At 46.1% G+C, this 144,179-nt stretch overlaps 1 protein-coding gene across 2 annotated transcripts; it reads left to right on the top strand.

Annotated features, from left to right (window-relative positions):
• The first annotated feature begins 31,015 nt into the window (after positions 1–31,015).
• LOC142313355 (intelectin-1-like) lies at positions 31,016–119,932 on the top strand. Of its 2 annotated transcripts, none has more exons than XM_075352371.1 (8): positions 31,016–31,065; positions 99,645–99,716; positions 102,546–102,701; positions 114,942–115,189; positions 116,077–116,235; positions 116,837–116,957; positions 117,040–117,143; positions 119,389–119,932. In XM_075352371.1, the coding sequence occupies exons 2-8, from the start codon at positions 99,653–99,655 to the stop codon at positions 119,539–119,541; spliced, it is 1,005 nt and encodes a 334-aa protein (XP_075208486.1). In that variant the 5' UTR covers positions 31,016–31,065; positions 99,645–99,652; the 3' UTR covers positions 119,542–119,932. The 2 variants fall into 2 exon arrangements, with proteins under 2 accessions (XP_075208486.1, XP_075208485.1); XM_075352370.1 differs by lacking the exon at positions 31,016–31,065 and adding an exon at positions 83,617–83,639.
• The last annotated feature ends 24,247 nt before the right edge of the window (positions 119,933–144,179 follow it).

Genomic DNA, 144,179 nt, shown 5'->3' with positions numbered 1-144,179 from the left:
TTGAGAAGAAAAGTAAAGAAAAGTACAGACAAGTTTACCAGTTAAAGCAACGTTGAAAAGTTCAAGAATGCACCCACAAAAACTGTTGTGAGATCCTTTGAAAAATATGGACCATAAGGCTATGAACTGGCTATAGCCACAAACTCTCGCAGTGTATAAAGGTTTACTTCATGTGGTACCAACCCAGAGCACGCCTGTTTATGGGGCCTGGCTCTGCACCACCAGGAAGCATGCCTGTGATGGTGCCTGCTGTCCAAAAGCCAAGAGCACGCCTGTTTATGGGGCCTGGCTTGCCTACGACAAGGGAGCACACCTGTTTATGGGGCCTGGCTCTCCAACCACAAAAGACACGGGTACGCCTATTTATGGGGCCTACCTTAAACCACCATCCCTAGAATAGGAAGATTGGAGGAAAGGGTGGGATAGAGATGGCCCAGACCTGGTTGGCAAAAGAACCGGTGGCCTGCCTTCTGAGAGGTTTTGGGTGGGTTAACGGATTTGTGGGTGGTGAGAAATGGTACCTGGTATAGCGTTTTACAATGATCTAGATGTTTTTATGTGCATGCATTCCCTGTGTGGGAACTGTTGTATTAAAAAAGCAAAACGTTTCTTGTCTTTGCAGCCCGAGGACGTGCTGATGATAACTAAGGGGGAATGTGGCGCCCCTGACCTGGTCAGGCACCACTGAGTACTGCACCCATGCTGGGTCAGTACAAACAGGTAATCCTGATGGCTGAGTAAGCTGTGAACACACAGGCACCCTTTGACCATGACACACACACATTAGAGGGGACCCCTGGGCAGACCCAGGAGGGGGTGAAGCCTCCACATCTCAGATAGTGTGGTGCTGTAGTCAAGCTGGGGGAAGAGTTGTGCAGTGGCAGTCAGAGGAGAAGGAGGTGAGTAGCCGTGTCTGAAGTGTAGGGCTGAAGAGTGAAACACTGTCAGACCCTGCACGTGCAGTGGCTGGTCGCGGGGGAGAAAATTGCCACACGGTTGCTTTGAAAGACACCTGAATAGAGAGAGAAGTACGGAGTCGAGTACGGGAACTCCTGGCAATCAAAGCACATACGGGGTACAGGTCCCTAGAGCCAGACATCCATTTAATGGTCTGCTAAATCCTGCCGGTGGGGTAGACAACAAGTCCCACACCAACCAACACAGAGCCCGCAGCATCAACAGCAACGAGGGGGCCCATAAGGAGGATCGAGCATGGAGCCATCTTATCCTTGGTCCACGCTGTCAGCAAACTGGTCAGAAAGGGGAGATCGGCAGCAGCGACTTCCCTGGACGCATCCTGCAGTACTTTAAGTCAGGGGTGGTCCGAAACAAAGGTGCTAGGAAGGCGAGTCAGCAGTCATCCATATATCAGCCTGAAGGATACCTGGTTCCACCTGGTTCATCATAGCATCGCCCGGGTTGCCTCACTCTACCAGCAAAAAGTGAGTAAAAAGCTTGAAAGACACTTTGGACTGAGACTGCTTATTCCTGCGACCTGTGATTCTACACACACCTACACCCAAGCCCCTGGGGCCAGCCTTACTCTCGGAAGGCCATAACACCAAACTGCAGACACCACCAGCCCCAGACGCTCGTTAAACAGCAGTGGCGGTCCCCTATCCCCTGACCGCAAAACCGAAAGTGGCGTCACGATTTCTATTGAAGTTAACCTGACATACCTGTGGCTAGAAGGTATTCCCAAGAGCCGTCCCCGCAGTGTCACACTGCAGCGCTGTGGTGGGCGACTCACTGTTCACACATGCAGATGCACAGTCACAAGCCCGCAGCCTACTTGGTGATACCCATACTATTAGATCAGGGGGGCTGCAAAGTAGGGGCTTAGCTGTATCCTGCTAGAGTACTAGTTTTTGGCCTAGGCGATTTACAACTGCAGCCCAATCTTTGCTGTAAGTAATGCCTAATTTTTGGAGGATATTTATTCGTCTTTTTGTTGCTATTTCAATAATGTAGTTGAGTAGATAAATATGTTCCTACACTTCCGTCATGTGAAACTTTGTCAGGTCAACAATACTGACAACAGGGGGATTGTAGAAGGAAATGTCACCCAATAATATCAATGTGTATGTTTATAAAAATTGATATTTTTCGGTGACACTTCTCTCTACATTAGGCAATGTGTTTACACTGTGTGCAGAATTATTAGGCAAATGAGTATTTTGATCACATGATAATTTTTATACAAGTTGTCCTACTCCGAGCTGTATAGGCTTGAGAGCCAACTACCAATTAAGTAAATCAGGTGATGTGCATCTCTGTAATGAGGAGGGGTGTGGTGTAATGACATCAACACCCTATATAAGGTGTGCTTAATTATTAGACAACTTCCTTTCCTTTGGCAAAATGGGTCAGAAGAGAGATTTGACGGGCTCTGAAAAGTCCAAAATTATGAGATGTCTTGCAGAGGGATGCAGCAGTCTTGAAATTGCCAAGCTTTTGAAGCGTGTTTACCGAACAATCAAGTGTTTCATGGCAAATAGCCAACAGGGTTGCAAGAAGCGTTTTGGCCAAAAATAGGCGCAAAATAACTACCCATGAATTGAGGAAAACCTAGCGTGAAGCTGCCAAGATGTCATTTGCCACCAGTTTGGCCATATTTCAGAGCTGCAACGTTACTGGAGTATCTAAAAGCACATGGTGTGCTATACTCAGGGACATGGCCAAGGTAAGGAAGACTGAAAAATGACCATTTTTGAACAAGACTAACAAGACTAAACATTTAAAATGTCAAGACTGGGCCAAGAAATATCTTAAAACTGATTTTTCAAAGGTTTTATGGACTGATGAAATGAGAGTGACTCTTGATGGGCCAGATGGATTGGCCAGAGGTTGGATCAGTAAAGGGCAGAGAGCTCCAATCTGACTCAGATGCCAGCAAGGTGGAGGTGGGGTACAGGTATGGGCTGGTATCATCAAAAATGAACTTGTGGGACCTTTTCGGTTTGAGGATGGCGTGAAGCTCAGCAGCTTGTCCTATGGAATTTCGGAACCGAAAGCATGAAACCCCCAAAACCGCTCCCAGACCTACTGCCAGTTTCTGGAAGACAGCGTCTTCAAGTAGTGGTACAGGAAGAAGTCAGTATCGTTCAAGAAAAACATGATTTTCATGCAAAACAATGCTCCATCACATGCGTTTAACTACTCCACAGCGTGACTGGCCAGGTCTAAAGGATGAAAAAATAATGTCATCGCCCCCTTGTTCACCTGATCTGAACCCCATAGAGAAACTGTGGTCCCTCATAAAATGTGAGATCTACAGGGAGGGAAAACAGTACACCTCTCGGAACAGTGTCTGGAGGCTGTGGTGGCTGCTGCATGCAATATTGATCGTAAACAGATCAAGCAACTGACAGACAGAATATATGGATGGTCGGCTGTTGTGTGTCATCATAAAGAAAGGTGGCTATATTAGTCGCTAATTTTTTGGGGTTTTGTTTTTTCATGTCAGAAATGTTTATTTTTAAATTTTGTGCAGTTATATTGGTTTACCTGGTGAAAATAAACAAGTGAGATGGGAATATATTTGGTTTTTATTAAGTTGCCTAATAATTCTGCACAGTAATAGTTACCTGCACAAACAGATATCCTCCTAAGATAGCCAAATCTAAAAAAACACACTCCAACTTCCAAAAACATTGAGCTTTGATATGAGTCTTTTGGGTTGATTGAGAACATAGTTGTTCATCAATAATAACAAAAATCCTCTAAAATAAAACTTGCCTAATAATTCTGTACACGGAGTATTATCTTTGTCTAATATTTTAATTTCTTTGGTGATTTGAAACATTTAAGTGTGACAAACATGCAAAAGAATAAGAAATCAGAAAGGGGGCAAACACTTTTTTACAACACTGTATGTGAGCATAATCTTAAGATCCAGGTATTCCTATCTTCATGTGTATGAAAGTTAGAAAACTATGAAAGGCCGAAGGAGGAGGTTAAAGATAGAAGATTAGTGGCAGATGGAGAGAGTGAATTAATGAGGATTTGAAGTTCCCCATGATGATATTGGGAATGCAACAGGATAGAAAGTACATAAATCAGGTTGCAAAGTGATCCATGGAATGATCAGGTGGTCTGAAGGGTTGTACAATACGAGAGCTAGAAGTTAAAAAGAATTTAAAGAATTTAAAGGAAGAAGTTGTTGATGTAGTGAAGTTTGTTATACACTGACTTGGAATTTCAAATGGCACATTAAAAGGAGACAGGACAAAACATGAAAATAATGTTAATGAGATTAGCAGGGTTTCTGTGTGCATCTGAAAAGGAGTAAAATATATTAGTACAAGGAAGGACAGATTTAGGGGACATATTTCCTGCAAACAGGAGAAAGAGAATAGAGAGAACAGATGGTAGAATTATTTTGTAAGAACTTCTGTGTTGTACGTTGGTAAAGGATGTATTTGAGCATTTTACGATTGTGAGAAGAACATGTAAGCTGTACATGGGAGAGGAGAGGAGAGAAGGACTGATATGGAGTGAGAGCACAGAATGTATGAAAGAAAGAGAGCTAGAACTTACATACAGTAAACTGATATGGAAAATACATTTTGAAGCACAAATAAACTAGAAACAAACATTTAAATATCTTCTTTAGGTTACCTATTTACAGCCACGTTTAGCTGCAATGTTTAACTGCTATGCTATTTGACAAATGAGATACACAAAAAATTGACCGATACACATCTCATATATTAAGTTATGTCCTAAAATGAAGCCACTCCATTTGAAACATATAGAAGGAGAATAAATAGGAGCATTAGAGGCTAAATATAAAAATATTTCTTTACTTGCCTAAAAAGATAAAAATTCACATCATCAATACATATAGAAGAAATGTGGAAAAAGTGCTAGATGTCAAAAACAGGATGCACCCTGACGAAGGTCTCCGAAACGGCCGTCTGGCTGCTTATTTTTCGCTGCCGACATCTTGTGACGCTCAGCTGTTTATAGGTAACTACTTCTGCCTCTTATCACTTTGATTTCAGACTAGTGATACCTCAGTTAGTATTTATTTGACTGTGGCTTACGTGCTAGCAATGGGAACAATAGCTTCATTGTAATACAGCTTGGATTTACCGTGCAACTGCCTGGGCTAATCCCATTACAGCTGCACTTAAGGCCCAGTCACACACAACGACTTACCAGCGATCCCAAAAACGGTGCGACCTGATAGGGATCGCAGGTAAGTCGCTGGGAGGTCGCAGGCGAGATGTCACACAGTCAGATCTTACCAGCAATGCAGGAACAATACAGCTCACAGTAGCAACCTGTATAACGATCTCAGCAGTCACTGTGACCCTGTCACACAGTGTCAAACACAGAGATGTGTCCTGCCCAGCAGCACATAGCCTTTGAAGAAAATGGCCTGGACCATTCTGCAACGACTAGAGATCTCACAGCAGGGGCCTGATCACTGGTAGATGTCACACATAACGAGATCACTAACGGGATCGCTACTGCATCACCTGCGATCTCGCTAGCGATCTCGTTATGTGTGATGGTTAGAGATGAGCGAACCGGTCCCGGTTCGGCTCGAGGTCGGCTCGCCGAACGGGGGTCCCGTTCGTGTTCGGTTCGTCGAACGTTCGACGAACCGAACTCGAACGTATAGGCTAGAATGGGAGGCAATCACAAACACATAAAAATGCATGATAAATGTACACAAACAGTTAATAAACATTGCCATAACACTTACCGGTCCTCGCGATCCCTTCTGCACTCTGTCTCCTGCCGCTATTCCATCCGATGATCGCTGAATCCTCCCGTGACCGGCACTGCCAGCAGAGATGCAGGACCTGTCGTGACGTCAGAATAGCCATGTGACCAGTCACGTGGCTATTATCTCATTGGCTACAGACTGGTCACATGACTATGACACGTCATGTAGGACCTGCGAGTGCATCTCTCCGGTACACGGTGCACATATGTGTATCGCCGTGTACCGGCGACATGCTCTAGCACACGGTCAACTCCCCGTTCCGTTAGGGACCGGCTGTCACAGCCGGTCATTAACGGAGATCACCGTTGCCATAGCAACGCAGTTAGCGGTGATGTCACCGCTAACCGCGGCTCCGAGAGCACCGTTGCTATGGTAACGCATCTGTCAGCGGTACCGCTGTTACCGCTGACAGCCAGCACGGATCACTCACGGAGTGAAGGCTGCACGATTGTAGTGAGCATTGTAGTGAGGATGGAGGTTCCCCAGCCCCAAGTGATGAGCTGGTGAACCTTATCCTCACTACAATCGTCACTACTACTACACTAGAAAGAAAGAAGACAGAAGAGCAGGATCGTGGAGGGCTGACAGGGGGTAATAAAGATGGAGTCCCTAATGTGTCTGTGTATTTATTTCTATTAAAGTATTTTTTCTCTGTGTGGTGTTTTTTTTAACCCTTTATTGGAGATTCTTAATGGCCGGGTCAAACGTGCCTGACATTAAGAATCTCTGGCTTAATACTGGCTAGTAAAACAAAGCCAGTATTAACTCATGATTACCCAACAAGCCACCCGGCTCCAGGGCTGTTGGAAGAGTTGGATACAGCGCCAGATGATGGCGCTTCTATGAGAGCGCCATTTTCTGGGGCGGCTGCGGACTGAAATCCGCAGTAGAGGGGCCCAGAAACCTCGGCTAACCTGTGCTACGGATTCCAATCCCCAGCTGCCTAGTTGTACCCGGCTGGACACAAAAATGGGGCGAAGCTCACGTCATTTGTTTTTTAATTATTTCATGAAATAAGTGAAATAATTAAAAAAAAACGGGCTTCCCTATATTTTTGGTTCCCAGCCGGGTACAAATAGGCAACTGGGGGTTGGAGGCAGCCCGTGGCTGCCTGCTGTACCTGGCTAGCATACAAAAATATGGCGAAGCTCACGTCCTTTTTTTTGTAGTTTTTTGGCAAAAAAAATAAAAAATGCTTCCCTGGATTTTCCATTGCCAGTGAAGGTAACACCAAGCAGTGGGGGTTAGCCGCCAGTAGCTGCTTGGATTACCCTTAGCTAGCAATACAAAAAATGCAGCGGGAGCCCATATATATTTTTTTTAATTATTTATTTAAATAACTAAAAATAAAATGGGCTTCCCTGTATTTTGATTGCTAGACATCACAGTGCTGTAAAAATAAATCTTTAAAAAAATGACGTAGCGCTCCGCGGTATTTTTGATTCTCAGCGCAGATAAAGCAGACAGCTATGGGTTGCCACCCCCATCTGCCTGCCGTTACCTTGGTTGGCAATCAAAATACAGGGAAGCCCATTAATTTTTTCTATTTAAAAAATGGTTAAAAAAAAAAATGACGTTGGGTCCCCCCATTTTTGATAGCCAGCTAGGGTAAAGCAGACGGCTGTAGCCTGAAAACCACAGCTGGCAGCTTTACCGTGGTTGGGGATCCAATGTGGAGGTCCCCTCAGGCTCTTTTTTATAATTATTTTATAAATATTAATAATTACACAATAAAAGTAGGGTCCCCCCCAAATTGGATCACCAGCCAAGGTAAAGCGGACAGCTGTGGTCTGGTATTCTCAGGGTGGGAAGGTCCATAGTTATTGGGCCTTCACAGCCTAAAAATAGCAGGCCGCAGGCACCCCAGACGTGGCGCATCCACTAGATGCGCCAATCCTGGCGCTTCACCCCAGCTCATCCCGTGCCCTGGTGCAGTGGCAAACGGGGTAATAAATCGGGTTGATACTAGCTGTAAAGTCACCTGAGATCAAGCCCAGCAGTTTGTGATGTCATGGCATCTATTAGATACCCAACATCATAAACTGTCAGTACTAACAAAAAAAAAAAATCGACAAAAGAAATTTATTTGAAAAAACAGTCCCCAAAACATTTCCTCTTTCACCAATTTATTGTAAGAAAAAAAATAAAGTGGTCCCACGACGACTCTGGACCGTCTAGAATATGGGGGGGAGACACTCAGGGAACGTATCCCCCATTTTCTAGGAGTGCAGACCCTTCATGTGAGGAGTGTGGGTGCAATGAATCTGCACTCACTCTCCCCGGGTCCACAGCAGCAGAGTCCATGTTGTAATGGTTGCTACCAAAGCTGCAATGCCCTGCTCATGAGGTAAGGGCATGCCTAATCAGGAGAACTACTGTAGAGGAAGCTCTGCTCACTGGTATATAGGTGCTCAGAGGTAATAATAGATAAAATTAGTGAGTAGCCTCGGCACTCTAAATCTCCCAGACTAAGTCAGTAAGTCACAACGGATAGTAATGCAAAATCACTCTTTATTGGTCCGTATTAAGAAAAAAAATTTTTTCATAAGCATATATGTTTTTGTCCAAAACAAGTTACAAATGACGTTTCAGCCTGAGCCTTCGTCAGATTGGACTTATCTGCATGTAATCATGAAAAATGACAATAATCAGTATCACATAAGAGTGAGAGAACAATAACATAAACTCGAACAATGTAGAGGTACAATTGGGATGCAGCAAAAAAATTGCAACACAGCAAGAAATGAAACACATGATACAAATGTCATAATACAGTACAAGGACAATATAGTAATGACAAATATGGGGTCAGAGTAGGCTTAGACAGCTCTGGTACGAAAGAGATGTCAATCATAAAGTAACATGTGCAGTAAGTGTAGAGCTACAGTATGCATGGCAGAGCTAATGGGTAGACCGACCATAGAAAAAGAACGGAGAAAAAGTGGAGAAAAAGTGGAGAAAAAAATGGAGAAAAAGTGGAGAAAAAGTGGAGAAAAAGTGGAGAAAAAGTGGAGTAAAAATGGAGAAAAAGTGGAGAAAAAAATGGAGAAAAAGTGGAGAAAAAGTGGAGAAAAAGTGGAGAAAAAAATGGAGAAAAAGTGGAGAAAAAGTGGAGAAAAAGTGGAGAAAAAGTGGAGAAAAAGTGGAGAAAAAGTGGAGTAAAAATGGAGAAAAAGTGGAGAAAAAAATGTAGAAAAAGTGGAGAAAAAGTGGAGAAAAAAATGGGGAAAAAGTGGAGAAAAAGTGGAGAAAAAATGGAGAAAAAGTGGAGAAAAAGTGGAGAAAAAGTGGAGAAAAAGTGGAGAAAAAATGGAGAAAAAGTGGAGAAAAAGTAGAGAAAAAAATGGAGAAAAAGTGGAGAAAAAAATGGAGAAAAAGTGGAGAAAAAGTGGAGTAAAAATGGAGAAAAAGTGGAGAAAAAATGGAGAAAAAAATGTAGAAAAAAATGGAGATAAAGTGGAGAAAAAGTGGAGAAAAAATGGAGAAACAGTGGAGAAAAAGTAGAGAAAAAAATGGAGAAAAAGTGGAGAAAAAGTGGAGAAAAAGTGGAGTAAAAATGGAGAAAAAGTGGAGAAAAATATGAGAAAAAAATGGATAAAAAGTGGATAAAAAGTGGAGAAAAAGTGGAGAAAAAGTGGAGAAAAAAATGGAGAAGAAGTGGAGAAAAAAGTGGAGAAAAAAGTGGAGAAAAAGTGGAGAAAAAGTGGAGAAAAAGTAGAGAAAAAAATGGAGAAAAAGTGGAGAAAAAGTGGAGAAAAAGTGGAGTAAAAATGGAGAAAAAGTGGAGAAAAATATGAGAAAAAAATGGATAAAAAGTGGATAAAAAGTGGAGAAAAAGTGGAGAAAAAGTGGAGAAAAAAATGGAGAAGAAGTGGAGAAAAAAGTGGAGAAAAAAGTGGAGAAAAAGTGGAGAAAAAGTGGAGAAAAAGTAGAGAAAAAAATGTAGAAAAAGTGGAGAAAAAGTGGAGAAAAAAATGGATAAAAAGTGGAGAAAAAGTGGAGAAAAAGTGGAGAAAAAATGGATAAAAAGTGGAGAAAAAGTGAAGAAAAAAATGGAGAAAAAATGGAGAAAAAATGGAGAAAAAAAATGTAGAAAAAGTGGAGAAAAAGTGGAGAAAAAAATGGAGAAAAAGTGGAGAAAAAGTGGAGCACCCTTTGGTGCCTTTCATGTGGCACTAAGGGGTGCTTAGCTTTGTATTTAGCCAAAAAAATGAAAAAAAAAATGACATAGGGTTCCCCCTAGTTTTGTAGCCAGCTAGGGTAAAGCAGACGGCTACAGCCTGCAGACCACAGCTGGCAACCTCACCTTGGCTGGTAATCCAAAACTGAGGGCACCCCACGCTGTTATTTTAAATTAAATAAATAAAAAAAAAAACACGTAGGGGTCCCCCAAAATTGGATCACCAGCCAAGGTAAAGCAGACAGCTGGGGCCTGATATTCTCAGACTAGGGAGGTCCATGGTTATTGGACTCTCCCCAGCCTAAAAATAGCAGGCCGCAGCCGCCCCAGAAGTGGCGCATCCATTAGATGCGCCAATCCTGGTGCTTCGCCCCAGCTCATCCCGCGCCCTGGTGCGGTGGCAAACGGGGTAATATATGGGGTTAATACCAGGTGTGTAATGTCACCTGGCATCAAGCCCTGGGGTTGGTGAGGTCAGGCGTCTATCAGATACCCGACATCACCAACCCAGTCAGTAATAAAAAAAATAGACGACAAACACATTTTTATTTGAAAAAACACTCCCCAAAACATTCCCTCTTTAACCAATTTATTAGAATGAAAAACAAATCCAGGTCTGGTGTAATCCAAGGGGTTGCCATGACGATCCACACTGTCCCAGTCAATGAAGAGCAGGATGTTCCCCATTGGCTGGGAGAGCAATGCAGTGACCTGAGCTAACATCAATGGGTCAGCCCAGGTAACTGTAGGGCATGACAAGTGCTGCTGTCAGCGAGGTACATTACCTGTGCTGATCTCCAGCACTGCTGACAGCCCCTGTCACTAAGTTCAATGACCGCCGCCTTCACAGCCAAGAATCGCGAGAGGCCCGTGACGTCACCGCTAGTCAGTCTCGGGTCGGAAGCGAGAGAAGGTGATGTGACAAGCGGCGGCCATGGAGGACAGTGACAGCGCTGAGGTCGGGATGGCGGGACTTCATCACCGCAGGCAGGGCCGGCTCCAGGTTTTTGTGGGCCCCGGGCGGAAGAGTCTCAGTGGGTCCCATACACACGCAGACACACACACATACACAGATACATACACGTACATATACATATTTAAAGACAAACTCACAAAAATACATATAAACAGACAAATCTATACAGTCATATACACTGACATACATAGATACACATCATACATGCATACATACAGAGACACACACTGCTATGCTGCATACATACATACAGACACACACATACTGCTCTGCATGCATACATACATATAGACAGACACACACACACTGCTCTGCTACATACATACATATAGACAGACACACACATACTGCTCTGCTGCATACATACAGACACACACACACACTGCTCTGCTGCATACATACATACAGACAGACACGCATACTGCTCTGCTGCATACATACATACAGACACACACACACACTGCTCTGCTGCATACATACATACAGACACGCATACTGCTCTGCTGCATACATACATGCATACATACATACAGACAGACACGCATACTGCTCTTCTGCATACATACATACATACATACAGACAGACAGACACGCATACTGCTCTGCATGCATACATACAGACACGCATACTGCTCTGCTGCATACATACATGCATACATACAGACACGCATACTGCTCTGCTGCATACATAAATGCATACATACAGACACGCATACTGCTCTGCTGCATACATACATGCATACATACAGACACGCATACTGCTCTGCTGCATATATACATACATACATACAGACACGCATACTGCTCTGCTGCATATATACATACATACATACAGACATGCATACTGCTCTGCTGCATATATACATACATACAGACACATATACTGCTCTGCTGCATACATACATGCATACATACAGACACGCATACTGCTCTGCTGCATATATACATGCATACATACAGACACGCATACTGCTCTGCTGCATACATACATGCATACATACAGACAGACACGCATATTGCTCTGCTGCATACATACATACATACATACAGACACGCACACTGCTCTGCTGCATATATACATACATACACGCATACTGCTCTGCTGCATATATACATACATACATACAGACACGCATACTGCTCTGCTGCATATATACATACATACAGACACGCATACTGCTCTGCTGCATATATACATACATACATACACGTATACTGCTCTGCTGCATACATACATGCATACATACAGACAGACACGCATATTGCTCTGCTGCATATATATATACAGACAGACACGCATACTACTCTGCTACATATATACATACATACAGACACGTATACTGCTCTGCTGCATACATACATGCATACATACATACAGACACGCATATTGCTCTGCTGCATATATATATACATACATACAGACATGCATACTACTTTGCTACATATATACATACATACATACAGACACGCATACTGCTCTGCTGCATATATACATACATATAGACACGCATACTGCTCTGCTGCATATATACATACATACATATAGACACGCATACTGCTCTGCTGCATATATACATACATACAGACACGCATACTGCTCTGCTGCATATATACATACATACAGACACGCATACTGCTCTGCTGCATATATACATACATACATACAGACACGCATACTGCTCTGCTGCATATATACATACATACATACAGACACGCATACTGCTCTGCTGCATACATACATATAGACACGCATACTGCTCTGCTGCATATATACATACATACATACAGACACGCATACTGCTCTGCTGCATATATACATACATACATACAGACACGTATACTGCTCTGCTGCATACATACATGCATACATACAGACAGACACGCATATTGCTCTGCTGCATATATATATACAGACAGACACGCATACTACTCTGCTACATATATACATACATACAGACACGTATACTGCTCTGCTGCATACATACATGCATACATACAGACACGCATACTGCTCTGCTACATATATACATACATACATAGACACGCATACTGCTCTGCTGCATATATACATACATACAGACACGCATACTGCTCTGCTGCATATATACATACATACAGACACGCATACTGCTCTGCTGCATATATACATACATACAGACACGCATACTGCTCTGCTGCATATATACATACATACAGACACGCATACTGCTCTGCTGCATATATACATACATACATACAGACACGCATACTGCTCTGCTGCATATATACATACATACATACAGACACGCATACTACTCTGCTACATATATACATACATACAGACACGTATACTGCTCTGCTGCATACATACATGCATACATACAGACACGCATACTACTTTGCTACATATATACATACATACATAGACACGCATACTGCTCTGCTGCATATATACATACATACAGACACGCATACTGCTCTGCTGCATATATACATACATACAGACACGCATACTGCTCTGCTGCATATATACATACATACAGACACGCATACTGCTCTGCTGCATATATACATACATACAGACACGCATACTGCTCTGCTGCATATATACATACATACATACAGAGACGCATACTGCTCTGCTGCATACATACATACATATAGACACGCATACTGCTCTGCTGCATATATACATACATACATACAGACACGCATACTGCTCTGCTGCATATATACATACATACAGACACGCATACTGCTCTGCTGCATATATACATACATACATACAGACACGCACACTGCTCTGCTGCATATATACATACATACACGCATACTGCTCTGCTGCATATATACATACATACATACAGACACGTATACTGCTCTGCTGCATATATACATACATACATACAGACACGCATACTGCTCTGCTGCATATATACATACATACAGACACGCATACTGCTCTGCTGCATACATACATACATATAGACACGCATACTGCTCTGCTGCATATATACATACATACATACAGACACGCATACTGCTCTGCTGCATACATACATACATATAGACACGCATACTGCTCTGCTGCATATATACATACATACATACAGACACGCATACTGCTCTGCTGCATATTTTACATACATATAGACACGCATACTGCTCTGCTGCATATATACATACATACAGACACGCATACTGCTCTGCTGCATATATACATACATACAGACACGCATACTGCTCTGCTGCATATATACATACATACATACAGACACGTATACTGCTCTGCTGCATACATACATGCATACATACAGACAGACACGCATATTGCTCTGCTGCATATATATATACAGACAGACACGCATACTACTCTGCTACATATATACATACATACAGACACGTATACTGCTCTGCTGCATACATACATGCATACATACAGACACGCATACTGCTCTGCTACATATATACATACATACATAGACACGCATACTGCTCTGCTGCATATATACATACATACAGACACGCATACTGCTCTGCTGCATATATACATACATACAGACACGCATACTGCTCTGCTGCATATATACATACATACAGACACGCATACTGCTCTGCTGCATATATACATACATACAGACACGCATACTGCTCTGCTGCATATATACATACATACATACAGACACGCATACTGCTCTGCTGCATATATACATACATACATACAGACACGCATACTACTCTGCTACATATATACATACATACAGACACGTATACTGCTCTGCTGCATACATACATGCATACATACAGACACGCATACTACTTTGCTACATATATACATACATACATAGACACGCATACTGCTCTGCTGCATATATACATACATACAGACACGCATACTGCTCTGCTGCATATATACATACATACAGACACGCATACTGCTCTGCTGCATATATACATACATACAGACACGCATACTGCTCTGCTGCATATATACATACATACAGACACGCATACTGCTCTGCTGCATATATACATACATACATACAGAGACGCATACTGCTCTGCTGCATACATACATACATATAGACACGCATACTGCTCTGCTGCATATATACATACATACATACAGACACGCATACTGCTCTGCTGCATATATACATACATACAGACACGCATACTGCTCTGCTGCATATATACATACATACATACAGACACGCACACTGCTCTGCTGCATATATACATACATACACGCATACTGCTCTGCTGCATATATACATACATACATACAGACACGTATACTGCTCTGCTGCATATATACATACATACATACAGACACGCATACTGCTCTGCTGCATATATACATACATACAGACACGCATACTGCTCTGCTGCATACATACATACATATAGACACGCATACTGCTCTGCTGCATATATACATACATACATACAGACACGCATACTGCTCTGCTGCATACATACATACATATAGACACGCATACTGCTCTGCTGCATATATACATACATACATACAGACACGCATACTGCTCTGCTGCATATTTTACATACATATAGACACGCATACTGCTCTGCTGCATACATACATACATATAGACACGCATACTGCTCTGCTGCATATATACATACATACATACAGACACGTATACTGCTCTGCTGCATATATACATACATATAGACACGCATACTGCTCTGCTGCATGCATACATACAAACACACACCTTGCTCTGCGGGGCCCACACACGCGGCTCCGGGGGTCACACACACGGCTCTGCGGGGCCCACACACGCACGGGGGGACAGGGAGGGGCGGGGAGGGAGTGATGTCCCGCATACTGATCAGGTCACGGTGCAGATGGGGCCCACACAGCGCCGGAGGGAAGCGATGTGCTGGGGGTCGCTGGCTGGCACTGTGACTCCTTCATCTGTGCGACCGAGCAGGACGCCGGGCGGTAGCTCCGCCCACAGATGATGCTCAATGCAGGAGAACACAGTGGCCCTAAAGGGCCGGCAGGCACAGTTTCCAGTGCCAAGGACTGCTGCCCCCGGGCCGACCGCAGGTAAGCCGAGCGGGACCGTCTGTGTGTGTGTGTGTGTGTGTGTGTGTGTGTGTGTGTGTGTGTGTATGTATGTGTACATGCTGCGGGCAGGAGGGGGCGGAGCGAGCTGAGCGGGGAAGTGTGGGCTTCCTGCACGTAACTAAGATAAACATCGGGTTACTAACCAAAGCGTTTTGCTTGGATACCCGATGTTTATCTTGGTTACCAGCTTCTGGCAGGCTGCCAGCGATGGCTCCTGCACACTCTAGCTGTAAAAAGCCCTGCTTTTTGCTGCTAGAACCGTTCTCGAACGTATCTAGAACTATCGAGCTTTTGCAAAAAGCTCGAGTTCTAGTTCGATCTCGAACAGCCCCCAAAATCACTCGAGCCCCGAACTGGAGAACCTCGAACCACGAACCGCGCTCAACTCTAGTGATGGTACCTTTAGATTGCTATGTTGAAATTCCTTCACCAGTGGAGGTGGGAGGCTGTTCCTCTTTATCTTTTTTGACTATTGTCTGTGAAGGCATGGAGTTCAATTCTGTTCAGTAGTTTTATACCAGTCTAGAATATATACATACTACTGCAGGAATTTGGTGTATTTATGCTGATTAATTGTGTTTTTGCTCAGTGTAAATTATTTTTACGGAGTGTAGATTATAAATTGGGATTTAGCTATTTATAGGTTTGTTTCATTGGTAGGTTTTGGTATGTATTTTTCACCAATGATTATCTGTGTACCACATATTTTGTTTCTTTTTCCAACCAAATAATAAATTTATAAAAAATATTAAATAAATAAATAAAATTTGATATTGTGGACTATTGTTTGCCTTTTTGTTCTTATTTTTGTCTTCTTCAGGGAAGGTATAGTAAATGCTGCCATTCAAGGACCCTAAATAGGTGGTCATGTGACCGCATTGGATCTTCCAGAACCTGTCACCTGGTGTCCCAGCTAATCAGATCGCTATAACGGCGCATGCGCATTGCATTGCACACACCCACATTCGCCCACCCCGGCCATCCAGTGAGAGGAAGTGCACAGCGTTCTTGGTCACCAAGGACGCCAGGCACTCCCCGCCCACAATATCAGGATGACAAGGAGAATGGAGCAGCACGCTCCCCAAGCAGGGCACATGCGCACCACAATCCAAGGACTGGGCACACCGATATAAATACACTGTACATATAAAAACAAATATACATATCACCCCCTCAAAAAGTACCAAATATCTCCAATGTATTACAATGATACAATAGCATTCTCTATATCAAAATTAAATAGTTTTATAAAAAAGTACACCACGGCTGCGGAAGTAGTGTAAAGCCGTGTGGACACTAGTAATTATGAAGCATTAGCTTTATTCTTATTTTCTTTGATTTTTTTTATTACTCGGGTGGCCGGACCCAAATTGTTACCCAGAATAATAGTGATGGGCAAACTCACAGATAACTGGTTCTGGCCCGGAATTGATCCGAGATATCTGACTGGACGCCGGTCCCCATATAATTCTTTGGGGACCAGAATCCAGCAATTACAAATTGTAGTAGAAGGTATAGGGGCTTTGGATCAAACGGGCTATACTTACTGAGGATTTGGCATAGCTGTAATTGCTTCCTGGCCACTCATTCACTTCCAGGGCTGCTCATACCTTCATTGTATATGCACTGCTTTTCCCGCCCACCGGTGTCTGTGATGAGTTGCAGTCAGATGCGTCCCCACCCTTAGTGGCACCTTGTCAGCTGACTGCTTCCAATCACAGAAGCAATACGCATCTATCATGATCTAAAAATAAATAAATAAAAAATGTGGCATATGGTCCTCCTATATTATGATACCCAGCACAGATAAAGCCTACGGCTACAGGCTGCAGCCTCCAGCCGTGCACTTAACTTGTCTGTGTAGAACCACATGCATTTTTTTTTTAATTTAAATAATTTAAAAAAAAAACGCATTCAGTCTCCTCCAATTTTGATACCCAGCAATGATAAAGCCCAACAACTGGGGGTTGGTATTCTCACGCTGGGGAGACCTATGGTTATTGGGCCCCCCAGCCTAAAACTAGCAGTCTGCAGCTGCCAAAGATTGTCACATCCATTGGATGTGACAAGATTGCCCTGGTGCAGTGCCAATCGAGACAATAAGGGGTTAATCTCAGCTCACAGCTGTTACAACCCCCTACATTAGTAATGGGAGGTGCCTTTGAGACCCCCCGATTACTAATCTGTAAGTGAAAAGAACTAAACACAAACACTGTAAAAATTTCTTTATTTGAAATAAAATACAAAAAAACACCCTCTTTCACCACTTTATTAACCACCAAAACACCCCTGCAGGTCAGACACAATCCACACGAGGTCTGCTACTTCTGAAGTCAGAGCATGCCATCATTGAACATGACTGCCAGCTGCAGACTTCAGGCAGAGATTTAGCCTCAATGATCAGCAGTGATGTCACTCAGGTAAAGCTCCAATCACTCTGAGTTGTACAGAAGACTCATTCTTTAAGTGTTGTGTGTGCTATCTGATGAATATACTTCTCATCAAGTAGTTGTATAGTAAAAAGTTTATTTTTAAACTTTGGTCTCCCTTCTTCAACTCTACCATATCTGGTCCAGGTCTACCACAGTCATCGGCAGCATGCAGTCTTCAGAGGTGTATCGCCAAGATAATAGCAGCAGATACACCTAGCTAGAACCCCCATTTTCCCTTAGTGTAGCAGGATGCAGATGATGCTCACCTCACCCAAGACTACGGCCCTTGCCCAGGTTACATATGTCAAAGTATTGAAATACAGAGAATGTGTTTCAAGTAGAACGAATTTTTCTGGCTTCTCCAGCCATCTCTGTTTAGTATTTTTCAGTAACTGATTTCTCATATGTACCATCTTATTTAAGAATGCCGATAGATCTCTGCAGTTCCTCTTTGTTCTCGGGACTGGTCATCCTTATAATTGGTAGAATTTTAGCTGTGTCTGGATTATATCACTAAAATGTAAAATTTCTATTTATTTAAAAAAAACACTTGTTTCTATTACGTTTTAGGCATTTTTCCTTTGTTATCCATAGACTTCCTTTTAACCTCTCCTCTTGCTATCCCCTGTATTACCCCAGGTCATCTACTGTATGTAGACTAATATGTCATTCAACTGTCATCTCCAAGAAAGGATTATGCTGGCATTGCTCTGTCTCTGGCTTGTTTGACCACATTCTTGTATTGCTTATGTGATAAATTACTTCACATTACCATGGATTATCTGCCTTTGGCAACCTTTAACTCATTCATACCCTATGTGATGCAGTAAAGGGTATGGTGGTGGATGGGAGAGATATATTCCACCTAGCAAATGTCTTTTGACAGTTGAGCAGTAGGGAAGGAGGTCAAAACCTGGCCTGGACCTTCTCTGATACTCCAGGTTTTTGGGGCAACACCCAAGGTGCACAGCTGCAGGATTAGCACAACATAAATAGGCAGCCAGAACTTCTCAATATGGTGGATGGTTGGGCTGGAAAGCTGAAACAGGTGCTGTGGGAATTATATAACCGAATAGACTGGCACCTCCAGAACCTTTGCTCTGCTGTTTAACAAGGTGGACTTTTGATTTGCATTCCTTTTTGAGGTAAGACTGTGCATTTATGTTTGTAGCCAGTGCGAATAAAACAGTGACTTTTTGGACTGAAAACCTTTGTGTTTCTCTTTACTGCGTCCCTGCCATTGCCTACCAGGGCTAAATCCCTACACCTTCTTAAACTTGCTGTATTCATCTATGCAAAACATCAGGAGCAAAACATGATGTATATGGAAGGCATTTAAATAATTACAGTGGCATGCAAAAGTTTGGGCACACCTAGTCAAAACTACTGTTATTTTGAACAGTTAAGCAAGTTGAAAATAAAATGATCTCTAAAAGGCATAAAGTTAAAAATGGTACATTTCCTTTGTATTTCAGACAAAATTTTTATTTTTATTTTCATCTTTTACATTTTTAAATTAACAAAAAAGGAAAATAGGCTGATGGAAAAGTTTGTACGTGCTGCATGGTAAGTACGTTGTAGCACCTTCTTTGACAAGTATCACAGTTTATAAATGCTTCTTGTAGCCAGCCACGAGACTATCAATTCTTGTTTGAGGGAATTTCAGTTCTGTGGGATTCCTGGGTTGTCTTGCATGTTCTGCTCTTTTGAGGTCTAGCCACAGATTGTCAATGATGTTCAGATCAGGGGACTGTGAGGGCCATTGTAAAACCTTCACCTTTTGAGGTCGTCTATTGTTGGTTGATTTTTATGTGTTTTTAGGATCCTTATCCATTTGTAGACACAATCCTTTTTTCAACTTCAGTTTTTTTACAACAAAATTTCTGTGAGACTTTCACACAGCATTTGGATCAAAACTCGTAGACGGACATGTCTTGGTAGGTTTGCACTTGGTTTGTATTCTGTCTCTTCCTGGTAGCAATGAATCCAACCGCTCTAATTATCAGTCCCTTAGATAACTGTATGATTTACTCACTCTACCGGCTTCCACAGATAGTGATAACTCAGCCCAACGATGACTTGTAGGAAGACAAGGAGAAACGCTGTAGTTTTCTTCTAGAATCTTGTATTAAGTACAAAGTAAAGGCAGGTGAAAAGGAATAATCTGTACAGGGTTGCAGACATGTCTCTTCAGTAATGGTTCCTCTAGACTAAACTGAAGGAGAAGGGAGGAGCATTCTATACAGAAGCCAACTAAGGGAGGTACATAGGGACAAACTTCATACAGTCTAATCTACCTAGTAACAATAAAGGAATTTCCTGATAGGAGGAAAAATATGCAATGCAAGAATTATATACAACAGGTTGTTCCCATTCATGGGACACAACAGTTTGTGCCACAATACTTCCATTTTTAGATGATGAATTGAACACTGCTTCATGAGATATTCAGAGCTTGGACTATATATTTTTTTTTTTAACCTAACCCTGATTTACTCTTCTCCACAACTTTATTACTTACCTTTCTGGTGTATTTCTTAGTTTTCATGATGCTCTTTAATTCCTAATATTCTCATATTAACTTGTAAGGCCTTCACTAAACAGCTGTAGATATACGTAGAATAAATTACACACAGGTGGACGAAATTTACAGATTAGTTGACTTCTGGAAGCAATTGGTCACTTAGAATTTTATTTAGGGGGTATCAAACTACAAGGAGCTGAATACATATGCACGTCACAATTTTCAAATTTATATTCTTAAAATATTTAGAAAATCATGTATCATTTCCTTTACACTTCACAAATGCTTGCTACTATGTCTTGGAACATGATATAAAATTGCCCCCAAAATACATTTCCATTAACATTTCAATGATGTTGGCCTTTTTATTTCGTGCTACCTAAGGCCCGTTTCACACGTCAGTGAAAAACACAGACGTTTTTCACTGGCGTGTAAAACACGCACATGTCCCTGCATGTGCCGTGATTCAGGGCACACGTGGGTTGTCTAAGTGCAATCCGGGCTCCGTTCTCCATGGCCGGTGATTGCACTTAGAGATTCACTCACCTGCGCCCGCTCCCGCTGTCCATGGTGCTGATCGCTCCCGCGACTCAGCATCCGGCCGGCGGTGACACCTGCAGCAGCTGCTTCCGGGTTGGCTGTGTCGCGCATAATGAATATGCGCGACAGTAATCAGCCGGCTTAGAAGCAGCAGGGAGAACGGGCTGCAGAGGACATCGCTGGACGCCGGGTGAGTAAAAATGTTTTTTATTTTAAAAGCACGTTTTTTTCTGGCACGTGTTTCACGGACCACACCACTGCGTGGTCCGTGGAACATCAGTGATGCCAGAAAAAAATGGACATGTCTCCGTGCAGCAATCACGCACACGCGGGTACGCTGCACGAAGACACGTGCAGTGAAAAATCACTGACGTGTGAGCAGACCCATTCATTAGAATGGGTCTGCGTATGTCAGTGATTCTGGTACGTTTAAAAAAAAGCACAAACGTACCAGAATCACTGACGTGTGAAAGGGGCCTAAGAGACTTTAGTAAGGAATATGGCTCACAGGATTCCCTAGAGAGGTGTCTTTAGACAGTTCAGCATTTTTATCCAATGATCAATGCCCTAAAAATAAAAAAACATAACATTTTGCACTAACTAAAAAGACCCATATCTTTGGGACCATATGACCGATTAAAACAAACAAAAAACAAACAAAAACAGCAATATAATTCTTAAGGGAGCAGTGTAAATAAAAGTAAAAACTGACCACTTTTGACTTGTTTCAAGGTTTCTCTTAAACTACTCTTTAAATACTTGTAGACTGTCAATAGACTGTAAACTACTAGGCAGTCTACATTTTACCCTGCAGTGATGTTCTAAATTCTAAATGTAAATGTATAATATAGCAGTTGGATCTGATTTTAGAGCTGAGGGCATAGGAAATGAGCTGTCAAACACAGCCAGACCCCATAGATAAGGCAGAGATGGAATAATATCATCTCTGCCTTCCTGATCGCTGTATACCCAGCCATAAACAAGTACTGTATGTACTGTATAGGAAACAGTGACAGTGCTTTTTCTTCCCATCTCAGAAATCATGTGATTGCTGGTGCTAGGAGAAAGCAGGAACTGCTGGACCTTAACAGATCCGCTGTAAAGACATAAGCTGAATTTGCTCTCTAAGTTTAACTAATATACCAGTCCCAGTTACAGGGGAAATCAGATAAAAGTTTTAAATTTTAAAGTGTCTCCAAAACATTTTTATGACCTCATCAAAAGGACAATGTATGCAATAAATCAATGTATAAATAATAATTAAAATAGAACACAGCAAATATAAAGGTGTTGTCAGTCAGAATCTGTCATGGAGAAACAAGGTAACAGAAAATGGACGTTTAAGCTGACCCTCAAACTAGGGACCCAAAGCTGTCCCTCATTCCAAAGGTAATTTTGATGATAGCTAGGTCTGGGCCCCAAGCATGTCCCTAACTACTGTTTAAGCCCTGATCTTACATTCCCTCTCCCCCCACCCCAGGAGAAAGCCAGGACTGGTGAAGCAAACTCCACAAATAACACAGATAGGAGAAAGAACCAAAACTCTTGCGCACAGCAATAAGACACAAGAGAGAGACACTACATGCCCAGGAGGAAATAAACACAAGTAGGAAAAAAACTAACAGGGATATTTCCACAGCACACAACAGATTACCAAGCTCTGGATCATTACAATAAGGACCAATGCCCAGGAGTAATGCTGAAGCTATATTCGGTGACCAGCAACCGGATCCAGAACCTGAAGTGAAGGTGGCTGTGAATGGTCATTAGCAGTCTGAGCTCCTAGCAACTATTCACAAGCCAGCAAATATCCAAAAACTGACCCGCACATCCAACAAATGTGAACAGGTGCTAGCCGAAAAAACAAAGTAACTATAAATAAATGCATACAGCTGCACACTGAAAAGCCAAAAATGTATAAGGAAAAATATGGTACTGCATTACTGCAAAGAGAGATATTTAGTTTATGTATTGGCCAATGCATGTAAGCCCGGACACCAATGGCAAGGTATATCTCTGTAATCTGGGAATGTAACTTAAATGCCACTATCTAGGTTAAAAACATCCGTGTCTGGGCAAAATGCCACTATTTGGACTACAAACCTTGATGTATAATTAACTCCTGCTGGACTGGAGAGCAGTGAAGCAAAACACAGCTGATGCCCATGACACACTGTACAACTAAGAGATCTCAGACTGCTTGTTAGACTCTGGGGTGTGAACAGAGTCCAAAGCCGCCATGACACCCAGCAAGTGCAAAGCCAAATATCGCATGACAGAATAGTCATTACTAATTCCTATCCTATTGATAAAACCCATATACTGTATGTCTGATATACTGTATAAAAATAATTGTCACATAAAAGGGAGCAAGATTTAAATTGTATTTTAGTGGTCATTTGTGGTCATAAAAATAAAATGTGAAAACAGACACATATATCTTTTTATCCCCCTGTCCCTGGTATCACCAAATATTAGCCTAACAATTAAAAAAGAGAATATAAAAGTAACATAAATTGGACTTCATACAGTGCCTTGCGAAAGTATTCGGTCCCCTTGATTTTTTCAACCTTTTCCCAGATTTCAGGCTTCAAACATAAAGATAAAAATTTAAACTTTATGGTGAAAAATCAACAACAAGTGGGACACATTTGTGAAGTTGAACGATATTTATTGCTTATTTTAAACTTTTTTTAAAAATAACAAACTGAAAATTGGGTAGTGCAATATTATTCGTCCCCTTTAAGTGAATACTTTGTAGCGCCACCTTTTGCTGTGATTACAGCTGCAAGTTGCTTGGGGTATGTCTCTATCAGTTTTGCACATCGAGAGACTGAAATTCTTGCCCATTCTTCCTTTGCAAATAGCTCGAGCTGAGTGAGGTTGGATGGAGAGCGTTTGTGAACAGCAGTTTTCAGCTCTTTCCACAGATTCTCGATTGGATTCAGGTCTGGACTTTGACTTGGCCATTCTAACACCTGGATACGTTTTATTTGTGAACCATTCCATTGTAGATTTTGCTTTATGTTTGGGATCATTGTCTTGTTGGAAGACAAATCTCTGTCCCAGTCTCAGGTCTTTTGCAGACTCCAACAGGTTTTCTTCAAGAATAGTCCTGTATTTGGCTCCATCTATCTTCCCATCAATTTTAATCATCTTCTCTGTCCCTGCTGAAGAAAAGCAGGCCCAAGACATGATGCTGCCACCACCATGTTTGACAGTGGGGATGGTGTGTTCAGGGTGATGAGCTGTGTTGATTTTACGCTAAACATATCATTTGGCATTGTGCCCAAGAAGTTCAATTTTGTTTCTTCTGACCAGAGCACCTTCTTCCACATGTTTGGTGTGTCTCCCAGGTGGCTTGTGGCAAACTTTAAACAACACTTTTTATGGATATCTTTGAGAAATAGCTTTCTTCTTGCCACTCTTCCATAAAGGCCAGATTTGTGCAGTGTATGGCTGATGGTTGTCCTATGAACAGACTCTCCCACCTCAGCAGTAGATTTCTGCAGTTCCTCCAGAGTGATCATGGGCCTCTTGGCTGCATCTCTGATCAGTCTTCTCCTTGTATGAGATGAAAGTTTTGAGGGACAGCCGGGTCTTGGTATATTTGCAGTGGTATGATACCCCTTTCATTTCAATACGATCACTTGCACAGTGCTTCTTGGGATGTTTAAAGTTTTGGAAATCTTTTTGTAATAAAATCCAGCTTTAAACTTCTCCACAACAGTATCAAGGACCTGCCTGTTTTGTTCCTTGGTCTTCATGATGCTATCTGCGCTTTAAACAGGACACTGAGACTATCACAGAGCAGGGCATTTATACGGAGACTTGATTACACACAGGTGGCTTATATTTATCATCAGGACAACATTGGATCATTCAGAGATCTTCAATGTACTTCTGGAGTGAGTTTGCTGCACTGAAAGTAAAGGGGACTAATAGTATTGCACGCCCCAATTTTCTGTTTTTTTATTTTTTAAAAAAGTTTAAAATAAGCAATAAATTACCATTGGGGAGAGTATAGACACCCTATACACATTAGATTAAGGAGTTTTGGTCACCTTATATCAGGAGATAATATTTATGCAGCGTACACACTTTATAGGGTGGTAATAATATTGATTACAACTGTAAATCAACAGTTTACCCATTTAGTTATAGAGATTTTTTTGTATTCTCATCATTTACATTTCATATGTAAACACAGTTCTTTACCTGATATTTTGAGCCTCATCTTACTGTATATTGTATTATTGACAGAGCCGTACATTAGCATTGATAACCCAATTTTGAAATTAAATCATTTGATATATAAAAAGAGAATGAGTATTTTTTCAGCATTAAAGGTAAAATACAAAAATCAGTTATTATAACAAACAACTGACAGGAGAAATAAATAACATTGATTATGGAGTTACAATGTCTCCTGTCAATAGATGAGATATGTGAGCAGAAGGGGAACATTTAGTTCTTGAAGCTGATGTGTTGGAAGCAATCATAATGGTATTCATGGGAAAATTGTAAGGGAAAACACTGCTATGGCTAAATTGACACTCACATTAGAACCTCCATTACGAGGGTCCATTGTAAGTCTCATCATTTCATCTTTGTGAATAACAGACAACATAACAGAAAGAAACCAAACAGATGTGTTTTTTTTGTGACTGTGATGTCTAATCTATAACATATGCCAATAAACACTTTCACTGCAAACTGATGAGACAAAATGCAAGAGTTCATTTACAGTTCACTTAAAGGGAACCTGTCAGGTGCAATATGCACCCAGAACCACGAGCAGTTCTGGGTGCATATTACTAATCCCTGCCTAACTGTCCCTGTATGTAGTACCATACATAAAGAGATATTTAGAAAATGTAGTTCTAAAGATTCTTTATGAGATGCTAAGGAGCACAGGGACTAGTTGCAAGGGCATTATTTCACTTGGCTAGTCAGCCCCCTTAGCATGTAAGCACACCCCTGTGGGCGTACTAACATGCTAATGAATGCGCAGAGTAAGGATTCCAACAAAGAGATTTCCTAATGGCTGTTAGGCCGGAGTTGGTGCTGCTGAAGTCTCTCTTTGTGCATTCATATGTTCTGAGAGATCACACACAGTCTCCAATACCTCTTGTTAACATGCAGCAAGCTGAGATACTAGTCCAGCAAACTGGCATCAATCGGCAGAGATGAAGATTTTGCTGCCTTTTTGGAATTCATGGCATGAGCTGTCTTATGTCTCAGCCAGTGAGGTAGAGTCTCGAACGCCTTTATCCAGGAAAAGCAGATCTTGAGTAGCACGGACAGGTGGCACTGGAGCAACAGACAGAGAAGTGGTCTGTAGAGAATATACCTAGGTAAATTAGCACAGCTAGAACAGTGATGACCAGTAAAGCAGAACTGGATCACCAATAAATGGTGAAACAGAGCTGGATCATCTATTCCTAGTGAAGTGCTGCTGGATAAGTGATGACTAGTTAAGCCGAGCAGGATCAGCAGTGACAGGGGTAGCAGAGTTGAAACCAAGAAGTAGCAGAGTAGTACCACAATATAGAAGAGTAGGTAAAATTAAAATGATGTAGGAGAGTAATAACCCCGGAGTTGCAGAGTTTAGGCAATAATGAAGTAAAGTTGTACTGCAATATAACATTGAAACAATAGTGTTGCAAACTTGGAATTGCAAAGTCTAAATAGCACAGCTGATACCACAATGTAGCAGTTTTATGTTATGTGCACACGCTGCATCGTTGTGGTGACCACAAAGATGCATGTTTTTGGCCACCAAAAAAACGCACCCATGGCAAAAACGTATCCAAAAAAAGCAAGCGTTTTTTCCCTGCATTTTTACCGCGTTTATGCCCAAAGTGTTTTTTAAGTCAATTCTATTGATAGAAAGAATAGATTAGATAGAAAGAACATATAGAATAGATAATAAGAAAGAACAGATAGAATAGATAGAAAAAAATAATAGTATAGCTCGATAGATAGATCAATAGCTACCTGTTTTTTTTCATTATTGTTTGGTTAAAAAAATTACATGGGATCCCCTCATTTTTCTTATGTAGCACAGGAACAGCGGCAGCTGCAGGCTGCAACCCTCAGCTGTCTGCTGTATCTTGGCTGGATATATATATATATATATATATATATATATATATATATATATATATACGTGGGGCCCCTCATTTTACTAAAACCAGCCAAGGTACAGTAGACAACTGGGGGCTGATATTATTAGGGTGGGAAGGGCCATGGTTATTTGGCCCTTTCCAGCCTAATAATAGCGGCCTGCAGCAGCCCCAGAAGTGGCGTATCCATTAGATGCACCAATTCTGGTGCTGGACTCGGCTCTTCCAGCTGCCCTGGTGCAGTGTTAATCGGGGTAGTAAGGAGTTAATGGCAGCCCACAGCTGCCACTAAGTCCTAGATTTGTGATGGCAGGTGTCTAAGAGACCCCCCTCATCACTAATCTGTAAGTGAAAGTAAATAAACACAAACACCCAAAAAATCCTTTATTTGAAATAAAGACAAAAATGCACCCTCTTTCACCCCTTTATTAAACCCCAAAAGACCCCTGCAGTTCCGACGTAATCCACACGAGTTCCCACAGCGATACAGCTCTGCTTATTGTTGATTCTGGTAATTTTCTTTTGTCACTTATAATAATAAAAGATTGCAGTCCATTGACTTATTCAGCCGTAAGAACCTTTTCTTTACTGATTTTTAAATAGTCTTTTCTTCTCATGTATAAGACTACATGTTCCCTGGTAAAGATGACTAAAGGGGTCTTTACACGGTACGACCGATTGTGCAATTTCACAATCGATCGTACCCGCCCCCGTCCATTTTGCGTCATGGGCAAATCGCTGCCTGTGGCGCACAAAGTCGGTAACCCCCATCACACATACCTCTCGTGCAACCACGCTGTGGGCGGCGCTGTGGGAGGGTCGTTCGGCGTCCCAGCAACATCACACGGCTGCCGGCCAATAGAAGCGGAGGGTCGGAGATGAGCAGGATGTAAACATCCCGCCCACCTCCTTCCTTCCACATAGAGCCGGCGGCGGCCGTGGGAGGCAGGTGAGCTGCTCATCGTTCCCGTGGTGTCACACGGAGCGGCGTATGCTACCCCGGAAACGATGATGAACTAAATTAAATGATATTATGGAACCTAGCGAGCAGTACACGACTCACGATTTGTAAGCGATACTGCGTCGCTAGGCGGTGTCACACAGGCCGGCATCGCCAGCGATGCCGGATGTGCGTCACAAAAACCGTGACCCCGACGATCTATCGCACGATAGATTGTCTGGTGTAAAGCAGCCTTTACTCTTTTGAAATTAAAATTCACCAGGTTCAAGACATTTTTCAAAAGATTTGACTTGTGGAGAATAGTTTTTCCATGAGTTCAATACTTCAAAGCCTCCAATTGCCCTGAAAAGACGTGACAAACACTGTGAGACTTCCTAGGACTATATAAAACCCCTTTCAAGCTCTTCAATGCAAACACAGCTCCATTAAAGGAGTTCTTCTAGAAATGGGATAAAATGAATAAAATACTTTTTAAATTTTAAACATTTTTATCAACACCTTTATGTAGAAAAAGGTATACATTATCTAGTGCACTCTAAGGGTTTTGAAGATGGCAACTTCCATCTAGTAATGTGTACCTATCCAAGGATGGGGCTGAGTGAAGAACAGGCATTTTCCCTGCAGTGCACTAAAACTGTCAGGCTGACAGACATGGATGTTCATTCTCAGACAGCTAAGGAATGGTATTTATCTTCTTTTTTGGCTCACTCCGTTCAGCGTCCTGTCATGTTGACTGAACAGTGGAATGCGAGTTCACAATGCCTGACAGTACGCTGCTCTGACCTGACATATGTCTCTAATAGATGATCTTTATGCAGACCAGCCTAGTGCGTGTCCTCTAAAATCTAAGATGGATGTTCATTGATTTAGGGTACTTTCCATCTTTAAAGTTCTGACAGAGTGCACTAGATAAGTATACCTTTTTTCTAAATAAAGTTATTAAAAAAAAAATTAAATGTGCATTATTTATTTCATAACAATTCTTGGAAAACTCCTTTAATAGCATGTGACCTCACAATAAAAACAATGGCTACCTGGTAGTAACGAGGCACCCATTTAATACCACAGTACACTCTCAGTCTTCTCATGTTTTTTTTTTACATTTAAAAATAGTGCGAAAATTATTCCTTAGTAATTTGTAATAAGGCAGATCATTCTGTACATAACATTTACTCGAGTGATGTAATGTGCCATATATTCCATAATGCTCTCCATGTGACTTTGGTAGTATTACTGCCTGGAAGGCTAAAGCCAGTGATGGTGATGGTACTTCTATGGCTAGCAACAGCTCCCAAATTCTTAGCCATGGAATGGATTTTATTTTCTACTTTTTTTTTTCAACAAAATTCAACCTTCATCTAAACAATTATGTCCTATAGAATGTTAGGTGGCTACAAGACTGAAAAACCAGCTCCTTCAAAAGTGTGCTGTATTGGTGAGGCATGTGCAAATGTAATTTTTCACTAGTAAAACAGCTATGCAACAAAATATGATTTGTTAGTTACTCGCACACTTTGTGAAGTATATTTAGTTTGTTGAGTTTTCTTTTGTATTTTTAAAAGACAATTATTCACTCCTTTCTGAAAAAGGATTGTATAAAAAAAGTCAGTTCAGTTCCTTGCAACTGCAAATACACCGTCTCTGACTGACACTGATTTCATATTTTTTTTTTCTGTGATTTGCTGCTGCTTTCTAGTGCATTAAGAATATAGAAAAAAAACCAAACGTATTTCAAATGTAGTTGAGAATTGCAAGACACCTGGTATTATTGATCAATCACACTGGCACTATCAATTGATTCTCTGTATTATTCACAGACTACTACACTCATCTTTTTCACTACTGTAGCGCTATAGCATATTAAATATCTGAAGCATTTATCCAGTATTGAATGGTTTGATTTTCTATCTCCATTGCTGAGCTTTAAGCTCTGACATCTTCTCACTATCATAAATTCTTAAAAAGGCAACTTGACTTAATTCCCTGCCTCGATGATTATACAGGCTATGCTATTCCTTCCTGAATGGCAAACGCTATAGTGGAAACCTGCATGGTCACACCTTAGGTCATGTGAGCCTTTTGTGCAATCTTTTTCTATGTGTAGAATGGCAGCAAGAATTTTTTTGGGCGATTCACGCAAATCAAATTACAAATTGATCGAATACACCAGAACCTGCAAATTTCATAATATTCTAAATGAATTTGATTTGCATTGAATTATTTTGATAATCTCTATTCTATAGTCTTTTGTAAAGTTATTGGAAAGAATTAATCATTTAATTGTACTTTGCATTGGCCACACAGATATGTAAATCTGATCTCTTCTGAGCTGTCCTTTTAACAAGCTGAACAAATCAGACTTTTCTTCCCTCCCATTATAAGAGCAACCTTCTATTGCATTTACTACTCTATTTGTCTGCCTTTGAACCTTCCGCAGCTCTCCTATATCCTTTTTACTTTGCGGAGCCCAAGAACCTAATCCACTATTAAAGATATGATTTTACAAGGTATTTATTGAGGGGTAATATTACTTTGGGATCACAGGTTTATATCTTTCTCTGTTTATACACCCTAAAATCATATTTGCTTTTGCCGCTCCAGCTTGTCACAGAATATAATGTTGGGAAGGACATTTTGTAAAATAAAAGGAAGTAATCTGTATTTGTTTAGTATTTTTTTGTCTTTATTTACCCGTGTGCTTTGCATAGTTTGTATGATATTCTCAAACCTTTACCTATTGTGTCTGGTCTTGTGGACAGTGTGAAAACTGAAATGTTTAAAACATTTTTCATATAAATGGTTACGTAAAATCAAATTTAAAACACCTTAAAAAAAATGGGTGAAACATATGTTTATAATAAAAGCCTGATTCAAATAATATCTTAATTTAAGCCTTTAAGGCGATACATTCCGCTTCCCGTAGATTATAGGCATTTATTGATTCTTTCTCCTGGTAAGTATATTATTTGTAAAATATAATGGTTAATTATTCATCCTAGTATTTGTATAGTAAGATAATTCAGTTAACTTTTTTTTCACAGTGGTCAATAAATAATAAGTTACGGTATAGGACCACATATACAGTATGTTATTTGAATGGATGTGGTATATGCTATCAAAATTGATATCGTGCAATATGGACCAGGTACTATTCGTTCTTTTTTATGGATAGCACTTGTATCTATGATAGTTATAGATAAAGCACCACATTGAGGATAAAGTTCAACCTTCAATATTTATGGTTGACTAAATCCTGTATATAAAAACAGTGGAAATACAATGTAAACCCTCACCATAAAGGAATAAAAACATGCAATACATTATAGGGACCTGTATAATTAAATTGGATAATAGCAGTGATCAAATGTATCCCACACAGTGACAAAATGCAGTGTGTGAAATTTACCACAACATTCTAAGTACCTATACAATCATTAGATACAGTTGACAGTGATCAACATGACCCTATACATTCATTGAATAATTATATGCAAAACCACAGTCTGCTACAATTCATGTGGAACAATGGCCAATATATTTACCTGAAACAAGAGATCATATAAATAGCCAACAGGACAGTGGTACAAATTTTTAGGGTTACCTCCCCATATGTTACACATATTAGTAAATGGGCAGACATGGAACAATCTCACCCATGATGAAGTGGATTCCAGGAATGAGTATTTGTCCGGTGAAATGCAGTGTGTCCAGCGGTGTTAGAGAAGGGTCCAGTTAGCATTGTCTTCAAGATCCCTGATGACAACTCCTGCCCAGACAAGGGCAGTCCACTGTGACGACATGGACTTTGTCAGTACCTAGCATGGGTTAATTTTCTTAAAATTCATCCAGACATGATGATATCTTGTTTATAAACACGGGATAAGCCCTTTATTGTTTCTACAAGACTCTTAGGCGGGCTTTGCACATTGCGACATCGCAAGCCGATGCTGCGATGTCGCACGCAATAGTCCCCGCCCCCGTCGCAACTGCGATATCCTTGTGATAGCTGCCGTAGCGAACATTATCGCTACGGCAGCTTCACATGCACTCACCTGTCCTGGGACATCGCTCTGGCTGGGGACCCGCCTCCTTATTAAGGGGGTGGGTCGTACGGCGTCACTGCAACGTCACACAGCAGGCGGCCAATAGGAGCGGAGGGGCGGAGATGAGTGGGATGTAAACATCCCGCCCACCTTCTCCCTTCCGCATATCCTACGGGAGCCGCGGTGACGCCGGTAGGAGATGTTCCTCGCTCCTGCGACTTCACACACAGCGATGTGTGCTGCTGCTGGAGCGACGAATAACATTGGACCATCGCGTCAGCGTAATTATGGATTACGCCGACGCTACACCAATGATACGATTATGACGCTTATGCGCTCGTTAATCGTATCATCTAGGCTTTACACACTACGATGTCGCCTGCGATGCCGGATGTGCGTCACTTTCAATTTGACCCCACCGACCCCTGCGATTTCGTAGTGTGCAAAGTACCCCTTAGGCTATGCGCACACACTGCGTTTTTTTGACGCTGCGTTTTTGTGCGTTTTTGGCCACTAAAAATGCACAAAAACGCACCAGGGGCAAAAAAACGCGGCAAAAAATGCATGCGTTTTTACTGCGATTTGGTGCGTTTTTGGCTGCGTTTTGCTGCGTGTTTGTTTTCTGCGTTTTTCTGCGTTTTTCCAATGCATTCCATGGGGGGAAAATACAGAAAAACGCAGGAAAGAATTGACATGTCCATTTTTTTTTTTTAAGCTCAAAAACGCAGCTTAAAAAAAAGTTGTGTGCGGACAGCAAAAATGAAAACTCATAGACTTTGCTGGGGAAGCAAAGTCATGCAGTTTTGAGGCCAAAAATGCTGCGAAAAACGCAGTGTGTGCACAAAGCCTTAGGAGTCTAGTGTTAAGGTCCAGTCACACTAAGCAACTTACCAGCGATCCCAACAACGATAGGGATCGCTGGTAAGTTGCTAGGAGGTTGCTGGTGAGATGTCACACTGCGACGCTCCAGCGATCCCACCAGCAACCTGACCTGGCAGGGATCGCTGGAGCGTCGCTACACGAGTTGCTGGTGAGCTCACCAGCAACCAGTGACCAGCCCCCAGCGCCGCGTGGAAGATGCTGCGCTTGGTAACTAAGGTAAATATCGGGTAACCAATCCGATATTTACCTTGGTTACCAGCGCACGCAGCTACACGTGCAGAGAGCAGGGAGCAGCGCACACTGAGCGCTGGCTCCCTGCTCTCCTAGTTACAGCACACATCGGGTTAATTACCCGATGTGTGCTGCAGCTACATGTGCACAGAGCAGGGAGTAGCGCACAATGCTTAGCGCTGGCTCCTTGCTCTCCTAGCTACAGCACACATCAGGTTAATTAACCCGATGTGTCCTGCAGCTACATGTGCACAGAGCAGGAGCCGGCACTGACAGTGAGAGCGGCGGAGGCTGGTAACAAAGGTAAATATCGGGTAACCAAGGACAGGGCTTCTTGGTTACCCGATGTTTACTGTGGTTACCAGCCTCCGCAGAAGCCGGCTCCTGCTGCCTGCACATTTAGTTGTTGTTGTCTCGCTGTCACACACAGCGATCTGTGCTTCACAGCGGGACAGCAACAACTAAAAAATGGCCCAGGACATTCAGCAACAACCAACAACCTCACAGCAGGGGCCAGGTTGTTGCTGGATGTCACACACAGCAACATCGCTAGCAACGTCACAAAAGTTGTTTGTTAGCAGCGATGTTGCTAGCGATGTTGCTTAGTGTGACGGGGCCTTTAAAGTTCTTGTTACCTTGGCCAGTGAAGGACAGAAACCCAGACTAATCAATTATGCGAATCTCCCATTGTGTTGCTAGATGCAATGTACCTTAGCTGTCTATCCCTCATCTCTGCCATGCTGCTATTACTGCTAGGGATATTTTGTATTCGGCTTGAAATCTAGACAATAAGAAACCAGTCTTATCCACAATTGTGAAGACCCCAATGGTCTGAATGGAGAGCTCAGGGGTATGAGAAGGAGGACTGTCCATTCCCCGGGAGACTCTTGCTACATGCTACCGATCTAGGATCTGCGGATATGATTGGCAACCATAACCGAACCTGGATTATAATACTAGATGGACTTCAGCATCGAATGCAAGGATTCGGCTGAGCTATCAAGGACTACCTAAGGAAGGCATCCAGCTTGGGACAATCCAGTCACCTAACTACAGGCTTTGCGGTCCTCAGACAGCTTCCTAAATCTGGCGTTAATCCATTCTTGGTGGATGCCCTCTGAAAGCGGGGTGCTGCTGGTTTGGAGTAAGTAGCCCTGGAAGTAGAGTTGAGTGCGGTTCGCGGTTCGTGGTTCTCCAGTTCTAGGCTCGAGTGATTTTGGGGGCTGTTCGAGATCGAACTAGAACTCGAGCTTTTTGCAAAAGCTCGATAGTTCTAGATACGTTCGAGAACGGTTCTAGCAGCAAAAAGCAGGGCTTTTTACAGCTACAGTGTGCAGGAGCCATCGCTGGCAGCCTGCCAGAAGCTGGTAACCAAGATAAACATCGGGTATCCAAGCAAAGCGCTTTGGTTAGTAACCCGATGTTTATCTTAGTTACGTGCAGGAAACACTTCCCCGCTCAGCTCACTCCGCCCCCTCCTGCCCGCGGCATGTACACATATACACACACACACACACACACACACACACACACACATGGTCCCGCTCGGCTTACCTGCGGTGATGAAGTCCCGCCATCCCGACCTCAGCGCTGTCACTGTCCTCCATGGCCGCCGCTTGTCACATCACCTTTCGCTTCCGACCCGAGACTAACTAGCGGTGACGTCACGGACCTCTCGCGATACTTGGTGTGAAGGCGCCGGTCATTGAACTCAGTGACAGGGGCTGTCAGTGTGCTGGAGATCAGCGCAGGTAATGTACCTCGCTGACAGCAGCACTTGTCATGCCCTGCAGTGACCTGGGCTGACCCATTGATGTTAGCTCAGGTCACTGCACTGCTCTCCCAGCCAATGGGGAACATCCTGCTCTTCATTGACTGGGACAGTGTGGATCGTCATGGCAACCCCTTGGATTACAGCAGACCTGGATTTGTTTTTCATTCTAATAAATTGGTTAAAGAGGGAATGTTTTGGGGAGTGTTTTTTCAAATAAAAATGTGTTTGTCGTCTATTTTTTTTTATTACTGACTGGGTTGGTGATGTCGGGTATCTGATAGACGCCTGACCTCACCAACCCCAGGGCTTGATGCCAGGTGACATTACACATCTGGTATTAACCCCATATATTACCCCGTTTGCCACCGCACCAGGGCGCGGGATGAGCTGGGGCGAAGCACCAGGATTGGCGCATCTAATGGATGCGCCACTTCTGTGGCGGCTGCGGCCTGCTATTTTTAGGCTGGGGAGAGTCCAATAACCATGGACCTCCCTAGTCTGAGAATATCAGGCCCCAGCTGTCTGCTTTACCTTGGCTGGTGATCCAATTTTGGGGGACCCCTACGTGTTTTTTTTTTTAAATGATTTATTTAATTTAAAATAACAGCGTGGGGTGCCCTCAGTTTTGGATTACCAGCCAAGGTGAGGTTGCCAGCTGTGGTCTGCAGGCTGCAGCCGTCTGCTTTACTCTAGCTGGCTACAAAACTAGGGGGAACCCTACGTCATTTTTTTTTTCATTTTTTTGGCTTAATACAAAGCTAAGCACCCCTTAGTGCCACATGAAAGGCACCAAAGGGTGCTCCACTTTTTCTCAACTTTTTCTCTATTTTTTCTCCACTTTTTCTCCACTTTTTCTCCACTTTTTCTCCACTTTCTCTCCACTTTTTCTCCACTTTTTCTCCACTTTTTCTCCACTTTTTCTCCACTTTTTTCTCCATTTTTTCCTCCACTTATTCTCCGCTTTTTCTCCGCTTTTTCTCCACTTTTTCTCCACTTTTTCTCCACTTTTTCTCCACTTTTTCTCCACTTTTTATCCATTTTTTCTCCACTTTTTATCCATTTTTTCTCCACTTTTTCTACATTTTTTCTCCACTTTTTTTCTCCACTTTTTCTCCACTTTTTATCCATTTTTTTCTCCACTTTTTCTCCATTTTTTCTCCACTTTTTCTACATTTTTTTCTCCACTTTTTCTCCACTTTTTTTTCACTTTTTCTCCACTTTTTCTCCACTTTTTCTCCACTTTTTCTCCACTTTTTATCCATTTTTTTCTCATATTTTTCTCCACTTTTTCTCCACTTTTTCTCCACTTTTTCTCCATTTTTTCTCCACTTTTTATCCATTTTTTTCTCCACTTTTTCTCCACTTTTTCTCCACTTTTTATCCATTTTTTTCTCCACTTTTTATCCATTTTTTCTCTACTTTTTCTACGTTTTTTCTCCACTTTTTTTCTCCACTTTTTCTCCACTTTTTATCCACTTTTTCTCCACTTTTTCTCCACTTTTTCTTCACTTTTTCTCCACTTTTTCTCCACTTTTTATCCATTTTTTTTCTCCACTTTTTCTCCACTTTTTCTCCACTTTTTCTCCATTTTTTTCTCCATTTTTTCCTCCATTTTTTCTCCACTTTTTCTCCACTTTTTCTCCATTTTTTTTCTCCACTTATTCTCCACTTTTTCTCCACTTTTTCTCCACTTTTTCTCCACTTTTTCTACATTTTTTTCTCCACTTTTTCTCCACTTTTTCTCCACTTTTTTCTCCACTTTTTCTCCACTTTTTCTCCACTTTTTATCCATTTTTTTCTCCACTTTTTCTCCACTTTTTCTCCACTTTTTTCTCCACTTTTTCTCCACTTTTTCTCCACTTTTTCTCCATTTTTTTCTCCATTTTTTCTCCACTTTTTTTCTCCACTTTTTCTCCACTTTTTCTCCACTTTTTCTCCACTTTTTCTTCACTTTTTAGCCATTTTTTTCTCCACTTTTTCTCCACTTTTTCTCTACTTTTTCTCCACTTTTTCTCCACTTTTTCTCCATTTTTTCTCCACTTTTTCTTCACTTTTTAGCCATTTTTTTCTCCACTTTTTCTCCACTTTTTCTCCACTTTTTCTCCACTTTTTTTCTCCACTTTTTCTCCACTTTTTCTCCACTTTTTCTCCATTTTTTCTCCACTTTTTCTTCACTTTTTAGCCATTTTTTTCTCCACTTTTTCTCCACTTTTTCTCCACTTTGTCTCCACTTTGTCTCCACTTTGTCTCCACTTTATCTACAATTTTTCTCCACTTTTTCTACATTTTGTTCTCCACTTTTTCTCCACTTTTTCTCCATTTTTTTCTCCACTTTTTCTCCACTTTTTCTCCACTTTTTCTCCACTTTTTATCCATTTTTTTCTCCATTTTTTCTCCATTTTTTCTCCACTTTTTCTACATTTTTTCTCCACTTTTTTTCTCCACTTTTTCTCCACTTTTTATCCATTTTTTTCTCCACTTTTTCTCCATTTTTTCTCCACTTTTTCTACATTTTTTTCTCCACTTTTTCTCCACTTTTTCTTCACTTTTTCTCCACTTTTTCTCCACTTTTTCTCCACTTTTTCTCCACTTTTTATCCATTTTTTTCTCCACTTTTTCTCCACTTTTTTCTCCACTTTTTCTCCACTTTTTCTCCACTTTTTCTCCATTTTTTCTCCACTTTTTATCCATTTTTTTCTCCACTTTTTCTCCATTTTTTCTCCACTTTTTCTACATTTTTTTCTCCACTTTTTCTCCACTTTTTCTTCACTTTTTCTCCACTTTTTCTCCACTTTTTCTCCACTTTTTCTCCTTTTTTTTCTCCACTTTTTCTCCACTTTTTCTCCACTTTTTCTCCACTTTTTCTCCATTTTTTCTCCACTTTTTATCCATTTTTTTCTCCACTTTTTCTCCACTTTTTCTCCACTTTTTATCCACTTTTTATCCATTTTTTCTCTACTTTTTCTACATTTTTTCTCCACTTTTTTTCTCCACTTTTTATCCATTTTTTTCTCCACTTTTTCTACATTTTTTCTCCACTTTTTCTACATTTTTTCTCCACTTTTTCTCCACTTTTTCTCCACTTTTTCTCCATTTTTTTCCCCACTTTTTCTCCACTTTTTTCTCCACTTTTTCTCCACTTTTTCTCCACTTTTTATCCATTTTTTCTCCACTTTTTCTCCACTTTTTCTCCACTTTTTCTCCATTTTTTTCTCCACTTTTTCTCCACTTTTTCTCCACTTTTTCTCAATTTTTTCTCCACTTTTTCTTCACTTTTTAGCCATTTTTGTCTCCACTTTTTCTCCACTTTTTCTCTACTTTTTTTCTCCACTTTTTCTCCACTTTTTATCCATTTTTTTCTCCACTTTTTATCCACTTTGTCTCCACTTTTTCTACATTTTTTCTCCACTTTTTCTACATTTTGTTCTCCACTTTTTCTCCACTTTTTCTCCATTTTTTTCTCCACTTTTTCTCCACTTTTTCTCCACTTTTTATCCATTTTTTTCTCCACTTTTTCTCCATTTTTTCTCCACTTTTTCTACATTTTTTCTCCACTTTTTTTCTCCACTTTTTCCCAACTTTTTATCCATTTTTTTCTCCACTTTTTCTCCATTTTTTCTCCACTTTTTCTCCATTTTTTTCTCCATTTTTTCTCCACTTTTTCTCCACTTTTTTCTCCACTTTTTCTCCACTTTTTATCCATTTTTTTCTCCACTTTTTCTCCACTTTTTCTCCACTTTTTCTCCATTTTTTTCTCCACTTTTTTCTCCACTTTTTTCTCCACTTTTTCTCCACTTTTTCTCCACTTTTTATCCATTTTTTTTTCTCCACTTTTTATCCACTTTTTCTCCACTTTTTCTCCGTTCTTTTTCTATGGTCGGTCTACCCATTAGCTCTGCCATGCATACTGTAGCTCTACACCTACTGCACATGTTACTTTATGATTGACATCTTTCGTACCAGAGCTATCTAAGCCTACTCTGACCCCATATTTGCCATTACTATATTGTCCTTGTACTGTATTATGACATTTGTATCATGTGTTTCATTTCTTGCTGTGTTGCAATTTTTTTGCTGCATCCCAATTGTACCTCTACATTGTTCGAGTTTATGTTATTGTTCTCTCACTCTTATGTGATACTGATTATTGTCATTTTTCATGATTACATGCAGATAAGTCCAATCTGACGAAGGCTCAGGCTGAAACGTCATTTGTAACTTGTTTTGGACAAAAACATATATGCTTATGAAAATTTTTTTTTCCTTATACGGACCAATAAAAAGTGATTTTGCATTACTATCCGTTGTGACTTACTGACTTAGTCTGGGAGATTTAGAGTGCCGAGGTTACTCACTAATTTTATCTATTATTACCTCTGAGCACCTATATACCAGTGAGCAGAGCTTCCTCTACAGTAGTTCTCCTGATTAGGCATGCCCTTACCTCATGAGCAGGGCATTGCAGCTTTGGTAGCAACCATTACGACATGGACTCTGCTGCTGTGGACCCGAGAAGAGTGAGTGCAGATTCATTGCACCCACACTCCTCACATGAAGGGTCCGCACTCCTAGAAAATGGGGGATACGTTCCCTGAGTGTCTCCCCCCCATATTCTAGACGGTCCAGAGTCGTCGTGGGACCCCTTTATTTTTTTTCTTACAATAAATTGGTGAAAGAGGAAATGTTTTGGGGACTGTTTTTTCAAATAAATTTCTTTTGTCGATTTTTTTTTTTGTTTTGTTAGTACTGACAGTTTATGATGTTGGGTATCTAATAGACGCCATGACATCACAAACTGCTGGGCTTGATCTCAAGTGACTTTACAGCTAGTATCAACCCGATTTATTACCCCGTTTGCCACTGCACCAGGGCACGGGATGAGCTGGGGTGAAGCGCCAGGATTGGCGCATCTAGTGTATGCGCCACGTCTGGGGTGCCTGCAGCCTGCTATTTTTAGGCTGTGAAGGCCCAATAACTATGGACCTTCCCACCCTGAGAATACCAGACCACAGCTGTCCGCTTTACCTTGGCTGGTGATCCAATTTGGGGGGGACCCTACTTTTATTGTGTAATTATTATTATTTATAAAATAATTATAAAAAAGAGCCTGAGGGGACCTCCACATTGGATCCCCAACCACGGTAAAGCTGCCAGCTGTGGTTTTCAGGCTACAGCCGTCTGCTTTACCCTAGCTGGCTATCAAAAATGGGGGGACCCAACGTCATTTTTTTTTTTAACTATTTTTTAAATAGAAAAAATTAATGGGCTTCCCTGTATTTTGATTGCCAACCAAGGTAACGGCAGGCAGATGGGGGTGGCAACCCATAGCTGTCTGCTTTATCTGCGCTGAGAATCAAAAATACCGCGGAGCGCTACGTCATTTTTTTAAAGATTTATTTTTGCAGCACTGTGATGTCCAGCAATCAAAATACAGGGAAGCCCATTTTATTTTTAGTTATTTAAATAAATAATTAAAAAAAATATTTATGGGCTCCCGCTGCATTTTTTGTATTGCTAGCTAAGGGTAATCCAAGCAGCTACTGGCTGCTAACCCCCACTGCTTGGTGTTACCTTCACTGGCAATGGAAAATCCAGGGAAGCATTTTTTATTTTTTTTTGCCAAAAAACTACAAAAAAAGGACGTGAGCTTCGCCATATTTTTGTATGCTAGCCAGGTATAGCAGGCAGGTGCTGGAAGAGTTGGATACAGCGCCAGAATATGGCGCTTCTATGAAAATGCCATTTTCTGAGGCGGCTGCAGACTGCAATTCGCAGCAGTGGGGCCCAGAAAGCTCAGGCCAACCTGTGCTGCGGATTCCAATCCCCAGCTGCCTAGTTGTACCTGGCTGGACACAAAAATGGGGCGAAGCCTACGTCATTTGTTTTCTAATTATTTCATGAAATTCATGAAATAATAATAAAAGGGCTTCCCTTTATTTTTGGTTCCCAGCCGGGTACAAATAGGCAACTGGGGGTTGGGGGCAGCCGTACCTGCCTGCTGTACCTGGCTAGCATACAAAAATATGGCGAAGCCCACATAATTTTTTCAGGGGGCAAAAAACTTCTGCATACAGTCCTGGATGGAGTATGCTGAGCCTTGTAGTTCTGCAGCTGCTGTCTATCTGTATGGAGAAGAGCAGACAGCAGCTGCAGAACTACAAGGCTCAGCATACTCCATCCAGGACTGTATGCAGAAGTTTTTTGCCCACCAAAAAAATGACGTGGGCGTCGCCATATTTTTGTATGCTAGCCAGGTACAGCAGGCAGCCACGGGCTGCCTCCAACCCCCAGTTGCCTATTTGTACCCGGCTGGGAACCAAAAATATAGGGAAGCCCGTTTTTTTTAATTATTTCACTTATTTCATGAAATAATTAAAAAACAAATGACGTGGGCTTCGCCCCATTTTTGTGTCCAGCCGGGTACAACTAGGCAGCTGGGGATTGGAATCCGCAGCACAGGTTAGCCCGAGGTTTCTGGGCGCCTCTGCTGTGGATTTCAGTCCGCAGCCGTCCCAGAAAATGGCGCTCTCATAGAAGCGCCATCATCTGGCGCTGTATCCAACTCTTCCAACAGCCCTGGAGCCGGGTGGCTTGTTGGGTAATCATGAGTTAATACTGGCTTTGTTTTACTAGCCAGTATTAAGCCAGAGATTCTTAATGTCAGGCACGTTTGACCCGGCCATTAAGAATCTCCAATAAAGGGTTAAAAAAAACACCACAAAGAGAAAAAATACTTTAATAGAAATAAATACACAGACACATTAGAGACTCCATCTTTATTACCCCCTGTCAGCCCTCCACGATCCTGCTCTTCTGTCTTATTTCTTTCTAGTGTAGTAGTAGTGACGATTGTAGTGAGGAAGGATGAGGTTCACCATCTCATCACTTGGGGCTGGGGAACCTCATCGTCACTACAATCCTCACTACAATCGGGAAGCAGCGTGCAGCCTTCACTCCGTGAGTGATCAGTGCTGGCTGCTAGCGGTAACAGCGGTAACGCTGACAGACGCGTTACCATAGCAATGGTGCTCTCAGAGCCGCGGTTAGCGGTGACGTCACCGCTAACTGCGTTGCTATGGCAACGGTGATCTCCGTTAATGACCGGCTGTGTCAGCCGGTCCCTAACGGAACGGGGAGTCGACCGTGTGCTAGAGCATGTCGCCGGTACACGGCGATACACATATGTGCACCGTGTACCGGAGAGATGCACTCGCAGGTCCTACATGACACGTCATAGTCATGTGACCAGTCTGTAGCCAATGAGATAATAGCCACGTGACTGGTCACATGGCTATTTTGACGTCACGATAGGTCCTGCATCTCTGCTGGCAGTGCAGGTCACCGGGAGGATTAAGCGATCATCGGATGGAATAGCGGCAGGAGACAGAGTGCAGAAGGGATCGCGGGGACCGGTAAGTGTTATGGCAATGTTTATTAACTGTTTGTGTACATTTATAATGCATTTTTATGTGTTTGTGATTGCCTCCCATTATAGCCTATTGGTTCGAGTTTGGTTCGTCGAACGTTCGATGAACCGAACTCGAACGGGACCCCCGTTCGGCAAACCGACCTCGAGCCGAACCGCGACCGGTTCGCTCATCTCTACCTGGAAGCTCTGAGGCACGGACATTCTAATCCCTGGTGAGCCAGCAGAAGGGTGAGAAACTGTTGTCGGTTACATTTTGTGCTTTTGCTGGTTAAGTGCTATGTGCCATTAATTGTTTGGGGATCCAATAAAGTCTTAATATTGCAATTCCCTCACTCTGTGTTGTCTGAGTATTGTTCCGCCCACGGTTAAGGAGGTCGTGTGTTCAGCTGGGATGAGCCCTTGGCCATGTGTCTTTCTAAAGGTGGCCGGGTCAGCGGACGAGAGCACCCACTGACCCCCGTGTCTCCACATCCACAACTTGCCTTTTTTGTGGCTAACCCTATGTCTGCCCCAAGTACCTCCCAACGCGTTTCACCTTCCAGGGAGAAACAATCTTGCACTCAAGTTCTATCTAGGGCTATTCAATCAGTGCTCAAACTGGTATACACTGACCTGTCATAGACAATGGATAGAACTTGTACCTATGATAGTCTATGGGGCTGTTCACATGTCATGGTGTCCACAATGTTAGGCCCCTTTCACACGTCAGTGATTCTGGGATGTTTTGCTTTTTTTTAAACGTACCAGAATCACTGACATACGCAGACCCATTATAATGAATGGGTCTGCTCACACGTCAGTGATTTTTCACTGCACGTGTCTCAGTGCATGTGCGTGATTGCTGCACGGAGACATGTCCATTTTTTTCTGGCAGAACTGATGTTCCACGGACCACGCAGTGGTGTGGTCCGTGAAACACGTGCCAGAAAAAAACGTGCTTTTAAAATAAAAAACATTTTAACTCACCCGGTGTCCAGCGATGTCCTCTGCAGCCCGTTCTCCCTGCTGCTTCTAAGCCGGCTGATTACTGTCGCGCATATTCATTATGCGCGACACAGCCGACCCGGAAGCAGCTGCTGCGGGGGTCACCGCCGGCCGGATGCTGCGTCGCGGGAGCGATCAGCACCATGGACAGCGGGAGCGGGCGCAGGTGAGTGAATCTCTAAGTGCAATCATGGGCCACGGAGAACGGAGCCCGGATTGCACTTAGACAACCCACGTGTGCCGAGATTCACGGCACACGCAGGGACATGTGCATGTTTTACACGCCAGTGAAAAACGTCTGTGTTTTTCACTGACGTGTGAAACGGGCCTTATGTTGGTATAGCAACTTACAAAGGATAGAGGTAACACACTAAAAAACTGTAGCTTAGGCTATGTGCGCACAGTGCTTTTTTTCCGCGGCGTTTTTGCGTGTTTTTCGGGTGCGTTTTTGGCCTCAAAACTGCATGACTTTGCTTCCCCAGCAAAGTCTATGAGTTTTCAATTTTGATGCCCGCACACAACTGTTTTGTTAAGCTGCGTTTGTGAGCTTAAAAAAAAATGGACATGTCAATTCTTTCCTGCGTTTTTCTGCGTTTTCCCCCCATGCAATGCATTGGAAAACCGCAGAAAAACGCAGAGATCAAAAACACAGCAAAACGCAGCCAAAAACACACCAAACTGCGGTAAAAACGTATGCGTTTTTTGCCGCGTTTTTTTTGCCGCGGGTGCGTTTTTGTGCGTTTTTAGCGGCCAAAAACGCACAAAAACGCAGCGTCAAAAAAACGCAGTGTGTGAACTTAGCCTAAACCTGCTGATTTCTGTACAGACAAGAGATCCCAACTCCACAGTTTCTAGTTGTTCCTGCGGGATTTGGAATTTCCCTGATCATAGACTAAACTATGACAACTCGGGCCTTCTCTGTCTGATCAGCTGACAAGCACTTCATGTTCCTTTCTAAGGAGCTGGAGGGCAGAGCAGAGTACAAATTACCTACAGAAGGGAAAGTGTGCTAAAGTAGAAAGTGATCCTAGAGTGAGTAAAACAAACAACAAAATACAAGAGAGGATGTATATTGCTAAAGAATATGCTACCAACTAACTCACAACAAACAATAGATAGGTGCAGAGTGAACAACATAAACAGCAGAGAGAGGTATCCGAGCTGGTCTTCTACTGACTGGCAGAAACTAACAGCAATATGGCTGCACTTCAATATGAAGATATCATCAGCAGGAAATACCAGCAGGAGGAAAGTTTTTAAAGCCGCACCTGAAAGGTGATTGGGCAGGCAAGCAAGCAAATGAATACACCTGTTACCCTAACAGAACTAAAGAAAGGATAACAGAAACGAAACACCTGAAGAAAAGCTGTATCTGCTGTTGTTCAATGGACAGAAAAGCCGACCACAGAGCACAGACTAAAAGGTTCAAATCCAGATGCATGAATACTGATTAAAATCTGATTAAACTGATGAAAATCACTAATAAAACTGTCAGTTTTTCTCATATATGAAAAAAACTGACATCTTAATGGGGCATAAAGTCAATGCTACTAATGTTTTTTGAAGAAATGGTACAATTTTTTATGTATTTATGCTTATAATACAACATAGTGGTCTTAGTAGTATGATGGTACGGGAATGTGTGACGCCCTGGGCAAGCCAGGGGTCACAGGTCATAACACCACTACACCCTACACCCCAGATAGGAACACCAAGACTAACCTAACGGTTGTGGTGATCTGTTAGCACCACCGCTGCTCGGTGTGGGGATCCCGGGAATGATGGTGTGAAGCAGCAAGTTGTTGTGTTGCCCCTCCGTGGGTAGGGGTTGGTGATCCCGGGGCCCAGTGTTGAGGTGGGTAGATGCAGGGCTTGGTGGGCGCAGGGACGCGGGGGCAGCGCTGTGCCTTGCGGCACTGTGGTACTCACTCAGCCTGAGACGTTGACACAGTTCTCGGTAAAACACACGGCTGGAAAGACGGTTCCCACAGACGGCTGCACTTGCTTTCCCCAGTAGGTGACGGTGATGTCCCTTTTCCTGCACCTAATGTTGTTGATGGTCTCGATGGGTTCCCACCGGTAACCCGCTCCCCGGCTTCAAGCTGGACCGGAGGAGCTCTACTCTTTGCTCGCAGGCGCTGGCCCTTAGAAACTGGTGCCCTGGCGGTGGCGGTGTCTCTACTGTAATGGTTGGGCTGTTGCCTTCAATCGGGACTTGGTTGTTGGGAGACAGACGTCCCCTTCACTGACGGATTTGGCAAATTATGGCGACTCCTAGCCTTGCCGTGGTCCGAGAGGCCCCTGCCCTGGTGCTGACTGTCCTTTGTACACTGCTCCAGACCGCCGGGCCACCACCCGTCCGCGGTCCTTCCAGGAACTTCCAAACTGTCACCCCTCCGGACAATCACCGCCGTTGCTGACCTTGCTGACTCTGTCCTGCACACAGCTGGACCTACTTCAGGCTTTCCTACTCTCGCTTTTACTCTTTTCTTCTTTGCTCCACTACTACTTCACTTTCACTTCACTGTTTACTCCTTCCTCACTCAAGCTCTCCCTGAGCTAGACTCCGTTCTTTCCACTTCTCCCTCCTAAACTCCTCTGCCTGGTTCTTCCCGCCTCCAGGGCTGTGAACTCCTCGGTGGGCGGAGCCAACCGCCTGGCCCACCCCCTGGTGTGAACATCAGCCCCTGGAGGAAGGCAACAAGGATTTTGGTTAGCTGTGATGTTCCTAACTGGGGTGTAGGGTGTGGTGGTGTGATGACCTGTGACCCCTGGCTTGCCCAGGGCGTCACACAAGCGTGTGTAAGGTCATGGTATCTTGACATTAAGGCATGCGCCTTGATCTTTTACATGCATGCGCAGAACCCATGAAAGTCAGACATCTCAGCATGGCATGACAGGGCCAGGGATTTCAGCATGAGCGGTGACTATCTGAAGATGCTGCGAGGACTGAAAGGTGATAGTGAGGAGTCGAGAAGTGAACAGTGAGGTGAGTATATTGAATAAACCCTGGAGCATAATATATGACATTATTATTATTGACAGGAAACAGTTTTTCCACAAATTAAGTTTCCTAGGAAAAAATGTGCGAGGAGATGAGTTGGAAGTTTACCTGATCTGCTCATCTCTAATTAATACTTTTATTTTTGTAAGCATTCTTACACTTCTGCATTTTTTCCTCGCTTGGTCACAATGGAACAGTTGGGCTATGTTCTCACAGTGTATCTGTGCCGCCCCCGCGTCAGCAGCCAGGCTGCTCGGATCCAGATGCGCGGTGGCTCGAGAGGGCTCCGGACACGGGGGGTGGTTGTCGTGCGGCTCCTTAAACAAAGGGGGTATATTTACAGGGGATGTTGTATAAAGTTTGTGACGCCACCCGTGGTGTGTGGTAAGGTGGAGTACCACCGCTGCGGCTGGGAGTACCCGTGGCAATGATGTGGACAGCCAGGTGTTTAACCCCTCCATGGGTAGGGAGGATGCCCGGGGACTCAGTGATGGTAACAGGGATATGCCATTGGGGAGTTAAGGGTCACTTGCGTACTCACTCAGTTCAATAACGCTGACACCGACAACTGTAGTAAACCAAAGTTCTGGACACCGCTGCCACTGAGGGGCACCTTGTCTTCTAGTTGGTCCCTTTAGCCTGAAACTAATCGGGTCCCGCTCCTCAATGTGGCTAACTGAGGGAGCTTGCTCTCAGGGTTTACGCTTGGGATTTTCTTGACCGTGTAGTGGAATGTCCTATCACCCTCATTGCGCTAGCACCCCGATTTTGGAGGGGGGGGGAGAACGGATCTTGAAAGCTCCGTCCTCGTCGGGTAAATTGTCACGGCGCTTGAAGCTACTCCCTGACCTAGGGTTCACGTACCCCGTCGTGCTCTGGCCCCTGCCCGGTGATGGTATAAGGCCACCGGCTGTCCTCCTCTCTAAGGTGTAAGATGGTATAAGGCCACCAACGTCTGCTACCTAGTAGTTCTAAGGAGCCCAGCTCCTGACCTCCTCTCTCTCTGAGAGCTACTTCTGTTCTCCTCGGTTCTGCTCCTGACACTCCTGATCCCCCCTTAACCAACCCCCCAGCTGGGTGACCCTATTCCACTCAGGCCGTCCACTGGTGTGTCTGGTGGGTGTGGGGCAGAGTGTTCCTAGGATTTTGATTAACTGGTCTTGGCAACACCAATTGTTAGGGACCCATAACCAAGGAGGAGGCGGCTATTGCACAGAAGGGAAGATTGCACAATACCCTGTGACGACCTGATAGGCCAGGGCATCAGATATCTTTTCTAACCACAAAGATGCAGCGTTTTTGGCACCAAAAACACACAAAAAACATTTTTAATGTGTTTTTACTACATTTTGCCCAATGTGTTTTTTAATTCAAATCAATTGACTGGAAGGGCTCAAAAACGCTGGAAACATGCAAAAAGAATTGACATGCTGCATCTTGGGTGCATCTTCAAAAATGCTGCCAAGATGCAGCCAAAGAAAGATGCACAGTGTGAAAAATAGAAATCTCATAGGCTTTGCTGGGGGAAGAAAATGCATGCATTTAGGTGCATCTTTGTGGCCTCAAAAATGCACCCAAAATGCAGAAAAAGATACAGTGTGTGAACAGAGCCTTAAGGCCCCTTTACACTAAACAACTTACCAGCGATCCCAACAACGATACAACCTGATAGGGATCGCTGGTAAGTTGCTAGGAGGTTGCTGGTGAGAGGTCACACAGTCAGACGCTCCAGCGATCCCACCAGCAACCTGACCTGGCAGGAATCGCTGGAGCATCGCTACACGGGTTGCTGGTGAGCTGTCACCAGCAACCAGTGACCAGCCCCCAGCCAGCAGTGACGCACTGAAGCGATGCTGCGCTTGGTAACTAAGGTAAATATCGGGTAACAAACCCGATATTTACCTTGGTTACCAGCGCACGCAGCTACACGTGCAGAGAGCAGGGAGCAGCGTACACTGCTTAGCGCTGGCTCCCTGCTCTCCTAGCTACAGTACACATCGGGTTAATTACCCGATGTGTGCTGCAGCTACATGTGCACAGAGCAGGAGCCGCGCACACTGCTTAGCGCTGGCTCCATGCTCTCCTAGCTACAGTACACATTGGGTTAATTATGTGTCGCCCTGGGCAAGCCAGGGGACACAGGTCATCACACCACCACACCCTACATCCCAGTTAGGAACACCAAAGCTAACCAAAATCCTTGTTGCCTTCCTCTGATGAGGCTGATGATTCACACCAGGGGGTGGGCCAGGCGGTTGGCTCCGCCCACCGAGGAGTTCACAGCTCTGGAGGCGGGAAGAACCAGGCAGTTTAGCCCAGGCAGGGCTTGAGTGAAGTTGAGTTCAGGAGGAGGAAGTGAAAGTAGAAGGAAGTAAAGTGGTAAAGGAGGAAAGCAAGAGTGGTGACAGGAAAGAAAGAGAGTGAAAAGCCTGAAGTAGTCCAGCTGTGTGCAGGACAGGGTCAGCAAGGTCAGCAACGACGGTGACTGTCCAGAGGGGTGACTGTTCGGGAGTTCCTGGAAGGACCGCGGACGGGTAGTGACCCGGTGGTCTGGAGCAGCGTGCAAAGGACAGTCAGCACCAGGGCAGGGGCCTCTCGGACCCTGGCAAGGCTAGGAGTCGCCATAATTTGCCGAATCCGTCAGTGAAGGGGACGTCGATCCCCCAACAACCAAGTCCCGATTGAAGGCAACAGTCCGACCATTAAGGAGGAACACCGCCACCGCCAAGGCACCAGTTCCTCAGGGCCAGCGTCTGCGGGCAAAGTAGAGCTCCTCCGGTCCAGCTTGAAGCCGGGGAGCGGGTTACCGGTGGGAACCCATCGCTACCAACTTAGAAACATCAGGTGCAGGTCAGAGGGACATCACCGTTACCTACTGGGAGAGCAAGTGCAGCCGTCCGTGGGAACCGTCTTTCCAGCCGTGTGGTTTACCGTAAAACTGTGTCAACGTCTCAGGCTGAGTGAGTACCACAGTGCCGCAAGGCACAGCGCTGCCCCCGCGTCCCTGCGCCCATCAGGCCCTGCACCTCCCTCACCATCACCGGGCCCCGGGATCACCAACCCCTACCCACGGAGGGGCAACGCAACATCTCGCTGCTACACACCATCGTCCCCGGGCCTATAGAGCAGCGGTGGTGAAATCACCACAACCGTGGGTGGCGTCACGGACAATAAACAATTCCCACACCCAACAACCCCCTTTCACTCACGGGCGAGGAGTGCCGCTCGAGAACCCCCGGGATCCGGCCCACAGCTCGAGCCACCACTGAGCAGCAGCCGCCGGACCCGAGCAGAAGAGGTGAGCGTAGTGTGCTGACACCCTCCTCCCCGCCCGCGACAACTTGGCGTCACGAACAGGATCTTACCGCTCTGCCGTCTGGTAGAGGTGCGCCTTGTTACCGCCGGAGGTATCCGGCAGAAAAATTTCAGAAGCCGCCATCTTTGGCGCGAAAAGTTCCCGCTCGAGCGTCTTCTCGAGTAGTAGAGGCGCGAAGGCCAAAACCCCGCCCCGAGAGAGGAGGGGCCGGAAAGAGCTAAGGGGGACGCGATGGCGGCTGGCTGCATGTAGCTGCAGCTATAAAAGCAGGGACGCCAGGACTCTGCAGACATACCGTTCCTGGAAGAAGAAGCCATCATGTGGATGCCGTCCCGCGACACCGTAGCCCCCGCGCCTGGAACCGCGGCGTGGGTGGAAATCCGGACCGCACAGCTCTACCAACGGCTGCAGGTCAGGATGCAGCTCCTCATGGAGAGTGGGAGACCGACATGGCGGACGTTATAGCCACCGTGCGGGGACGCGAGGAGGAGGCGGAGAAAGGGAGGGTGAGTGACCCACGTCCCGATGCCCTGGAAGGGCCGGTCATCGCGGCTGCGGGGCCCGGTCCAAGCCCTCTCCCCCCATTGCCTCCCTCGCCACCCGTCTCGGAGGCCGTGACCCCGCCACTAGGCCTGCTACCACCGCAACCGGTAGCAATACCCAGCGTCCCCGCCCAGGCGGACCGACCTGTAGCCGGAGCCCGCAGTAAACCGGAGGTGTTACCGTGGAAGATTCCGAAGGTTGAACCGGAGGCATCCCCTGAAAAATCCCCCGAGCCGGAGCCGATGACCCGCTCCGAGCCAAAGGCCCAGCAGCGGAAAGCCCCTATGCCCATCCCCCACACCGGCTGAGGTAGCGCCGGGTTGTTGCTGCAAGGCAGCGCCCAAGGCCAAGACACTGCGGGACACGCTGCCCAGATTCCTGACAGTGGGCAACGTCCAGAATGTCCCGCGGGGCCCGGCGCTGGCAGCAGCGCCGTATTGGGATAGGGAGCCGGTACCGCTGGGCCTGGAGATTGCTGAGAGGGAACGAAAGAAGGCCGAGCTGGTAGCCCGACCTATTAAAGAAAAAGAAAACCTCCGTGTCCGGGGACCGCTGTACGTGGGGCAGGTGAGGCGGTTTGATGTCCGCCGGGGCTACGGGTTTATCTATGAACCGGGCCTGGAGGCTGAGGTGTTTGTAGCCCGGCGGGATGTGAATGCCCACCTGCCTGAGGAGCATCCCGGCCGCAACCTAATGCCGGGAGACATCGTGCAGTACACCCGGCACTGTGGGGAGCGGGGGTGGTTCGCGCTGGACGCTAAGTTAAGGGGCAGCCAAGAGTCCCGAGTGAGCGCCGCGCCCCCTCCCTTGGAAGGAGCGCCTGAGCCTGAAAGTCTGGAGTAGGGCAGTGGATGCCCGTTGCACCGTCCCCGTTGGGACCACCATTTTGTTTGAAAGTTTTGAAAAATGATAAGTGAAATGATACCGAGTACTTCACCAGATTGTCTGATTGATTAGCAACCGGCTGGAGCCGGCACCGTTGTCCCTGTGGGGACCGTTTAAAAAGTTTTGCATGGAGGACTATCCATGGACAAGCCCGTGAACTTGCAGGGCAACCACAAACGTTAAGTGACTTGTAAATAAGTTGTTTGCCGTTACCGTTTTCCGCAATGCCGCCTCCGGAGAGGCAAGTTGGAGGGAGGGCCCTAAGCAGAGCAGGCTGGGGCCCAGCCACCAAAGGAACCGGTGGCTACCCTCTGGAGGAAAAGGACAGATCCCGCTCGGGTACCGTGTGCTGGACTGTGGGTCAAGGGGTGCTGCCTGGGCTTTAGGGGCAGCATCAGGGCCAGGTTGTTTGGGTGGGAGAGAGCGGAAACCGTAACCGTAAACCGTTATGCAACGTTAAAGAAATGTGCCTCCCGTTATGGGAAGATTCATTAAAAATGTATATATGTTACCGTTTACCATGTTATCTTTTACAGAAAAATAAAACCGGTGTTGGACGGCAGCCCGCGGACGGACTGCATTTTGCTAAGGGGGAATGTGTCGCCCTGGGCAAGCCAGGGGACACAGGTCATCACACCACCACACCCTACATCCCAGTTAGGAACACCAAAGCTAACCAAAAATCCTTGTTGCCTTCCTCCAGAGGCTGATGATTCACACCAGGGGGTGGGCCAGGCGGTTGGCTCCGCCCACCGAGGAGTTCACAGCTCTGGAGGCAGGAAGAACTAGGCAGTTTAGCCCAGGCAGGGCTTGAGTGAAGTTGAGTTCAGGAGGAGGAAGTGAAAGTAGAAGGAAGTAAAGTGGTAAAGGAGGAAAGCAAGAGTGGTGACAGGAAAGAAAGAGAGTGAAAAGCCTGAAGTAGTCCAGCTGTGTGCAGGACAGGGTCAGCAAGGTCAGCAACGACGGTGACTGTCCAGAGGGGTGACTGTTCGGGAGTTCCTGGAAGGACCGCGGACGGGTAGTGACCCGGCGGTCTGGAGCAGCGTGCAAAGGACAGTCAGCACCAGGGCAGGGGCCTCTCGGACCCTGGCAAGGCTAGGAGTCGCCATAATTTGCCGAATCCGTCAGTGAAGGGGACGTCGATCCCCCAACAACCAAGTCCCGATTAAAGGCAACAGTCCGACCATTAAGGAGGAACACCGCCACCGCCAAGGCACCAGTTCCTCAGGGCCAGCGTCTGCGGGCAAAGTAGAGCTCCTCCGGTCCAGCTTGAAGCTGGGGAGCGGGTTACCGGTGGGAACCCATCGCTACCAACTTAGAAACATCAGGTGCAGGTCAGAGGGACATCACCGTTACCTACTGGGAGAGCAAGTGCAGCCGTCCGTGGGAACCGTCTTTCTAGCCTTGTGGTTTACCGTAAAACTGTGTCAACGTCTCAGGCTGAGTGAGTACCACAGTGCCGCAAGGCACAGCGCTGCCCCCGCGTCCCTGCGGCCACCAGGCCCTGCACCTCCCTCACCATCACCGGGCCCCGGGATCACCAACCCCTACCCACGGAGGGGCAACGCAACATCTCGCTGCTACACACCATCGTCCCCGGGCCTATAGAGCAGCGGTGGTGAAATCACCACAACCGTGGGTGGCGTCACGGACAATAAACAATTCCCACACCCAACAACCCCCTTTCACTCTTGGGCGTGGAGTGCCGCTCGAGAACCCCCAGGATCCGGCCCACAGCTCGAGCCACCACTGAGCAGCAGCCGCTGGACCCGAGCAGAAGGGGTGAGCGTAGTGTGCTGACACCCTCCTCCCCGCCCGCGACAACTACCCGATGTGTGCTGTAGCTACACGTGCAGAGAGCAGGGAGCAGCGCACACTGCTTAGCGCTGGCTCCCTGCTCTCCTAGTTACAGCACACATCGGGTTAATTACCCGATGTGTGCTGTAGCTACACGTGCAGAGAGCAGGAAGCAGCGCACACTGCTTAGCGCTGGCTCCCTGCTCTCCTAGTTACAGCACACATGGGGTTAATTACCCGATGTGTACTCTGCTACATGTGCAAGGAGCAGGAGGCGGCACTGACAGTGAGAGCGGCGGAAGCTGGTAACAAAGGTAAATATCGGGTAACCAAGGACAGGGCTTCTTGGTTACCTGATGTTTACCGTGGTTACAAGTGTCCGCAGAAGCCGGCTCCTGCTGCCTGCACATTTAAGTCCCTGGTTTACACACTGCAACATCGCAAACGACATCGCTGTAACGTCACCGGTTTTGTGACGTTACAGCGACCTCCCCAGCGACATTGCAGTGTGTGAAACCTATCAGCGACCTGGTCCCTGCTGTGAAGTTGTGATCGCTACAAATCGTTCAGGACCATTCCTAGGTCCTTTGTTTCCCGCTGTGCAGCATGCATCGCTAGCAAGTTTCAGTGTGTAAAGGGGACTTTCCAGCGACTCCGCGGCTCTGTCTGTGTAGCGTCTTGATTAGCGGTCACCGGTGAAGGATTCACCGGTGACCGCTAATCCCCCGAGTGACTGAAGTGTCCCCCCCTCTCTCATACTCACCGATCCCCAATCACCGGCACTGCACGGCATTCACTCTGCTCCAGCGGCTTTTCCTTTTTTGAAAAAGCTGGCCGCTCATTAAACAATCTCGTGTTCCCTGCTTTTCCCCGCCCACCGGCAAATATGATTGGTTGCAGTGAGACACGCCCACACGCTGAGTGACAGCTGTGTCACTGCACCCAATCACAGCAGCCGGTGGGCGTGTCTATACTGTGCAGTAAAATAAATTAATAAATAATTAAAAAATCCGGCGTGAGGTCCCCCCCAATTTTAATGCCAGCCAGATAAAGCCATACGGCTAAAGGCTGGTATTCTCAGGATGGGGAGCTCCACGTTATGGGGAGCCCCCCAGCCTAACAATATCAGCCAGCAGCCGCCCAGAATTGCCGCATACATTAGATGCGACAGTTCTGGGACTGTACCCGGCTCTTCCCGATTTGCCCTGGTGCGTTGGCAAATCGGGGTAATAAGGAGTTATTGGCAGCCCATAGCTGCCAATAAGTCCTAGATTAATCATGTCAGGCGTCTCCCCGAGATACCTTCCATGATTAATCTGTAAATTACAGTTAAAAAAACACACACCCGAAAAATCCTTTATTAGAAATAAAAAACACTAACAAATTCCCTCATTACCAATTTATTACCCACAACAAAGCCCTCCTTGTCCGGCGTAATCCACGGTCCTCCAGCTGAGGATACCTGGATCCAGCGGTGGATGCAGCGGTGGCCGCGGGTAACCTCAGTGACAGCTCAGCTGATCGCGCTACTCACCGCCGCTCCAGTCAGCTCCACGCAGCAAATGAGGTGAGTAGCGCGATCAGCTGAGCTGTCACTGAGGTTAATCGCGGCCACCGCTGGATCCACCGCTGGATCCAGGTAACCTCAGTGACAGCTCAGCCGATCACACGGCTCTCTTCATTAGCTGCGTGCAGGTGACAGGAGCGGCTGTGTCTTCTGCTGCTCCTGTCACCTGCATGCAGCAGAGCTGGATGCGACGCTGGAGGACCGTGGATTACGCCGGACAAGGAGGGCTTTGTTGTGGGTAATAAATTGGTAATGAGGGAATGTGTTTGTGTTTTTAATTTCTAATAAATGATTTTTTCGGGTGTGTGTGTGTTTATTTACTGTCACTTACAGATTAATCATGGAAGGAATCTCGGGGAGACGCCTGACATGATTAATCTAGGACTTATTGGCAGCTATTGGCTGCCAATAACTCATTATTACCCCGATTTGCCAACGCACCAGGGCAAATCGGGAAGAGCCGGGTACAGTCCCAGAACTGTCGCATCTAATGTATGCGGCAATTCTGGGCGGCTGCTGACTGATATTGTTAGGCTGGGGGGCTCCCCATAATGTGGGGCTCCCCATCCTGAGAATACCAGCCTGCAGCCGTATGGCTTTATCTGGCTGGTATTAAAATAGGGGGAACCGCACGCCGGATTTTTTAATTATTTATTTATTTATTTTACTGCACAGTATAGACACGCCCACCGGCTGCTGTGATTGGGTGCAGTGACACAGCTGTCACTCAGCGTGTGGGCGTGTCTCACTGCAACCAATCACATTTGCCGGTGGGCGGGGAAAGCAGGGAATACGAGATTGTTTAATGAGCGGCCGGCTTTTTCAAAAAAGGAAAAGCCGCCGGAGCAGTGTGAACGCCGTGCAGCGCCGGTGATCGGGGATCGGTGAGTATGAGAGAGGGGGGGAAATCACCAGCAAATGAGGTGAGTAACGCGATCAGCTGAGCTGTCACTGAGGTTAATCGCGGCCACCGCTGGATCCACCGCTGGATCCAGGTAACCTCAGTGACAGCTCAGCCGATCACACGGCTCTCTTCATTAGCTGCGTGCAGGTGACAGGAGCGGCTGTGTCTTCTGCTGCTCCTGTCACCTGCATGCAGCAGAGCTGGATGCGACGCTGGAGGACCGTGGATTACGCCGGACAAGGAGGGATTTGTTGTGGGTAATAAATTGGTAATGAGAGAATTTGTTAGTGTTTTTTATTTCTAATAAAGGATTTTTCGTGTGTCTGTTTTTTAACTGTAATTTCCAGATTAATCATGGAAGGTATCTCGGGATGACGCCTGACATGATTAATCTTGGACTTATTGGCAGCTATGGGCTGCCAATAACTCCTTATTACCCCGATTTGCCAATGCACCAGGGCAAATCGGGAAGAGCCGGGTACAGTCCCAGATTTGTCGCATCTAATGTATGCGGCAATTCTGGGCGTCTGCTGGCTGATATTGTTAGGCTGGGGGGCTCCCCATAACGTGGGGCTCCCCATCCTGAGAATACCAGCCTGCAGCCATATGGCTTTATCTGGCTGGTATTAAAATAGGGGGGGACCGCACGCCGGATTTTTTAATTATTTATTTATTTACACGGCACACAGAGCCGCGCGGCATTAAATGAAGTCTGGTGAAGTTCACCTGCTTTTTTGACACGTCCCCAACGACCAGCTAGTCGCTCTGCAGGTCCGGATCGCTGTTAGGTCGTTGGCCAGGTCTGCCTGTTTGACAGCTCACCAGAGACTTTGTAGCGATCCCGGCTAGGTTGCGATTGTAGGTTGGATCGCTAGAAAGTCTCAGTGTGTAAACCCAGCTTTTGGTTCTTTGTTTCCCGCTGTGCAGCATGATCGCTAGAAAGTCTCAGTGTGTAAATGGTCCTGAACGATTTGTAGCGATCAGCAACTTCACAGCAGGGGCCAGGTCGCTGATGTGTTTCACACACTGCAATGTCGCTGGGGAGGTCGGTATTACGTCACAAAACCGGTGACGTTACAGCGATGTTGTTTGCGATGTTGCAGTTTGTAAAGCCACCTTTACATACAAAGTTCGAAGTGTGCAATACATTTCTTGATATAACACTATTAAACTGATAAGATAGAAGAGCTGAAGATTCCCAGGGATTGGATTACATCAAAGAAACTGTATTTCCTAATGGTTGTAAGACTGGAGTTGATGCCATTCGGCGGGCTTCTTGTGCATCCCTATGAGCTGAAAGATCATGCACAATCTAAGCCAACTCTTGTTGACATGCTGCAAGCTGTGATACTATTCCAGCAAACTGGTATTAATCAGCAGAGGTGAAGATTTTGCTGCCCTCTTAGGATTCATGGCATGAGTATTCTCTTATGCCTCAGCTAGTGAGGCATAATCTCAATTCTCTTTCTCCCTTGGTCATTCATGATTAAAGATTGCATGCCATTACCTACTTTAAGGCGGGCTTTGCACACTACGACATCGCAGGCCGATGCTGCGATGCCGAGTGCGATAGTGCCCGCCCCCGTCGCAGCAGCGATATGTGGTGATAGCTGGCGTAGCGAAAGTTATCGCTACGCCAGCTTCACACACACACTCACCTGCCGTGCGACGTCCCTGTGGCCGGCGACCCGCCTCCTTGTTAAGGGGGCGGGTCGTGCGGCGTCACTGCGACATCACACGGCAGGCGGCCAATCAGAGCGGAGGGGCGGAGATGAGCAGGATGTAAACATCCTGCCCACCTCCTTCCTTCCGCATATCCTACGGAAGCCGCAGTGAGGTCGGTAGGAGACGTTCCTCGCTCCTGCGACTTCACACACAGCGATGTGTGCGGCCGCAGGAGCGAGGAACAACATCGGACCATTGCGTCAGCGTAATTATGAATTACGCCGACGCTGTACCGATGATACGATTACGACGCTTTTGCGCTCGTTAATCGTATCATCCAGCCTTTACACACTGCGATGTCGCATGCGATGCCGGAAGTGCGTCATTTTCAATTTGACCCCACCGACATCGCACCTGCGATGTCGCAGTGTGCAAAGTGCCCCTAACTGTTTTAAGAATCCTTTACTTTACGGATTTCTAAATTCCTCATGTATAATGGACCTAAATGTCTCTTTGTCAAAAGATGACAAAATCTTTTGAAATTAAAATTCGCCAGGTTCAACAATTTTTCAAACAAATTTGATTTGAAGAGATTTGTTTTGTCAAGAATAGCAATACTGCAAAGCCTCCAAATGCCCTGAAAAGACATGATAAAAACTGAGGTTTCCCGGGACTGTATAAAACCCCTGTGAAGAGCTTCCATGCAAACACAGCCTTGTTAAAGGGGTTCTTCAAGAAATGTGATAAAATAAATAAATTACTTTCAAATATTAAACATTTTTCTAAAGATCTTTATTTAGCAAAAAGGATGACATGCTTTTCCCTCATCCATCAACTTGTAATGGCCTTTGTCATTCATGCTACCCCTCAAAAATGGACACTCATCTGTGTGGTTCACACGGACAAATGGTCTGTGTGAAAACACGGACATGTGGTTATCACCATAGATTATAACGAGTGATTGCGTGCCCTTCGGGCCATCGGTGACATTGCAAACCACGCAATGGGTTGTAACGACGCATCAGACTGACCTCGTAATGGGATGTAACCACGCACTAGACTGGGTATGTGCAGAATAACAGCAAACATAAATACCTGGTGTACGTGTCCTGCCACTCTTACCTTGTGTATGAAAAAGAGAGGGAATAGTGCTATTCGTGCTTCTTTTTTCGATAGCGCTATCCGTTCTCTAGGAGTAGCGCTATCGGATAGCTCTACACGTTCTCTTTCATTATTGGTAGCGCTATCCGTGCTCTTTCATTTGAAGTAGCGCTATCAGCACTAGCCCGACCTAGTGTTGCCTCAGAAATGTTGCCTCAAAGTGTTGGCTCTGTGTTGCCTCACAATATTGCCTCAGTGTTCCCTCAATGTTGCCTCAGTGTTGCCTCACAACATTGCCTCAGTTTTGTCTCACAATGTTGCCTCTAGGAGTAGCGCTATCGGATAGCTCTACACGTTCTCTTTCATTATTGGTAGCGCTATCCGTGCTCTTTCATTTGAAGTAGCGCTATCAGCACTAGCCCGACCTAGTGTTGCCTCAGAAATGTTGCCTCAAAGTGTTGGCTCTGTGTTGCCTCACAATATTGCCTCAGTGTTCCCTCAAGATAGCCTCACACAGTGTCTCTGTGTCAGCTCTGTCGTTAATACTGTTCTGGTAGAGCTATCTGATAGCACTATCCATGAAGAAAGTGAATTGGTAGACCTATCCAATAGCACTTTCCAAGAGAAAGTGAATGGGTAGAGCTATCCCATAGCTTTATTCCTAAAGGAAATGAATAGGTAGAGCTATCTGATAGCGCTACCTTTGTGACACATATTCTATCTTGTTCTCGTCTTTGTGAAATTTGGGTCTCAGTTTGTGCATTGCGTATTGCTCGTTGTCAGGCAGCATTAGATTTTCTACATGATTCAGTTACTTCATTGGTTTCTCTTGCTCTGGCTGCCCTCTGTCGGGCTACATCAGCAGTTCTTCGACAATTTAGTTTGTCTTCTGTTTCATTAAGATGCCGATTATGCATCCGTATGCGATTCACTTCTCTACATGCAGCAGCGCGATCAATTTGATCCATCTTTGCAATGTTGCCTCACACTGTTGCCCCAGTGTTGCCTCAATATTACCTCACACTGTTGCCTCAGTGTTGCCTCACAATGTTGCTTCACAGTGTTGCCTCAGTGTTGCCTTACAATGTTGCTTCACAGTGTTGCCTCAGTGTTGCCTCACAATGTTGCTTCACAGTGTTGCCTCAGTGTTGCCTTACAATGTTGCCTCACAGTCTTGCCTTGGCAACATATTGCCTCACACTGTTGCCTCAGTGTTTCCTCAGTGTTCCCTCAATATTGCCTCACAATGTTGCCTCACAGTGTTGCCTCAGCAACATAGGGCTGTGGATGGTTGCGTCGGCAACATAGGGCTCTGGATGACTTGTGCACACAGACACATGGACATATCCAAATTAGGTATATTGATGGGTATGTGTGGTATCCATGGAAAAAATGGATACTATACATACTGGAAACATGGACATATGACATATGAAGGAGGCCTTGATCTGATCTCCTCTAAGCCATCCTTTTTACAAACTTTTCTTGCCTCTCATCATAAGAGTGACCTCATTTTGCATACTCTGTCTACCTTTTGAACCTTCTGCAGGTTTCCTATATCGTTTTTACAATGTGGAGCCCAGTAGTAATTCCTTATCAAAGATATGGTTTTACAATGGATTTATTGAGGGGTAATATTACATTTGGATCCCAGGTTTATATCTTTCTCTGTTTGTACACCCTTAAATCATATTTGCTATTGCAGCTGCTGCTTGTCAAAGATATAATGTTAAAAAGGAAGTTTTGTAAAGTAAAGGACATAATCTGTATTTGTTTAATATTTTTTTGCCTTTATTTACCGTTGTGTTTTGCATACTTTGTATGATATTCTCAAACCTCTACCTATTGTGTTTGCTCTTATGGACAGTGTGAAAACTGAAATGTTTCCATCTTTTTTCCATATAAATTATGTAATGAAATCAAATTATAAACACTTCTAAAAATGTGTAAAATATAAGTTTGTAATAAAAGCTTGATTCAAAATTATATCTTAGTTTAAGTCGATACATTCTCCTTGTTTTGGTCACCTAGGGGCGACTAACGTCTGGGAGTGGACCCACTGGGTCGTAAACTGGACTCACCTGGAGGAGCTAACCTGAAGCGATTGTCAGACGCAGCCCCAGGGGGCCTAAATGAACGACAGCCAGGACCAGTGGGGTCAGCTCTGATGGACAGGAGAGTCTCTGATGTCTTGTACTAGTGTGCTCAGACGTGGCAGCACAAATATGTAGACTCAGACGTGGCGGCACAGAGGTCGTAACTCGGACGTGGCAGCATGGGAGTGATATCCCGGAAGTGGCAGCAAGGAGGTAGTGGCAACAAGCAAGCTCTAAGAAGAGACACAGGTTAGCGAAACAAGACACTGGTACTAGGACATGAAACACTGAACTAGACACAGTAGCAGGCATGGGACCTGAGAACTAGCAATGTACTAAGGATAGGCAACTTTGCTCAGGCACCTCTCCTAAGGGGAGGCAGGCTTAAGTACCTTCAGGGTAGTAGCTGACCTCAAGGATCAGTTCCAAGTAATCGGATGCCAGCCCTTTAAGAAAGGGGGCATGGCCGCACGCACACCCTATAGGCAGTCCTAGAAGGCCTGCGTGTGGCCTGGAAGCTGGAGGAGGCCACGGCAGACCCCAGGGCAGGAACAGGGTGCATAGGACCGGCGGGCAGTTGAGAACGGTGCCCCCGCCGTGGCCTGGGAGTGGTAGTGTGCAGGAGTGCCGTACCGGGGGCTACACCGCTTCACTTAGATTAAAAGTATGTATTAATTCATTCTCATGGTAAGAATATCATTTGTAAAATATAATGATTAAGTATTCATCCCAGTAACTTTATAATGGTATAATAAATGTTGTTCTTAAAGGGACCACCATGGAAACCATAGAGATAAATTTTGATTATTTTATTGGTATTAAAGTCATACAATGAGTTTCTGCCCTCAAAGGGCCTTCATCAGGTGATTATGAATGAATATATATTTTTTATTTATTTATTTTTACTTGATGAATGCATTGTATGACCTTTAATACCAATAAAATAATCAAAATTTATTTATACAGATTCCATGGTGGTACCTGGGAGTGCGATATTTATTATACTTCTATTACCCCTTACGGGGATTTTGCACGTTGCGACATCGCTACTGCGATCTCGTCAGGGTCAAATCGAAAGTGACGCACATCCGGCGCCGGTAACAACGTCACAACGTGCAAAGCCTAGGAGAGAAGATGAACGAGCGTGAAACAGTCAAAAATCGGTGATCTGTGTCACGTCGTTTATTTTCATAATGTTGGTGCGTCCGCAGGAACGATGTTGTTTGTCGTTCCTGCAGCTCCACACATCACTGTGTGGAAACCCGCAGGAGCGACAAACATCTCCTTACCTGCGTCCGCTGTCCACCGGCAATGCGGAAGGGAGAAGGTGGGCGGGATGTTTACGTCCCGCTTATCTCCGCCCCTCCGCTTCTATTGGCCGCCTGCCGTGTGATGTTGCTGTGATGCCGCACGACCCGCCCCCTTAGGAAGGAGGCGGGTCACTGGCCAGAACGACGTCGCAGGGCAGGTAAGTGCGTGTGAAGCTGCTATAGCGATAATGTTCGCTACGGCAGCTATCACGAGATATCGCATCTGCGACGGGGGCGAGGACTATCGCGCTCAGCATCGCTACCATCGGCTAGCGATGTTGCAGCGTGCAAAATGTGGCGCCCTGGACAAGCCAGGGGCCACAGAGAACAACACCTACACACCCCACACTCCCGGTCAGGCACACCGAAGTCAGACACAAACCCTTGTTGCCTTCCTCCAGGGGCTGATGTCCACACCAGGGGGTGGGCCAGGCGGTTGACCCCGCCCACCGAGGAGTTCACAGTCCTGGAGGCGGGAAAAGCAGGCAGTTGAGATTAGGTTTGGAAGTGAAAGTGAGAGGAGTAAAGTGGCAGTTAAGCAGACTGAAGTTGGTCCGGGTGTGTGGCCCGGACAGATCAGCAAGGTTGGCAGACGGTGGTGACCGTCTGCAGGAGTGGCCTATTAGAGCTAGCCGTAAGGACCGTGGACGGGTGGTGGCCCGGCGGTACCGGACCGGTACGCAAAGAGAAGCCAGCACCATCCGGCAGGGGCTTACGGACCCCGGCAAGGCTAGGAGTCGCCGTGAATTTGCCAAATCCATTAGCAAAGGGAACCTCCTGGGTTTCCCAGCAGCCAAGTCCCGTCAGAAGGCAACAGTCCAACCGAGAGAGGGAAACACAGTCACCGCCAAGGCTAAAGTTCCCAGGGCCAGAGCCTGCGGGCAAAAGGGGCTCCTCCAGCACCCATCCAAGCTGGAGAGCGGGTTACCGGTGGGAAGCCATTGGAACCGTTTACAGTACACAGGTGCAGGGAAAGGCAGTCACCATCAACCTGCCGGGAGAAACAACACCGCAGCCGTCTGTGGGAACCGTCCATCCAACCATGTGTTTTACCAAGAACTGTGTCCTCATCATTGGCTGAGTGAGTACCACCGTGCCGTGCAGCACAGCGCTGCCCCCGCGACCCTGCACCTCACCAGGCCCCGTAACCCGCCTGCCATCCATCCCTACCCCATCACCGGGCCCCGGGACAACCAACCCCCTACCCACGGAGGGGAGAACTAACATCAAAGCTGCTCCCTGTCACCGCTCCCGGGATCGCCGTCCAGAGCAGCGGTGGTGTCACCAACTTCACCACAACCGTGGGTGGCGTCACGGACAATACCCCTAAAACCAAACCATCCCCTTTTCACTCACGGGCGAGGAACGCCGCTCAAGTCCCCGGGATCCGACCCACCGCTCGAGCCACCACCGAGCAGCGGTCACAGCAGCAGCAGCGGCCGGACCCGAGCAGTGGGAGAGTGCAGCGTCCCCTCCTCCGCCCGCGACAACTTGGCGTCACGAACAGGATCCTACCGTTCTACCAACTGGTGGAAGTGCGCCTTGTGTAACCGCCGGAGGTGTCCGGCCGAAAAATTTGTGAAGCCGCCATCTTGGGCGCGAGGAATTCCCGCTCGAGCGTCTCCTTGAGTAGTGTAGGCGCGAAGGCCAAAACCCCGCCCCTGTAGAGGAGGAGCCGGAAAGAGACTAAGGGGGACTGATGGCGTCTGGCCGCATGCAGCCCGCGGCTATAAAAGCAGAGACGCCAGGACTCTGCGGCGATACTGGGTTCCTGGAAGACCTCATTGCCAAGATGCACAGTCCAACTACCAACGATGACGCTTCCGCGCCCGGCACGGCGATGTGGCTGAGAGACCGGACCGCCCCGCTGAGTAACCGTCTGCAAGCCCACATGCAACTCCTCCTGGAGGAGTGGGAGACCGACATGGCAGACGTGGTGGCTGCTATGCGGAGACGCGAGGTGGAAGAGGATTTGGAAGGGAGGGTGAGTGACCCACGCCCCTGTACCCCCAGTGGGTCGGTCATCGCGGCCGAGGGAACCGGTCCATCCCCGCTTGCCCTACCTCCTCCCCCACTACCTGTGTTAGTTGCTGCCGCCCCGCCACTAGGCCCGCTACCCGTTCAACCGGTAGCGATACCCTGCCAATCCGCCTCGGCGGACTGACTGGCTGCAGACACGCGGAGCCGGCCTGAAGCACCCCTGTGGGAACCGCCAGGATCGCAGCCCCTTAGTGAAGACGTATCAGAGGCCCCGCCCTGGATGGCACCAGGCGCTGTGCCCGAGCCCGGGACCGTGGAGTGGATGAAGGCCAGAATAATAGAGTTCAACCAACGCCAGCAGAACCAGATATGCCTTATGATGGAGCAGTGGACCAATGAGGTGGAGATGCTGATTGCGACTGCCCCGATGTACGGGATGGGAACAGATGTGACGGAGCCGACAGGTGACCCACGTCCCTATGTCCTACCAGGACCGGCCACTGCGGCTGAGGGGCCCGGCCCAGTCTCGACCCACGCATCGCCCTTACCATTACTTATGGGGCGCCTCAGCGTGAACCCACCTGACCTACTGCCCCACACTACCGCAGAAGAATCTGATGTGCTGGATACTGGGAGCCGGGAGGCTGGGGCAGCTGGCGGCAACCCGCCTGATGCAGAGACAAGTGATAGTGACTCCAGCTCCGGTGCTGAGCCAACCCCTGAAAGTGAGGAGGCAAGTGAGCATCTCCGCTACGCGGGAGAGCCGGTGGTTTATTACACCCCGCGCACTGGTGGGAACGGATACCGGGCACCCCTCTCACAGCAGGCCTGTCACTGCATGTTTGATATGTTGGTGGCAGAGGATGAGGCCACCTCCGCCGAAGAGTCAGAGTGATGGCAGCGGAGTCCCGTTGCAATTGTCCCCCGTTGGGACCACCAGTGATGACAGTACCGTTTAAAAGTTTAAAGAATGATAAGTAAATGATTACGGAAGATTCATCTGATTGACCAACAGTGATTGAAACCGGTCGTTGCCGACACCGTTGTCCCCGTGGGGGCTGTCTACAAGTTTTGCATAAGGAACTCCTTATGGACAAGCCTGAGAACTAGAAAGGCAACCACGAACTTGTGGCTTGTAAATAAAAATGTTGTTTTATGGCTTTCACCGTTGCCGCCTCCGGAGAGGCAGATTGGAGGAAGGGCCCGCAGTGGAGCAGGCTGGGGCCCAGCCACCACCGGAACCGGTGGCGATCCTCTGGGGGTTTCAGAGGGTTCCCCAAGGACGTGGGTCCCCTGAAAAGGACAGAACCCGCTCGGGCGACTTGTGCTGGACTGGGGTCAAGGGGTGCTGCCTGTTTGCTTAGGGGCAGCATCAGGGCCAGGTTGCTTGGGTGGGAGAGAGCGGAAGCCATTACCGTTTGCAACGTTAAAGTAAGAGTACCTCCCGATGTGGGAAGATGTTATTATAAATGTAACCTGTTTTACCGTTTATCTTTTCAGTTGTGAAAATAAAACCGGTGATGGACGGGCAGCCCGCGGACGGTCTGCATTTTACTAAGGGGGAATGTGGCGCCATGGACAAGCCAGGGGCCACAGAGAACAACACCTACACACCCCACAGTCCCGGTCAGGCACACCGAAGTCAGACACAAACCCTTGTTGCCTTCCTCCAGGGGCTGATGTCCACACCAGGGGGTGGGACAGGCGGTTGACCCCACCCACAGAGGAGTTCACAGTCCTGGAGGCGGGAAAAGCAGGCAGTTGATATTAGGTTTGGAAGTGAAAGTGAGAGGAGTAAAGTGGCAGTTAAGCAGACTGAAGTTGGTCCGGGTGTGTGGCCCTGACGGATCAGCAAGGTTGGCAGACAGTGGTGACCGTCTGCAGGAGTGGCCTATTAGAGCTAGCCGTAAGGACTGTGGATGGGCGGTGGCCCGGTGGTACCGGACCGGTACGCAAAGAGAAGCCAGCACCATCCGGCAGGGGCTTACGGACCCCGGCAAGGCTAGGAGTCGCCGTGAATTTGCCAAATCCGTTAGCAAAGGGAACCTCCTGGGTTTCCCAGCAGCCAAGTCCCGTCAGAAGGCAACAGTCCAACCGAGAGAGGGAAACACAGTCACCGCCAAGGCTAAAGTTCCCAGGGCCAGAGCCTGCGGGCAAAAGGGGTTCCTCCAGCACCCATCCAAGCTGGGGAGCGGGTTACCGGTGGGAACCCATTGGAACCGTTTACAGTACACAGGTGCAGGGAAAGGCAGTCACCATCAACCTGCCGGGAGAAACAACACCGCAGCCGTCTGTGGGACCCGTCCATCCAGCCGTGTGTTTTACCGAGAACTGTGTCCTCATCATTGGCTGAGTGAGTACCACCATGCCGTGTGGCACAGCGCTACCCCCGCGACCCTGCACCTCACCAGGCCCCGTAACCCGCCTGCCATCCATCCCTACCCCATCACCGGGCCCCGGGACAACCAACCCCCTACCCACGGAGGGGAGAACTAACATCAAAGCTGCTCCCTGTCACCGCTCCCGTGATCCCCGTCCAGAGCAGCGGTGGTGTTACCAACTTCACCACAACCGTGGGTGGCGTCACGGACAATACCCCTAAAACCAAACCATCCCCTTTTCACTCACGGGCGAGGAACGCCGCTCGAGTCCCCAGGATCCGGCCCACTGCTCGAGCCACCACCGAGCAGCGGCCGCAGCAGCAGCAGCGGCCGGACCCGAGCAGTGGGAGAGCGCAGCATCCCCTCCTCCGCCCGCGACAAAAGTACCCCTTAGTAGAAGTTCAAAGAGAGGAACTCATCCGCAGCTAACCGTGCCAGCAGCATACCGGACCAGAATCGTATTGTTCATCGAAAACGACTCTATGTGCCTATTTACACCTACTATTTGGTGAGTGCAATCTTACAATTGTTCTTTTTTTCATAAACTATTAACACGCTTAGACTAACGCTGCGGTGTCTCCTGTTCCTTATTCTCCTCTCTAGGGGAACATCCAGTATTTTCATAGTAAGATAATTCAGTTAACTTTTTTCACAGTGGTCAATAAATAATATGTTATGGTATAGGACCTCATATACAGTATGTTATTTGATTGGATGTGGTATATGCTATCAAAATTGATACTGTGCAATATGGACCTAGCACTTTTGGTGTTGGAAGAACACGTGTTTCGGTAAATTTCCCCTAAAGCTAACAGTTAGGTCTATTTGTCTGGGTTCATTTAGACATCAGGTTTTTTTTGAACGAGTACTGTTCATTCTTTTTTATGGATAGCTCTTGTACCTATGATAGTTATAGATAAAGCACCACAGAAATCAAACCACAAATGGCTCTCCTTTCACTTGAATTAGAAGACATAGATCATTTACATAAACCAAGTATAATACATATTTTCCTAACTACAAAAAAAATAATTCTTGCTAATTGGAGATCAGAAAACGTACCACAAATCTCTATTATTCACCTGATATCAACACACCATGATTACGAAAGACAACATGCCATTTATAACAACCTTTTCCATTCTTATTATAAAGGATGGAGCACTTGGAGATCTTTCGTCAACCATAATGCATGAGACTCATAATCCCACCCTATATTTCTCATTATAACTAAGCCTCCTCTGACAAGCCTTCCAATTATGGTACTAAAATGTTAGAGCAACTTCTGCATCATCCCTTCCCCCTCCTCTTCTTTCTTCTTTTTTCTCTTCTGTCCTTTAATATTAGTTTGTTGATTTCTGGTAATTATAGTTTTTGTTTTTGTTCTTAAATACCTCTAGATATAAACAGACTACAATTGAATTACTTAATAATTGTTAAATCAAGTTATTTAAAGTTCGATTGGACATGATTGTCTTCCCCTATCCCCGTCCTTCCTTCCCTCACCATTTTACCTCTTTTGTTCCTTTTTTACCCCGAATAAAATTATATTCTGACCCAATATTAATCCTCCCTGACTTTTCCTACGGAGCATGCAAATTAGCCATGTGGTGGAGTGGAGGCATCGCTGGGCCTTGCAGCAGTGTGGTGAGGTCATCACTCTGCGTCCTCATTACACTCCTGCAAGTAACAGCGGCAGAGGTGGTGAGGAAACGGCAGCCAGTGGGACAGGTAAGCGCTGTGAGCTGAAGACATTCGCCGGGGGGTTTGTGAGGTGGTGAGGTGGCCCGTCCGCTCATCTTAGCCCGGGGGGGCCTGCTTATCTGAGATCTCAGCCCGGGGGGCCTGCTTATCTGAGACTGGGGGAGTGGTGAGGCGGCCCGCCCGCTCATCTCAGCCTGGGGCTTGGTGAGGTGGCCCGCCCGCTCATCTCAGATGGGGGGATGAGGTTGTGAGGTGGCCCACCCACCCATTCAGCCCGGCGGGCCACCTCACCACCTCAGGGTCAGCTGATCTTAGAGTGGGGGGCCTGCCGACCCCAACCCCTGCCTTGCCTCAGCTAGATGCGCGGGAGAGCGCTGAATTGCATCACGGCCAGGTGAGTATAATGTGAATCATGTGTTATGTGCTGCCTGTATGGTTATGTGCTGCCTGTATGTGTTATGTGCTGTCTGATGTGTTATGTGCTGCCTGTATGTGTTATGTGCTGCCTGTATGTGTTATGTGCTGCCTGTATGTGTTATGTGATGTCTGATGTGTTATGTGCTGTCTGATGTGTTATGTGCTGTCTGATGTGTTATGTGCTGCCTGTACGTGTTATGTGCTGCCTGTATGTGTTATGTGCTGCCTGTATGTGTTACGTGCTGTCTGATGTGTTATGTGCTGCCTGTATGTGTTATGTGCTGCCTGTATGTGTTTATGTGCTGCCTGTATGTGTTATGTGCTGTCTGATGTGTTATGTGCTGTCTGATGTGTTATGTGCTGCCTGTATGTGTTATGTGCTGCCTGTATGTGTTTATGTGCTGCCTGTATGTGTTATGTGCTGTCTGATGTGTTATGTGCTGTCTGATGTGTTATGTGCTGCCTGTATGTGTTATGTGCTGCCTGTATGTGTTATGTGCTGGATGTATGTGTTATGTGCTATCTGATGTGTTATGTGCTGCCTGTATGTGTTTATGTGCTGCCTGTATGTGTTATGTGCTGTCTGATGTGTTATGTGCTGTCTGATGTGTTATGTGCTGTCTGTATGTGTTATGTGCTGCCTGTATGTGTTATGTGCTGGATGTATGTGTTATGTGCTATCTGATGTGTTATGTGCTGCCTGTATGTGTTATGTGCTGCCTGTATGTGTTATGTGCTGCCTGTATGTATTATGTGCTGCCTGTATGTGTTATGTGCTGTCTGATGTGTTATGTGCCATTTGATGTGTTATGTGCCGTCTGATGTGTTATGTGCTGTCTGTATGTGTTATGTATAAGATATGTGTCCTGTATAGTGTGCAATATGTAGCTGTCTGTCTATCTATACTATCTGTGTATACAGTCTGTCTGACAGTGTATACTGTGTATGTCTGTGTATACTGTGCATGTTTGTGTATACTGTGTATGTCTGTGTACACAGTCTGTCTGTCTACACAGTCTGTCTGTCTGTCTACACAGTCTGTACGTCTGTCTACACAGTCTGTACGTCTGTCTACACAGTCTGTACGTCTGTCTACACAGTCTGTACGCCTGTCTACACAGTCTGTATGCCTGTCTACACAGTCTGTATGCCTGTCTACACAGTCTGTCTGTCTGTCCACACAGTCTGTCTGTCTGTCCACACAGTCTGTCTGTGTAATTTTCTTAGGGAAACAATTTCAAGGGTGCTAACACTTTTGGCCATGACTGTATATATATATATATATATATATATATATATAAAATCTATTATACTGTATATACGTACATGTTTTTGCAAGAGTGGCAGTGAGACTGTAGGAAGTTTGAGTGGTGGAGGTGGAGCCGGGGGTGGAACCTGGGCGGAGTCCCAAGGGGGCCCGAAAATTTTGCCATATCATTAAATGATATCATATCAGATGGAATGTATCCCACACAGTGACAAAATGCAGTGTGTGAATTTTACCACAACCATAAATACCTATACAATCACAGGATACAGTTGACAGTGCTCAAATAGGACCCCATACATTCATTGAATAATAATGTGCAAAACCACAGTTTGCTACAACAATTCATAAACGTGGAACAATGGCCAAAATAATTAGCTGGAGGAGGAGATAATATAGATAGCCAACAGGACAGTGGTCCAAATTGTCAGGATTACCACCCCATACACGTTACACATATTACCGTAGTAAATGGAGAAACATGGAATAATCTCACCCATGATCAAGTGGATTAAAAGTATAAGCGTTTGTTTGATGAAACCCAGTGTGTCCGGTGGTGTTGGAGGTACAGTAATCTAGTTAACACTGTCTGCAAGAACACTGACCCTCATTTTTTGATAACTCTCACCCAGACAAGGGCAGTCCCCAAGTGGCCTTCATTGTGGCTAATCCTATGACTGCCCCAAATCCCTCCCAATGCGTTTCACCTTCCCGGGAGAAATAAACTTGCACTCAATGTCTATCTAGGGCTACTCAACTAGTGCTCAGTCTCATATACACTGACCTGTCATAGACCATGGATAGCACTTGTACCTATGATAGGCTGTGGGGTTGTTCACACGTCAGAATGGTCCGTGTAAAATTGCGGAAACATTTCTGATTTTAATCTGCAGTTCAGATCAAAAACAGCAATGCAATTCTTTGGATAATAATAATAATAATCTTTATTTCTATAGTGCCAACATATTCCGCAGCGCTTTACAATTCAGGAGGCTCAAATACATAAACATATCATATACATAAACATATACAAACAAGTAACAATTATAGAAGATGCAATATTTAAAAGGAATAAAGGCAACCCTGCTCGTGAGAGCTTACAATCTACAATGAGATGGGGGGAGGGGCAAGGTACAACTGCTTATTTACAGTGACAATCCAGCCATATCATGGGGGATAGATAATGGCTTCTTGGACCAGTTGGCTAGAGCCGTGAGATGCATTTGGGTGCCATGGAGCTTGACGTGGGGTTATGTTCTGAGAAGTTATAGAGTGATTAGGTGAAATTAGTTTGGCTAGGGAGTGTGATAGGCCGCCCTAAAAAGATGCTTTTGGATCAGTGGATAAACTGACAGGTTTCGCATTCCATCAGTGTATATTAACTGATAGATGGAAGAAGATGGAGAAACTCTTTTTTATCTTCTCATCAGTGGAAAAAACTGATGAAACACTAATCAAAACCTGCTGACAATCTGATGAAAATCTGATGAAACTGAAATGAATATCACCAATGAAACTCAGTCAGTTTTTCATGTTTGTGAAAAAACTGACATTTGAATGAGGCCTAAAGGGTGCTTTACACGCTGCGACATCGCTAGCGATTGCTAGCGATGTCGCGAGCGATAGCACCCACCCCCCGTCGTTCGTGCGACATGTGGTAATCGCTGCTGTAGCGAAGAATATCGCTACAGCAGCGTCACACGCACATACCTGTTCAGCGACGTCGCTGTGACCACCGAACAATCCCTCCTTCAAGGGGGAGGTGCGTTTGGCATCACAGCGACGTCACAGCGGCGTCACAAAACGGCCGCCCAATAGAAGAGGAGGCGAGGAGATGAAACATGCCGCCCACCTACTTCCTTCCTCCTTTCCGGTGTATGCAGGTAGGATGATGTTTGTCGTTCCTACGGTGTCACACACAGCGATGTGTGGTGCTGCAGGAATGAAAAACAACCTGCGGAATGAAACACCAAAGACATTATGATTAGGAGAGACGTGTGAATGATCAACGATTTTTGCCGTTTTTGCGATCGATGATCGTCGCTCCTAGTTGTCACACGCTGCGATGTCGCTAACGACGCCGGATGTGCATCACAAACACCGTGACCCCGACGATATATCGTTAGCGATGTTGCAGCGTGTAAAGCACCCTTAATTAAGGACAGAGTCGGACTGGCCATCCGGGCCAGCCAATAAGAAGCACTCGGGTCCGCAGTGCTTCTTATAGGCTGCTTAATTATGGGCTGGGCTAAGCCAGGGGTCCCTGGGTGGCTTTATCAGTGGCTGTGCCAGGGCCGCCTTTTCTATGTCAGCCAGAGCTGCACTGAGTCTGCAATTGTTCTGTATGTCTGTACATTAGTGGTTGTGCCTGTCTGCGTTCTTGTACATGTTTGTGTGCATGTGCCTACATGCATGTGCATATGCCTGTCTGCGTTCTTGTGCATGTGTGTACATGCGTGTGCCTGTATGTCTATGAATTTGTGCTTGTCTGTGTATGTGCCTCACTGCGTTCGTGTGTGTGCATGTATGTGTCTGTGTCTATGTACAGTACAGAACAAAAGTTTGGACACACCTCATTCAAAGAGTTTTCTTTATTTTCATGACTCTGAAAATTGTGGATTCACATTGAAGGCATCAAAACTATGAATTAACACATGTGGAATGAAATACTTAACAAAACAGTGTGAAACAACTGAAAATATGTCTTATATTCTAAGTTCTTCAAAGTAGCCACCTTTTGCTTTGATTACTGCTTTGCACACTCTTGGCATTCTCTTGATGAGCTTCAAGAGGTAGTCACCAGAAATGGTTTTCACTTCACAGGTGTGCCCTGTCAGGTTTAATAAGTGGTATTTCTTGCCTTATAAATGGGGTTGGGACCATCAGTTGTGTTGTGCAGAAGTCTGGTGGATACACAGCTGATAGTCCTACTGAATAGACTGTTAGAATTTGTATTATGGCAAGAAAAAAGCAGCTAATTAAAGAAAAACGAGTGGCCATCATTACTTTAAGAAATGGAGGTCAGTCAGTCCAAAAAATTTTGGAAAACTTTGAAAGTGTCCCCAAGTGCAGTGGCAAAAACCATCAAACACTACAAAGAAACTGGCTCAAATGAGGACCGTCCCAGGAAAGGAAGACCAAGAGTCACCTCTGCTGAGGAGGGTAAGTTTATCTGAGTCACCAGCCTCAGAAATTGCAGGTTAACAGCAGCTCAGATTAGAGACCAGGTCAATGCTACACTGAGTTCTACCAGCAGACACATCTCTAGAACAACTGTTAAGAGGAGACTTTGTGCAGCAGGCCTTCATTGTAAAATAGCTGTTAGGAAACCACTGCTAAGGACAGGCAACAAGCAGAAGAGACTTGTTTGGGATAAAGAACACAAAGAATGGACATTAGACCAGTGGAAATCTCTGCTTTGGTCTGGTGAGTCCAAATTTGAGACTTTGGATCCAACCACCGTGTCAGAAAAGGTGACCGGATGGATTCTACATGCCTGGTTCCCACCATGAAGCATGGGGGAGGAGGTGTGATGGTGTGGGGGTGCTTTGCTGCTGACACTGTTGGTGATTTATTAAATATTGAAGGCATACTGAACCAGCTTGGCTGCCACAGCATCTTGCAGCGGCATGCTATTCCATCCGGTTTCCGTTTAGTTGGACCATCATTTATTTTTCAACAGGACAATGACCCCAAACACACCTCCAGGCTGTATAAGGGCTATTTGACTAAGAAGGAGAGTGATGGGATGCTACGCCAGATAACCTGACCTCCACAGTCACCAGACCTGAACCCAATTGAGATGGTTTGGGGTGATCTGGACCACAGAGTGAAGGCAAAAGGGCCAACAAGTGCTAAGCATCTCTGGGAACTCCTTCAAGACTGTTGGAAGACCATTTCCGGTGACTACCTCTTTAAGCTAATCAAGACAAGAGAATGCCAAGAGTGTGCAAAGCAGTAATCAAAACAAAAGGTGGCTACTTTGAAGAACCTAGAATATAAGACATATTTTCAGTTCTTTCCATGCTTTTTGTTAAGTATTTCATTCCACATGTATTAATTCATAGTTTTGATGCCTTCAATGTGAATCTACAATTTCATGAAATAAAGAAAACTCTATGAATGAGAAGGTGTGTCCAAACATTTGTTTTGTACTGTATGTGTGCATGCATGTGTCTGTATGTCTACGTTTGTGTGCATGCATGTGCATTCACGTATGTGTGTGCAAGCATGTGCCTGTGCATCTACGTATGTGTGCCTGTTTGTGTGCATGTGCCTGTGTGTCTACATATGTGTGCAATCATTTGCCTGTGTATCTACATATGTGTGCATGAATATGCCTGTATGTCTACACATGTGTGCATGCATGTGCCTGTGTGTCTTCATATTTATGCACACATGTGTAGACACATAGGCACATGCATGCACACATACATAGACACACAGGCACATGCACACACATGCTGGGGAGTGCAGGAAGGTGAAAATAACCTTCTTGTTCTCCCTCTGTGAATGGACAGGGTAGTGGATATAGTAACCCAGGATGGGGCAGTTTAGTGACCCAGGGAGGAGGAATATAGGGGCCCAGGATGGGCGAACATAGGGGTCTAGGATGGAAGACATTATTAAATAAAGGGGGCCAGGATGGGGACATTAAAAAATGGGCCAGGATGGGAAACATTAAATAAAGGGAGCCAGGATGGGGGACATTATTAAATAAAGTGAGCCAGGATGGGGGTCATTATTAAATAAAGGGGGCCAGGATGTAATTACTATAATATAAACATTTTTTAATTTATTATTATTATTAATAATAATAATAATAATAATAATAATAATAATAACAATAATAATAATTTAATTTTGAGGATACTGTCTTCCATGGGGGAAACAAAAGTCTGAGGTAGTGTATAAATTGGGGGAAAAGTGTGGAATGTGCTTTGGAAGCGATCAGCTATAGGTGACTGTTATTTTCTACAGAATCAAGTCATGGCAGGAAGAAGTGAAAAGAGTAAAAGTGAAGATGAATAATTTCAAGAGAGGTCACTGGTAAGTCAGTGTATTACATGTACACACACACACACACTATATACAGAGCTTCTGTGTATAATGTCACTGATGATCACTGTATTACATGTACACACTATACACTATATACAGAGCTCCTGTCTATAAAGTAAGCTGTGATCACTGTATTGCCTGTACACTATATACAGAATTCCTATCTATAAAGTCACAAGTGATCACTGTATTACTAGTACACTAACACTATATACAGAGCACCTGTGCATAATGGCACTTATGGCAATATTAGTGTTATTAATATTGTGGTTTTTAGTCATGATCATTATTATAGTATTATTCGGTCACTATGGGGTCTGGTAATGGGATGTTAGTATTTGACCCTTCTATGTGGTTGCATTTGGTCACTGTGTGGTGGTAATTTGTGGTCTGGTCACTGTGTGGTGCTATTTCTCCCTTGCATGTGGCTATATTCGGTCACTATGTGGTGGTAACATGTTGTCTGGTCATGGTGTGGCAGACTGATGGTATTTCTCCCATGTATGTGGTATTATTGATCTTGGTATAGTGCATTGTGTTGTGTATGTGTAGTGCCCCTGACTATATCAGGGTGCTACAGGGAACTACATCCTGCCCCCCAGGGAGCAGGACCTACCCCCCATGGTTCCAGGTTCCCAACAACCGGTGTCACCTCCATCAGCACCACAAATCCCAACCACACCTCACATCAAACCTGTCAGACACACCAGTGGGTTGCTCAAGCTGGAATAGGGCCGCCCACCTTGGGGTCAGGCAGACTGGTGGGAGGGGACCAAGACAGTTCAGTGAGAGCCCACAGAAAGTGAGGAGCTGGGAGTAGTAGCCCCCGGGGAGCGAGACCTAGGTTGGGTCGCAGACGGTGGTCTGGGGCCACAGGAGTCTGGGACCAGTAGCAGTGACATTGGAAAGGGGTGCGACGTTCATAGTCTTAGAGGACTGTCAGCATTAGAAGCCCAATAAAGAAACCAGTACTGAGCACGACGGGGTACAGGACCCTAGGTCAGGAACCAATTCAACGTCCTGATAATTAACCTGGGAGGGAGAGTATCTTCACAAACTTTTCTAAGAGCTCAGAGATTGAAGGCATCAGCACAACGTGGGGATAGGGTTTTCCAGATAAAGTAACCCACTGAAATCCCAAGGGCCAGCCATCAAAAGCACAGCTACACTACACATGGGTAGCGAGGCCCCAACAGCTTCAAGCCAAGGGGCCACAACAGACAACTGAAAATTGTGCACGGAGACAGGGTCCAGATTACCAAGTGACACCGGTGGGAGCGGATACCTGGACCGGCTCCCCGCAGTGGCAGCGGTGCACAGAGACTTTGGTTTACCAAAGTATGTGCGTCTACTTTATAATCCTCATCCAGCACCATGACTACCGCAGTGAGTACCCTGATCCCTGCACCCTGTCCTCCCAAATAACCACCATATCCACCAAAAAAAACCCTGAGTCCGGGGCCTTCTTGTGGAGGGACTGACACCTTGCTGCCCCACGCCATATGCCCCGGTACTCCCTCCAGCAGCGGTGGTACTCCCATTACCGCAACCCGCAGGTGGCGTCACAAACTTCTCCCCTGTAAATACCCCCTTTCTAAAGGTAAAAGTGTCTGTCAAGCCGTGTCCAGAACCCCACTCGAGCCACGATCCCGGATCCCAGTGGCCCGGCCAATACCGGAGCGGGACATATGGAGGTCACGTTTTTTCTCTGATATCAATATGTGGAAGCTTCTTAATTTCCAAAAGAGATTAAATACTTGAATGTTTAACCTCTCTCTCACAGAAAATAAGTAATCGGCTATTCTAACGCCACATGCACACGTTGAATAGTTGGTCAGAATCTTACAGCAGTATTTGTAGCCAAAACCAGGAGTGGTAAAATCAAAGGAAAAGTATAAGAGAAACATGGCACTACTATTTTTCACCCACTCCTGATTTTGGCTTACAAAAACTGATGTAACATATTACTGACCAAATACTGAAAATGTGAACATGGCCTAAGAATCAGTGGTATCTTATTTATTAGTGGGGGTACGACTGCTGGGACCTGCATTGATTGGCAAAATGTGGAATTTTTATCTCCAATAGAGTAGAGCTCATGTATGACTCAACCCCTGATCCATTCATTCCCTCAGTGGCTATGAGTGCTGTTCTTGGCTTTTTCTGGAAGCCCCAAAGAGGATGAATGGCGCTGCGGTCACATATCTGACCTGCCACTGTATTTTATAATGGGGATAAAAGTGCTCTTTCAGACATCAAAGTGATTGGTGCGGTTTCCACCGGTCGAATTCCACCGATCAATAAGTTATCACCTACCTAACCTGTAGATCGGATCTGTGATAACTTGTTTTCACCAAAAAACCCATTTAATGTAAACATCTATTATGGTGCACAGTAGATGTGCAGGAGCTGTCTATGTTTTACAGTCAACACTCCACTATAATGGGGATCACAGCTAACAGGTATTTGTATATCGCTGTAGGCTGGCCCCCTAGAGTCAATTCCCCCTGTGGGCCTCAGACACCCCAGTCCGACCCTGGTCACATAGGAAAATTAATTAAATCCGATTTGTAGGATCCAGTTACCACACACCCCCAGTTGGTTTTAGTGTGGTCAGAGATAATCAGTAAAATGGTGTAGTAGGAGCAAAGGACATTGATGCCACTGAGGGCCGAAGGTCAGCGGAATATAAGCATGTCTCAGTTTCTGAGGTCATGAGGTGCGATAGTTATAAGACACAGGCAGTTAGAGGGCGTTGAAGTCTTTTTCTGGATAAAATAAATTCTATAGATATTGGTGTGAAATGAAAATATTCGTCTATGATCTTCAAGATGGAAAACAGAAGGATTTCGTTTTGTGCTGAAGACTGAGGGCTTTATAGTGAAGGTACATGACTAGAAATGAGCCAGCCTCTAGAGGCTTGAGTTCGGTTTGGTTCGTCGAACGGAGGCCGCTCGACGAACCTCTCGAACCTCATTGAAAACAATGAGAGGGAATCACAAACACATAATAACACATTATAAATGTACACATACAGTTAATAAACATTGCCATAACACTTACCTGTCCCCGGGACGTGTCCTGCACTCTGTCTCCCGCCGCTTTTCCGTCCGATAATCGCTGCGTCCTCCCGGTAACCAGCACAGATGATAGGACCTTCCGTGACGTCAAAAAAAGCATGTGACCAGTCATGTGTCTATTATCTCATTGGCTACAGATTGGTCACATGGACAACAATATCAGGTCCACAAAGCAGATATATCAGTATAATCATGCTCAATTTATTACATATTACAAAAACATACATATAAAAGTGTGACAGTACATAATATTAGATAAAGGCTACACGGATATGGAAATAGGGAAAAAGTCGCACTACTAAGGGTGACTACACGGGACCAGTGCAGTCCGCAGCCACATATATAAAGGCTGATTACCTGCGGGCTATGATTAACACTGAGCGTGCTGATGGTATCAAGTTACTCACAGTTTATTAGAAATTACCAACACTTGTACATCCGTACATAATAGAGATGCACAGCCACTCAGCAGTCTCTAACGTAATCTACTAGTATGCCCCTAATATGATACAGGACTTTTGTGGTAAGTTACCTGCAGCCATGTGTCTAGCGGTAAGCACCTGCTCGTGTAGCCACTCCCACCTCGACGCGCGTTTCACCGCTTCAGGTTTCGTCAGGAGGCATGTCAGGGATGTAGTGTGTGCCTTAGATATACTACGTGGAATTACTCCCAGCTGATGGTCAATTACCGGTATCGGGCGCTCCGAGCGTCATGATGAGCGTCCCATGGGTGAGTCGCACTGCGAGCACGTCAGCAGTCCACGTGACCGCGTATCACGCGGTACGCGTCCCTGTGACGTAGAGTGTCCATGGAGACTGGACCGAAGTCCCGCCCCCATGTCACTCGCTCTAGTGGCGCGTCATCCATGGAGTCTGCACAGCGCATGATCACAGAGCGGCCCCCGGATAACATGGTGAGTGGAGCCCTGGCCACACGGGTAATAGCTTGCAGTATGGGAATGCATATTAGATCATAGTAAGACGTGATACATACATACTGTGGTGGCGTACGTCATATATGAGCATAAAAAGGATGCAAAAGTTGAACTGCACTTATTCATATGCATATAAAGTGACAGATCTCCATCACATGCTCATAGCGAACGTATTACGCCAACCTTCTATAGAGCCATCGGCAAGTATACACAGATATCGACAGTTACATGTACACATACATCACGCGGTCTGCAACCCCGCGCGCACATGCTGTATATTATAAAATCTCCAAAATTCCACGTATGAATGTGTCCAGTGAGGCAGATAATGTCTCACAAATCATTAAATTTCTTTATATAGATGTCCAGTCATCTAGATGTCAATGTTTTGGACACATGCACACGCGGAATATCCGTACTATGGGATGCAAGCAAGCCAATGTCAAACAAGGCCTGACAGGCACCCCCAAAGATTGGTCACATGGTTAGATGTCATTGCTAGGTCCGGTCAGTGCATCTGTCCGGTACGCAGTGCTCGTTTGTGCATCCCCGTGTACCGGCGAGATGCTCTGGCACATGGTCGGCTCCCCGTTCTGCTTCCCCGTTCCGTTATTGACCGGCTGCCACAGCCGGTCATTAACGGAGATCACCGTTGCTATAGCAACGCGCCTGCCACCGGTGTCACCGCTTACAGCCAGCAGCCTCAGCTCACTCACGGAGTGAAAAGACTGCACGGGAAGCAGCAGCGTCTTCCCCCATAAAGCGCTGCTGATGTAGCAGAGCTTCATGGGATGAAGGAGAAAGAAGACAGAAGACCATGGATCGTGGAGGGCTGACAGGGAGTAATAAACATGGAGTCTCTTAGTGTGTATGTGTATTTATTTCTATTAAAGTATTTTTTCACTGTGTGGTGTCTTTTTTTTAACCCTTTATTGGAGATTCTTAATGGCCGGGTCAAACTTGCCTGACATTAAGAATCTCTGGCTTAATACTAGCTAGTAAAACAAAGCTAGTATTAACTCATAATTACCCAGCAAGCCACCCAGCATCAGGGCAGCTGGAAGAGTTGGATACAGCGCCAGATGATGGCGCTTCTATGAAAGTGCCATTTTCTGGGGCGGCTGCGTACTACAATTCACAGCAGAGGGGCCCAGAAAGCTCAGGCCAACCTGTGCTGCGGATTCCAATCCCCAGCTGCCTAGTTGTACCTGGCTGGACACAAAAATGGGGCGAAGTTCATATCGATTTTTTTTTAATTAGTTCATGAAATTTGTGAAATAATTAAAAAAAAGGGCTTCCCTATATTTTTGGTTCCCAGCCGGGTACAAATAGGTAGCTGGGGCTTGGGGGCAGCCCGTAGGTGCCTGCTGTACCTGGCTAGCATACATAAATATGGCGAAGCCCACGTAATTTTTTGGGTGGGCAAAAAACTCCTGCATACAGTCCTGGATGGAGTATGCTGAGCCTTGTCATTCTGCAGCTGCTGTCTGCTCTCCTCCATACAGACAGACAACAGCTGCAGGAATACAAGGCTCATCATACTCCATCCAGGACTGTATGCAGGAGTTTTTTGCTCCCCAAAAAAATTACATGGGCTTCGCCATGTTTTTGTATGCTAGGTAGGTACAGCAGGCAGCTACGGGCTGCCCCCAACCCCCAGCTGCCTATTTGTACCCAGCTGGAAACCAAAAATATAGGGCAGCCCTTTTTTTTTTTAAATATTTCATGAATTTCATGAAATAATTAAAAAAAAAATTACGTGGGCTTCGCCCAATTTTTGTGTCCAGCCAGGTACAACTAGGCAGCTGGGGATTGGAATCCATAGCTCAGGGTGCCCAAGCTTTCTGGGCACCCCTGCTGCAAAAAGCAGTCCGCAGCCACCCCAGAAAAGGGCGCTTTCATAGAAGCGCCATCTTCTGGCGCTGTATCCAACTCTTTTAGCTGCCCTGGTGACGGGTGGCTCGCTGGGTAATAATGGGGTTAGGGCTAGCTGTATATTATCAACTGACCCTAAGCCAAAAATTCATGGTGTCACGCCATTGTTAGACATGGCCACCATGAATTTCTAGTACAGATAAAAATGAAACACAACACACAGAAAAATATTTTTATTAGAAATAAAACACAACATAATTAGGGACTCCATCATGATTGAAGTAAAGAACCCCCCTCCGCAGTAATCCTGGGTCAAGGGTTCCACGCTGTCCAATCCGGATCCAATATCATCTGATCGGTTTGCTCGAAGGCAAAGCGATCAGATAATGTGTCAGGTTCAAGGGCCTGAATCACATGACACAACAGCTGATTGTATAAACGGCTTTTATACAATCAGCTGATGCATCAGTGCAAAAGAACCCCCAAAAAACAACACACTTCTCTGCAGACTCCTGTCTGGCGGACAAAAAAAAAGAAAGAGAGGGAGAAAGAAAGAAAGAAAGAAAGAAAGAAAGAAAGAGAGAAAGAAAGAAAGAAAGAAAGAAAGAAAGAAAGAGAGAAAGAAAGAGAGAAAGAAAGAGAGAAAGAAAGAAAGAGAGAGAGAGAAAGAAAGAAAAAAGAAAGAGAGAGAGAAAGAAAAAAAGAAAGAGAGAGAGAAAGAAAGAAAAAAGAAAGAGAGAGAGAAAGAGAGAGAGAAAGAAAGAAAAAAGAAAGAGAGAGAAAGAAAGAAAGAGAGAAGGAAAGAAAGAGAGAGAAAGAAAGACAGAGAGAGAAAGAAAGAAAGAAAGAAAGAAAGAAAGAGAGAAAGGAAGAAAGAAAGAAAGAAAGAAAGAGAAAGAAAGAAAGAGAAAGAAAGAATGAAAGAAAGAAACCAGAGAGACAGACAAACATAGATGGGGAAAGACACAGACCTTGATAGATGATGTCCGGCTACTCCCCTCTGTGCATAATTAAAATAATAATATAATTATCTTGAGCTCTGGAAAGCAGAGTGAAGTCTGAGGTGACAGCGCGATTCTCTTCATGTGCTACGTGGAGCGGAGACAGAGCACTTGTGTTCTGTAGCAGAGCTGACAGTGTCGTGTGGATTACGTCGGATCTGGATGTGTATTTGGGGATTAATAATGGGGTGAAACAGGGTGGTTTTTTGTTTTTTATTCCAAAAAAAGGATTTTTCGGTGTGTGAGTTTATTTACTTTCACTTTTAGGTTGATCATAGAAGGTGTCTCGGTGAGACGCCTGGCATGATTAACTCTTTATTACCTCGATTGCCACCGCACCAGGGAAATTCGGGATGAGCTGGGTAGAGTCCCCCGAGACTGTCGCATCTAATGGATGCGGCTATTCCGGGCGGCTGCTGGGTGATATTGTTAGGGTGGTGGGCTCCCGATAACGTGGCGCTCCCCATCCTGACAATACCAGCCTCCAGCAGTGTGGCTTTATCCTGGCTGGTATCAAGTATGGGGGAACCGCATTTTTTATTTTTTTTCATTTATTTATTTATTTTACTGCACGATATAATTAAAAAAAAAATTAAATTCTTCACCGGGATGGCCGAGATTAGAACTCGGGACCTAATGCTGCTACCCTCTCTACCCACTGAGCTATTGCCTCTATTGATAAAGATAGGCAGATTTTGTAATCTTGAAGCCTGCAGTGCTGACTGAAGTCTCTGACAGCGCGATTCACTTCATTGCTACGTGGACCTGATATAGCGCAATGGTGTTCTACGGTGCTGCTGCCTCTTCAGGGAGCAGAGCTGACAGTGTTGTGTGGATTACGTTGGACCTGGAGTGGTATTTGGGGTATTTGGGGGAACCGCATTTTTTTTTTTTAATTATTTATTTATTTATTTTACTGCAAGATATAGACCAGCCAGCCCGCCCGCTGTGATTGGTTGCAGTGAGACAGCTGTCACTCCGCTTGAGGACGTGTTTGACTGCAACCAATCATAGGCGCCGGTGGGTGGGGAAAGCATGGAATAACTAATTGACTAATGAAGCGGCAGCCATTTTATAAAGAGGAAAAGACGCCACAGATTTGTGACAGACGTGGAGCGAGGCGCCCGTGATCGTTGAGTAGGAAAGTGAGAGGGATTGTGCTGGGGACGCAGGACGCATGCAGATATCAATATGTGCATATACTTACTGTGAAAAGCTACGTTTATGGTGATCGAACCGTTCTCGAACGTAACTCGAACTATCGAGCTTTTAGCAAAAAGCTCGAGTTCGAGTTCGATCTCGAGCACCCACCACAATCTCTCGAACATGATATTGGCAAACCTCGAACATCGCTCAACTCTATCCATGACCCCCATAATAGTGTTTTTGTGGCGGTTTACAATTATGTGCCCAGCTACATCTAAATGGCATCTGTCCTCATGTTACGATATGTATCAAAAATGTGTTTATAAAAATAAAATAAATGATCTTTTCAAAATAACTCCTAAGACCACCCACATATGTAAGAGACATGTCTCCAATTGATTTAAGCAATCCTAAAGTGCATTTGTATGGCCTGAGCAAAGTGTTAAAAGAAAAGTTTATTATTTTAATGCAGTCTCCAAGTATTCACGTAATTGAATCCCTTCTCACAATACATAGTCTTGGCAGCAAGTCTGAAAGGCAAATATTAGCTTTTTGTATTCATTGTAAGCACATACCTTTATCAGAGATCTGATTGGAGAGATTAGATTGGAGGGAATTTCACTGGAAGTGAGAGGCAGTATAAATTTTTCCACATTGGATATAGGGACATAAGACCTTCTATACTGGAAGAACGTCTGAGTCGGTAAGATGGAGCTCCTAGGGTGAGGTCACACGTGGTAGATTTCTGCGACGCTCCCATTCATCTGAATAAAGATCAGAACTCCCAGTTCAGATGTGTGTGCTGGGATTCAACAAATCTGCCATGTGTGATCTCCCCCATACATGCTCATGTAGTTCTTTCAATTTTTGTGTTTACATGTGTAATTGTTGGTGCTCCGCCATGTACGGAGTTGTATAAGCATTTGGCTGTAGTACTGTTGTACCGCTCCGTGCTCGGCCGCAGCCGAGCCGCTTGGGTCCGGGCTCGTTTGGTGGGTGGCTCAAGCGCCTCCAGACCCGGGGGTCACGTCACTCTAAAAGGGGTTTGGCGCTATGTGTAGGGACTTCGGTGGGGAGGTTCAGGTGTTTTTAGGGATTAAAGTTTGTGACGCCACCCACGGGTTGTGGTGATTGTGGACACCACCGCTGCTGTTAACTAGGCTCCCAGGGACAATGTTATGTAGCTTGGTGTTGACCCCTCCGTGGGCAGGGGGTGATGGTCCCGGGGCCCGGTGGTTGTGAGGTGCGGGCAAGATGGTGTGGTGCGGTGCGTGGCCCAAGGGCACTGTTGTACTCACTATGACAGATACACCGGTGTCTCTGGTAAACCAAAAAGCATGGTGGTCGGTGCCCGCAGCCGGCTGCGCTGTGCCCCTTTCTCAGGTTGGTGGTCCCCGCCTTTCTCCTGCACCTCTTTAGTCGAATTTGACTGCCTATGCTTCAGCAACGGTAGTCCGCTCCCCGGCTTGATGTGTGTCGGGGAACCCGTTTGCCTGCAGGCGCTGGCCCGTTGGATGTCTCTGCCTGTGCAGTGGCTTTCTATCCCCCTCAGTAGGCTGTTGCCGTCTTTCGAGTCTTGGGACGGGAAAGGACCTAAGGTCCAGACCTCAATCAGTGAATTCAATATGGCCCAGTGGCTTCTGGACCTCGTTCTGGGTCTGAGTACCCCTCCTGGTGCTCCGGTTTCCAGTTGGCTCCCCGGTTCGGTTCCCTTACGGTTCCACCAGCCGTCTTCCCGGCTCCTGCAGGTGGCAACCACCGTCTGCCTCCTTGCCAGAGGTGACTGGGCTCCAACCCAGACACCTGGTGTTAGACTGTGGCAGACCTGGACACAGGTCTGCACTTGAACTCTACTCCACTTCACTGTCAAAACTAATCTACGCTGTTTTTCCTGCCTCAGGGCCTGTGAACTCCTCGGTGAGCGTGGCCAACCACCTGGCTCCGCCTCCTGGTGTGAACATCAAACCCGGAGGGAGGTGACAAGGGTTTTGTAGGTTGGCTGCTGTCACCTTATTAGGGGCTGGTGTTTGTGCAGGGGGTCTACCTGTGACTACCTGGCTAGTCCAGGGCGTCACTCTATTATTCTTCAACTTTAGGTAGCTGTTCTGTGACAGAAACTACAAAATAGATTTTGACTTTCAGCCCTGAATATATGAGAATATGTGACACCCAGACTGCAGAAAAGAATTGTGCATATTAATTATATGTTTTCTGCCCTGTTTTATAATATTTTTTCGTTTTACAACTCACTGAATTTTTTTGGACTTTGATAAAAATCTTGATAAAAACATGCCTGCATTTTATAGTCTAGGTGCAAGGGGGCAAGGCAGTACCAGACCCACATCACAGTATCATCAGGCACATCATTCATAAACCATTGTGCCCATTGTGTTTGTGCATCACTTGTTCATATTGATATCATGGAGAAAACTCTACAGCAATTTCAATCTTTTTACAACTTCTCTATCTGCAGTGCTGTCAGTGTAGCAGCATTACTCCATATAATGACACCCTGTTCGCACTAGAAAATGGAATTTTCCTAAGAAAATTCTGCGCACTCTGAAAGATTACCGCACCTGCGGTAAAAAAAATGCAGCAAACCGCACCCGAGAACCGCATGTGGTTTGCCGCGTTTTTTTTGCGGTATTGCTGCGAATTCTCCACAGGTTGTTCCCTGCGGTTTTTTACCATTAGCTATGGCAAAAAACGCAGGTACCTGCGGAAAAGAAGTGACATGTACATTCTTTTTTGCTGCAGAAATTTTGCTGCAAAACCTGTAGGGGAAAAAACGCTGTGTTTTTTTTACCATAGGTTTTGCTGGGGAAGGACTGCCGCAAGGTTATGAACATTTTCTGCAGCAATTCATGCAGCACAACCGCGGCAAAAACCGCAAGGCCACCAAACATGTCTGCCAGCTACCACTAAGTGGTTAAGCAAGCTATTATGTTGTGTGTCATTATGTTTTGTGTTATTAACTGTCTTATCTGTCATGACCCCTGACTGTAGTTATCATCAAGAATGAACTCCACTATATTGAAAAAAATTAGATTAAAGGGATATTCCCATCTCCAAGATCCTATTGTAATATGTAATAATAAGATTAGCAAATACCTCCTATGTTATTTACCTTATGTGCAGGGCATTACAGTATCTTAGGTATCCAAGATTACGGCCATGCACATAGGGACAGTTAGTTATTTGCTAGTGGTTGTAACCATGGATACCTGAGCTGCAATGCCCTGCACATGAGGTAAGTGACATAGCTTATCACAAAGACTATACTACATTTCTAATTGGAGGTATTTGCTAATATTCTTATTATATTTACTACATATTGGGACAAGATCTTGGAAATGGGAATACTCCTTTTAAAGGGTAAAACACAAAGCTGCACCTCATGATTGTCTGTAGGAACTGCATGTTCAAAATACCTGTAATCTGATCACAGTGGGAGCCATTCTGGATTTAGGGTACCGTCACACTTTAGCGACGCTCCAGCGATCCCACCAGCGATCTGACCTGGTCAGGATCGCTGGTGCGTCGTTACATGGTCGCTGGTGAGCTATCAATCAGGCAGATCTCACCAGCGACCAGTGACCAGCCACCAGCCAGCAGCGACGCGTGGAAGCGACGCTGCACTTGGTAAGTAAGGTAAATATCGGGAAACCAAGGGCTTGGTTACCCGATATTTACCTTTGTTACCAGCGCACACCGCTTAGCGCTGGCTCCCTGCACTCCTAGCCACAGTACACATTGGGTTAATAAGCAAACTGCTGTGCTTATTTACCCGATCTGTACTCCAGCTGGCACTGGTACTGGCAGCCTGAGAGCGGCGGTGCTAGTAACTAATGTAAATATCGGGTAACCAAGAAAGGGCTTCCCTTGGTTACCTGATATTTACCTTAGTTACAGCTAACCACAGGCTGCCAGACGCCGGCTCCCTGCTCCCTGCACATTCAGATCGTTGCTCTCTCGCTGTCACACACAGCGATGTGTGCTTCACAGCGGGAGAGCAACGTCTAAAAAATGAACCAGAGGTGTGTGTAACGAGCAGCGATTTCACAGCAGGGGCCAGATCGCTGCTCAGTGTCACACACAGCGAGATCGCTAATGAGGTCACTGCTGCGTCACAAAGACCGTGACTCAGCAGCAATCTCGATAGCGATCTCGCTATGTGTGAAGCACCCCTTACTTCTTGTAACTGCCTCACCTCTCCAAAAAAACCTTCAAAACTGAATTCACTTAAGTCCCCGTCACACACAACGAGATCGCTAACGAGACCGTTGCTGAGTCACAGTTTCTGTGACGCAGCAACGATCTTGCCAGCGATCTCGTTATGTGTGACACCTACCAGCAATCAGGCCCATGCTGAAAGATCGCTAGTCGTTGCTGAATGGTCCGGACTATTTTCTTCAAAGGAGATGTCCTGCTGGACAGGACGCATCGCTGTGTTTGACACCTACCAACGACCTCCTAACACGGTCCCAACGCCCGCCGAGATCGTTATACAGGTCGTTGATTGTTACTGCGTTGTTGGTAAGGCCTGTCTGTGTGACATCTCACCAGCGACCTCCCAGCAACTTACCAGTGACTTACTAGCGATCCTTATCAGGTCGTATCGTTTTCGGGATCGCTGGTAAGTCGTTGTGTCTGACTGGGCCTTTACACTGCGGTGTCCTTACTCAACAGATAACTTTTAGGCTTGATTCCCATGATGAGTATTAGATCCCACTCACATCTGCATATAAATACGCCGAGTGTAAGCTGATAAAAAAAAATCTGATTGCACTCACATCAATGAAAAACAATAAGTCAGTGCTGATGAGAGATTTTTTCCTCAGCTGTTTACGGCCTGAAGGAAAAAAATCACAGCATGCGATGTGTGGTCGTACGACTGAGACTCGCCAATGGAAGTCAATGAGTATGAAAGAAAACGGACACCACACGGATCATCCATATAGAGTCTGTCTTTTTATGGATACATTACGATTCTGTAGCACAGGACACTGTAAATGGTCCTGTAAATGATTGTAGAATAATAGCTGCTGAGAAAAAATACGCATTGTATACAGATGGCATATGGACGCTAGGCGAGAATATAATTACACACACACATGACATATTGAATACCAAACAGATTTCACTCGTCCAACTTTTCTAGATAAACGGACCAATTTATTATACCCAGATGTGAGCAAACCCTTAGGTTTACCACGTTCACTAAATGGAACTCAGAGAGAAAACACAGAATTGTAAGATTGACACCTGTTCTGTATTTTTGAGACACCCCTGCTTTTGGCATACAAATACTGATGAAATACTAATCAAAAATACTTATCTGTAAATCTGTGAATGAGGCAGTATTGATACATATTCCCCAATATTGTCTAAATAGGCTCTGTAGTTTTAGTAATATACCATATTATAATAATAATAATAATAATAATAATAATAATAAAAAAAAAAAATGTGTTTCGGGCTATGTTCACACAAAATCTTTTTTTCAGGCAGATTCCGCCTGTAACTTACCTGAAAAAGTACTGAATAAACATTAAAAACGATGAATATATGCACAGCAATGTAGCAATGTCAAAACAGACTTGTGAATATAATGGGGTTTTTTTTATTTTCTTTTACGTGCTTCAAAAGCTACAGAGAAGCTAAAAGAAGTGATCTGACTAGTGATGGGCAAATACTAAAATATTCGGGTTCAGATTATTCGTCTCGAATATTTCTTACTAATCTAATGCAAATCAATGGAAATCTCTAATAATTTTCTAGTGGACCATCCTAGGTTGTCTGGCGGGCCTATAAAAAAGCTGAAATGGATGGCAAAGTACTGAAATTGAATGGGAACAGCATATAGAAGATGCCTGGATGCATCTCTGAAACACAGGTAGCTTTTGGAACAATGTTGTCAGAGTATTATGACACTTTGATGTGCGGTCCCCCACCTATTTGTGATAACCAGTGCAAGTAAAATAGACAGCTGACTTGGCTGGCTCTTAAAAATAAAAGCTCCCCTGTGCTGTTTAATCTTTTTATTATTTTTTAAGTAATCATAATAATAATAATTATAAAAAAATGACATGGGCTTCTGCCCATTTTTGATAACTAGCGCAGATAGATCAGACATCTGGGGACTGGAATTCTCAGGCTGGGAAGGTCCTTGGTTACTTGGCCCTCCGCAGCCTAAAATTAGAAGCCCGCAGCAACCTCACAATTGGTGCATCCATTAGATACGCTAATTGTGTCTCGTTACCCTGCTCATCCCAATTACCCTGATGAGGTGACAACTTGGGTAATATATGGGGTTGATGTTAGCGGTGATTTGTCAAAAATCACAGCTGCCATCAAGCCCTGGGTTGGTAATAGAGAGGTATCTTTTAGACCCCCACACTACTAACCCTGTAAGTAAAAAGAAAAAAAAAAACACAAACACATGAAAATCCTTTATTTATTTATTTATTATTATTATCAAGAATGTATTAACCCCCAAAACACCCTCGCAGGTCTGAGATAATCCACATAACGTCCCATGACAATCCAGACTCTGCTACATCCGGAGGCCATGGTATGAAAGCATGACCATTCAACGCAGACTCTGGGACACACAAACAGCAGCATGGGAGCTGACAGAAGTGACCTCAGGTGAACTCAATGCTGGACTGTCTGACTGTGTGTCACTGCAGGAGCACAGTCTGAGAGTCCGGCACTGAGTTTACCTGAGGTCACTTCTTGTAGTTCTCATGATTTCCTCTGTGTCAGCCGCCAGCTGTGACCTCAGGTGAACTCAGTGCTGGACTGTCTGACTGAGTGTCATGGTGGCAGCACAGTCTGACAGTCCAGCACTAAGTTTACATAAGGTCACTTTTAGTAGTTCTTATAGTACCCTCTTTGGGAGCAGCTAGCTGTGACCTCAGGTGAACTCAGTGCTAGACTGTTGGATTGCGTGACACTGCAGCAGAGCAGTTTAACAGTCTGGTGACTGTGAGGCCTGAAAACCTTAAAGGAGCCTTTAAGGTAGACTTTAAGGTTACTGTAGCTCCCAGCATCGCAGAAGTTGTTAACCTGGCAACTTTAAGGGAACATTTAAGGGATTCCTTAGGGTTCCTGGACTTCACAGCTGCTGGGAAATCTGGAGCTTGTGAACTCTTACCAGAGTTCACAGCTTCCAACCATCCTAACATCTGGGAACTCCAGAAACCTTTAAGTCTTCCTTAAAGGCTCCTTAAAGGTTTATGGGCCTCACAGCTGTTGAGAGATACAGTGGTTACCTGAGTTTACAGCCACCAAATCTCACGGCAGCTGTCAACCCCATCACAGCCTCCAGGTGTCCAAGAACGTTAAAGGCTCCCTTAAAGTTACCAGATTGACAGCTACCATGAGACTCAGCGGCTGAGAACTCTGGTAAAATAAATTTTACCAGAATTCACAACCAACGGGGTCTACTGGAAGCTGTGTGGCCTGGAAACATCAAAGGAACATTAAGGGAGTCTCCAGGTGTCCCAACAGCTGGGAACACCAGGAATCTTAAAGGCTCCCTTAAATTACTGGGTTGACAACTGCCATGTGACCCGGTGGCTGGGAACTCCAGTAACCTTAAAGTCTACCTAAGGTCACAGCTGGTGGCTCACACAGAGCATACTGTGAGAACTACCACAAGTGACCTCAGGTGATCTCAGTGCTGGACTGTTGGACTGCACTTCCACCATGACACACAGTCAGACAGTCCAGTACCAAGTTCATCTGAGGTCGCTTCTGGCAGCTCCCATGCTGTTATCAATTTGTTTCGGAGGCCGTGGTTAACAGTCATGTATCTAATGTCACCGATCACCATGGCCTCTAGATGTAACAGAGCCAGGACCATCGTGGGACGTTGTGGGGACTACATTGGATCTGTGAGGATGTCTTGGAGGTTAATAAATTGATGAAAGAGGGTGTGTTTTCTAAAATTCAAAATTAAGGATTTTTGTGTGTTTGTGTTTTTTTTCTTTTCACTTACTAGATTGGTATTGGGGGGTCTCATATACACCTCTCCATTTCCAACCCAGCTCACAGCTGACATCAACCCCATATGTTACCCTGACTGCCACTGCACCATGGCAATTGGGATGAGCTGGTTAAAACGATACAATTGGTGCATGTAATGGATGCACCAATTGTGGGGCGGCCGTGGCCTGCTATTTTTAGGCTGGGAAGGGCCCAATAACCATGGATCTTCCCAGCCTGAAAATATCAGTCCCCTGCTGTCTACTTTAACTGTGCTGGTTTTCACAAATAGACGGTGGACTGTACATCATTTTTTTTTTTCACTGCGCCTGCCCCTCCCAGTAATGCCAATAGCAAATATGGCTATGGCATTACTGTGGTTGGTAGGCAAGCTCTGCAAGTTTAGTAGCTAAAAATTAGGCACCAAACAGGTGGGGTAGGGGATTTGAAACTCACCAGGCAAATACCAAAATGCTTGACGACTTATGAATACCTTGTGTCACAAACCACCGGGGGGGTCACTCAGAAATCCCCCGCGCTGGCTACCAGTACGTCACAATCGGGGGGTAACAAGTGGGGGTCACCCCTCCTTTATACCTCCCGACCGACAGACAGAGCACGTGACGCGCTCTCTAGCGCCCCTCTTATAGTCAGGCCAATTATGGAATTGCCCGACAATAAGCAAGGGGGCCGCTATACTACTTATGCCGATTATTGAAGGGTCCCCAGTGAGAGTAGGGTATATATTCCCCCGACCTCCGCGGGCGGAATATATAAAACCTCCCCGGATCTCACTGGCCTCCCCACAATAATCCTTGGCACAACTCGCTGCCACCAACCGCTTCACGGTAACTATTAGCCGAACACACAGACGTGGGATTCAAGATCGAGATAACAGAACAGCCCAAGATTAATTATATAATTTAATCAGCCTAAAGCACACTAGAAACTACAATATATACAATAGGGAATCTACAGAATATACATATGTCAGAGTACAGTTACAGATAAAGCATGGTTTACAAACAGGTATGCAATTCAATCAGTTACCTTGTGCGTCTGGCCACAGGGGGGCGCTGTAGACCAGGTTTCCAGGAACTCCCACAGATGTTTCCTACACGTGACCCCCAGCGAAAGAACCCTGGAAAATGGCCGAAGTAGGGTTATCAACCTGGGCAAATCCAGGTCCCCTCCTACCTTAGTGACCTCAGAGGGAGCACTGCTCCACCCCTGGCTGGAGTTATGGACAAAATCCACACATGGAATATGGGCCATAACTTTGCCTGGGAGCGTCGTAAGCGGACATCAATGCTCTCATTGTGACAGTTATGAATTTAGCTACAGAATGAGAGGACTCATGACTTGTCTACTAGTTCCCCATTGGCTGATATCACGCCTGGGGTATTTCCCAAGCTCCCGCTCCCATAAAAAGGGGTGTGCCAGCATCGTCCGCATGCGGAGACACCATTTTTATGGTTGCCATATTTATCGGAAATATGGCTTGCGAGATATGAACCATTTTTTACTGGAGTCGTTCTGTCTGGATACTTCCAAGCTTGCTAACTAGATAGCAGCTCCTACCACAGGGTCACGGCAGGGAGTCATCCTGTGTCCATTGTTCCCACATCACCTAATTTCCATATCATAGGAGATGGCCATGGGATGTGACACCTTCACAGATGCTGGACATTGAGAACAAGAAGGGAGGGGGGCACTGTCAGGGAGTGATGAGCGATTATGACTGGAAGTCATAATTCATCTTCATATCCCGGGATTTGCCTCACACCTCCCCCCTTTTGAGGGCGCTAGGGGGCAGCACACTCCGGTGTTCCCCCGTGCGCCCGTCCGCGACCTCTCCTTGTCGGGACAGCCCGTCTGCGTTACCGTGGTCACGGCCCCTTTTGTGGCGAATGGTGAAGTTGTATTGCTGGAGCGCAAGGCTCCATCGCAACAATCGCCCATTCGTCCCAGAGACGGTGTGCAACCAGCTGAGGGGATTGTGGTCCGTCTCCACGATGAAGTGGCGCCCGTATAGATAGGGTTGCAGACGCTGCAGGGCCCACACTATGGCCAGGCATTCCTTCTCCATCGTGGAATAGGCCACTTCCCTTGGTAACAGCTTCCTGCTCAGGTACAAGACTGGGTGCTCTTGGCTCGCAGAGTCCACCTGGCTGAGCACCGCACCGAGGCCGAAGTCACTGGCGTCGGTCTGTACTACAAACGGCCGCGTGAAGTCGGCTGCCTGTAGCACGGGCGGGCTGGACAGGGCATCCTTTAGGGCCTGGAAGGCTGTCTCGCAGTCCATTGTCCAATCGACTGCAGAGGGCAGCTTCTTCTTGGTGAGGTCCGTCAAGGGCTTTGCCAGGCTACTATAGCGTGGAACAAACCTCCTATAGTACCCGGCGGTCCCTAAGAAGGACATCACCTGCTTCTTGGTCCTGGGGGTGGGCCAGGATGCGATGGCCTCCACTTTCTCAGGCTCGGGCTTCAGTGTTCTCCCGCCTACCCGGTGACCGAGGTACTGGACCTCGCTCATGGCCAGCTGACACTTTCCCGGCTTGATGGTCAAACCTGCCCGGTGGATCCGCCTGAGCACCTGTGCTAGATGCTCTAGGTGGTCCTCCCAGGTGGGACTGAAGACGGCAATGTCATCCAGGTACGCGGCCGCGTACCCTTCAAGTCCCTTGAGCAGGGTGTTGACCATCCGCTGGAAAGTGGCAGGGGCATTCCTCATCCCGAATGGCATTACCGTGGACTCGTATAGTCCAAATGGGGTAATAAAGGCAGAGCGTTCCCTGGCCTTGCGAGTCAGGGGGATCTGCCAATATCCCCGGCTCAGGTCCATGATGGTCAGGTACTGAGCCCCGGCCAACTGATCGAGCAGGTCATCGATGCGTGGCATTGGGTACGCATCGGCGACCGTGACAGCATTGAGCCCCCTGTAGTCCACGCAGAACCGAGTGGTTCGGTCCTTCTTAGGGACGAGGACTACAGGCGAGGCCCAAGCGCTGTTGGATGCCTGGATCACCCCCAGCTTCAGCATCTCGTCAATCTCCTGGCGCATGTGTTGCTGCACCTCCAGGGAGACCCGATATGCTGAACGCCGGATCGGGGGATGATCCCCAGTGTCCACGTGATGGACAGCCAAGTCAGTCCTTCCGGGCTGGTTGGTAAACAACCCCCGGAAGGGGAGGAGGGTGGCCCACAGCTGGGACCGTTGGTCCTCCAAGAGCTGGTGGCCAACCTCCACATCCTCAATGGATCCGCCTGCCCTAACCTGGGCTAGCATATCCAAGAGGGTTTCCGCTTCTCCCTCCTCGGGCAGGTTGCACACGGGGAGCGCACATGCCTCCCGCTCATGATGTGCCTTCATCATGTTCACATGGAAGGGCTTCCGCCTTCCACGGGCAGGGTCCAGGGTGACCAGGTACGTCACAGGGTTGAGCTGCTGGTACACGAGGTATGGGCCTTCCCAGGCTGCCTGAAGCTTGTCCTGTGGTACGGGGACCAGTACCCACACCTTTTGACCCACTTGGTAGGTCCTCTCACAAGCGTTCTGGTCGTACCAACGCTTCTGATCGGCCTGGGCTTGAGCCATATTGTCGTGTACCAGTTGCGTCAAGGCCTGCATTTTGTCCCGGAAGCGCATGACATACTCGATAACCGACACTCCAGGGGTGGCCAAATCCCCTTCCCAAGCCTCTTTCACCAGAGCCAGGGGGCCCCGCACACGTCGCCCGTACAGGAGCTCAAACGGTGAGAATCCTGTTGAGGCCTGTGGAACCTCCCGGTAAGCAAATAACAGGTGTGGGAGATACTGCTCCCAGTCACGCCCATGGGAGTCGACCAACATCTTAAGCATCTGCTTTAAGGTGCCATTAAACCGCTCGCACAGGCCATTAGTCTGTGGATGGTACGGGCTGGCCACCAGATGTCGCACCTGGACTTGCTTACAGAGGGCCTCCATCAGCTGGGACATGAATTGGGTCCCCCGGTCAGTGAGCATTTCCTGGGGAAAACCCACTCGGGAGAAAATCTCCAGCAATGCGGTGGCCACCTTGTCAGCCCGAATGGACGACAAGGCCACTGCTTCTGGGTACCGGGTGGCATAGTCCACTACCGTCAGTATGAAGCGTTTCCCGGAGCTGCTGGGGATGGCCAGCGGGCCGACCAGATCCACAGCCACCCTCCTGAAAGGCTCATCGATGATTGGCAGAGATACTAGTGGGGCTTTGGGGTGTGGCCCCGCCTTCCCCACTCTCTGACAGGTTTCACACGAACGGCAGTAGGCAGCCACATCGGCCCCCATTTTTGGCCAGTAGAAATGCTGGTTTAACCTGGCCTTGGTCTTAGCGATCCCTAGGTGTCCGGCCATCGGAATCTCATGTGCGATCCACAACAACTCCGTCCGGAACGGATAGGGTACCACCAACTGTCGGTCCCTGGGCCACGCCTCCGGTGAACCCTGCTGGACCGTGGCCCGGTACAGCCGTCCTTGGTCCCAGACCACTCGCTCCGGGTCCGAGTCCGAGGGAGGCTGTGCCGCCTGCTCCTTAAGAGCTTTCAGGCTGTCGTCAGCTTCTAACGCTGCCTGAAACCCCTGACTAGATGTGGCCAGAATCGACGAGACTGTCACATCTTCGGTCAGTACCCCGGGACCTGTGTCCTGGCCTCCACCTGACTCGGCTGCCACTGGGTCAGAAGGGGAAGAGCTATCGGACCTCTGGGAGGCCCCTTGGCTTCCAGCACTCCCACTGCGGGTGACAGCGGCCACAGCCGCTGCGACCGTGGGTCGTGCCTGCTCCTCCTCCGTTCCTGACCAAGTCGCCGGTTCAGGCAGACCTACCTGGCTTCCTGACACCCCGGTTGTGGGGGAACCATGCACCGAGATCTTACCTGGGAGCACTTCCGCTCCTGGACCGGCCCCAATCTCACCTGCCTGTTCCCCTCCTGCAGCAACAGAACCCCGCTGTGAAATCTCTGGGGACCCCACATTTGCTGTGGTAGCCCCCACCCCACACACTGGTCCTCCCCCTGCAGCACCCTGCTCTCTGCTTATCCCTGCAGAGGGCAACAGATCCCAGCTCACAGGCTGATTACTTGTAGAGGCATTGTCACACCTTTCTCTGACCCCCTCCCCTGTCACAGCTGCAGCTGTGTGTGTGTCTATGGTGTCTATGCAAGCAGAAATATCAGAGTTCACTCCCTCCTCCCTTACATCATTCATAGATAACACATTAACATTGTCCGGAGGCATGTCAGTACTGGCTGAAGGTTCAGCCCTTGGTTGGGGCCCAAACTGGGAGGTTATCTGCCCCAAATCTGTCCCAAGTAGCACGTTTGCGGGGATCCGATCAGTTACCCCCACCTCCCTCACCCCTCGCCCTGCGCCCCAGTCCACATAAATGTCAGCAACAGGCAGCGCCGGGTCAATGCCTCCAATCCCGGAGACAGCGAGGGTTTTTCCCGGGATCAAGTCTTGGGGGGACACCATCTCAGGCCGCACCAGAGTCACCTCTGAGGCGCTGTCTCGCAGTCCCATGGTCACAGACCGGCCGACGGTGACAGGTTGGAAGCTGTCCAGGGACCTACCACCACCCCCACCCACACAATACACCTTGGGCGGCCCTTGGGACGGGGACGGAGCCGGGGCCTTGGGACGCTGAGGGCACATGGCCTTGAAGTGTCCAGGTAAGTTGCACTGGTGGCACAGTCTTGGTTCTGCCACGGGCCTGGAGAGGGGAGGTGAGGGGGACACCCCCTGCAGTCTAGGGGCAGGTGGGGCAGTCGCAGAGTTCATCTTACCCCCTCTCCAGGTGCTGCTGGTGGCTGCTCTCCTGGCCTCAGGAGCCCGATTGTTGGTGTAGTCATCGGCCAGGGCAGCTGTAGCCGTGGATCCCTTTGGCTTCTGGTCTCGGATGAACTGGCGGAGATCCTCAGGGCAGTTCCACAAGAGTTGCTCCGTGATGAACAAGTCCAGGATCTCCGGTCCGGTGGAAAGCTGCAGGCCTTGGGTCCAGTGGTCGGCAGCTCGGGCAAGTGCCCGCCGGTGGTCAGCCCAGGAGTCCTTTGGTCCCTTTTGCAGGGTCCGGAACTTCTTGCGGTAGGACTCCGGAGTGAGGTTGTACTGTTGGATCAGGGCCCGCTTGATGGTGTCGTAGCCCTGATCTGCCTCAGCAGGCAAGTCCCCAAGGATATCCAGGGCCTTACCCCTTAAACGGGGGGTCAGGTATTTGGCCCACTGGTCCTTGTCCAGATGGTGCTGCAGGCAAGTCCGTTCAAAAGCAGTCAAGAAAGAGTCCAAGTCTCCATCCTTCTCCAGCACTGGGAAGTCCTCAACACGGACCTTTGGAAGTTTGGTGTCTTGAAGGTCACGTGTGGCTGATGAGGGCCGGAGCTGAGCTAGCTGCAGCTGGTAGTCACGCTCTGCCTGGCGCTCTTCACGTGCTGCTTGCCGCTCCGCAGCCTCACGCACTGCTTGCCGCTCCGCAGCCTCAGCGTCACGCGCTGCCTGTCGCTCACGCTCGGCCATGAGTATCTCGTAGGTATCCCGGTCTCCAGCCTGGAGAAGGGCCATAGCCATTTGAAGAAGGCTATCCGAGCCTCCCAGGCTCGGTGGAATGGCACGTGGTGATCTGCGGCCCGCTGCGGAGCCTGGTGCTTCACTGTCCATTGCAGAGCGGAGGGCTGGCATCTGGCTCGTTGAGGACCCTTGGGTGAGCTGCTCCTCATCTTGTCCATAATTGCCAGGTTGGGCGCTGTCCTCTGCAGAACGGTTTTCTGGCGTCGAGCTCCTGGAGGGCTCGTGGACGACCTCCTCATCGTCTCTGGCCTGAGCATCGGCCATTCCTTTGGCTTTGCTCCTGGTGCTCTCAGCCATTGTTGCAGACTTTGGTCACTGACACAGAACTGACACCTGATGCCTCCACACACCTTACAGTATCTGCACTCTGACACTCTAGTGTTGAGCTAGTCTGAAGACCCCAGCAGCCACAGCTGCTGCAGGCAGTCTTTAGTGTCTGGGAGTATGGGTCTCACACTCACACACACTATTATCTCGATCCCACCGCTATGCCACCAATATGTCACAAACCACCGGGGGGGTCACTCAGAAATCCCCCGCGCTGGCTACCAGTACGTCACAATCGGGGGGTAACAAGTGGGGGTCACCCCTCCTTTATACCTCCCGACCGACAGACAGAGCACGTGACGCGCTCTCTAGCGCCCCTCTTATAGTCAGGCCAATTATGGAATTGCCCGACAATAAGCAAGGGGGCCGCTATACTACTTATGCCGATTATTGAAGGGTCCCCAGTGAGAGTAGGGTATATATTCCCCCGACCTCCGCGGGCGGAATATATAAAACCTCCCCGGATCTCACTGGCCTCCCCACAATAATCCTTGGCACAACTCGCTGCCACCAACCGCTTCACGGTAACTATTAGCCGAACACACAGACGTGGGATTCAAGATCGAGATAACAGAACAGCCCAAGATTAATTATATAATTTAATCAGCCTAAAGCACACTAGAAACTACAATATATACAATAGGGAATCTACAGAATATACATATGTCAGAGTACAGTTACAGATAAAGCATGGTTTACAAACAGGTATGCAATTCAATCAGTTACCTTGTGCGTCTGGCCACAGGGGGCGCTGTAGACCAGGTTTCCAGGAACTCCCACAGATGTTTCCTACACGTGACCCCCAGCGAAAGAACCCTGGAAAATGGCCGAAGTAGGGTTATCAACCTGGGCAAATCCAGGTCCCCTCCTACCTTAGTGACCTCAGAGGGAGCACTGCTCCACCCCTGGCTGGAGTTATGGACAAAATCCACACATGGAATATGGGCCATAACTTTGCCTGGGAGCGTCGTAGGCGGACATCAATGCTCTCATTGTGACAGTTATGAATTTAGCTACAGAATGAGAGGACTCATGACTTGTCTACTAGTTCCCCATTGGTTGATATCACGCCTGGGGTATTTCCCAAGCTCCCGCTCCCATAAAAAGGGGTGTGCCAGCATCGTCCGCATGCGGAGACACCATTTTTATGGTTGCCATATTTATCGGAAATATGGCTTGCGAGATATGAACCATTTTTTACTGGAGTCGTTCTGTCTGGATACTTCCAAGCTTGCTAACTAGATAGCAGCTCCTACCACAGGGTCACGGCAGGGAGTCATCCTGTGTCCATTGTTCCCACATCACCTAATTTCCATATCATAGGAGATGGCCATGGGATGTGACACCTTCACAGATGCTGGACATTGAGAACAAGAAGGGAGGGGGGCACTGTCAGGGAGTGATGAGCGATTATGACTGGAAGTCATAATTCATCTTCATATCCCGGGATTTGCCTCACACCTTGCTATTCGTGTAATTAACGAATAGTGCCGAGTATATTCACTTATCACTAATTGTCAAATGCTTTAAGTATGCAATAAGTGAATGATATAACAATCCTTCATTCTCTTGATGTAGTGGTTCTGGAATAGCAGTGCTCAGCAGCCAACACTAACAAAAGAGACCTCTGGGCAGCAACATAGCGCCTCCTTTTCTTTTGAGCTACGGTTGAAATATCCCCTTGTGTTCATTATACAAATACAGCTACTACATAGACTCAGTTTGTATTGTTTTTATAAGTACTGTATGTTTTATGATGTATGTTATATAATATTCCTTGTTTCTGTGCTTCTATCTTTCTCCAAGGTTGAAAAATGTTGGTGTACAGCATCTTAATCATCTCTTTGGCACTTGCTGGAGTAAACTGTGACATATGTAGTGAGTACTAGTCATAAAAATGTAATCATACATTTGTAAATGTTCCTTTATTGATAATTAAATATGATATGCCAGCTCTCTGGAACATCTTTTCTTTCAACACACAGTTGTGCTATTATTCTGTTATTCCATTTAAACTTAATAAAAGGAATTACAGATGGATGTTACTATACCCTTTGTCACTATGGTGCATCCAATCATAGTCACTATGGTGCATCCAATCATAGTCACTATGGTGCATCCCATCATAGTCATTAAGGTGCATCCCACCATTGTCACTAAGGTGTGTCCCGTCATAGTCATTAAGGTGCATCCCACCATAGTCACTAAGGTGTGTCCCATCATAGTCATTAAGGTGCATCCCATCATAGTCACTATGGTGCATCCAATCATAGTCACTATGGCGCATCCCATCATAGTCACTATGGTGCATCCCATCATAGTGATTAAGGTGCATCCCACCATTGTCACTAAGGTGTGTCCCGTCATAGTCATTAAGGTGCATCCCACCATAGTCACTAAGGTGTGTCCCATCATAGTCATTAAGGTGCATCCCATCATAGTCACTATGGTGCATCCAATCATAGTCACTATGGCGCATCCCATCATAGTCACTATGGTGCATCCCATCATAGTGATTAAGGTGCATCCCACCATTGTCACTAAGGTGTGTCCCGTCATAGTCATTAAGGTGCATCCCACCATAGTCACTAAGGTGTGTCCCATCATAGTCATTAAGGTGCATCCCATCAAAGTCACTATGGTGCATCCAATTATAGTCACTATGGCGCATCCCATCATAGTCACTATGGTGCATCCCATCATAGTCACCATTGTGGATCCCATGATAGTCCCTATGGTGCATCCCATCATAGTCCCTATGGTGCATCCTATCATAGTCACTATAGTGCATCCCATCACAGTACCTATGGTGCGTCCCACCATAGTCACTATGATGCGTCCCATCATAGTCATTAAGGTGCATCCCACCATAGTCACTAAGGTGTGTTCCATCATAGTCATTAAGGTGCATCCCATCATAGTCACTATGGTGTATCCAATCATAGTCACTATGGCGCATCCCATCATAGTCACTATGGTGCATCCCATCATAGTCACCATGGTGGATCCCATCATAGTCCCTATGGTGCATCCCATCATAGTCCCTATGGTGCATCCTATCATAGTCACTATGGTGCATCCCATCACAGTCACTATGATGTGTCCCATCATAGTCATTAAGGTGCATCCCACCATAGTCACTAAGGTGTGTCCCATCATAGTCATTAAGGTGCATCCCACCATAGTCACTAAGGTGTGTCCCATCATAGTCATTAAGGTGCATCCCATTATAGTCACTATGGTGCGTCCCATCATAGTCATTAAGGTGCATCCCATTATAGTCACTATGGTGCGTCCCATCATAGTCATTAAGGTGCATCCCATCATAGTCACTAAGATGTGTCCCATCATAGTCATTAAGGTGCATCCCATCATAGTCATTAAGGTGCATCCCACCATAGTCACTAAGGTGTGTCCCATCATAGTCATTAAGGTGCATCCCACCATAGTCACTAAGGTGTGTCCCATCATAGTCATTAAGGTGCATCCCATTATAGTCACTATGGTGCGTCCCATCATAGTCATTAAGGTGCATCCCATTATAGTCACTATGGTGCGTCCCATCATAGTCATTAAGGTGCATCCCATCATAGTCACTAAGATGTGTCCCATCATAGTCATTAAGGTGCATCCCATCATAGTCATTAAGGTGCGTCCCATCATAATCACCACTAATTGGACAGTGTCAGAATGTTTAGTGACACAAACTTTTGACGAGACGTTTTAAAATAAGCAAATCCTATCCCATAAACTAGGCCCTTATTCTTCAAAGTGTGTATATCAGAACTTTGGCGTAAATTGCTTTGAAAATTCACAAAACTTACCAACTTTTGGTGTTTTTACAACAGTTTCACCCATCTCCGCCAGAATGGGTGGCATTAGGATGTTACAGGGGTAAGAAAGGGGCATGATGCCATAGCTTGAATTAGACAAGCTGTGGTGTTCCCTACCCCAGAGATCATACTTTAGTCCCCGACTAAAGAAAGATTTATAGCAAGGCATAAAGAGGCGCGTGCCACCTGTTAGATACTCCTGATTCATTGAGAGTAATGCGCCTCCTAATGTGCTACATATGTGCCAAACTCTATATGCAACTCAAGCTTGTGATGCTTTACACTACGTCAAGAAATGTACTCTAATCATGCAAATTTGTACTGTAAATTACAATGAATTTACTTTTGGCCTTGCCCCCACTTCCTTAAGCTTTGTACACTTTTTAAACCGTCCTCGTAGCTTTCCTGGACTGGTATAGCAATACCATAAGTGTCAACTATGAACTATGGTGACATTTCAACCACAATTCTGGCAAAAATGGACAAATTGGACCAAAGTTTCCTTCGTTTAACAGGCATGATATACTAATGACCTATCCCCTGCATACATCATCAATGTCAGACTCCTCACTCATCAGTGGTTATTAATTCTGGAGGTGGCCAGATGAAAACATTAAACCAAGCTGATCAGCAGAGCTCCATCCAATATGTAGCAGCTGCTTAGAACTGCAGATCAGCTGCGATCTGAAGAGGAACTCATTGACACTACATGGTAATAACTGCTATAAATTACACAGGTGTGCTGTTCAGCTCCATTCAATGTTTACTTGCGGCTGCTATTTGGCTATTAAAAATAAAACACACAATATACTGTATATAATGGTAAACATTAAAAATGTATATGATGTAACATACCGTACTTATATTTTCTTAGAGAAGTCTTCTATGGCTGAGGTTAAACAAAACATTCAGACTATGTTGGCCTGCTGGGACAAGAACACTGATGGATACCAGTCAAATCCCACTGGTGGATCAATTCATGGACACAGGAGCTGCAATGAGATTAAGAGTTCATATAAATACGCTGAAGGTGATATTTGTATACATATGATATATGTTAATATTACTCAATATTCGATAAAGAAGATTTTATTCTCCAGCCATGTGATTTGACTAAATAATATACATTTTTGGATTTTCATTGATGTTTATGCTTAACATAGAAAGATTCCAACAATCCAGAGATCATCCATAATAATAATATTTATTCATTTATATGGCACCATTAATTCCACAGCACTTTACATACATTGGCAACACTGTCCCCATTAGGGCTCACAATCTAAATCCACTATCAGTATGTCTTTGAGGTGTGGGAGGAAATCGGAGAACCCGAAGGAAACCCACGCAAACACGGGGAGAACATACAAGCTCCTTGCAGATGTTGGTGGGATTTGATCCCGGGACCCCAGCGCTGCAAGGCTGAAGTGCTAACCACTGAGCCACCTTGCCGCCCCAATAAAATTTAGCGTTTATTCCATCATGGTTAACCCCTTACTGCCAAAGCCTGTTTTCACCTTCCTGACATGGCCAAATTTTTCAATTCTTACCAGTGTCAATTTCTGTAATAACAGTAAAAAAAATTTTGTTTAAAAGAACAGAAAGTCCTCAGTGGTTGATACCTTTTAATGGCTAAATGAAAAGATGGTAATAATTGCAAGCTTTCGAGACTACTCAGGTCTCTTCATCAGGCATGGTATAACACAAAATCTGAAGAGTCACATATTTATACACAACAGGACTTAGAATAGTGCAGTAAAAAAAAAACAAAAAAAAAAAACAACAAGTTATATGAAACAGAACTATCACTATGGCAGGGGGGCAAACTGTTGTGGGGCCATAAATACTGCTGCAGTTCAGTGTGAAAGTTTTATTGTCCTTTGATAAGGGTCTGGTCCGGGCTGTGACACACTCGGATGGTCAGAGGAGCACATCTAGATTTAGATGTGCTCCTCTGACCATCCGAGCGTGTCACAGCCCGGACCAGACCCTTATCAAAGGACAATAAAACTTTCACACTGAACTGCAGCAGTATTTATGGCCCCACAACAGTTTGCCCCCCTGCCATAGTGATAGTTCTGTTTCATATAACTTGTTTTTTTTTTTTTTTTTTTTTTTTTTTACTGCACTATTCTAAGTCCTGTTGTGTATAAATATGTGACTCTTCAGATTTTGTGTTATACCATGCCTGATGAAGAGACCTGCGTAGTCTCGAAAGCTTGCAATTATTACCATCTTTTCAGTTAGCCATTAAAAGGTATCAACCACTGAGGACTTTCTGTTCTTTTAAACAAAATTTTTTTCATCTCTACTGGCTAACACGGTACAAAGATATATTTTACTTGTAATAACAGTAATAACTCTGGAAAGCTTCAGCGGATTCCGGTGATTCTTACAATGTCTTTTTTTGTGACACATTGTATTTCATCTTAGTGGTAAATTTATGTTGACATTTGTTACTTTTCATTGTGAAAATATCAGAATTTTGTTAAAAATATTGAAAAATTCACAATTTTCATACTTTTAATTTTTATGCCCTAAACCAGAGTTATGTCACACAAAACAGTTAATAAATGACATTTCGCACATGTCTACCTTACATCAGGTCCATTTTTGAAGCATATTTTTTTTTTTTAGGAAGTTAGAAAGGTTAAAAAATTATCATTAATTTCTCAATTTTTCAATAAAATTTACAAAACCAATTTATTTTACCATATTCCATTTGAAGTGACTTTCAGAGTCTTGCGTGATAGAAAACACCAAAAAACGACACTATTTTAAAAACACCAGCCCTTAAAGGGCTCAAAACTACATACAAGAAGTTTATTAACCCTTTAGATGCTTTACAGGAGTTAAAACAATGTGGAAGGGAAATATTTAAATTTTACTTTTTCCCTCAAAAATATTGGTTTAGTCTCAAATGTAGCATTTTCATAAGGGTAACAAGAGAATATTGACCATACAATTTGTTGCGAAATTTCTCATGAGTACATCGATACCCCATATGTGACATAAAACTACTGTTTTTTGTGCACAAAAGGACTTAGCGTACAAGAGAGTGAGGTCATCATAAATAAATCAAAATCACAACCATGGTTACTGCATATAAAAATTAATTTTATTACAAAAAGTATAAAAACAGGTTGGATTTTCATAATATATAGATAAATTTTAGTATAGAAAGTTTAATGATCACAGTGAAAAATGAGGACAGCAAAAAGCAGCACAATACCTAAACATGTCAGGTGTAATAGACAGATGAAAAGCTGACCCATGAAACATAGTAATAGAAGGTATATATGTGGTCAAAAACCATGGGAATAGCCAGGTAAAGAGAGACTGATTGAATTAAATGAAGGTAACAGGTAAATTACACTTCACTTTAAATACATGAAAGCTCCATCGTATGTCAATATAGACTCAAAAGAGGTTAGCTCGGAGCATTTCAAAATAAAACAATCAATCAGGCTTACCCATATGTCAGACTGCACTGGTCAGAATAACAGCTCGTGTGCCCCCTTGGGCACATATGGGTAAGCCTGATTGATTGTTTTATTTTGAAATGCTCCGAGCTAACCTCTTTTGAGTCTATATTGACATACGATAGAGCTTTCATGTATTTAAAGTGAAGTGTAATTTACCTGTTACCTTCATTTAATTCAATCAGTCTCTCTTTACCTGGCTATTCCCATGGTTTTTGACCTCATATATACCTTCTATTACTATGTTTCATGGGTCAGCTTTTCATCTGTCTATTACACCTGACATGTTTAGGTATTGTGCTGCTTTTTGCTGTCCTCATTTTTCACTGTGATCATTAAACTTTCTATACTAAAATATATCTATATATTATGAAAATCCAACCTGTTTTTATACTTTTTGTAATAAAATTAATTTTTATATGCAGTAACCATGGTTGTGATTTTGATTTATTTATGATGACCTCACTCTCTTGCACGCTAAGTCCTTTTGTTCTCCTTGTATTAAACTGTATGTTAAGGTCGTGCCATAGCGGTCAATTGATAGCCGCATATGTGATTCCACGGTTGCGGACTTTTTTATTTATGTTTTTGTGCACAGTAGGCTCGGAAGGAAGGTAGCAACATTTGAATTTTGGAACGCAAAATTGGCTGAAATAGACAGCTGACGAGCCCTGATATGCCTAATAAGTAGAAACCCCCCACAAGTGACACCATTTTGGAAACTACACCCCTGATCTTATTTATTTAGAAGTGTGGTGAGCACGTTGAATCCAGAGGTGTTTCAAAGACTTTTATATCATTAAAATGTGAAAATTAACAAAAAAAAGTAATTTCACACAAACATATTGTTTTTACCCCAATTATTTTAATTTTTCAAGGGTAACAAGAGATGTGGACTATACAATTTTTTGAGCAATTTCTTCTGAGTACACTGATACCCTGAATGTGGTGGAAAACTACTGTTTGTGCACACAGCAGGGCTCGGAAAGGAAGGAGTGCCATTCAACTTTTTGGAGCACAAAATTAGCTAAAATAGATAGTGGACACCATGTCGCATTTGCCGATACACTGATATGCCCTAAACAGTAGAGGACCCCCAAAAGTTAAAGTACACCACTACCCCATATGTGTTGGAAAATTACTGTTTGTATGCACAGCAGGGCTCGGAAAAGAAGAAGCACCATTTGACTTTTGGAGCGCAAATGTGGCTAAAGACCAAATTATGATGGCTGGGCAACTGTATCTGAACATTTTCTGAATGGCAGTTTTTGAGGGGTGTTCTTGATTTTTAGAGGATTGTACTTGCCAAGAAAAGTTGGGGTTGCATTAAGAGCATTGATGATAGTTAGATCTAGTCCAACCTAAAGGTACCGTCACACTAAGCAACATCGCTAGCAACATCGCTGTTGAGGCACGACTTTTGTGACGTAGCAGCGATGTTACTAGTGATGTTGCTGTGTGTGCCATCCAGCAACAACCTGGCCCCTGCTGTGAGGTCGCTGGTTGTTGCTGAATATCCTGGACCATTTTTTAGTTGTTGCTCTCCCGCTGTGAAGCACACACCGCTGTGTGTGACAGCGAGAGAGCAACAACTGAATGTGCAGTGAGCAAGGAGCCGGCTTCTGCGGACGCTGGTAACCAATGTAAATATCGGGTAACCAAGGAGCCCTTTCCTTGGTTACCCGATATTTACCTTCGTTACCAGCATCCGCCGCTCTCACGCGGCGAGTGGCGGCTCCCAGCTCCCTGCACACATAGCCAGACTACACATCGGGTAATTAACCTGATGTGTACTCTGGCTAGGAGTGCAGGGAGCCAGCGCTAAGCGGTGTGCGCTGGTAACCAAGGTAAATATCGGGTTGGTTACCCGATATTTACCTTAGTTACCAAGCGCAGCATCGCTTCCACGCGTCGCTGCTGGCTGGGGGCTGGTCACTGGTTGCTGGTGAGATCTGCCTGTGTGACAGCTCACCAGTAACCCGAGTAGCAATGCTCCAGCGATCCCTGCCAGGTCAGGTTGCTGGTGGGATCGCTGGAGCGTTGCTTAGTTATTTACTGCAGTAGACATTAATTAAAAAGTTAATGCTGGCTTTAAGTGAATCTGCCAGCAGATTTTTTCTATGTAATCTTAAGACAGTAGGAGATAGAGGCTGACACACAGATACACCCTGCTGTGCTGTTGTTTACTTATAGTGAAGGTTTTATCACCTAGGATTACTATTGCTTGCACTACACTAATCCAGCCACATACTCTACTGTGATTAGCACCTTTTTGTTTATAGACCCTGTAAGAAGAGAGCCAGGAGTGGGCGGGTTAACTTTCTGAGCACAAGTGCATTGTGTCACAACTAGAAATGAGCCACCCCGCTAGTGTTCGAGTTCGGTTCGGTTCATCGAACGGCGGGTGTGTTCGTCGAACACCTTCGAACCTTATTGAAAACAATTGCAGGCAAACGCAAACACATACAAACACATTATACATATACACATACAGTTAATAAACATTGCCATTATACTTACAGGTCCTGCGACGCATCCTGCAGACTCTGTCTCCCGCCGCTTCTCCTTCCGATCATCGTTGTGCCCTCCCGGTAACTAGCACTGATGATACGACCTTCAGTGACGTCATAGCATGTGACCAGTCACGTGTGTATTATCTCATTGGCTACAGACTGGTCACATGGCTATGACGTTATGCTAGGTTCTGGCAGTGCATCTCTCCGGAACTCGGTGCTTGTTCGAGCATCTCCGTGTACCGGTGAGATGCTTGGGTACATGCTTGGCTCCCCGTTCCTACATGTCGGCGCTCTTTACAGAATCAGCCCACATGCAGGGACTGGATGCCACAGCCGGTGAATAGCGGCGCTGGGAATCAGGTGATTGGAGATCACCATTGCTATAGTAACCCGCCTGTCAGGTTACTATTGCAATGGTGGCAGTGGTGACATCACCGCTTACAACCTGCAGCCTCTGTTCGCTCACTGAGCGATTAGACTGCATGGAAGCAGCAGCGTCTTCCTCCCATGCAGTGCTGTTTGATGTAGCAGAGCTGCATAGGTTGAGGGAGAAAGAAGACAGAAGACCAGAATCATGGAGGGGTGAGAAGGAGTAATAAACATGGAGTTTTTAAGTGTGTTTGTGTATTTATTTCTATGAAAGTATTTTTTCTCTGTGTGGTATCTTTTTTTAACCCTTTATTGGAGATTCTTAATGGCCGGGTCAAACTTCCCTGACATTAAGAATCTCTGGCTTATTACTAGCTAGTAAAACAAAGCTAGTATTAACCCCTTATTACCCAGTGAGCCACCCTGCATCAGGGCCACTGAAGAGTTGGATACAGCGCCAGTTGATGGCGCTTCTATGAAAGCGCAATTTTCTGAGGCGGCTGTGGCTTGCAATTCGCAGTGGAGGGGCCCAGAAAGCTTGGGCCAACCAGTGCTGCAGATTCCAATCCCAGCTGCCTAGCTGTACCTGGCTGGACACAAAAATGGGGTGAAACCCATGTCGTTTTTTTAGTTTTTTTTTATTATTTTATGAAATTCATGAAATAATTAAAAAAAGGGCTTCCCTATATTTTTAGTTCCCAGCCGGGTACAAATAGGCAGCTGGGGGTTGGGGCAGCCATACCTGCCTGCTGTACCTGGCTGGCATACAAAAATATGGCGAAGCCCACATCATTTTTTTTATTTGAGTTTTTTGGCAAAATTAAAAATGCTTCCCTGGATTTTCCATTGCCAGTGAAGGTAACACCAAGCAGTGGGGGTTAGCAGCCAGTAGCTGCTTGGATTACCCTTAGCTACCAATACAAAAAATGCAGCGGGAACTCACGTATTATTTTTGATTTTTTTTTAATTATTTATTTAAATAACTAAAAAAAATGGGCTTCCCTGTATTTTGATTGCCTGACATCACAGTACTGTAAAAATAAATCATTAAAAATATGACGTAGCGCTCCGCGGTATTTTTGATTCTCAGCACAGATAAATCAGACAGCCCCCCCCACCACCCCCATCTGCCTGGCGTTACCTTGGCTGGCAATCAAAATACAGGGAAGCCCATTAATTTTGTTTATTTAAAAAAAATAGTTAAAAAAAAAATAGGCTCCCACCGTATTTTGATCGCCAGTCAGGTAAAGCCAGGCAGCTGGGGGCTGAGATTCTCGGCAGCCCATAGCCACCCCTGGAAATGACGCATAGTTTCTTAGCACCATTTCCTGGCACTTTAGCCGTCTCGTCCAGCTTCCGTGATGGCGGTGGCTCGCTGGGTAATAAAGGGCTTAATACCAACTTTGTATTCTCAGATGGTACTAAACCCGAAATTCATGGAGGCACGCCAAAATAGACATGACCATTATGAATTTCTAGTAAAGATAAAAAAAAACAACGCACAGAAAAAATATTTTTATTAGAAAAAAAACACAACACAATTAGTGACTGCATCTTTATTGAACTAAAGAACCACCCCACAATAAGCTGATGCATCAGTGCAAAAAAAAAAAAGAGAGAGAGAAAGAGAAAGAGAGAGACAGATAGATATATAGAGAGAGAAAGAGACAGAAAGAGAAAAAGAGAGAAAGAGATAGAGAGAAAAAGAGAGAGAGAGAAAGAGAGAGAAAGAGAGAGAGAAAAAGAGAGAGAAAGATAGAGCGAAAGAGAGAGAGAAAGAGAGAGAGAAAGAGAGAGAGAAAGCGAGAGAGAGAGAAAGAGAGAGAAAGAGATAGAGAAAGAGAGAGAGAAAGAGAGAGAGACACACAGGCACTACCGCCACCGTCATCATCCCCACACACAGCCCGACAATACCGCACTCTTTATCATCACCACACACACCCCGACACTACTGCATGCTCCCTGTCAGCTTCATGTAGCAGATCTGAAAGTGTCATGTGGATTACTTGAGACCTGGATGGGTGTTTGGGGATAAATAAAGTGGTAAAAGAGGGTTGTTTTTGTCTTTTATTCCAAATAAGGGATTTTTCATTGTGTGTGTTTATTTACTTTCATTTACAGGTTAATCATGGAAGGTATCTCGGGGAGACGCCTGTCATGATTAACCTAACCTTATTACCCCGATTGCCACCGCACCAGGGTAATTCGGGGTGAGCCGGGTAGAGTCCCGGGACTGTCGCATCTAATGGATGCGGCAATTCCGGGCGAATGCTTCCCCCGAATGCTGGCTGATATTGGTAGGCTGGTGGGCTCCCCATAACGTGGCTCTCCACATCCTGACAATACCAGCCTCCAGTCATGTGGCTTTATCTTGGCTGGTATGAAAATTAGGAGGGAACTGCAGGTTGTTGTTTTTTTAATTATTTATTTATTTATTTTACTGCACGATATAGACCCGCCAGCCGGCGGCTGTGATTGGTTGCAGTGAGACAGCTGTCACTCAGCGTGGGGGTGTGTGTGACTGCAACCAATCATAGGTGCCGGTGGGCGGGAAAGCAGGGAATACCAAATTGAATAATGAGCGGCAGCCATTTTCAAAAGAGGAAAAGCCGCCGGAGCTTTGTGACAGCCGTACAGCCTCGCGCCTGTCATCGGTGAGTAGGAAAGAGAGAGGGTTTGTGCTGGGGATGCAGGACACATGCAAATACACAATGAGCACACATAGCCTTACTGTGAAAAGCCACGGTTTTGGTGATCGAACTGTTATCGAACATTAACTCGAACTGTCGAACGTGAAGCAAATCATTCGAGTTCGTCGAACGACTCAAACATTGCCCAAAACAACTCGAATTTGAAATTGGCGAACGGTTCGCTTCCAACACCGCTCATCTCTAGTCACAACTGCTGCAGCCAATGCACTACCGTAAGTGATACATCGTTGTATTCAGAATCACTTTGCCTACATCATGTTGCTTTAACATAAGGTAGCAAAAACCTGCTGACAGACTCCCTTTAATAAAAAAAAAAAAAAACAATTTCGGAACACACATTACAATCTCAGCTTGCTGCCAATATAGTTGCTTCTGGAGTTATTTCACAATGCCATGTTCACCACTTTTTGCCAATGGCAGTTCCTACATTGGGCATTTGAGCATGAGAACAAGACCAGAGTAATGCCTGCTTTATACGAGTCAACCGATCGTGCGATTTCACGATCGATTGTACCCACCCCTGTCGTTTGTGCGTCACGGGCAAATCGCTGCCCGTCTCGCACAAAGTCGTGAAGCCCCCATCACACTTACTTACCTGCTGAGCGACCTCGCTGTGGGCGGCGAACATCCTCTTCCTAAAGGGGGAGGGACGTTCGGCGTCACGGCAACATCAAACAGCCGGTGGCCAATAGAAGCGGAGGGGCGGAGATGAGCAGGACGTAAACATCCCGCCCACCTCCTTCCTTCTGCATAGCCGGCGGGAGCCGCGGGATGCAGGTAAGCTGTGTTCATCATTCCCGGGGTGTCACACAGAGCGATGTGTACTACCCCGGGTATGATGAACAACCAGCGCCATTTTAATGAAACAATTTTTTAAAACTGAGCGACGAGTACACGACTCACGATTTGTGAGCGATACTGCGTTGCTCACAGGTGTCACACGAGATGACGTCATGATTGATGCCGGAAGTGCGTCATTAAAACCGTGACCCCGACGATGCATCGCATGATAGCTCGTCTCATGTAAAGCACCCTTAACAGTAAGGCCCTGTGCGCACAATGCGTTTTTACCCGCGTTTTTTGTGCGTTTTTGCTGCAGAATTTTTTTGAGAAAATTGTTGAAACCTTTCTGCAGACATGCGCACACTGCATTTTTTTTCTCAAGAAAATTCTTTCAGTAGATTTTTTGAGAAAAAGAATGAGCATGTCACTTCTTTTCTGCAGCTAACTGCGTTATTTACTCCATTGACTGTAATGTAATCATGAAATCATGCAGGGAATAACGCAGGTAGCAAATTCTGTGTGTTTCATTGCGTTTTCCTGCGTTATTCCCGTGATATTTCACGTTTTTCGAGATATAACATTCATCACTGCCCTGCGTTTTGCAGGGAAGTGATGTCATTATGACAGGAAGAGGAAGCTAAGGAAAGAGTAAACACACACAGCTCACACTCACACACAGACACAGACATATAGAATATACGTAGAAATAAAACGTACATATCAAAAATAAAAAAACGGAAAAAAAACGTGGGCTCTGCCGTATTTTTACCATGCAGCCAAGGTAAACACACAGCGGCGGCCCGGTATTCTCAGGCTGGGGAGGGCGAGGGCCAGGGTTAATGCCCCCCCCTCCCGCAGCCGAGAATATCAGCCCGCCGCTACCCCGAGAATGTCGCATCCATTATGCAACAGTCCCGGTGTGTTACCGACTCTTTTCGATTGCCGTGATGCCATGGCAATCAAAGTAATAACGAGTTAATGGCAGCGTATCGCTGCCACTAAGTCCTAGCTTAATCATGGCAACGTCTATGAGACAGCTTACATGATTAACCTATAGGTAAAGTGAATAAAAACACACACCGAAAAATCCTTTATTTTAAAAAAATAACAAAAAACCCCCTCTTTCACCACTTTATTAACCCACCCAAACACAGAGCTTCAGTGTAATCCACACAGGTCCCACGACGCTTGCAGACTGCTGCAGCAGCGTCTGACACACAGTACTTAATGTAGCCTTGTAACGAGACTGCAGGGGTAACTACAGGTCATTTCTCACGGTTGGTAATGTGAACACATTACTGCTCGCGAGAACTGCAGTGTGTCCTCACAGGGACTCTATATATAGATTGATCTGTCCTCTATCTATTGATTATCTATCCATCTATCTATCTATCCCTCTATCTATCTATTCATCTATCCATCTATCTATCTATCTATCTATTTATCTATCTATCCATTATCTATCTATCTGTCTATCCATCTATCTATCTATCTATTATCTATCCATTATCTATCTATATATTCATCTGTCTATCTATCTATCTATCTATCTATCCTTTATCTATCTATCTATCCATTATCTATCCATCTATCTATCTATCCATCCATCTATCTATCCATTATCTATCTATTCATCTATTCATCTATCCATTATCTATTTATTTATCTATCTTTCTATCCATCTATCTATCCATTATCTATCTATCTATTCATCTATCCATCTTTCTATCTATCTATTTATCCACTATCTATTTTTTTATTTATCTATCAATTATCCATTTATTATCTATATTATTTATTGCTGTTAAAGCATTAAAAAACGCAGGGAACAACCTGCAAAAAACGCACCAAAACGCGATAAAAACGCATGCGTTATTGGTGCGTTTTTTTTAACGCAGGTGCACTAGTCCTTCCCTCTCAAGAAATTTCTTACGAAATTTCTTGAGAAAAATCCTTTTTCTAGTGTGCACATAGCCTAATACAGTAATCCCTAATTGCAGTGGCAGTGAAGAACTTTTTTTTTATCAAGAAATTGCACCATGATCCCCACTGAAAAAAAAAATTCAGGAGTATTTTCAGGGACAATGTAAATGTGTTTTCTTGGCCTCCAAATGATCCCACATCTCAATTTGATTGAGCACCTGTGAGACTTTCATGCGAATTAGGTCTGACACATGGAGCTCCATTACAGGAGAGATCTGTTACTAATGTCTAAATCGGGCTTTACACGCAACGACATCGCTAACGAGATGTCGTTGGGGTCACGGAATTCGTGACGCACATCCGGCCTCGTTAGCGACGTCGTTGCGTGTGACACCGCAGGAACAACTGGTAACGATCAAAAGTACTCACCATATCGTTGATCGTTGTCCAGTCGTTCCTATCCCGATTATCGTTGCTGTTGCAGGTACGATGCTGTTCGTCGTTCCTGTGGCAGCACACATCGCTATGTGTGACACCGCAGGAGCGAGGAACAACATCGTACCTGTGGCCGCACGCAATGAGGAAGGAAGGAGGTGGGCGGGATGTTCGTCCCGCTCATCTCCGCCCCTCCGCTTCTTTTGGGCGGCCGCTTAGTGATGCCACTGTCATATAATAATGAATTCACTGCACTCAAATTTGTAAATTTGCAAAGAGTGAAAAATAATTTATTGGAGCAAAGTGGTCAAGCAACATCCAACGACGTTTCGACCCACCTGGGTCTTAGTCAAGTCGCTGTGTAATGGGTGACTGTAGGGTGAGGGATGATGTGCACTGTGGCACTGAAGTATATGGAAAAGGTGCCTTGAGGATATATGTGATTTGCAAGCGCAGCAGCGCTGTTGCTTTTGATTCTCAAATGGGTCGAAACGTCATTGGATGTTGCTTGACCACTTTGCTCCAATAAATTATTTTTCACTCTTTGCAAATTTACAAATTTGAGTGCAGTGAATTCATTATTATATGACTCTAGGGCATCGCCCTCTTTTCACGTGCACCATCATCTCCTTCAGTCCGAGTGCAGACCATTGTTATATTATTATAGTGACGCCACTGTGACGCCGAACGAACCTCCCCCTTAGAAAGGAGGCGGTTCGCCGGCCACAGCAACGTTGCTAGGCAGGTAAGTATGTGTGACGGGTGTAAGCGATGTTGTGCGCCACGGGTAGCAATTTGCCCATGACGCACAACCGACGGGGGCGGGTACGCTCGCTTGCGATATTGCTACTGATATCACAGTGTGTAAAGCCCGCTTTAGTATCAGATGTCTTGCATGCTTCAAAGGGTCAAAGTGATTCAAGCATCACAAAGGTGACCTACAAAATATTTTGTTGGTGTTTTTTAATATCAGAACAGATTGGTGTAAATATATCTGCTATTTCTATAAATCATTCAAGTGTATGACCTAGTTATACTTGGTATTATGTAGATGGAATATACACGCTGACAACTGAAGCTGGGTTGTCCTATCAGACCTACTGTGACATGACTACAGATGGTGGAGGTTGGACACTGGTGGCCAGTGTCCATGAAAATGACATCAAGGGTAAATGTACACAGGGAGATCGCTGGACCAGCCAATCAGGAAACAATCCCAATAACCCAAAGGGAGATGACAACTGGGCTAACTACGCCACATTTGGACAACCTGAAGGAGCTACCAGTGATGATTTTAAGGTTATTACTTTTACTTTTTAGACAACAATAATTTTATTAAATTTACATTCTATAAGACCATGTAAAGTTTGAGGTTGACGTTCTCCAATATATAGCCATTAATTCCTTCTTGACCAAGGAAATACATGTACATCATGTGGCCAGTAAGGAAGTATGGAGCTGGATCAGGAGTTGAGCCTTCTCCAACCATTCCAAGGTGACCTCTTTGACACTGTAGACAGAAATAAACATTGTATCTAAGTGATCAGACAGTGGTGGAGGTGGGGTGGACCATAGGAGATTACCACTTTACAATACACTGCAATGCAGGAGTATTTCTATGACTCTTAACTGTGATCAAGCGATTAAAGTTTTCAGTTTACTGGAGGACAAGAAATTTATTATGACAAAAGTAGTAAAGAACAAAATTAAAGCAAAAAAAAAAAAAGAGTTTAAGCTCTTCTCTTTGATTATTATTCAAATAAAAAAAAAGTTAAATATAAAAAAAACAAATATATTTAGTGTATCCATAAAATATCAGTGGGGCTGTCAGTCATTGCAGAGGTCATGGTTACATCCGCCGCGCTCCATACACAGAATGGTGACTGAACCCATTCCGGCGCTGTCCCCATGACTGAAACCTGAATGCAGTCGGGCAATTAAAGCTCATTTCCTTCCGGCAGCGAGGTTTAATCCACAGGTGACAGACAATTTCCAAATGCTTTTAACCTGCAGATTAACCTCATATCTGCAGGTTAATAACATTTTTGCTGGTGACAGGTTCCCTTTAACGCCATTATATGTTGAATACATTGTAAAATAATAATCACTTTGCATACAAATCCTGTTAAAATACAATCTCAGAAAGAATCAATTTGTATGTTTTTTATAAACCAATTTGTTTCTAGAATCCAGGATATTATGATATTATGTCAAAAGACTTGGGCTTATGGCATGTACCCAACAAAACACCCATATCTAAGTGGAGAAAAGCCTCTATCCTAAGATACCGCACAGACAATGGGTTCTTTGCCCAGGAAGGTGGAAACCTCTTCCATCTATATAATGTAAGTAATCAACCAGGTCACTATGACCTACATTGGGTTTATCATCTTGACTTTCTATGGCATATCCACTGGCAAATAAGTATAGACTTTAGTTTTTGTAATATGAGGAGACTGTATCACTATAAGTACAGAATATAGCATTTTAGAAAATAGAGACGACTAACACTAAAAAAGTAATAACTCTCATTTATCAGAAGACGGTTTATTAATAGGTCTATAACCATGGCTGAACTGCCCAATTCCATATGAGCTGATGCCCCTATAGTCGTCTCTCTTTTTTCTACATTGCAAGGTGCTCCAACTTCCCTTTTTGCAAGCAAGTTCTTGAAGATGCCTCCCATTCCCTGGCATGTATGTGTAGCTCCATTACCTCCCCTCTAACCTCATTTCAGGGTCAGCATAGAAGAGTTGTGTGGTGGAACCTCGGAAAGAACGCAATTAAAAGATGGCCTGAAAGCTGATCGGTTGGGGTGCAAGATATCGCATCCCAACCAATCTGGTATTGATGATTTATCCTAAGGATAAGCCATCAATATTAAAGTACTGGACAACCACTTTAAACTTGGTTTTTAGCCCACAAATGTTTATTTTATTCTGTTAGATATATCCAGTGGTGTACAATGGTGGAACCTGTCCTGCAAATAATGGACCTGCCATTCCCGTTGTATATGACTTTGGAAGTGCTGAGAAGACCAAAGCATTTTATTCACCAAATGGACAAAGTAAGGGCATTTTTATTGTGTTGTGGTAAGATGATTATAGTCTACATGAATACGATGCTAGTAATTCTTTTTCTGATTGCAGGAGAGCTTGTTCCTGGCTTTGTCCAGTTCCGGGCTTTTAATCATGAAAAAGCTGCCCTGGCTCTGTGTGCAGGAGTGAAGGTGACAGGGTGCAATTCAGAAGTTGTGAGTATAATAATTCAAATATAATACATCCAATAATAATCTTAATAATGTGTGTAAAATGTAAAGGCAAGCAACTATCAACATCTCACCCTACCACTTTGTCTGCAATTTCAAAGTGTGTATCTAGTCTAAAGCCACAAGTCTGCAGTGCCTCTATGTATCACTCTATGTGACTGCAGACTTGTGAATCCTCACATTGCGTGCACTGTGTACTGTGAGGATTTGCCGGTCAGAATGGCAGTAACAAGGCCGCGAATATGCATTTTACATACTGATGGCCAGAGTCCAATTAGCTGTCCTCGCTCAATGCAAGTGTACTAAGTAAGAGCGCATCCATTTAGTCTGAATGTGGCCGTGAGTATGTACAGTATCTCGCATACTCGTGGCCATGTGACCTGGCTTTGACAGTGACAAATTCCACACAGTGCACAGTGTGCATGATGTGAGGATTCATAAGTCAGCAGTCACATACAGTGACTGCAGACTTGTGGATTTAGATGGGACAACTCCTTTCATCCAGCTACGTCATTAAAGGGAACCTGTCATGTGCAATATGCACCCAGAACCATGAGCAGTTCTGGGTGCATATTAGTGATTCCTGTCTAACTGTCCCTGCATCTAGTAGTATAGATATAAAGAGATTTTTAGAAAAAGAATTTCTAAAGATCTTTTATCAGATGCTAATGAGACCAGCAAGTAGTCACAAGGGTGTTATTTCCCCCGACTAGTCTGCCCTCAAGGGCATATTAACAAGCTATTCAATGCAGTGTCCACTGTGAACAATGATCTGAATGCCCCGCACTTCGGTTCATGTTCAGTATGAAGCTGGGTGTACGCAAGTGCGCATGACTGGAAGTGCGGGGTATTCGGAGCAGCGTGCACAGTGTACACAGGTACGTGCATCACTGCTGGTAATGCTGCATTAGATAGCATGTTAGAACGCCCCTATGGGCGTACTACCATGCTAAGAGGGTGAACAAGTCAAGGGAAATAATGCCCTTGCAACTAGTCACTGGCCTTATTACCATCTGATAAAAGATCTTTAGAAATACTTTTTCTATAGATTCCTTTATCTATGTAACTATATACAGGGACTGTTAGGGGTGCTTCACACACAGCGAGCTCGCTGCCGAGATCGCTGCTGAGTCACGCTTTTTGTGACGCAGCAGTGACCTCATTAGCGATCTCGCTGTGTGTGACACTGAGCAGCGATCTGGCCCCTGCTGCGAGATCGCTGCTCGTTACACACAGCCCTGGTTCGTTTTCTTCAAAGGCGCTCTCCCGCTGTGACACACAGATCGCTGTGTGTGACAGCGAGAGAGCGACAAATGAAGCGAGCAGGGAGCAGGAGCCGGCGTCTGGCAGCTGCGGAGGCTGGTAACTAAGATAAACATCGGGTAACCAAGGTGGTTACCCGATATTTACCTTAGTTACCAGCCTCCGCAGCTCTCACGCTGCCTGTGCTGCCGGCTCCGGCTCTCTGCACATGTAGCTGCATTACACATCGGGTTAATTAACCCAATGTGTACTGTAGCTAGGAGAGCAAGGAGCCAGCGCTCAGTGTGCGTGGCTCCCTGCTCCCTGCACACACAGCTAAGCGGTGTGCGCTGGTAACTAATGTAAACATCGGGTAACCATACCCGATGTTTACCTTAGTTACCAGTGTCCGCAGCTTCCAGATGCCGGCTCCGTGCAAGCGCAGCGTCGCTTGCACGTCACTGCTGGCTGGGGGCTGTTCACTGGTCGCTGGTGAGATCTGCCTGTTTGACAGCTCACCAGCGACCATGTAGCGATGCAGCAGCGATCCTGACGAGGTCAGATCGCTGGTCGGATCGCTGCTGCATCGCTAAGTGTGAAGGTACCCTTAGGCAGGGACTAGAAATATGCAAACAGAGCTGCTCATGGTTCTGGGTGCATATTGCACCTGACAAGTTCCCTTTAGGCTTGAAGGATTGCTCTGACACCTCTCACTTCAGCATCGGGAGGAGGGTGGAATTGCTGACATCCTGTGAACAAGCATCTACTAAGATACTGCTATGTTATGATATGCTATGGCATCACATCCTGAAGCTGAAGAGAGTTGTGCTGGAACAACCTTTTAATTTTACTCTAAAACACAGTAGATACATTCTATTTTTCATTTGCACTTGTTATACATGTATGTAAAGCACTATGGAATTAATAGCGCTATATAAATGAATACAATTATTATTATTAATTATTATTATTATTATTATATTTGCAGCACTGCATTGGTGGAGGAGGTTTTATCCCAGAAGGAAACCCCAGACAGTGCGGAGACTTTGCTGCCTTTGACTGGGATGGCTCTGGAACACATGTTGGATGGAGTAGCAGCAAAGAAATGACCGAGTCAGCCGTTCTCCTCTTCTATCGCTAATATGATCATTTAATATATAATATTACAATATATGTTATAGTAGTGGCGTGAAGAATGTTTTAATACAATAACAGGTTCTACAAAGTGTTACGAGTTACACTATAAGGAAATTAATGAATAATTAACAGACGGTTTTACAACATGAGAGAACATTTGAAATTGCCTTTCAATTAAAGCACAAATAATATTTAATGAATAAATAAATATAATGATGATTCTTGGTAATTTGAGAGGAATGTACAATCTTGGACTACCTACAATTTACGTTTCTGATGTATACTGCAACTATTACTGAAAGGTATTTTGATACAACATACTTTGAAATTCATTTAAATCCAATCTAAGAGTATTCCTGTAATTGTGAATATTAACAAATAAAATGTGTGTGTTCTGCAGAATAAGATTGTTTAAATGTCAATGGGTAATACAAGTAGATAGTGTTTGTTTTCTATTTATACATATGTGTACATTACCTCCATGTAGATTTACTTATTTTTCATCCAAAATGATTGTTCCAGGTCTATTGATGATCAATCCATCTGTGAAGCAACTGGCATGGCTTCATTTATCCTGCAGTAATCATGATACCTCCCATGATGTCCAAATAGAAGGGAAGCTTTTTAATGTTCCCAATATGGAGTAAATAGGATAGTACAGTACAATAAATCTCCCCACTAAACAAGACTAGTAGGGAAGCAGGCATTAAAGGCACTTTCAGGACCCAAAGGTGAATTCCATGCTAAAAGTCTATTTACAGTGGCATGCAAAGTTTGTGCAAAATTATTGTTGCTGTGAACAGTTAAGCAAGTTGAAGGTGAAATGACTTTGAAAACGCATAAGGCCGTGTTTAATCAGGTACAAGCCACATACATAGGTATGGTCATACGTGTGTGTGGCGCTCTGGACAAGCCAGGACGTCACAGGTACTACACCAACACACCCCACACTCCCGATCAGGCACACCGAAGTCAGACAAAAACCCTTGTTGCCTTCCTCCAGGGGCTGATGTCTACACCAGGGGGTGGGCCAGGCGGTTGGCCCTGCCCACCGAGGAGTTCACAGTCCTGGAGGCGGGAAAAGTAGAGAGATCAGTTTTCGAAGTGAAAGTGAGAGGAAGGGAAGTGGTAGAGGAGCAGACAGACGTGGTGCGGGTGTGTGGCCCGGATGGATCAGCAAGGTTGGCAGACGGTGGTGACCGTCTGCAGGAGAGGCCTATTGGAGCTAGCCGTAAGGACCGTGGACGGGCGGTGGCCCGGCGGTACCGGACCGGTACGCAAAGAGAAGCCAGCACCATCCGGCAGGGGCTTACGGACCCCGGCAAGGCTAGGAGTTGCCGTGAATTTGTCAAATCCGTTAGCGAAGGGAACCTCCTGGGTTTCCCAGCAGCCAATCCTGACAGAAGGCAACAGTCCAACCGAGAGAGGGAAACACAGTCACCGCCAAGGCTAAAGTTCCCAGGGCCAGAGCCTGCGGTCAAAAGGGGCTCCTTCAGCACCCATCCAAGCTGGGGAGCGGGTTACTGGTGGCAACCCATTGGAACCGTACACCCTACACAGGTGCAGGGAAAGGCAGTCACCATCAACCTGCCGGGAGGGGAAACACCGCAGCCGTCTGTAGGACCCGTCCATCCAGCCGTTTGTTTTACCGGAGACTCTGTGTACATCATTGGCTGAGTGAGTACCACCGTGCCGTGCGGCACAGCGCTGCCCCCGCGACCCTGCACCTCACCAGGCCCTGTAACCCGCCTGCCATCCATCCCTACCCCATCACCGGGCCCCGGGGCAACCAACCCCCTACCCACGGAGGGGAGAACTAACATCCAGGCTGCTCCCTGTCTTCGCTCCCGGGATCCCTGTCCAGAGCAGCGGTGGTGTCACCAATCTCACCACAACCGTGGGTGGCGTCACGGACAATATCAAATCCCCACAATCAATTCCCCCCTTTCACTCACAGGCGAGGAACGCCGCTCGAGTCCCCGGGATCTGGCCCACCGCTCGAGCCACCACCGAGCAGCCGCAGCAGAAGCCGGATCCGAGCAGTGGGAGAGCACAGCGTCCCCTCCTCCACCATGTGTCATACATGTGACTTATATGTGTCACACGTGTGACACCTGTGTTTACATATGTGTGACATGTACCGGAGAAAGCATGTGTCTTTCAAATAAAAAGATTTTCTATATTCACCTGTATCCAGCGATGCTTTCTTCAGCTCTGTTGTCTCCTGCTTCTGACCCCCGCTCATTATACTCATAGAATATTCACTGCACCTCGGAGCTGGAAACAGGACCATCACTGGGGACATCTCCGAGGACATGCATCGGAGACCGCATCATCTAGGAGGTCATCGGAGTCTGATGATCTCCTGATGACACCTCCACGATATCTGCGCTACAGCGGGTGTCAGGATGGTGACTTCACGGGTTTATCAGAATTCATTGGGAACTCCGATAACCTCCTGGACGTGACTGCACACACACATACTGCTTGCTGAATACTCACCTGTCCCCAGCACTGTCCCCAGCACTGTCCCCAGCGATGCAGTCCCCAGCGATACTCCTGCTTCCAGCTCCAAGGGGGAGTGAATATTCTTTGAGTATAATGAGCGGAGGTCAGAAGCAGGAGGCAGCAGAGCCAAAGAAAGCATTGCTGGATACAGGTGAATATAGAAAATCTTTTTATTTCAAAGACACGTGTTTTCTCCAGTGCATGTCACACTGATGTCACACGGATCACATCAGTGTGCGGGCCATGTGACATCAGGGCTGCCGGAGAAAAAATGGACATGCCTCCATGTGTGTGTGAGGGGCAACGCAGGGTCACACATGGTCCATGTGAAAACACGGACATGTGTGTAACTTTATAGAATAACATGGGTACATGTGGCATCTTTAAAACCGGATGTCACATGTACCTAAAACACGGACGTCTGAAACCGACCTAAAGTTAAAGATGACACATTTACTTTGTATTTTTGGTTGAAAAAAAAACCCAAAATATTTTAATCTTTTACATTTCAAAAATTACAAAAAGGAAAATGGACCAATGCCAAAGAGGCTCTTTCCCTCAGCACCCAGCTTTCCCATGATCTGCTATACATCTTTCCCTCAGCACCCAGCTTTTCCATGCTCTGATATCATGGGAAAGCTGGGTGCTGAGGGAAAGATGTATATCAGAGAATGGGAAAGCTGAGTGCTGAGGGAAAGATATATAGCAGAGCATGGGGAAGGTGCATGCTGAAGACAAGATGGATATCAGAACATAGAAAAGCTGGGTGCTAATAGAAAAAGGGATTTCAGATCATGGGAATCATGGGTGCTGAGGAAAAGAGCCAAGTGTCAGTGACACTATCCCATAACCTGAGTGTCAGCGTAATTATCCCGTACCCTGAGTGTTGGCGTCATTATCCTGCACCTCAAGTGTCGATGTTTGGTGGGCGGTCCAGGTCCAAACTTTGCCCCGGAGCCCATCAAACTCTAGTTATCCCACTGGATAGAGAGCTATAGTTCCTACTGTATGCGAGCTGAAAAATCTATGTCTTATTTTCTCCTTGCAGGGCCTGTAGCCTGCCAAGAGTGGTTTTGCAGAAAAAATGCTAAATAATAATAATAATCTTTATTTCTATAACACCAACACATTCCACAGTGCTTTAGAATTCAGAGTTTCATATACAAACAAACATAAGTAACAATTATAGAAGATACAATAATTAAAGCAAAAATAAAGACAACCCTGCTCGTAAGAGATTACGATCTACAATGGAGTGAGGTAGGGGTTACACAAGGTTCAAGTGCTTATTTACAATGACACTTCAGCCATCTCCAAAAATGGGGGGGGGATAAATAAAGGCTGCATGAGCCAGTCATCAGCCAATCTTGGTAATGCTTTGGATACAGTGGAGTGTGAGGGATAATTAATGTTCTGAGAAATAGTGAAGGGGATATATATGAATAGATCAAAAAATATATGCTTTTAAGGAGCATCTACCATAGTTTTTTCTGGTCTAGCATTCCAGAGGATAGGTGCAACTCAGGAGAGATCTTGGAGCTGGCAGTGGGAGGTTTAGATTAGTGTAGATGTTAGTCGAAATTCTTTTGCAGAGCATAGAGAACGGTTAGGGTGATAGACAGAGAAAAGGGTGGAGAGGTAGGGGGGTGCCATGATGTGAAGAGCTTTGTGGGTGAGAACAAAAAATTTAAATTAGATCCTATAATGTATGGGAAGCCAGTGCAATGACTGGAACAGAGCAGAAGCGTCCAAATAATGATAAGTCAGATAAGTGACTCTGGCTGCAGCATTAAGGATGGACTGGAGAGGGTAAATTCTAGTGAAGGGGAGACCAATTAATAGAGAATTACAGTAATCAAGGTGGGAATGGGTTCAGGACCACAGTGAGGGTTTTTGGTTGTTTCCATAGTGAGAATTGAGTGGATTCTGGAGATGTTCTTCAGGTGCAGGTGACAACAGAGTATTCAGAGATTGTATATAGGAGGTGAAGGAAAAATCGGTGTCAAGCATAACACCCAGACAACACGCCCGAGGCCTAGAAGTTATCATGGTGCCAGAGATGGAGGGATTAAAATAAGTTCAGTTTTGGAAAGGTTAAGTTTCAGATAGAGAGCAGACATGATGTTTGAAAATACAGACAGACAGTCACTGGTGTTCTGTAGTACAGCGGGGGTGAAGTCAGGGGACAAAGTGTATAGTTGTATGTCATCCGTATAAAGATGGTATTAGGCTATGTGCGCACGTTGCGTACAAGCCCTGCAGAAATTTCTGCAGCGATCTAAAGAGCACATGTGCGCTTTAGATCGCTGCAGAAATGTCCGTAGTGAGCGCCGATTCCATGCGCTCTGCCTGCAGCTCCTGCCATAGACAGAGCAGGAGCTGCCGGCAAAGCGCAGGAAAGAAGTGACATGTCACTTCTTTTTGCGCAGCGCTTCGGCAGTAGCCGAAGCGCTGCGCTCTTAGACGCCACGTGCGCACGGCCCCTGCACAATCTCCATAGACTGTGCAGGGGCCGCAGGACGCATGCAGTTACGCTGCGCTACAAAGCGCAGCGTAACTGCATGTTTTTACGCAACGTGCGCACATAGCCTAAGATGCCAAATTTGCTGATGGTCTGTCCACTTGGGGCAGTGTAGAGAGACAAGAGAAGAGGGACTAGAACTGAACCTTGAGGGACCCCAACAGTGAGAGGAAGAGAAGATGTGGAGCCAGCAAATAATACACTGAAAGAGCGGTCAGAAAGATAGGAAGAGAACCAGAAGAAAGCAGTGTTCTTCGGGCTGATTGAGTGGAGCATTAGGAGTAGGAAATGGTGGTGAACAGTGTCAAAAGCTGCAGAGAGGTCAAGAAAAATAAGCAGAGAGTAGTCACCATTACGTTTTGCTTTCAGAAGCTCATTGGTCACTTTTGCTGAGGTCAGTTTCTGTAGAATGTGTGGTGCCCCTGAGGCTTTCGTCGCCACAGAGATATTGCACCTCAGCCAGAGGTGTGGTATCCCATCCTGGGTAAGAGTGGGGTCAACTGCCGGTGTACAGACAAAACTTGCACACACCAATTGGTAGGCATACACCGGGTCAGGGATAGTGGCAGCAACCCCCATAGATGTTTAGCTCATGGGGCCATAAGTCCCATTCCTGTTCCCAATGGTGTGGGTGGGGCCTAGTCAGTGGGTGTGTGGGAGGAGTCAGAAAGAGAGAGTAGACAAAGGGAACTAGGAAGTTCAAGTTCAGTGAAGTGGAGTTGGCCTGTCAGGCAGTGAGAGTGAAGGAGTGAGGAGATGGGCTTCCAGGAAAGGAAAGCAGAGAGAAAGGACAGAGACAGAAGGAGGTTCCTGGTGAAGATCCTGGGGTCTAGTTAGGCCCAGGTGACACCCAAAGAAAGAAAGGATTCCAGGGCCACGGAAGGGCAATTATCCCGTGACCTGTTCCACTGACAACATCGGGTGGAGGGATCTGGCTGCATTCAGGGATGGTCCCTAGACAGAGGGAAGAAAGACAATTCCTCAAAAGTAAAAACTTCCTGCCACAGACCCCCGGTGAAGAGGGCAAGATACGACTGCGGTCAGCCCCCTTTGTACAGGCCCTGTGGTGGAGGCTAAGACCAGCAAAAACAGTTGAAGGCTAAGAGGTCAGTCAGGAAAGGACACACACAACAAGGGGTACACCGGGACTGACCCTTGACCTATCCGGGATCGGCGGCGGCCCCTGACAGCGAATCCTGGCACTCCGTGGGCAACTGGTTCGAAGCCGAATTGAACCGAACAGTGAGTAAAACATCTGAACTGCAAGCCTTGTGTTGTCTGGTTTATCTTGCACCTCGTTAACAAACACCATAGACTTTACCAAGCACCAAAGGTTAACTCGGGGTACCCGCTCTACCTGTGGAGAGCAAGAAACACCTCAGCTGCCATAACATCAGCCCCGGAGGTCCCTTCCAGCAGCTGCGGCTCCATAGCTGCAAATTACCACAGGTGGCATCACGAATATTCATATAAACATTATCATCATCTCCCCAATACCGCCACATTTAATTGACTCTACCAGGGTCACGGAGTCGGGCCCCGCCACTGCTGACTACCCCGGACTAGTCCGGCCCGACACTGAGTCACCTAAGGCCCTGGGGTGGGCGAGTCAAATGTAGGGGGCAGCAGAAGCCAGACTGTAATGGATCTAGAAGAGAGAGAGTGAAGACGTAATGGGTGAGGCGGGAATAGACCAGGCACTCCAAGAGTTTAGTGATGAAGGGGAGATTGGAAACCGGCCTGTAGTTATTTGTGCAGGATGGATCAAGACAAGGTTTTTTTTATTAATCAAGTAATGATAGAGTTTGAAGGAGGAGGGAAAAAGACAAGAAGAGAGGGAGAGATTGAAGATTTTAGGTAGGTGAGTAGTGATGACCACAGCCGGGACTGGAGTAGGTGTGATGGAAAGGAGTCAGTAATGCAAGTGGTAGCACAAAAAGACGAGAGGAGCCTGGTGACTACTTCTTCTGTGACTGGATCAAATGTGCAGAGTGAGCCAGATGAGATGTGGAGAGGGATGGGAATCACAACGCTTGGTAGCCATGAGCCAATTTCTTGATGGATATGTTCTATTTTCTCTGTGAAATAGGAGCCCAGTTCATGAGCAGAAAAGTCTGTAGTAAGGACTGAGGAGGGAGTAAAAGGTGTCGAAGAGCTTTTTTTGATTTTTGGAACGTGAAGAGATCAGGGTGGTGAAGTAGGTCTGTTTGGGGAGGTGAAGAGTAGATTTTTAGGTTCTTGACGCATCTATAAGGGATAAGCAGGTTATCCTGCAGAAACACCTCCCCGTACTATATCTCCTTAAATAAATACGAGAACCACGACTTTATTGCAGGAATGGCCACAGTTTTATTTTACCGTATATATGTATACCAAAACTCGTGGCCCAACATGCCACTCAATTGTTCAACTTAACCTTATACATATATACCCGTATATCCAGAAACACCGATAGATCCGTCCGAGAGGCAAACCATCATTCCTAACCCCCCGGCCGTAACCTCCAAACCGGCCCAGAGGACCACCTCGGCCGTGATCACCCGGCCCAAGGTGAGGGGTAACAACGTTCCATCGTTAATTACCCCTACCCAGAACCTGCGGGACCTCCGCCCACAAGTTCCCATCCACTCCGAAGCCACTCCCCTTGAGCGACTTCGTACCAAACAACCGACTGTCGGTACTCCCAACCTCTCAGACGGACCTATCACCCCGCTGTGACAACAATAGATTAGCAACTCAACCTTGTATTCACCTTTATTCCTTTTTTTTTTTTTAATTTTTTTTTTTTTTTTTTGAAAAACCATCACCGTTTAATTTTTTTTTTTTTTTTTTTTTTTTAAACATATACATAAAAATTATATATCAGGGCGGGCGGGTGGGACACAGATCAATCGACGAAAGGGGAGGTGATCAGTACACCCCCCTCTCTTATACCTCTCACAACACCCCACCCCATCCTTGCTCCCCCCCAATCCCCTTACAGCTCCTTTCTACCAATCCTGTCCTCCCACACATCCCCCATCCCATGCAAACCCCATTAACCCTTTCCTAACCTTGCACCCTCCCGATCGTCATGGGGTCCATTCACCCCTATGGGGGTTCATTGCCCTTCTTGACGCATCTATAAGGGATAAGCAGGTTATCCTGCAGAAACACCTCCCCGTACTATATCTCCTTAAATAAATACGAGAACCACGACTTTATTGCAGGAATGGCCACAGTTTTATTTTACCGTATATATGTATACCAAAACTCGTGGCCCAACATGCCACTCAATTGTTCAACTTAACCTTATACATATATACCCGTATATCCAGAAACACCGATAGATCCGTCCGAGAGGCAAACCATCATTCCTAACCCCCCGGCCGTAACCTCCAAACCGGCCCAGAGGACCACCTCGGCCGTGATCACCCGGCCCAAGGTGAGGGGTATCAACGTTCCATCGTTAATTACCCCTACCCAGAACCTGCGGGACCTCCGCCCACAAGTTCCCATCCACTCCGAAGCCACTCCCCTTGAGCGACTTCGTACCAAACAACCGACTGTCGGTACTCCCAACCTCTCAGACGGACCTATCACCCCGCCACAGGCCGGCCAAGTGACACCCTTACTTGGCCCGAGCCCCCCACACCCCCAGTGCTTGCTCTAGACCATCCCTCAAACCCAACATCCATAAATCCAGACCCACATCAGTCAGATGAACCCCATCTCTCCTCAGATACTGCTCCGTGGACTCCTCCAATTCTCTATGCCGCACCACCAACCCCCCATTTCTCGCCACAAACCTGCCAATAGCCCGGTTCAGCTTGCTCCGGGCCCTATTAATATGGTCTACCGACCTCCCAAAACGCCACTGCGCCCGAGCTATAATGTCTGACCAAACGATAACTATGCCCGGGAACGCCCTCCACAAATGCAACAGGTCCAGCTTAATATCCCTTTTCAATTCCCTCGCCGACCTCACTCCCAAATCGTTCCCCCCACATGCAAAATTAACACATCAGGGACCCGATCCATCCGGCTATAATAAGCCACCTCAGGGCGCACTCTACCCCAGGTCATGCCCCGAATACCGAGCCACTTTACTCGAGCTTCCGACACCGACACTCCAAGCTGCCGACCGTCACGTCGCACATCCGCCCGTAACGCTCCCCAATACACATAGGAGTGCCCGAGGATCCACACAAGACAAGGACCTAAAATACAAAGACCACGAATAAAAACAGCAACAGAACAAGAAATTGCCCCACAAAACCGGCATCAAACACCAACCTTGAGTCCCCCACCCCTGACCATCACCTGACCAAGTGAGGCCTAATGTACAAACGGAACCTGGAAGACTCCCACCTCCCAATCCGCCGGATACAGTCCTCACTCAAACCCCACCTGGCGGCCTCCGTTGCCGCCCCAATCCGGAAAGAGTGAGACCCGTACTCACGTGGCTCCTCCCCCACCCTTGCTAGAGCCATCTTCAGCACCGCATTGAATTGATACCGCGACAAAGCCAATCCGTCCGCATGTCTAAGAAAAACACCAGGGTAACCGCCGCGCACTTTTAAAAACTCTGACACATGTAACACTGGGCACAACTGGTGCCCCGATAAAGCGAACAACACTACTAAGCGCCCCCGGCCCCTCTGATCCGTCTTAGAAAAGCGAAGCCGACATTCCACTCTATCCTCCCCCAGCATTACATCACCCAACAGCAAACCACCCATCGCTTGCTTAGTCGGGCTGACCAATTCGCCAATACGAAAGGCCCCAAAAAACGCCAGTACAAAAGCTACCGAAAACAACACCCGCTCATAAGGAGACGAACATAACTCCCCTAAACACCCCACTAAACGCACCAACAATGGCAATGACACCGGCCGCCTAGAGTCACGCGACTGAGCCCCTTTCCGAAAACCCTTCATTGCCTGTCGCACCAGAAAATCCTTAGTTGCGTCCCGAACCCCTTGCATCTGGAACAAAAAGGCCAACGCCGCCAACTTGCAACCAATCACCGAAACCGACCTGCCTTCCGAAAAATCCCCACTTATTAACATCAGTACCCCCAATACTCGACCCTTGTAACCCGACTCCATGAACTCCCTACTTTCCAACTCTGCCCATTCCTTCCACACCGCCTGATATCGGCACCAAGTAGCCTCAGACACCGATCTCCGAATACCCTCAAATGCTATACCGATGCCAGGTCCCACAGCCAGTTCGGGCAAGGTTCTCCCTCCGCGTCCGCTTCCGGCACCAGCTTCCTGAACCTGCAAAACTGAAACCGTGATAGCGCATCAGCCACCTCGTTGTGAATCCCAGGCACATGCCGAGCCACCACGCAAATGTTTAACTCCAAGCAACGCAACACGAGATGCCTTAAATACCCCACAACCGGCGGGGATTTTGCCGACAGTGCGTTGATGGAATGCACCACCGCCATGTTGTCACAATGCATGCCAACCCTTCTTCCAGCAAAAACAGGGCCCCACAACTCCACCGCCACAATAATGGGAAACAATTCCAACAGCGCCAAATTCCTCACCAAACCTGCTTCCACCCAACGCTGCGGCCACTTTCCCACGCACCAGCGTGTTTGAAAAATTGCTCCAAAACCCGTCGCCCCAGCAGCATCAGTGTACAATTCCAGCTGGCTATTGGACACTGCCTCGCTCATCCAAAGGGTCCGACCGTTGTACCGGTCCAAGAACTCCTCCCACACCAACAAATCCCCTTTCATCATTTTTGTCACTCGGACAAAGTGATTTGGAGCTTTTACCCCCGCGGTTGCGCCCGCCAGTCTCCTATTAAATATCCGCCCCATCGGCATAATGCGACAAGCGAAATTCAATTTTCCGAGCACTGACTGCAACTCGCGCAACCGCACCTTCTTGGCCTGAGACAAAAACCGCACCGACGCCTTCAAATCCAACAGCTTCCCCTCCGGCAACCGGCATTCCATTGCCAGTGTATCAATTTCGATACCTAAGAAACATAAAACCGTGACCGGCCCTTCTGTTTTGTCTTTTGCCAACGGAATACCCAGGCTCCGCGCGATCCGCTCTAACGTAAACAACAACAAGTAGCAAACCGAAGAGCCCGCCGGACCCACGCAAAAGAAGTCATCCAAATAGTGAATCACCGAATGGACTCCTGCCACCTCCTTGACTACCCATTCCACAAACGTACTGAATGCCTCAAAATAAGCACACGAAATGGAACAGCCCATTGGCAAACAACGATCCACATAGTATTCACCATCCCACATACACCCCAAGAGATGAAAGCTCTCTGGATGCACCGGGAGTAAACGAAAAGCTGCTTCCACATCCGCCTTTGCCATCAGGGCCCCCCGCCCCGCTACCCTTACCAGCTCCAAGGCCCTATCGAACGATACATAACATACCGCCGACAATTCCGGTGATATCCCATCATTCACCGACAATCCCGCCGGATAAGATAAATGATGAATGAGCCGAAATTTATTCGGCTCCTTCTTAGGAACCACCCCAAGGGGGGAAATCCGTAAATTGGAGAATGGCGGGTCCTGGAATGGGCCCGCCATCCTTCCCAACTCCACCTCCTTCTGCAGCTTTTCCTTCACCACCGCCGGATGTTCTTTTGCGGACCTCAGGTTTCCCGGGCGAAACACCGGCGCCTCAGATTCAAACGGAATCCGAAAGCCCTCCGTAAAACCCCGTTCCAACAACTCCGCCGCCCGAACATCCGGGTATCTACTTAAATAGGGAAGCATCGCCTCGACCCTCACTGGCGTCCTCCCTTTTTCCAGATCCATCCCCCGCCTTTCCTTTCCCTTTCTTGAAGCACCTGGCCAGAGGGTGGGACCCTCCACATCCGGAACACTCGTGTTTAAACCGACAAGAGGCCCCGAACTTACACTGTCCCTCGTTATACTGCCAACAAGCTCCCTTTTTCTGTCCAGCCGAGGACCCGCCGCTCGCACCCGGGCTCCCGGCACCCCCTCGAAAGGGCTGAACCGGCGCCGTCATTAACCGCATCCACAAAGAAATATCCTTGTGGCCCCACTGGACTCCCGGCCGCAGAGCCTTCCGTTGCCGGAACTGCTCATCATATCTCAACCACGCTAAACCGCCGTATACTCTATACGCTTCCCCTATCGCATCCATATATCCAAATAGGGCGGAACAATGCTCCGGCTCCTTTTCCCCGATCACGCTGGCTAAGATCGCAAAGGCCTGTAGCCAGTTAGTAAACGTCCTTGGAATCAACCGATACCTCCGTTTTTCCTCATCCTCCTTCTCCTTTTTTGTATCACTGGGCTTTACCTTATCCAAATTAAACTTTTCCAAGGGAAGCAGGGAAAAAATTTCCACATACTCCCCTTTCCAAATCTTTTCCCTCACCTCCTTTTTCAAATGAACCCCTAACTGACCTTCAAAACACACATAAATTTCACTCCTCGCCCTATCATCCAAGCGCACAACCTCATCCTCCTTTTCTTTCTCCTTTTCCGCCTCCTTACTTGCGCCCCCGGAAGCCGCCCCACCCGCCTCCTGTCCCGTACCTGCCGCCGAGGTAGGGTCCCCCGCCGCAACCTCGCGCACCGGCGCATCTGTCCGCACCACCTCCGTGGGGCCCACCCACGCCCCCACCGGAGCCCCAGGCCCAGTCCGACTAACCCGTTCCGCAGACAACCCCTGCAACACCCCCATAAGCTGCCCCCAAAACTCCGGACCCGGTAAACCAGACTGCCCGACCGCACTCGCCCCCAGCGCAACGCGTCCCGCGACGGAACCCCCGCCCCCGCTCGCACTACCCACAGCATGAAACATTTCTGTTGTCTGCTCACCAGGCTGCCGTTGCGCCGACCCCGGAACAGCCGTGCCACGATCTTCCTGCTGCCGCTCCGTCCGACCCGCCGCTGCTCTTTCTTCCTCGCTGGAGTCAGATGCGCTGCCGAAATTCTCAGGGGGGACCAGCGAGGGGACAGCCCGCACCTGGCGGCCGTCGACCCCCACGGTCACCGCACCCTGCTCGTCCGGGCGACTCCTGCTTGACCTCTTCCGTTTTTCCCGCCGTGGCGCCCTACCGCCGTCTTTCCTCGCTGTAGTCGTGCCATCCTGCTGCGCCGCCACTTCTCCTGCCGTCCTCAGAGGGCTATCTCCCTGCCGACTGCAGGAAGGCCGTGCCGAGCTTGCTCCTCGCCGGGACCCTCCCCCAACACGCTCCTCGCCGGGGGGGACCGTGACTACCGATCTCCTCCGTGCCTGCGGGCCACCATACCCCTCCTCCGATCTCCTGCCCTCGCCGCGCGCATCCGCTCCCGTCCTCCGTCCTGTAGCTCTCCCCTGCGGCCTGCAGGGAGTCTCCTCCGGCAATCCGGCACGCCGAGCGCCACCCCCAGCCGGCACATCACTGGGGGCTGCCGTCATCCCTGCGTCGGTCCGATGCTGCGCAGGCCGCGGACCGGAAGTGGGCCTCGCCGAGGCTCCGCCCACCCCCGACCCACGGGATCTCCGACGCGGATTCCTCCCGGTGGCCGGCTGCTCCCCTAGGTGAGTGGAATTGCTCCGCCGCTGCTCCGGAGGGTCCCCGCAGGGGCTCCTTGATCGTATTCTCCCCCTCCCACTGGGGGAGTAGCGCTCCGGCGGTCGCGCCCGCCGAGCACGTAGCGTCGGCCCGGGCGCTGAAACAGCAGGCGGCGCCGCTCCAGCCCCACAGACCGCTGCCAGCTGCTGCCTCAGGGCATCCACGCCTAATACCTCGGAGGCCCCCCGCACCATCTCCAGCAGTTCAGCAAGGGCAGCCATGGCAGGAGGCAGCAGTACGTCCTGGGACACAGATCAATCGACGAAAGGGGAGGTGATCAGTACACCCCCCTCTCTTATACCTCTCACAACACCCCACCCCATCCTTGCTCCCCCCCAATCCCCTTACAGCTCCTTTCTACCAATCCTGTCCTCCCACACATCCCCCATCCCATGCAAACCCCATTAACCCTTTCCTAACCTTGCACCCTCCCGATCGTCATGGGGTCCATTCACCCCTATGGGGGTTCATTGCCCTTCTTAACATAAATTTATAGTGGATAAAGGTTTGTGGTGTGTGAGCTTTCCTCCATAGGCATTCAGCACTCCTAGAGCATTGTTGTATAAATCAAGTTTGGGATGTTAGCCCCAGCTGTTTTACTCTGTGTTTGGAGGTTCTGAAGGTGAGGGGCGCTACTCGGTCCAGTGTGCATCTGAGAGTGTCATTATAGTGATTTACAGGCAGATCCAGACAGGAAAAAGAATAGATTGGGGACTGTGATGAATGTAGAGAGTCTGTAAGTGTATGAGGGTTAATGTCCAGTAGATTTCGGAATGTGTGATAGGTGAGAGTGTGCTGGGGTGGGCAAGGATTTGTGAGTGTGAAAGAGAGGATGTTGTAGTCAGAGAAGGGAAGAGGTGAGTTATCAAAGTGAGAGATTGAGCAAAGGTGGACAAACATCAGATGAATTGTGTTACCGTCTTCATGTGTCTCAGAGGTTGAGAGCTGTGAAAGGCCAAGAGAGATGGATAGACATAGAAGCTGGGATCAAATGGGGAGTAGGGGCTGTTAATGGGGATATTGAAGTCTCCCGGATAAGGGTTGGTAATTCTGATGACATGAAGAGTGGCATCCAGGCAGCAAAAATTGTCAAGGAGCTGGGTGGGCGAGCCTGGGGAATGGTATACACGCACTACTTTGAGCGAGAGGAGATGGAAGAGCCTGATTGTATGGACCTCGAAAGAAGGGAATGCGAGTGATGGAGCTGGGTGGATGACCAGAGTGCACAATTCAAAGAGGGAGCTGAGGGTGTATAACTAATGTTAATAAGATTAGCAGGGTTTCTATGACAGGTGGGGGAGGAGGTAAAGTTGGCACGGGGTGGACCAGAAATAGGAGAGATATCGCTTGAAAGAAGCAGCAGTAAGAGGAGAAAGAGCAGATAGCTTTTGGATTTGCGATATGGCTTACGGCAAAAGAACAAGCACACACAACTCATCACAATGACCAGTGCTTTCAGGCTCGATTTAGCCACCTCCACTAACAGCATTTGCAGCATCACCTTCTACAGAGCTGACCAGAGAACAAGCAAAGTTTGGTTTAATGGATATTTTAGGAATCACATCACTTTTTATTGCTGAGACCAACACTCTCCTCCTCTAATGCCATCACCTAGCCTGCACTCCTATCTTGCTCCCAGGTCTTGTCTACCATCAGAGTCATTAGTGATGGCATGATATGTATATTCAGCACTATTCGTATTTTCAGTCACTAAACATGCATAGATTGCTTGCTAATCACAGTGATGGCATAGCCATCTTTACTACTGGCATTACTGTGATTGGCAACTGTCGCGGGTGGCGGGGCGCTGCGCTCGCTAACGCTCGGGTCCGGCGCTGCTGCTCGGTGGCTCAAGCGGTGGGCCGGATCCGGGGACTCGAGCGGCGCTCCTCGCCCATGAGTGAAAAGGGGGTGCTTTGTTTGGGGATTTAGTCCGTGATGCCACCTATGGGTTGTGGTGAAGATGGGCACCACCGCTGCTGGTGACGGGGATCCCGGGAGCGATGGTAGGGAGCAGCAGGGATGTTGTTTTTCCCCCCTCCGTGGGTAGGGGTTGGTGGTCCGGTGGTGTGACGGGGAGGCAGGGCTGGTGAGGTGCAGGGTTGCAGGGACAGCGCGGTGTGGTGCCGGATGGCACTGTTGTACTCACTCAGACAGAAAGTCACAAAGTCTCCGGTAAACCAAACGGCTGAATGGACAGGTCCCGCAGCCGGCTGCAGTATCTCTCCCCGGACAGGTGATGGTGGCTGTCTTTCCCTGCACCTTTGTGTACTGTCTTGACTACGATGGGTTCCCAACGGTAGTCCGCTCCCCGGTGTATGGATGCCGGAGGAGCCCATTTGCCCGCAGGCGCTGGCCCTTGGGTCTCTAGCCTGTGGCGGTGGCTGTATACCCTCACGGTGCGGACGGTTGCCTTCTAACGGGTCTTTGGTTGTTAGGAAACCACTGGGGTTCCGGTCACTATCGGATTTGACCTTTGTCGGCGGCTCCAAGCCTGGTCGGGGTCCGAAGGCCCTGCCTGTGTGTGCTAGCTTCACTTCGCTCCCCGGTCGGTACCGGCGGGCCACCGCCTGACCCCGGTCCTACGGTTCCGCGTTGATCCACCACTCCTGCAGACGGCCACCACCGTCTGCCAACCTTGCTGTCCGTGTCCTGGCTCCTACCCAGACACCTCAAGTGTTTTCTCCTCCACTCCTGAACTCAACTACCCAACTCCACTCAACTGACACCTTTCCCGCCTCCTGGCCTGTGAACTCCTTGGTGGGTGGGGCCAACTGCCTGGCTCCGCCCCACCTGGTGTGGACATCAGACCCTGGAGGAAGGCAACAAGGATTTTGTGTCTGGCTAATGTAACTGTCTGGGGGGTGGGGGGTGTGTGAGTGTTGTGCCTGTGATGACCTGGCTAGTCCAGGGCGCCACACAACTGCAGTGAAAAAATAAAAATAAAATAACGTGCATTCCCCCTAGCTTTTTGTGAAGTGAAAACCATTTCTGGTGACTACCTCTTGAAGCTCATCAAGAGAATGCCAAGAGTGTGCAAAGTAGTAATCAAAGCAAAAGGTGGCTACTTTGAAGAACCTAGAATATAAGACATATTTTCAGTTGTTTCACACTTTTTTGTTAAGTATTTCATTCCACATGTGTTAATTCATAGTTTTGATGCCTTCAATGTGAATCTACAATTTTCAGAGTAATGAAAATAAAGAAAACTCTTTGAATGAGAAGGTGTGTCCAAACGTTTGGTCTGTACTGTATGCAGATTCTTGCCATGTCACTGAATTGTTACTGTTTTGCCTGGTGTTCGGAAAAACTTTTTCTTCCTGTATACTACAAATTATAATCTGTTCTCACATTCCCTAATAGCTTAGTGTGTTATCAGGTTGATTCAATCAAGCGAAAGGTCATATTTGAATGGAGGAGCGGCCATGAAGAAGATTTTCCAAGAAAAGAGAAACAGCATCATCCAGCTCATTAATAGCAGTTTCTCGGCCAGGAAAATTGTCAAAATGCATAAAGGGAATATTATGACAGTTGGAAGAATACGAAATTACATTCATCCATCTATTCAAAAGCCAAGAGGTGGATGTCCATACAAAATACCGAGTCAACAAGACGTCTCATCACAAGGTCTATTAGTTCTGTGCTTCGTAATAGTGAAATCGCAGATGTCCATGCAAGCACTATGTGATGCATGCTATACAAGTCTGGAATACTGGCCTAAAAAAAGGTGTAGGAGCCTCGACTTCAATTACGTCATAAGAAGCGTTGGCTCAACTTTGCAATAACTTTGTATGAAAAGTGGACAGTAGAAGATTGGAAATGGTTGATTTGGGATGATGAGACGAAAGTTAATTGACTAGGCACTGATGGGCACAAAAGGGTTTAAAAAAACATGGTAAAATGGGGGTAAGGGATCGATATATTGAAGTAACTATAAAGTTTGGTGGAGGATGATATGAGATTGTTTCACAACTAAAAGCGTTGGATAATTGACCATAGTCAATGGTGGACTCAATGCTGAGCTATATGTGAGTATCCTACAAGATGAGCTACTAAGTTACACTCGAGGACAAGGGGTATGAAAAGGACGACATAGTGTTACAGAAGGATAATGACCCAAAGCATACATTGAGATTGGAGAAGAAATGGATCAATGACAATGAAGTAGAGGTGCTGGATTTGCTCTCGTAGTCCCCAGACGTCAAACCAATCGAGAACTGGTGGGTAGAGTTTAAAAAAAGGCTGTATACATATCCAAGTGAGTTACCCAGTACGCACCAACATTGAGACCTCGGATCAGATTTCTGTTGAGACATGCTTTAATCTGATCGAGAGTATACCCAGAAGGATTTAAACAGTGTTGAAAGTCAAATGTGGATTTACAGAATACTAAAAAAAATGTATAAAAATTACAATTTAGATTTTTAGGAGCAAAACAGTAACAATACAGTGACAGGATAACAATCTGCATAATTAATTATATGCTAAATAGTTGAAAGTCAAATCTATGTATAAGATAGCCAAGGTGATTGTCTATAAAATGTAGGTAGTCCCATGTAGCTGTAGAGGATGGTGAGATATGAAGCCTGGAAGTCAAAAGTTCAAAACATTGTTCGCTTTTGCTTGTTAGTGTAAATATACAACCATCAATCTGTATCCTCCGTATTATATATACACAGCTAGCAAGCTACATCCGCTATTTGATTATATATTTATATTTATTTATCCAGCAAAGTCTGTGTTTCCCATGTCGTGTCCAGTGGCATGCAAAGGTTTGGGTATTCCTGGTCAAAATGACTGTTTTTGTGAACAGTTAAGCAAGTTGGAGATGAAATGATCTCTACAAGGCATAAAGGCAAAGTTAACACATTTCATTTGTAGTTTTGGCAAAAAAATAAAGACATTTCATCTTCTACATTTTAAAATTGTTGCGTTGTTAGTAGAGTTGAGCGATGTTCGAGTCGAACGGTTCGCCAATTTCAAATTCGAGTGATTTTGGGCGATGTTCGAGTCGTTCGACGAACACGAACGATATGCTTCAAGTTCGGCAGTTCGAGTTACCGTTCGATAACGATTCGATCACCAAAAGCGTGGCTTTTTACAGTAAGGCTATGTGTGAATGTTGCGTATCTGCATGTGTCCTGCATCCCCAGCACAATCCCTCTCTCTTTCCTACTCACCGATCACGGGCGCCTCGCTGCACGGCTGTCATAAATCTCCGGCGGCTTTTCCTCTTTTGAAAATGGCTGCCGCTTCATTATTCAATCAGGTATTCCCTGCTTTCCCCGCCCACTGGTGCACATGATTGGTTGCAGTCAGACACGCCCCCATGATGAGTGACAGCTGTTTCATTGCAACCAATCACAGCCGCTGGCGGGCGGGTCTATATCATGCAGTAAAATAAATAAATAAATCATTAAAAAAAACAACCTGCGGTCCCCCCAAATTTGATACCAGCCAAGATAAAGCCACACAGCTGGAGGCTGGTATTGTCAGGATGAGGAGTGCCACGTTATGGGGAGCCCACCACCCTAACAATATCATACAGCAGCCGCCTGGAATTGCCGCATCCATTAGATGCGGCAGTCCCGGGACTCTACCCAGTTCATCCCGAATTGCCCTGGTGCGGTGGCAATCGGGGTACTAAAGGGGTTAATCATGAGAGGCGTCTCCCCAATATACCTTCCATGATTAACCTGTAAGTGAAAGTAAATAAAGACACACAACGAAAAATCCTTTATTTAGAATAAAAGACAAAAAACACCCTCATTTACCTCTTTATTAATCCCCAAACAACAATACAGGTCCGAAGTAATCCTCACGACGCTTTCAGCTCTGCTACATGAAGATGACAGGGAGCGCCGTAGAACAGGAGCGCTATGCGTCCTCTCCACGTAGCACCTGAAGTGAGCCACGCTGTCACCGGAGACTTCACTCTTCAATGCAGAGGTCAAGATTACCAAATCTTCCTATGCTTCTCATTAGAGGCAGTGGCTCGATGGTTAGCGCTACTGCCTAAGGAGCATTAGTTTACGAGTTCAAGTCCCGGCCGCAGTTCACGGAATGAGGCTGCATTGTTCTCGCCTCTCTCTTTTTTTTCTCTCTTTTTTTCTTTCTCTCTCTTTTTCTCTCTTTTTCTCTTTCTCTTTTTCTCTCTTTCTCTCTCTTCCTCTCTCTTTCTCTCTCTCTCTCTTTCTCTCTCTTTTTTTCTTTCTCTCTCTTTTTCTCTCTCTTTTTCTCTCTCTCTCTTTTTCTCTCTTTCTCTCTCTCTTGTTCTCTCTTTTTCTCTCCTTTTCTCTTTGTATCTCTCTTTTTCTCTTTCTCTCTCTTTTTCTCTTTCTCTCTCTTTTTCCCTCTCTCTTTTTCTCTCTTTTTCTCTCTCTCTTGTTCTCTATTTTTCTCTCCTTTTCTCTTTATCTCTCTTTGTCTCTCTCTTTTTCTCTTTCTCTCTCTTTTTCTCTTTCTCTCGCTTTTTCTCTCTTTCTCTCTCTTTTTCTCTTTTTTTTTCTCTCTCTTTTTTTCTCTCTCTCTCTTTTTCTCTCTTTCTCCCTCTCTCCCTCTCTCTCTTTTTCTCTCTCTCTTTCTCTCTCTATCTCTTTTTCTCTCTCTTTTTCTCTCTCTTTTTCTCTCTTTTTCTCTCTCTCTCTTTTTCTCTTTTTTTCTCTCTCTCTTTTTCCCTCTCTCTCCTCTTTGTGGCTGAATAATCCACTTCTGGATTCTCAAGTGCAAAACAGATGTCAAGATTACCAAATCTTCCTATGCTTTTCATTAGAGGCAGTGGCTCAATTGTTAGAGCTACTGCCTAAGAACAATTAGTTCAAAAGTTTGAGTCCTGGCTGTTCTGGTAAAGAGTTTAATTTAATTTTAAATTATAATTATTATTTATTTATAATTATAATTTAATTTAATTATGCACTGAGGGGAGGAGCTGGACATCAGCTGTGAGCCGCGGGACACCTCTAAAATCGGAGCAGTTCACGGAATGAGGCTGCATTGCTCTCTCCTCGCTCTCCTCTCTCTCTCTCCTCTCTCTTCTCTCTCTCTCTCCTCTCTCTCTTCTCTCACCTCTCTCTCTTCTCTCTCTTCTCTCTCTCTTCTCTTCTCTCTCTCCTCTCTTCTCTCTCTCTTTTCTCTCTCCCTCTCTCTCTTTTTCTCTCTCTTTTCTCTCTCTCAGACCTGGCGATGATCAGCAGATGTGGTCACCTGATGGAATCAACTGACACTATAAGTCGAGCGGTGAGGCCGGCTTTTTACCACCCGGCCGGCTAAACTATCAACTGCTGCTGTCGGACAGGAGTCTGCACAGAAGTGTGTATTTTTTTTTTTTTTGCACTGATGCTTCAGCTGATTGTATAATAGCCATTTATATAATCAGCTGTTGTGTCATGTGATTCAGGCCCTTGAACCTGACACATCATCTGATCGCTTCCAGCAAACCGATCATATGATATTGGATCCGGATTGGACGGCGCGGGACCCTTGACCCAGGATTACAGCGGAAGGGGGTTCTTTATTTCAATAAAGATGGAGTAACTAATTGTGTTGTGTTTTATTTCTAATAAAAATATTTTTCTGTGTGTTGTGTTTTTTTTTATCTGTACTAGAAATTCATGGTGGCCATGTCTAATAATGGCGTGACACCATGAATTTCGGGCTTAGGACCAGTTGATAATACACAGCTATCCCTAACCCCATTATTACCCAGTGAGCCACCCGTCATCAGGGCAGCTGGAAGAGTTGGATACAGCGCCAGAAGATGGCGCTTCTATGAAAGCGCCATTTTCTGGGGCGGCTGCGGACCGCAATTCGCAGAAAGCTTGGGCACCCTGCGCTGAGGATTCCAATCCCTAGCTGCCTAGTTGTATCTGGCTGGATACAAAAATTGGGCGAAGCTCACGTCATTTATATTTTTAATTATTTCATGAAATTCATGAAATAATTAAAAAAAAGGGCTTCCCTATCTTTTTGGTTCCCAGCCGGGTACAAATAGGCAGCTGGGGGTTGGGGCAGCCCATAGCTGCCTGCTGTACCTGGCTAGCATACAAAAACATGGCGAAGCCCACGTAATTTTTTTGGGGGGCAAGAAAACTCCTGCATACAGTCCTGGATGGAGTATGCTGAGCCTTGTTGTTCTGCAGCAGCTGTCTGCTGTCTGTCTGTATGGAGGAGAGCAGACAGCAGCTGCAGAACTACAAGGCTCAGCATCCTCCATCCAGGACTGTATGCTGGAGGGAGAGACAGGGGGAGCATAACTACAAGGCTCAGCATGCTCCATTCACTAGTGTATGCAGGAGAGCAGACAGCAGCTGCAGAACTACAAGGCTCAGCATCCTCCATCCAGGACTGTATGCTGGAGGGAGAGACAGGGGGAGCAGAACTACAAGGCTCAGCATGCTCCATTCCCTAGTGTATGCAGGAGAGCAGACAGCAGCTACAGAACTACAAGGCTCAGCATACTCCATCCAGGACTAGGTGAAGGTAGAAAGAGGTTTTTTGCCCAGCTCACCTGTGTGATGGAAGCCAGTAATCCTGGGCTGTGTACGGAGAAGAGGTTTGGAGAGCCAGTCCATGTGCATTGAAATTGGTTAAAGGATTTCACCAGCACAAAACTCCAGGCATTTTGTTCTTTAAAATAAAACTTCCTTTATTTTCTTATCATTAAAAAGTCCATGCTATGGTGGTCAAGCCCATGTCAGAGAGGACGCGTTTCGAACATCCAGTTCTTATTCAGTCTCACAGAGAGAGACTGAATAAGAACTGGATGTTCGAAACGCGTCCTCTCTGACATGGGTTTGACCACCATAGCATGGACTTTTTAATGATAAGAAAATAAAGGAAGTTTTATTTTAAAGAACAAAATGCCTGGAGTTTTGTGCTGGTGAAATCCTTTAACCAATTTCCATCCAGGACTGTATGCAGGAGTTTTTTGCCCACCAAAACAATGATGTGGGCTTTGCCATATTTTTGTATGCTAGCCAGGTACAGCAGGCAGGTACGGCTGTCCCCAACCCCCAGCTGCCTATTTGTACTCGCGTGGGATCTAAAAATATAGGGAAGCCCTTTTTTTTAATTATTTCATGAATTTCATAAAATAATAATAATAAAAAAAAAACAAAAAAAAAAAAAACGACATGGGCTTCGCCCCATTTTTATGTCCAGCCAGGTACAACTATGCAGCTGGGGATTGGAATCCACAGCAAAGGTTGGCCTGAGCTTTCAGGGCCCCTCTGCTGCGAATTGCAGTCTGCAGCCGCCCCAGAAAATGGCGCTTTCATAGAAGCGCCATCATCTGGCGCTGTATCCAACTCTTCCAGCTGCCCTGAAGCCGGGTGGCACGCTGGGTAATAATTGGTTAATACTACCTTTGTTTTACTAGCTAGTATTAAGCCAGAGATTCTTAATGTCAGGCAAGTTTGACCCGGCCATTAAGAATCTCCAATAAAGGGTTAAAAAAAGACACCACACAGAGAAAAAATACTTTAATAGAAATAAATACACAGACACACTTAGAGACTCCATGTTTATTACTCCCTCTCAACCCTCCACGATCCTGGTTTTCTGTCTTCTTTCTCTTTCAACCCATGCAGCACTGCTACATCAGACAGCACTGCATGGGAGGAAGACGCTGCTGCTCCCGTGCAGTCTAATCACTCAGTGAGGGAGCAGATGCTGCGGGCTGTAAGCGGTGACGTCACCGCTGACAGGCGGGTTACTACTATAGCAACGGTGATCTCTGTTATTCACCGGCTGTGGCATCCAGTCCTTGCATTTGGGCTGACTCTGTAAATAGCGCTGACATGCATGGACGGGGAGTCGACCATGTGCTAGAGCATCTCGCCGGTACACAGAGATGCTCAAACGTGCACCGCGTACCGGAGAGATGCACTGACAGGACCTAGCATGACGTCTAGCCATGTGACCAGTCTGTAGCCAATGAGATAATAGACACGTGACTGGTCACATGCTATTTTGATATCACAAAAGGTCTTATCATCAGTGCTGGTTACCGGGAGGGCGCAGCGATGATCGGAAGGAAAATCAGCGGGAGACAGAGTGCAGGACGCGTCGCAGGGACCTGTAAGTGTAATGGCAATGTTTATTAACTGTATGTGTACATGTATAATGTGTTTTTATGTGTTTTTGTTTGCCTGCCATTGTTTTCAATGGAGTTCGAAGGAGTTCGTCGAACGTTCGCCGAACGTTCGTCGAACTGACCCGCCGTTCGACGAACCGAACTCGAACACTAGGGGGGGTAGCTCAACACTAGTTGTTAGTACCTAGTAGAACCCCTTTTGGTGAGTATCACAGCTTGTACCTTCAGCTCTAGGATTCTGTGGGTTGGATCCTCCACTTTCTCCTCACTGATATTCTTTCTAGACGCCAATTGTGACTTGCATTTTATACTACTTTAAACAGGAGGCAGGAATAAAATGACATAAGAAAGATAACTTATTGGTGACTCACAACAAGAATTTATTTAACAGCACAGGAAATTAGGGAATAAGCAATCAATAAGTAGTACAATTGTTCAAGACAAGGCAAATCAATTCACAGTTGGCAATATGCATAACAATCAAGCGATCTATTACATACATCTACTAAAGACTCTAGTTGACAATTTTCACTAGCGTTAACTAGATTTGAGTGCGGTTCGTGGTTCGAGGTTCTCCAGTTCTAGGCTCGAGTGATTTTGGGGCCTGTTCTAGATCGAACTAGAACTCGAGCTTTTTGCAAAAGCTCGATAGTTCTAGAAACGTTCGAGAACGGTTCTAGCAGCAAAAAAACAGCTAATTCCTAGCTGGCTTTCCGCTGTAATAGTGTAAGTCACTCTGTGACTCACACTATTATGACATTTCAGTGTATAGTGTGCGTGAACAGCGCCTTCAGATAACTCCTGTTTGTATAATGGCGATCGCCATTTTTTTTTTTTTTTTCCTTGTCTTCCTTCCCTAAGCGCGCGCGTCTTGTGGGGCGGGCCAGCATGTCAGCCAATCCCAGACACACACACAGCTAAGTGGACTTTTAGCCAGAGAAGCAACGGCATGTGT

The sequence above is a fragment of the Anomaloglossus baeobatrachus genome, chromosome 5 (assembly GCF_048569485.1).
Source record: "Anomaloglossus baeobatrachus isolate aAnoBae1 chromosome 5, aAnoBae1.hap1, whole genome shotgun sequence".
NCBI classification, from domain to species: Eukaryota; Metazoa; Chordata; class Amphibia; order Anura; family Aromobatidae; genus Anomaloglossus; species Anomaloglossus baeobatrachus.
Note: the sequence above shows the minus strand (reverse complement) of the source record. Positions and strands in the feature narration are given on the sequence as shown.

Excerpts from the sequence above, each read along its gene's own strand:
- LOC142313355 (XM_075352371.1), top strand. The coding sequence starts at position 99,653 with ATGTTGGTGTACAGCATCTTAATCATCTCTTTGGCACTTGCTGGAGTA. Across the intron at positions 115,190-116,076 it reads CTACCAGTGATGATTTTAAG|AATCCAGGATATTATGATAT; the intron begins GTTATTACTTTT and ends ATTTGTTTCTAG. Across the intron at positions 117,144-119,388 it reads CAGGGTGCAATTCAGAAGTT|CACTGCATTGGTGGAGGAGG; the intron begins GTGAGTATAATA and ends TTATATTTGCAG.